Here is a 128,934-nt window from a genome sequence, read left to right as displayed (position 1 = left end):
CAGCCGTTCCCAATCGGAACGACATCAATACATGATCAGATAAGTATATTTTGAGAGCAGCTACAGTCACAATTTGGAGAGTGAAACCTGGGTGCATGGGAAAGGCTACTTCAACCTCCTTGAGCTGGAAAATTTGCAATAATCGTGAAAGCAATCCCCAGAGACTGAAAGGATTTTTTGTGTCAGAAAGTCAGAAGGCCTTTCAAAGAAGACAAATTTCACAGAATTGTAGACTCATGATTATAATCGTAGAATCATAGAGTAGTTTAGGTTGGAATGGACCTTTAAAGATCCTGTAGTCTAACCCCCCAGCAGTGAGCAGGGACATCTTCAACTCCATCAGGTTTCTCAGATGGAAAGTCATTAAACATTCTTAAATGAAACAAAACATTCAGAGTATATTTACATCTCTTTCTACTGAAATCTGTTTATTGATCTGTTTTGTGGAGAAAAGTCTTGCCTCTGATCCCTGATGCCAGTCAGTCCAGCCTGACTTTGAATATTTTCAGGGATGGGGCAGCCACCATCTCTCAAGGCAATCTGTGTCAGTCTCACCACCCTCATAATAACAAATTTCTTCCTTATATCTACTCTCACTTAGTTTAAAATCATTACCCCCTGTCCTATTACAATAAGCCCTACTAAAAATTTGTCCCCATCTTTCTTATAGGTCTCTTTACATATTGAGAGGTCTCCACTGGAGCCTTCCCCAGGCTGAATGACTCCAAGTCTGCACAGGAGATGTGCTGAATATCTCTGATCAACTGGCCCTCCTCTGAACTTGCTCCAACAGGTCCCTACCCTTCCTGTGTGGGAAGAGCTGGATGCAGGGCTCCAGGTGGGGTGTCATCAGAGCAGAGCAGAGGGGCAGAATCCCCTCCCTCCCCTGCTGCTTTTGGTGCAGTCTAGAACACATTTGGCTTTCTGGGCTGCAAGTGCACATTGCTGGGTCATGTCAACTTTTCATCCACCAGTATCCCCAAATCTTTCTCTGTAGTGCTTCTGGCAGTCTCTTCATCCCTATTGTTGATACCAGGGGCTGCACTGGCCCATGTGCAGAACACATTAGGTTCACATGGACCCATTTCTCAAGCTTGTCCAGGCTCCTCTGGATCCCATTGCATCCCATTGCATCCCATTGCATCCCATTGCATCCCATTGCATCCCATCCCATTGCATCCCATCCCATCCCATCCCATCCCATCCCATCCCTTCCCATCCCATCCCATCCCATCCCATCCCTCAGACAAGTCAGTCTCAGCACTCTGCTCTGTGCTCTCTCAGCTTGCCGAGGGTGCTGTCAATCCCGCTGTCTGCTGCTGCTGAAGACATTAAACAGTGCTAGTCCCAGTCTGGACTCCTGAGGGACAGCACTTGTCACCAGACTCTGGGCATTAGCCTCACTTCTGGTAATTAGCTGCCTCATGCATCAGGGATCAGAGGCAAGACTTTTCTCCACAAAACAGATCAATAAACAGGTTTCAGTAGAAAGAGACGTAAATATACTCTGAATGTTTTTTTCATTTAAGAATGTTTAAACAAGGATCAAAACCAACCACAGAATCAGGAAAAGGCTTTCTTCCCTTCAGTAGGACAGCTATTTTCCATTTTGACCTACTAAAGAGAAGCCGTATTGTTTGGCTTACTAGAGTCCAGGTCAGGAAACTGAGATGTTTTATGATCCCATTGGGATGGTATCAATCTCTCTGAAGTTTATAACCCAGGAGTGAAAACTACTAATTTACAATCATGTTTTTAAAATAAAGCACCTATTAAAGTATTTTGTGGAAGGTTCAGTACTGCAGCTGAGTGCCAGCTGTGCTGAGCACACACCTGTTCTTAGTTTAAGTTATTTTATCGCATTTCTGTGTTTTACTAAGGATTACAAATAACTAAATTCTGAACTCCCAAGAAGAGTAGTTTGGAGTTTGCTCCAAATACCTGTTTGGTGAGCACCAGGCATCACTCAGAGCTGTAGCAGGCGATGCTCAGGGGCTGTTCCTGGCTCTGGACATGAAGTACATTATGAAGGCTAAGTCTTCTTTTGGATATAGATGATATTCTAAGCACTTTTTAAATTCAGAGTTTAAGTTTGCTTTGAAGATCTCAGAAGAAGCCAAGCAAGCAGAAGGAGATTGAAATCACAAACTGAAATTTGCTTTTTAAACTTGTAGTTATTAATGTAGGATGTAAGACCAAGTCTGCTTTTCTTTTTTCTTTTCTTTTCTCTCTTTTTTTTTTTCTTGTCTTGCGTAAGTTTTAATAATAAAGAATCTGCGGGTTTATATCTTTATGAAGTCCCTCCCCTTTGCATTCACTAACTCTGCTGTCTGCCTGTACAAGTGCAGGCTGAGCAATAGCAGAATACTTCTGCTGCCTTGGGTGACTTCAACAGAGGGGGAATCCTTCTGCAGTGCCCTGTCTGAGTATTCCATCAGTGCCATCAGTGGTACCAGTTAGCACTTGTGAATCCTCTTCCAGCTCACCATTTTGGTGCCTTATGGTCACTGATGCCTCAGACTGAATGTACTGGGTGAATTTATCCTTCTTTTGTTTGTTTCTTCAAGCTGTTAAGGTTAAATAAATGATGTATTCTTTAACTTTCTAGCCATAAATTGTTTAAACTTGATTATGTTTGCTTTTAGATAACAAAAAGTTCCTTAAACTAAGCTGAGTAACACAAGCAAAGATAAGAGTTTTCTTTGAGGTCTGATTATGGCTTTGGACAACACTTTAAAGCCTACTAACAACTGTAAATCAATATATGTCAATTACATGTACATGTGGCTGCCAGAACAAATTTGTTCTATATTTATTTACTTAGTTTGGCTGCTACCAGTTATTTCACCTTTTATCAAATACAAGCAGCATGAAGCTAACAATGAATAATGATGCAAATGTAACGATCCTATTGACTGAGTCAGATTAGTTGCTTGAGAGAGATTGACTGCACCTACTGAAAGAGAAGATACTTAGGTAATGGACTTAGATGAAGTAAATATCAACTGAAACTCTTACAGAATGGACATCATGGTATTCTCCTCCTGAGAATATCTAGATAATAGTCAATTCTTGTCAGCAGCTGTACCACAGCCCTGCTTCTGGGAACATTAAGGTTCACCATCATAATGGCCTCAGCTCAGAAAGTTCAGAAATACCACAGAATGAAAACACAAGGTAGTTTGACTTCAAAATACTAAAAATAGTTTACAGCTATGGTTTTCCTCAGCCTTATGACAGATACAGCCCCTTCTTTCTTTTTCTTTACCAGTTGCATGACCAGGTTTCCTGTGCCATGATTTCAGCCCTGCCTGTGATCCTACACTTAAACAGTGAATATAGAGAGCTGTCAAGTACAGCACTACTCACTCTTAGGAACAAATGGGGAATCAATACTGCCTGAACTCATTATCTGCTGGTGCATCTGCATTGCTTGTAAAAATTGTTATTCCTAATAAGTGACTAACTCAGCATCCATTTGTCTGCATTAATGTGATTATTTCGAGATTTTTCTCTATTTCAAACAATCCTTCAGACAACTGCATAATTACAGGAAGGTATTATCTCTGTGATATTATGGCCAAGTTAAAATGTGTGATGGGAACTTTGATTCGTACACTAGATGTGCTCTTTCCACTTATGCTTCAAAGATGTGTGAATAAGATTTTCCTCATTTGTTCAATGACCGGTGCATATGAAATCCCATCTTCCTGATGCAAAAAGAAGTCCAGTCATTTATTTACATAAACACTGGATCACTCAGCCATCTTCAATGCTATATTTTTAAAATAAATTTATAAGGTAGACTTGTCAGTTTTCTAAGCTTGGGAGGCGACTGCCAGTTGTGGTGCCCCAGACTGACATCCAGCTCGCAGCACCAAATTGGTTAGGGGCCTCACCCTTCACCTGCCCCTGAGCTAGGACTCTGTCATTGTTGGGTACATGGCTGTAATTTGAGTAAGAGAGGCCTGTAAGAGAGGGAAAGAATGAAATATAAGATCTGGTAGTAATGCTCTTTCTTTAGCAGTAGCAAGACACAACCATTGCTGATTTGCCAATAGTTTGTATTAGGTGTAATCTAGATAACTTTCTATAAGCTACCAAAGCAGAGTAGTTCCAGTAGAATATGCTGTAGTCTCCTGAGGTTCACTTACATGGGCTTTTATCTGCCCATGTACCTGCAGATACAGTGACAAAATGGTCTTTTTGTTCCTGTGGTTTGCACAGAGCAATGCAATCTGTTCGTTGCTATAATGGACATTAATCATTACTCATACATATGTGTGGAGTATTCATTTATTGGTCAATCCGACTTTGATAAGAGGCATCATTATTACAGTCTCCATGAGTTAATGAAGTGGTAAATGCTTCTGTTACAAGTCTTGGAAAGGAAAGCCAAAGAATGGGGTGAGATGAAGCATTGAAACTTACATTGAGCAATTCACTGTTTTGATTTGTTTTTTTAATGAAACCTTTCTAATAATACAATTATTTATATTTTTATACATTTTGCTTGCATGGTTTTGGGGATTTTGTTGTTTTTATTTGTTTGGTTGGTTTTTTGGTGAAAATAAGAATTTACATTATCTGATATCAAAGCAAAAAGGTGTCCCCCATATTTTATCCACAGAATAGAAATAGGGCAGCTTGCTGACACGCAGCCAGATTCAGACTCATCAGAGTTCCTCCATCAAGAAGTCCCACACAAACAGGAGAATATATGGTTTAGTTTTTATCTTCTTTCCCTTTTGGATGTTTCTGCCCAGGCTCTCAGCCTGGATTCTGACACTGAAATGCTTACAGTTGTACTGATCTGCATACATGTGAGATGCTTCTGTGAATACAAGGCCAAAACCTGAAAGGCTTTGAGTCAGCAGTGTTGTTCATGTGCATAAAACTGTGCCAACATCTGCAAGATCAAGGCTCAGGGGAGCAATTAGCACAGATGGTTTTGTGTGGTGCCTATCTGTCTGTTAGGGCCTGGCCTGGGACCAGCTCCTCATTTCACACTGGTCAGTGAGTAACGTTTCATATCAGCTCTAGTTTACTTCTGGTCTGAACTGAACTGGAAATGATGAAATGGGATTTGACCTCTTAATGGGCCCATTTCTCTTTCCAAAAATTTGAAATGCTAATACATTATTTTTTTTATAGACTTATATGAAATTAATTTGAAAGTCACGCTCTGGCTATATTCCTTTTATTATACATACTCAACAAATATATAGTAAGGATAATTGAACTAAATGAATATTTGAATATTTTCATGGTCTAATTCACTGTAGTTCTCCTCTGACCTGAGTTAGCATGGTTTGGGTTTTGGTTTGTTTTTTTATTGTTTTTTGGTTGAGCTTTTTGTGTGGGTTTTGTTTGTTTGTTTGTTTGAGTTATTTCTTCTTTTTTTTTGTGGGTTTTTTAGTTGGTGTTTTTTTTTTGGAGGGGGAGCATTTGTTTATTCTCACTTTTTTGAAAGAGGGTTTCAGGGTCTCCTATGTTACACAAATCTTCCTCCTTCCTCAGAGGTGGAGTGTAACTCATGTTAAGACTACAAGGCCATTTTTTGCATGTGTGTGGCCTTTCCTTCCTGAAGGCCCAGTAAGTGACTTTTGGTCTCCAGTTTATTCCTTTGAGAACACATAATACTTTCAATGTATAATTCAACTAAATTAGCAAATCTTGTTTCATTAGAACCCCCTCACTAAATGAGCAGGGAGCCTAATTAGATGTCAGCCCCCTGGGGTACACCAGCACCTGCAGAAGCAGGCTTAGATCTCAGGTGTAAGCCTGGGGGTGATTTATCTCTCCCCTCCCACCCCTTCCCTTACCAGACTTGTTATTTTACCTTTAAATGCTGATGGATTGCCAGCTCCTGAGCTGTGATGGATTCTGTGTGGCAGGGTGGGTGACAGTGAAGCAGCTGTGCAAGAACAAAGGCTGGTTTGTTGGTGCCTGTGTGATTCTATGGGTTCTTTCTTTTCATGGCAGCAATTTAGACATGCAATAATTTGGCAGTTTTGTACTTATATTGGACTTCTGCACCCAATTTGTGAGAATAGCAAAATTTTGACATCTCTTTAAAACAAGAATGTTTATAATGTAAGCATTTCTTTTTATAGATAAAAACAAAAAAAATATAAACGTATATTTTTAAAGAGTATATTTCCACTATTCTTCACTAATCCACTAATCTTTTCCATCTTAGTGCAGGGAAAATAGAGTAACAGAACACAGATGAGGAGAAAGGTAATTTTATGATGAATTTCCTTTCACAATGCTTTTCTCCCCACCACACCTATGTAAAATACTTCCAGATTTTTTTGTTATTCAGAAGACTTTCTACAATACTTGCTTGCAAAATGCTGTTTTCTGCATATAATAAGGAATACTTCTACTGTCTGTCAGTAACTTGAAGTACACACTGCAGTTGGATGGATAGGATACTTCAATGTTGGTATTCTTATTTAAACTAATATGCAAAACTCCAATCATTCCAAAGACAAAGGAGACCAAGGGCAAAGTATTAATTAACATGTGAAAAAGGTTGCTGGGGGCAAAAAAACCATATTAGCATCTAATGTGAATTAGAAATGAATAAATTTCTGGAATAGTTAAAATGATTTAATATTTACAGCTTTTTTTCAATAATTGAAATTATACTGCCAAGTTTTTAAAAAAACACTTCTGCTCTCAGTGAGGTGACACCATGAGAATGACTTCCCGTATTTGTTCTTTAGTCTTCTTTATAATTCTTCTAGCTTTACTTTGTAACTGATCACAGTAAAAATGTGGTCATACTCTACTTTTTTCCTTAAAGGTAAACTACTCTATTTGCATTAATCTTTAATACTCTGTTGGCATATGGCTTCACTAACAAAATATATACACAGACAAAATAAATGGAACTTTTGTTTTGTTTTTTTTCCTACAATTGAAAATATGCCTGAACTTTTAACCATGTTATCAGAAAAAAAAAAAATATTGGTGTGACTATTATTATGGGGGGGGGGGGAAGAAAATACAGAGAAAGCAATATGGAGTTAATAGAAAACTCAGTGAATTAATGGGTTCTTCTGACAGCAATTTTATATCAAAGAAACAAGTCTGTGCTCTATGATGGTAAACAACAAGGAACCACAGAAATTGCCAAGTTGCCTTCTAATTCTCAATAATTTTTCAGGTAAAAGAAAAAAAACACTCAGAGACTTCTTAGGTTCTTCAGCCTTGGATGTGTCACAGCTCGATCTCAGTCTTATTACAGATTGTCTGTGCAAGGCTATATAAATAACCAAGGCTTCACAACTGAAGTGTATTTTCATTCCTATTTCTCCCTAGTCTGTAACAAATTTATTCTTTTTCTTTGTGTGTTGCTCTGAGTTGAAATTGGATTTTTGATTACATATTAAATTTAAAGGCTAACAGTTTCTGAACAGAAAGGAAATCATGCTTAAAAAGAGGAAGAGAAAATGGAAAGGAGGCTGTAAAGTGAAGGCTTGACTTTACCTAATGCTGGCAAACAATGTTTACCTAATGTTGGCAAAAGGCCAGTCAAACCTCATGTTAGAAGGTGCCTTTTTCCACCTAAATGATTTTCATTTATGATAAAAAATAAATATTATGAACTTCTATGAAACTCTGGTCTGATTGAAAGGTGATTTTAGATCAAATATTGATGTAAAAAAGAATTAGGAAAAACCATTATGTCCAACTCAAGTTGGAGAGAGTGTTTCTCCTATTGTATTTTCAAATATTTAACCTACATGAAAAACCAGCTGATTTTTTTTTAAAAAAAAACTGCACAGAGTGTGAGCTTTCTGGGGAATGCCTTCTACAAAGTTCTACCTAGCTGTAGTTCCGTAGTGCACGTGCATGCACAGATTGAGTGTGTGAATTAAGTTTTGAAAAATATTTCTGGATGTTTTATAAATGTGGAGATGAATTCTTGTATTTCATATTCAAAGTGCTGTGAACTGAATTCTTCATTAAGTATGGCCTTTCCTAATATATCATTTCCACTGTGAGAAACTGGTGACATACCTCAGGTCTGTGTTTATCCAGTATATCAACAGATGCTTTACTAGGAATCCCACCTTCTTCAGGAATTGCTCTTTCTCCTTAAGCAATTCATCTTCGTGTAGCAGAATCCTTATGTGTGTTCCAGTCAGCAGAAGGCATGGGTTGCATATTATAATTAGTTGTCTAAAGGGCACTGACACTCAGTATGCTTTATGTTCTTATTCATCCAGACAAGCACAGAAGAGGAAAAATCAAGGCTACATGGCTGGAAGAGAAATGACAGATTATGTCTCTTACTACTCAGAGACATAAGGAATTTGTTATATTATTTATTTTAGGAATTGTTAAATAGGACTGAAGATATTCTCCATTATTACCCTTCAGATTCACTAATCTTACAGAACAAAATAAATGTTTCCCGTGCTTTTAAGATTCTTTTTGTACTCAGAGCATGGCTATGCAGTAGAACTAAAGCACCATAATGAACCAAAAATACTGCTTAGCCAAATGTTTATTGGCAGGATTTAGGAAGTAACATAAATTATTTGAAGTCCATTAATGTTCTAGGACCTGTTTTGGGATACAGTATCTGTGGCAGATTATATACAAGGATGATATGACTGTCAAGCAAATTAAATGAATCATCTCCAGTGTGTGAAGTGACAGAATAATGAAATTTAAATACAAATAATGACTTCATTTATCTTAATTTACGGCCTGCACCCTAAATCAGGTGCTGATATGAGATAAAATAGTCTGAAAAATGACACTTCTGTAAATTCTGGAAAATGGTCTGTTCGCCTTTTTTTTCTGAAGGATGCTTATTTAAATGCCAATTATATGTTTGATCAGAACAGATCTAAACAGTTCTAATAAACCTAAAGTTACATAGATAGTATATATTTTTTAATATTTTTTTTTTAAAAAAAGTTTGATGTCAAGTCCAATAGAAGCTACTTGACATATTGTCAAAGATGTGGTTGCTGTAGGGTACTCTGCAATATTCTTGTTATCAGAGCCAAGCACTTACAAAAACAGATTGTAAGGAAAAACCTTCTCAAAACTGATTCAGAGTTAAACTGAAAAGTGTAAGCATTTCTGCATTTACAATTTGAGCTAAGAACCTGGGTGGGAATATGACAATTCTTAATAGTTGTTTATGGATGCTTTTATAATTGCAGTCCTGCTGCTTAAATTAACTACAAGAAATTCAGTTAACAAGGTAAATCTGACAAGTGGGTCATGAGAGCCACCTTCTTGATTTTTCTTTCTTTCATTCTTTCATAAATAAATGAAGAAAAATTCAAGCTGTTTGTGCTCAGATCTGTAAGATCATTTACAATACAAGCGATTGCATTTCAAATCGGATTGGGGGCATTTTATTTTAGCCTGGGTTTTGAGGCCAGTATTAACATTTCATAGTTCCCTTAATAATGAAAGGCACAACAGGGAAAAATACTATCTATTTAATGAAAAAGAATATCTAGTGATTGCTATGAATAAACCAACAGATCTTCTAAAGTGTGTAATGGCAAGCTGCAGAGTTAAATGAAAGCGAGTGATGCTCATTAGAGCCTGCTATGACACCTAGTTAGATTCATTAGTGCACAAACAAAGGTTTAAGCTGCAGAAGACAGGCATATAGTTCCATCTGCAATGGTTTTTAAGTGAGCAAAAGGAAAAGGGAACAGTTAAGAAAGAAAATGGTATTGCAAAAGTGCCATGAGGGAAATTAATTCATTACTGGCTGCTTACCTCAAAAAAATAAAATAATAAAAAAAATTCTCCTTGGGCCACTTACATTATAAATAAGCATCTAAAAATTGTAAAAGCCAGAATGAAATAATGAAAGCCTCAGAACTTGCTTTCTGATCTCTAACAAGACTTTTGCTTTAGGATTACCAGTCTCAAACCCATAAAGCAGCTCTCCATCAAGGGATATTTTTGCTAATCTGCTTTCCAACAGGATGGCCTGCAGCAGGACTGTGAGATGATATCCTATTTTAAAGGATGCTGCCAAACTTTATTTTTTTTAATATTACTTCTAACCTCATTTGCGTTAACATTTTAGGTTATTAATAAAAAGAATATTAACCTCCTAATTTCTTGGCACTATTTATATAATGTGTTTCTTTTCGACCTGGCCAAATACAATGGCCTAGATGATTTCATTTCGTTTTTCAGCTGCTGGCACAACAGCATTGAATATAATAATACAGCTATGATGGCAGCTCCTTACAACAGGAAGGGAGTTCCTGGGAACTCCTTTCAAAGGGACTTCCTACACTGGCACCCTGAGCAAGGAGTGGGCTGGGGCACACTCCTTTCCTGAGCAGGGATGGGAAGCCAAGAGGAAGTCACTGCCCCAGGATTGCTCAGTTGGAAGGAGATAGCAAGCCAGGACCAGAGGAACTGGGCACAACAGGTGCTGTCCTGGCTTGTGGCTCTGCTGGTGGAGAAGTGGTGAAGGGTAGAGAAGCAGATGCAGCTCAACACTCTCAGGGTTCTTTTCCTCAATCCTGTGTCTGCAGCATCCCTCAGCTTCTCCAGAGGGGAACCCCTTACCACAGGCAAGGTGAACTGGAGAAGATCCTGGGTGGTATATGACACCAGATAAATGACTACTAGAAACCATCAGCAGTCACTAGGCAGAGATAGATGAATTTTTTTTTCTCAAAAATATGTATAAGTTAGTAAAAACATTAAAGTGGTCTTGGTGCTAAAAATATTAATTTTTTTTTTGGAGAGGGGAACTTTGCCCTTATTTTGAGTATTTTCTGGCTAAAGTATTTCTTTACTTTTTTCTGGGTTATATACAAGAAGATAATAAAATTATAATAAGCATTTCTGGATTTAAGTCCAACTGCAGGCCTGCTTTGCAAATGAGCTGCTACAAATACTGCAGACAAGCATGCAGAGTTATATCACTCCTGTAAATTTGCAGAGCAGTTGTCTGTCCTGGGTTTTGTCAAATGGCAGGAGGCTGTTTGGATCTAGCTGCTGGAGTAAGAACCTGTTTTTCAGGAGAGTGTTTTGGAAAGAGTAATTATGTGGGAAGAGTCATTTTAGTGCACTACTTCATCATAATTAATAATAACTGAATGAATGAGTCTAGTGAGATTGAATTAATAAGCTCAATTGAAGTGCTACAATGTGCTGCAAATCCTAAGCCTTTTTGCTAGAAATCTTAAAGTTTTTCTCGGGTATTAGAAGGTCCAGTGTAGCTTTGGCAATGATGGTGATTTATATAATAAAAAAATAAAAAAAGGCGGAGTTCTTTCAGTCATTAATGCATGTATTTATAATTCCTTGTCATCAGTCACAGCAGTTTCAAAACATTTAGGCAACTTCTGGGACATTAGGATTGAAGTGAGGCAAATTATGGGTTCCCACTTCCAGGCATCATCTTTTATGAGAGCCTGTTGAAAAAGAAAGGTCACCAAATGCCCCAAAACAAAGAAGGAATTTTAGTTACTAGTCTTAACCAACTAAATAATTCAAGTTATGCAAATTATCTGAGTAGTGTCAGGTTAACTCCTGACATCATAAATCATATGGGTGAGCTGTGTGACCTTGTGAACTAATCAAGGCCTTCACAGAGCTTAAGAGGGCATTCTCCAGCTTATGGGTTCTGAAAATAAGACAGTCTGGGGGGGCTGGAGGGGGGCTACTTTTCCAGACAGCTCTCGAACAAGAGAAATCCTATGTTAGGAAAGCTGAAGAGCAGAAGTTTTCTGAGTTTCAAGACTCTCCTCAATGAACTGTTTGCATAGCCCTCCAAAAATTCTCATTCCTTTTGTAATCAACCCAGTACTGTTTTGGCAGCAGGCGCTTGTCTCTAACTATGCATTTTTTCTAGAGTTTTAGTAGCCACAAAGGAGCTACAGTGTCTGATTAGGAATCCAAACAGCCAGGAAACAGAAGAAATTTAAAATAATTCTTTATTAACCCAAGTCAGCATGCTGATGTGATGACACAAGTGTAGAAAGACAGAAGTATCTTGACAGATGCTTTAGTGTAATCCAAACAGACATATGGTAAGCAGTGCTGTACTTCCCGGTGGCAGTGAGGAGCTGCGTACGGATAAAACGGAGGAATTAAAAAGTACCGTGTTATTGTGGTCAAGAGGTTATGAAAGGAAAGTAGGCACAAGATTTCTTGACTTTGGGCTGACCACAATTCTGAGAGCAATAGGACTGGACTTATTCCTTCCAGCCTCCAGCTCAGTGTTCACTGAGCCCATTTACATGAGAACTCTAATTAGTTTGGAAGAGATATAAAGTGTGCTGCTAACGTGGCCTGAGCATAAACAGAATGTCCATTTGGTTTTCTTCATCACAGTGCATATATATGTAGTGCCAGAGTAGAGACAAAGTAAATGTGTCTTGATGAGTCCAGCATTTGACTTTTCATACAGTGTCAAACAGAATCTGTTCCCTTCTGTTTGTTTTTGTGGGGTTTTTTCTTTTTTGTTTTGTTTTGTTTTTTGCTTTTGTTAGCTTTTTGTTCCTCCAGGAGTTATCCCAAGAACGTGTTCTACAGGGACATTATGCTGCATCTCAAGTATTTAAATGCCTACTAAATGATGTATCTGGTCACCTGCTGTAGCTAATGGCAGATGAGGTGCCGAGGGAAGAATGTGTCTACCTCAGTGTGTGATGCTGACCAAAGCAATGGGAGGGACACCCCATGGCAATTCCTTTGCAGCCTTCAGCATGGGATTTGCTTACCCCATCTCTTAAGAGGTAGAAATGTTACAACCATAAAATGATCCAGATAAATAGAAATATGGAGGTAATTTAATACAACACTGTTGCAGAGAGGGTAACAAGAATGAATGAATGTATAATTTAATATAGGTAAGTGCAGGAATGAGCTGTTGATTAAATGAGACACCATTACTTCTTGCTGCTGGGGATTCAAAAAGATGGAAGTTTATTTCTGTGTGACTCAATTATTCTTTTTTCTTTGATTGCACAGTAAACAGCAGTCTAACTAATGGGCCTGACTCATTTAGGGATAAACAAGTGCCACCTTCCTGTCTAGACATGTATGGTATGTAATGACCAACCTTCCAATTAAATGCCTTTGAAAGCTATAGTTAAAGCCCAGCTTTCAGTTTACAAAGACCATTCAAGAAAACTAAAACTAGTCTTAAACAGACAATGTGCATCCATGACATCTTTTGGTGTAGTTCAAAAAGAAAAACAAGAAGAAAAAAAAATAATTGCTGAATATCTTGACTAAAAATAAATGATACATCTTCTAGAGATATTAAAGACATGTGGTAACAAGGATGACGCTTTCCATCTTGAAAACTTAAAAATAGACTGCTAGGCATAAATCAAAAAGACTTTTAACATTTTACAAAACAGTGTTCCAGCTGACCTCAGACCTCAATGATACAAATTGTTATAAACATGCTTTTTGCATTTGGATAGTGTCACTTAGTCAATCACACTTGAAAAACACCTTTTTAAACAACATTTTTTACAGGATTTGACCTGTTTTCATTTTCACCAGTTTTAGGTGTAACTTGTTAAAAGGTAGCCCATCTCTCAGAACAGGCAGGAAGTTCAGGGGTTTGGAATGGTTTGGAGATGCAGTTAGATACAATAGCCCACAGATGGAGATGGTGTTTTCTTTTGATATTATTTTGTAGTTATGCATACCTCTATAGATGGAAATTTTAGCAAGAAGAAGGTTTCAACAGTTATCACTAGGTGAGTTTCTTAAAAAAAAAAAAGTAAAATCTATTGTAATGTGTTTTCTTTTGAGTTTTATTACAGCTATTAATGTGCTCTTAAAAGATGAATTGACAGATGAAGCAGATTGTGCAGATAATATATTCAGCTTTGAAGATGGGAAATTACATTTAGTTCTAGTATTCAAAAGAAATTTAAATATCAAGTTATTTATTTTTTTTGAGTCATCTTAGGTGTTTGCAGTATTTAAGAGAAAAATCTTTGGTTTTGAAATAACAAATGGGAGGTGTGTCAGTTCTTTGGGGGTTAATATTTGTATATCTATTCTTTATAAGCATTGCTGAGTTTATTCTTTTTTTATTGAACTTTATATCCTTCATGCCTTATAGCTCTGTCTCATAAAGTCCTCTGTCATCTATTCCCAGATAAATATTACCCTGTGTAACATTACACAGTTTTACGGTTTTTTTCTGCATGAAACAGTGATTCTTGATGTATTTCTGCTTTCATTTCATGCTGTCTAAGCCTCTATAACTCAATTGCATACTTTAATCACAGTGTTACCATGAGAGGATAAATTTTCTGTGGTTTATTTAACTGTATTTTAATTTTGCAGTTGTTACTCTCAGGGGTCTAGAAGGCTACAGCTGACACTGGAAGGAAAGGTGATGTAGCATAGGCAAAGTTTCACAGTAATGAAAAAATATTTTTTTGTTTTTTTCTGGTTTACCACTACTGTCTCAGAATAATCTACATTAGCCAATGTAGGAATTCCAATGACAGTAGCACATATCTACAATATTTTTCACAAAGATTTGACTTTAAAAGGAGGAACAAGTTAGTTGTAGGGGAACTGAAGATACAGTTATAAATGATTTAAATTTTGTCTTGCATCAGAGTTAGGGTTCTGAGAAAACCATATAATACTGACTTTCCCTGACTTCCAGGAATTAAAGTTTCTAAATAGACTGTCTTTTGAGCAGTATATTGCATGATGTAATGCCCATAACAGTGCAGATAAGGTCATATTCTCCCCACGTTGTGGGAAACAATAGAGGAGGGCTATTCAGAAAACTGCTATTTTTTTTTTTTCTGCAGAAAATTGAATTTGAATACATCAAAAAATAATTTAAGACATGTAGTAACCATGTCCCATCGACTTCATAACTTGAGCACTGTCCTTTGCAGTGGAACTAACTTACAGATTTCAATGTTTAAACAAGAGGGCTTTGGACTGGTTTTATAAATGAGCCTATCTTCCAGGTCTTTTTTGCTATTTTCATTTTTTTAACAAGTAAATCTTATTTATGATTAAAGCAGCAGAACGGGATGGAATTTTGAGAACCCCAACATGGAAATAACACATAACTGTCTTATGGGCAATTAGAGGAAATGCCTACAAACTTCAGGGGCACTCTGTGAGATTCTTAAGACTGGTGAATTAGATTTTTATACTTATTAGTTTGGTCATTGAAATGCTATATCAAACCATATTTTTTTTTTCCTTGTAAATAATTAGGCTTTCAAAGTTTTACACCAGCAACAATTTTCTACTTGCAGTTTATCATATAAACTATAGTTTTATGTAACAACAAAATGGTTGAGCTGAATAGCAGCTGGAGGTAAAGTTTAGAAAGCCAGGTGAAAGCTGGTGCGCTGGCATACTGTCCATTATGTGGTCACCATTAAGATTCCAGGACTTAGGAGCTCACTGTTAAAATTTGCTAAAATTCAGTGGCAATGAAAACAGAGGATGAAGTGACCGAAACTGGTTTCTAGGCTATGAAAAGGCTTTTGCTAAGAGGTGTATATGAATGGAGGGCATAGATAGCAGCATCTTTGATATACTAAAGCTACTAATTTCTTTTTTGGTCCTTAGAAGATGCAATGCAGGTTGTCTTCATAAAAAATATGTTTGCTCATGGCTAAAGGGTGACTCTAGTAAAAATGACTGCTTGGCACTTTCTACTGTTTATATCTCCTTAAGGCTGTTTCTTAAGAACGATGGAATCCCTTTGGTTTTGTTTTTAAGGGACAGAATAGTCTTTGGTGCTAGGAATCTCAAATGCTTAGTTTGCAGATGTTCTTTTAATTTATTTTTTAAGTAAACACACCACATAGAACTAAATCAAAGTATGTCTTCATATATACATACATATATATATATATATATATATATATATATATTAAAAGCTGCTATTTTAAGCAGCATTATTGAAAAATAGCTATTTGGGAAATTGCTTCAGGTAACTTGCAGTTCTGCAAACCAGAAAATAAAGGCAGAATTAAGTTTCACAAAAAAAAGTAGTTCTAGAAACTCAGAAGATTCCTCAGGATGCAATGCTATCTATCAGCGGACTTATTTTTCTTGGTTTTTCACAGGTGAATCAAATGTAATCAGCAAATTCATCTCTGTAGAACACAGAATTAGAACTGAACAGGTTTGTATTAGTAAAATGAGCGAATCGTAGTGCTGCCTAAAGTTATGGGAAACTCTGTTTCTGTTTCATGCTAATTAACACAGATAGCTTCTGTCCCTTCACCTCTCTTCATAAACAAAATTTACTTAAAACAACAATTTGTTCCAGAAATGTGCATACTGTTTCCATTATACTTTTAAAATGATGAAATATAATAGATGCTTCCCACTTCTTCTGGGCAGGGGAAATAATAAAATCATTGTAATGATATAAGGAACCCAGTCATTACAAAGGCTTAAGAAAGTCTAAACTAGAAAGATTTTTTGAGGACTCTAGGATCTCATAGAAGTCCCTCAAAGCTAAGTATATTTTCTAATTTCAATTAAACCTCTGTATTAGAAAGGCAAAACGGCTGTGTCGTACCAGGTTCCATTTCTCTCTCTTTTGGTTTGTTTTGCTTTGGAGGATTTTTTGTTTGTTCCTTTTTTGCTTGTTTGTGGTTCCTTTTTGTTTTTTGGGTTTTTTTGTTTCTTTGGGGGGAGTTTCTTTTGGTTTTGGTTTTTTAAGGGGAAGATTTTGCTGACGTCCATCTCCATCACACGTAATTGTTTATTTGTCAAGATGAATGCCATCACTATGATCATCCCTCACTTCCTTCTTCTTCCCCCCTATTATATGCCAAGTATGATACCATATGGTGAGGAATATCCCTTGGGTCAGCTGGGGTCAGCTGTCCCAGCTGTGCCCCCTCCCAGCTTCTTGTACACTGCCAGACTCCTTGCTGGTGGGGTGAGGAGCAGAAGAGGCTTTGTCTCTGCTCAGCAAGAACTAAAACATCCCTGGATTACCAACACTTTGCAACACAAATCCAAAATAGAACCTCATACCAGATATTGTGAAGAAAACTATCTCTACTCCAACCTAAACCTGCATAATTCCCTTCCTACATTTTTTCTGGAAAAGGAAAATAACTTGAAGCCTAAGAGATCAAAGGGAGTAACCTATGAAAGGGACTTCCATTTTGCAAGCTAGTTAATCTTGCAAATTGGTTAATTGTATGTGCAAGCAGGTATTCACTAATTGGATGCTCAATTATCCATTTTTCTCAAACAATGGACAATTGTGTATATGAAATTAAAGGTTTTGTGAACAGCTAACTCTTCCCCTGGTAATGAGATTAAGCAGAGACCATCTTAAAAGACATCATCAGCATTTCAAGGCTTCAGACAAGTCAAGGGGGATGAAATTCTCTTATGAATAAGCATCGTGTAGTGCTGCCTAACAATTAAAGTATAATATGTGGTAATATTAATATCAGAAAGCAGCAGAACCCAATATAAATGATAATTGGGAGAAATGACAGCTCTGCAAAAAGGAGCGATAGCATCATTAGTGCCACTAGGGGCTTTGTGAAGCTTTTGTGAAGCACACTCTTGACTGTGCAGCTATAGAACAAGGAAGGGGACGGGGAACAGCAGCCTTTGATCAGGCCAGATAGTTCTCTGGAAATTCAAACCATTTCCTAGACAGATTGCAATAATTTTCTCATTTTCAGAAGGGTTTTTTTCAATGTGTTTTCAGCTAGACATTATAAGTGCTTTTAGAAAATAGGACTTAAACTTGATTCCTGAGCATTTCTTTTGCCTTCTCTCCAGATTGTGTTAGGACAATTACTTTAGAGCTACATAGCCCTGGGGGCTTTTAAAAATACATTCAGCCTAAAATATAATGAACTATGCTTTGTGAAGTAGAAGATGGGATTACAGAGATGCCATTTAATGTTTCTCTCTTACTGTCACCTGAGGATTTTTTCTGCTTTGTGGGGTTGATATGAGTTTTATCTACATTCATAAACAACTTCATAAGCTCTGAGGTAAATCTAAGAAGAGAAAAATAAGAAAAAACAACATATAAAGTTGAATATTGTTGTTACTTTCTAGCCAATGCCATGCTCATAACTTTAAACTACATCAAAGGCGGATAAAAGTTTTGAATTATTTTATTTAGAATCTATAATGGCCAATAGTGCTTTCATTTTATACAAAAAATATTATAAGAAACAATGACATAACTTTCTGCGTACCTCAGAGCCCATAAAGATGCTTCTGATTTGGATTATCAGTCTTTTCAGTAGGTGATATCTGTCCAGTGGAAGAAAAATAAAATCCTGTAACTGAAGTCCTAAATCCCAGAAGCTCTCGGGTACAGAGACAATTTTCTGCTTTGATTCTGCTTCCTCTTCCTCATCCTCCCTTCCCCTCTCCCCTCCATTTTTCTTGTGTGGGTGTTCAGTGTTGGGTAGGTTAGAAGTGGTGGAGAAAGCAAGGCTTGTCCCAAGTCCCATCCAACCTAGAGTCTTGCAGCCTTTTGAGTTCAGGTTTCAGTTTTATTTTTTTTTATTGTCTAGAAAACACCAACACTACCATAAACCCCAAACTCTAGCTTCTAAAGTCTCCAGCCTTACACTGGACAATCATTAAATTTCTCAATGTAAAGTTTGCAGCTGAGAAATTAAATTTCTGATTTTTTATGAAATTAAGTTATAAACATCTGTGTGGCTTATCAGCAATATTTCTGGCTTTCAAATATGCAAATATTTATTTATATACATGAGCTGACTGAAGTGACTAGAACCAAGCCTGGGATGACAGGTGAGAGTACAGCCAGATTTTGGTCTAGAATTGGTGGAGCAAACAAAAGGATCACAGAATATTCTGGGTCAGAAAGGACCCACAAGGATCATTGAGTCCTTAAATGAATGATGCATATGGGGATTGAGCCCAGAACCTTGGTATCATCAGCACTATGCTCTGACCTACTGAGCCAATCTCAGGGCATATCAGACATGGCAGCAAAGAAATCAAATCCTCATGAAATCAACAGGAAACTTTGCTTTGAACCTCAAGGATGGGAGGCTGTCTATTATTTACTTATGTTTTATAAATTATTTTTTGACAATTTTACTCCATTTTAGATAATCCTAATGATTTCATTTGTAGCGCTTGAGAGCAGCATTTTGTGTAGGATAAGGCAGATGAGTTATTCCTGCCTTTTCTCTTAGCTACAGCTATCCTTTCATTACATGCTGTGACCTTATTGCCTCATTTAAAAACAAAAAAACCAACCCAACTGATCCGAATAAAATCTGAAAATAAACCAAAAAGCAAACAAAAAGGGAAAAAAAACCAAAACCAAACCATCAACCCCCAAATATTTCTATAGTCAGGAAAGGAAAATTCCCTAAGGTTTCAGAAGACCCAGTCATAAGAATAGACATGCACAGTTATTATTTCTCCCAAGGGATTTTAGAAGATACAAACATAGCTCTGCAACCATTTCTGCTAGGCAGTATTTATTATGATTTATCTTTTTCTGGTAATGCCTCTGTGATACTAGTTTAAAGCATGACAGCACTCTGTATGTCAGTAAAATGTCTTTGAAGACTACTGCACAGGATGTTTTTATATTCTACATTGCCTAAAAAACGTGCTAAATACTCCAAATCCACATTTCTAAAATAATCTTATATGGACCATTCTATACCATGACAGTTTATGCTATATCACAGATCAAGTCAGCTTAGACAAAATAAAATATTTTCTGAGGTGCTGGAATAATGCTCTATTGAAAAATGACAAAATTAGTATTTCTGTATGGTATGCAATATTGCAGTCTACTAGAAAATTGTCATGTTTTGCACAAAAAAAGTATTATCACAGTAAAATTGATAATAAAGTTCAAATGGAAAACTCGCTGTGGAAAATAATTCCTATTTGACAGACACCATCTCTTGATTGTGTTCCTTGGAATATTGAGCCATTTTTCTGAGCCAAAATCACAATGAGGTGTGGTCTGCACTTGGCCATTCTTTAGCAACCCAACAGAGGAGAGGATATATGAAGTTTAAAATTGAAAATGTTGTTGTTTATATTGTAGTGCATTAAAAAATGACCACTTTTAGTGGTAATGATCAGTTCAGATGTCTTCATGATAGGATGACTTGGGACCTGCTTTTAACCCATAAACATTTATGCTGTCAGACCAGATGCAATAAATTTTTATGTAAAGCATGCTACTTGTAAAGCATCTTCACAGGCATCAGGTATTTACTCCATTTGGAAAAAAAACCCCAGTTCATCTTTATGGTTTAAAATTGAAAGAAATTGAATCCTACATGAACTTTTCTCACCACATCTAGGGCCAAATAGCACGATCTTACTCCATGTAGCTATAATAAGTGGATTCCCTTGAAAGGAAAGCAGTCCATTGGAAGGGCTCACTGAGTGATGTTACCTTTCTTCTTATTGATGAACTGATTATTTTTGCCAGGACACTTAGGGATGCTGTTGGGGATACATTTTTAGCTATAGGCACATTTGGGAAAATTTTACACAGTCTGCTGCAACGAGACTGGATTTTTACTGCTCCTGACTTAGCTATGAATTGTGTCCTTTCTGCCTTTGATATGTGGCCCTTTGTAGTAGATTCAAGCCTTGTTCATTCTGTCAAAATTTCACTTATGCTATATGTCTTGAAATAGGATTATCCACATCTTTCCTAAGGGATGATGAGAGTAATGAGCAATTAGTTCACAGAGGACCAGCTTTTCATGTAAATTTTTTCCTTCTATGTATATTCTGCTTTCGTTAACAGAAACTGACCTTTATTTTTCAAATTGCCAGCTCCCTGGAGTTTCTGTAGTCTCCAAACTGTACTGAAAAAAAAATGAGCAAAGAAAAGAGAATGTTTCAGTAAATTATCCTTTGTCAGTTTAATACCAATGGCAAAAAATGCTTCTCTATTTAATAGTTAACTAATGTTAAGAAGGTTCATTATTATTAAATAAAGGTGATATACAGATGGTGTTTTATACAGGCATTCTATATGTAATAAAGTTGTGCGATAAAGGTTCTTGTCAGGTTTTATAATGCTAAAGGTGACATGCTTTTGTTTGGTATATATTGAATGTACAGTGAATAATGGACCTTCAGTTAGATGTAAGTAATTGTGAAAGAAGAGCAGGAAGTCCAGTGCAGTGTGTTCCAGGAATGTGAATCCAGGATCAGAATGTTCTCCCCTCTTCTTGTACCTTCAGCATAAAGCAAGGGAGAAGTGAGTTAAAATATTGACATTAATTTGGGATGAAACCATCTATTTTCTCCCCCTTGTGGAATATAGATGATCAGGGATATATATCCCTTTGAAAAAAGTACATTGAAATCTTCATGAAATTAATAACATTTCTCTAACAGTAGAGGTAGGGTAGACTTTGAGCTGCCCCATCTCACGGCTGATAATTGACATTCCTATGAGTCTCCTGCAGCAGCTGTGTGCCATCCCGTCCTGTTCTTGGGAATGTACTCAAAATACATTGCTGAGAGACATAGTATGATAATAAGATTTCCTTCAAGAGACCAAATGTGCTTATTGGCATGGCAAGCACAGAGGATCACAGACACAAATTGAAGTGGATGCTCCTCACTTTATTTCCTCTTTCAATTTCTTAAAGTGTCAGTGTTGGAATGGTTCTATTAACCTATAGAACCATTTTATTCATTGATATGAATAAAATTTTCACTGCTTGTTGCATAAAGCTTGCAGCAGCAAGGCTGTCAGGCCTTAAGCAAAATAAATTTACCTCAGAAGGTAAATCCCCATGGATATTAAGAAAATTTAAATATTATCTAGTTCTGTTCTGAAACATTTTCTTCCTACAGTTACATAAATGTCATTTGCAGCTCCTAGCAGCCCCTTTGTGCCCACCATTGCTGTTGACCTTTGATATTGCCCAGCAATATGATTTCTAGACCTTCTTTCCCCATTTCCTGCCAGATGTCTCCAGTTTTTCCTCCTGTACCTACAAAGCTTTCCATATTTCTTACTCCTGACATCTGAAAATATTTATTGCTCTGATCTTTCTTAATATCTGATTCAAATATCAGTTCTCCTAAGGGAAGTCTTTATGGCATGGCAGGACTTTCCTCAATGAACAATTTTTATTCCAGCACTTTCAAGTATTCAGTTTTTAGGGAACACACAGAAAAATGGATTTGAACAGAAATGTCCAATGTCTGTTTTCATTCAAGTATATTTTTTGTAATTATTTCTAGTAGATAAAATGTGCTGCTAACCATTCAAATGACATCCTAGGAAAAGAAAATTCTCCATCAGAGAAATTCCTAATTTGTTAGGAAAACTAAGAGATGGAAGGTTTTCCAATTTGTATATTTCAGACATGACAAAAGACATTTTGTTTCTGAGGCAAAACCAGAGGCATCCATAAATAGATGGAAAAATAAGCATTATTTCATGTGTCTTCTGCTGTAGGACATGTGGCCAAAATACCAAGGGAATGCCTTCAAACTGCCCAATTGCTTGCACTTGTATGGCATAGTCTCTGAATAAAAAAAGAAACTACCAGGTATTTGATTTTATGCTGGGGATAATGTTTCATATAGAGGAAGGGAAAAACTATTACTGAATTATTTATTCAGTAATAACTTTTATTTATTTTAAGATAAAGCTAGAAGACAATGGTTAGGAAAAGAGCAGGCAAGTGCGGGGCTGCATGTTAGGCAGGGACAATGTAACTCTGTCTGTGCTTCACCATTGTTTTGCCTGAATGCTTCCCTGTAATCAGGGGTGTAGTTGTGCATGTTGTCTGTGTCCACATGGTGCTAGAAAATGAAAGCTTTCTAGACTGAACAGGAATGCCAGTTAGGGTCTGCTGTGATGATGATTTCCTGAGTAGACTTCTGCCCACTGGAACACCTAATTGATGTCACATAAGGCATAGGATATGTAAATTAGTGATAACTCAGTCAATTTATCACAGCTTTGCTAAACAGAGGCAAGAGTTTCCATACTGCACTTCAGTTTGTTGGATGGTTTAGTTCCTTGACTTTGAACATGCATTTTCTGTTATCAATCATCCTCTTAGGGATGATTTTTTTCACCACTTATTTTTTGCATGATTACAAAATTTTTGAAACATTCCAGAAGTTCTTAACAGATTTAAGAAGGTATTTCTTTAGTCTCACAGAACAATTCAGTTCTGTGAGACCCAATTTCTTTTCAGTTCTCATCCTTGGCTTGCTCTGAAGGTTCTGAAAAAAAACCTCACAAAACAAATTATGAGCACACCTTGCAAGGCAGATATATTGTTTAGAATGTGATGGTTCTGGTGATTCTGCATCCTAATAGAATGCTACATTTCATTATAGTTGCATGCTTGTTTCTAGCTTGAAACAAGGATTCTTATAAACAAGAATGTCTGTATCCATGAGACGCTTAAGATTATTTATCTTATATTTATTTTTTATAATATAAATATATATATGTGTATATATAGAGAAAGAGTGCATAATATATGTAGTGGTAGAATAGAAAATAAGTTAAAATACAAATAGTGTTAAGGAGCATACTGGTAAATGTGTCAAATAGTTTAAGATGAATACAATGAGTAGGAATCCTAGTTTTCTCTTTTGCTGAGATGGAGGACAAACCAGAGCTTTTGTGAATGAAAGGGAAAAGGTTAGGCTACCCTTTTTGCCTGTTCCTTTTCTCAGCCTCTCTCTGCACTACTGCCCCTGACAGCTTCAGTTCATGGCCTATCTCAGAACAAGCCCCTGTGGCTTTGCACAGGCCACATGCATAAAAATATTATAAGTTTTCAAATATAGCTAAGAAACTTCATCTCAAGTGAAAGTCATTATGGTCAGAGCAAAATCCTAATATTTGGTATTAAACATTTCTTTAGGTAAGGCTTGGGAAACTCAGTCTGAAGCTCCGAAGGCAGTGCCATAAATTACCATATGACCAACTTGTATGGCCAAATGGGATAGAAATAATTTTGACCTTTATCTTTCAAATAGGAATAGGAACTTAGGATGAAGTTTTACTTTGACCATGCTGATTTTTGTAGGATTTGTCATGAGTATCCCATTTAGAAGAGGGATGAGTCATTTTGACTATCCATTTTTCATAGCCTGAGAGATAAGGGAAAAAAGAATCCCAAAAATAAGAGTTTTGCCCTATAATATTAAATTTTGTGTAATTTATTAAAAAAGAAATAAGGAAAGAGTATTGAATTTGTGAAAGGTTAATAATATTTCTGAGAGGTCTGAAGAAAATCAGGCTAAGGTGGAGGATGTAATTGCCATCTTCAACTACTGAGGGAGTGCTTACAGGGGACACAGAACCACACTTCTCAGGTGCCCCCAAGAAAGGATGAGAGGCAACAAATCCCAGCTGCATCAAGAGAAATTCTTGCTAGGAAAACAAAAGCATTCCCTAAAATAAGCAATAGTCAAAATTGAACAAGTTTTCTAGAAAAGTTGGAATCTCCATTCCTGGGCATTTTTGAACCTAGGCTGGACAAGGTGCTAAGGAAGCTGATCTAGCTTTGAAGTTGTACTGCCTTGAGGAGGGAGTTGAACTAGATCATCTCCTATCAACCTAACTTATATTGTTTAATTATATTGCTGACTGTAGACAGTGATATTTCTAAGTCATAGCAATGATGTGATTGTCCACTTGAAGTGTTAGCTTTTCTCTTGTGATTTAGAAATTAAACAACTTAAACCTGATTTTCCTTTAGAGTTTGCAGCAATGTTAGAAAAGGCAATACTTGTGTGCAAGGATGTTTCTACATCACATACTGATGCATTTTAAAGATGATTCAGGGTAGAACACTCAAAAAATCCAAATGCTTATTTTTAAAGAAGACACGTTTGACATTTTATACATTGATTTTCCCAAATCTAATAAAAATAACAAAAATTTTTCTGAAAGAAGCTTTTAATAATGGATATGAAACTGGTAAGCCTGGTGAACATTTAGTTTACATGTAAAGAGTTAACATCTGGATATCCTTTAAACAACTCAGTGTTTTGAACAGTGATCCTGCTAATGTGACAGAACAGATGCTATTATTGGATTTATAGAGCAGGTTTCTATAAAATTCTGAATGTTGCTGTAGATTGATCACATTATTGAAGGACATGCAATCAAGCTTACAATTACTCAGTCACAGATATTGGGGCCAAGCTTATATTTAGACAAGCATTTGACATATCAATCAATATGATACCATGAAAGATTTACTGAAGTTGATCATTCCATAACTCATTTTTGCTATGTGAAAAAAAATAAATTAGGGGAGACAAATAGAGAAAGTTCTCCTCTCCACTTGGACTATTTAGATTACACAGTATGTCTAATGTTCCTTTAGGACTTATGAATAAAAGTTGCATCGATTCACTCCCTTCCTCAAAGTGCCTGAAGAAAAATAAAACCTAAATAAAAAATATTTTGCTGCAGTAGTTACTGCAAATAAAGACAAATCTACTGGAGATATCAGGACAAGCCTATTAACTTGCAACTTTTTCTGTTTATTTCAGAAAGGGCATTAAAGCAGCGATTTGTGTGCTCGTTTGCCTGGCTTTGCTTCTCATCCGCGTCCTGAAGGACGAGAAATGTGAAAAGTCTGGTTTATTTTCTGGGCTTGAAGTTTCTGGCATCCAGGAAGGAAAAACAAAATATTTCAATTAGTTAGAAAGAGAAACGGAGCAGTGATTGGGAAAGCTTTTCATGATATGAAGTGAATATTCGTCTTTCTAGGATACACTTCTCTTCTGGAAAATGTATGAGGTTCTGTCATTGGCTGTTTAATAATTCCAGACATTGATGATTTACGCCAGACCTAGAGAGCGCAGTGTTTGCCTGCCATCTGTCCCAGCTAATCTCCAAATTCCATCTACAAACGTGGATGACTTACAACTTCCCTGATTAATGTCATCTATCATTTTCTTCATAACGCAGAGCAATTAATCTCGGCTGGTCCCAGGGGTCCGCCGCAGCAATAGGTTTGTGGGGGCTAGAAAAAACTCGCAAAAGTCTGTTTGGAAATAACACCCTTTAACATCCTTTCCACCCTTTTTTCACCCCCCACCGCCTTTATTTATTTATTTGTTTATTTATTTTGTGTGTGTGTGTGTGTGTTTTCCCCTCTCTCTTCTCTTGTTCTCTTGTTTCGCCCTCTCCTGTCTCTCCTCCGTGTCTCACCCTGCCGGGGCACAGGAGCTCCGCGGGAGCGGGCGCGGTGCCCGCAGCTGGTAACCCAGCACCCGAGGGGGCACCGGCCCGGGCGGAGGAGGAGAGACGGGAGAAGGAGCAGAGCGCGGCCGCAGCTGCATTGCGGATGGAGCCGCTGGCTCCCGGGGAGGGGCGGCCGCGTGATGCCGGGGGGCGGGAGGAGGCCCGCGGAAGGCGGTGTGGGCGCGGAGCCTCCGCCCCGCCGCAGGAGGGAGGGTGGGAAGGAGGGAGGGAGGTGCCGCCGCTCGTCCCGGCGCGGGCAGCGGAGCGGCGAGGGGCGGTGAGTGCGAGGGGCGGGCGGGCGCTCACGGCAGCCGGGGTGCGGCGTCCTCCCGCGCCGGGACAGCGTCTGCCCTCCCTGGGCTCGCCCTGCGCGAAGGGGGCGCGGAGCCGCCGCGGGGATGGGGCGGGGAGCTGCTTGCGGATGGTTGCGGAGCCGGGCTCTCACCTGCGCCCTCCGCTCGCCCTCTCCCCGCCGCTCGGCTCGGTCACAGCGGGACCTTCGCCGCGCTGCCCCTGCCCCGGCTGCGAGCGCCCGGGAATTGCCGCCTTCTGGCAGCGGTGCGGCTGTTCCCGACGGGGAGTTGAGAAGGACGGCTGGGAAAACTGTGTGCTCGGGGTTCTTGTAGGTGTCACGCAGAGTTTAGCACTTTCAGAGCGGCCGCTTGGCTGTGGATACACTCTTGGTGGGGAGGCAAAGCGAAAAGGCATGACGTGAAGCCGTGGCTATAAAAAGTAAAGGAGCTGTCAGAGAGGGTTTACCCAGCGCGCCGTGAGCAGTCTTTGGCCCGGGACTGAAGCTGTCAGGCTGCCTCCTGAAAGCAAATAATTTAATTTAATGCAATTTTAAGGAAAAAAATCTCGTTTGCCAGGTTGATTTGCGCGTGTTGCGGAAGCAGGGCTGTAGTTGCGCCCTTTAAACAGGCGCAGAAAGTTCCGCTCCGTGCCTGGGAGCGCTCAGTGCTGGTACTGACGTGCTCAGGCTGCCTTTGGTAACGGGAACATCCACGGAGCTGATGTTGCAAGAGCAGCGGAGAGGCATCTGAAAAGAGACCAGAGGGCACGGGGACAGTCTTATACCGCATACGGTTAGACGACTTCTGGAGCTCTCTTAAGGAACCAAAAGGAATGTAAAGAACAAGGTTTAATTAAAAAAGAAAATAACTCTTGTAGTAAAGGCTGTTGGTATAAAGTTAAATTCAAGCCACTGATGTTTCATTTTAATAACAGCCTAAGTGAAACGTAAATCTTTGTTATGGAAACACTAGAAAAGTGGTTCTGGGTTCTGGATGTGGCTTTCTACGTTGTATGAACTATTTAATATCTAACACTGAGATTGGGAGGCTTAATTCGGAGTGAAATTTCTGATGTGGCTGCACTTAACAATTTATAAATCAGCACTAAGCTCAGAGAAGCTGTACTGAAGAAAGTTGATTTAACAACCTTCTACTTCATTAAAATGTCCGCTTTCTAAAAACCAAAGGATCAGGTCCCTCAGTTTTAATGTGTATAAGATAAAATATTGTAACAATGTCCTGCTTATGTGTAGGTCACTGGACCTATCCTGTCCTTTCCTGACTTTAGTTCTCATTTCCAAAGACTATATTAAAAACCCCATTTTTTTCTAGGAGGTCTCTTTGAGAGCATCTGGAAGACAGTGAGGGACAAATGTTATGAAAGCTGCTTGAAAACATCATGCTGTGCTTTGGGAGCAGGTGATTTTCGTAGGTACAAGTTGTCCATGACTTGTTCCTGTTTCACCTATGCTGTTGGCTTTATTTTGGAGCTACTCACTTTCTCTTAAGGCCATGGATATAATAATAGACAATAATTTAAGACTTGCTTTAAAAAATCTAGATCTATGTGACTGCTAAATTCTGTGAGACCTGTTCTGGCTTGAGATTCAGAACAACTGTAGAGATGTTTCTTTTTTTAAAGTTATCAGATGTTTCATTGGTTTTGTGGCACTACTCTGGAGTAATGCAAGCTTTCTGGTGAGATGGTATGGGCTCTAATTCATTGCTACATTGTCTGCTTGGAACAGATTAAGTTTTAATATTGTCAGGGGCTTGCCTTTGTAAACGATGGAATTTAGAGCATCTTTTGCAACTGCCACATTATTGCTGGTGTTTTATAATTCGTTATCCTGGGCAGTACAAAATACCAGAAATTCCAGCTGTGGTTAGGCACTTGGATTCCACATTTATCTTCCCACATTGTGCATTTTATGACAAGGGGGAGTAGTGGGAGGCTGACAAAGTGATAATACTCTGACATAGTACTTCTATAGGCTATATATCACACCAGTGTATCACGTAATACAGCAATCATATGCAGTGTGTCTGCCACAGCTGGCCATAAGAGCTGGGGGGAGGGATCTGGGATTGCTGCACTTAGGCCCTCCATCCAAATCCACAAGAGAACAACAAAGTTTTTATTTGGATCCTACTGAAACTTTAATGTGGACAGTAGAGAAAGAGATAACTTTAATGACTAGATTATACTTGATACTGAAATTTTTATTGAATTGAAGAATTCAGTTGAAGTAGTAAAATCCCTTGCTTTCCATTCATTGTAATTCCTTAGGTCAACATGTATAGGGTGAAATACCTTTTCCTTTATGTCTTCCTGACAGCTTTAAATTTAAAAGGTGTAAGTCATTGGTTTGTCACACTTAATAATTAATCAATATCCCAAATGTAATCAGGAAAATAATTTTAGTTTTTGTTTGAACAGCTGAAAAACTGCATTAAATTGATTTTTATCCATAGCAGTCTACCTTCTCCAGCTCTATTTCATTAGACTGACAAGAAAATGTGTAGATAATATAAAAGTTATCCTAAAATTTCTTACTTGAATAATTTGAAAAAAAAACTTGCTTCTTCATTTACTTTCTTATGTGCCTGAGACTTTTACTTGACAGAGGTTGAAACCAGGATTAAATGTCGTGTGAAAGAAGTGCAGGAAAAGGTGAGCTAGAATGCTAATACTCACAGAGCTCACAGGTTTCAGTCTGCTGTGATGGATTGTGCTGATGTAAAAGTTTTTCTTTCAGAAGCAAAACTATTCATGAGCTAAATATATTTAATATCTTCTTTGAGCTGTTAGTTTATTATAAGCATAGAATGCATGTCAGAACTGTACCCTCAACTCAAATTACCATATATAAGGAAGGTACCCAAATAATATAAGAAGTGGTTCTCACATTTATTTTGATTCACAGACCATGGGCAATTTTACAGTAGAGTCAATTTGCCATTTAAATTTTGGTTTCAGCAGGCCAGTTTTTCTTAATTGTGTGTATTAGACCACTTGGAACTAATTTGCATGTTACAAGTAGAAAATTACTTTTGTAATATATGAGTATCCACTTTAACTTTCATATGGTTGACTGGTGGTGTGTGGATATATAGTAGCTTTCTCGAAATTTATGGATGAAAACCAAGTCTCTCTTTGCACAGTTGTCCTTATCTCCTCTGTTGTACATTTGGCAAAGACATTAATATCCAAGTTGCTGAAGTTGAGATTTTTGAGTGGTGTTGTAAATAATTCATTAGTCCTCATATTCATATATGAATATATAACATATATAAGATTTGTTCTGTGATAGAAACCTGAGGGAGAAATAAAGGAAATATTCACCTGGATTGTCAATGTAAAGTAGCAGTGGGAAAAGTAAGTTCTAACCTTATGATGCCTGTGTAGAGAGGGTTCTGAAAGATCTGATAAAAATAATGGTACAAACTCACACCAATTTATGATGAGAGGAAGTGTTCTGATCACTCATCTTCAAGAAGAAATAACTGAAATTGGGTCAGATGCTGTAAAGGGCTAGTGGGATGGTCTGGTCATAAGGAGATGAAAGAGGTCCTGATTTGTTTGACCAAGTGAAATGAAAGCTATGTAGGACACGGACTCCATCTGCAAACTCAGGAGGGCATCAACAGAAGTGAAGCAGAAGCTTTTGGTAAAGGACATTTCTGTCAGGAGAACAAATGAGTTCTATCCTTGAAAAAATTGTCTTGGAGAAATTTGGAGAACATCCTCCTGTTGGAACACGTGGGTTGTGAAGTACCCAGTGGCAGCAGAGAGTTGGTTGGGAAGTACTGCAGAAGTTTTGAGATGGAGACTGTTTTTCCAGAAGGGATTATATGTGCCCAGGAAGTGTTTGCATTTAACTTCTGTCAAAGTTTCAAATGTCATGCCATGCAGCATGCCAGTCCAGCTCTCTTTCAGGCTGTTTATAATGAAGCTGCAGAAACTCTTCATTCTTTTTTGGTGCTTGCCAGTGTTCAGCCCCTCTTGGGTGTCTGTTCTTCTGCGTCAGCTTTAAGCTGCTTGTTGCTCCTTAGCAGGCCAAAGCTGCATTGTGTGCAGCCTGCCTTTCTATTCTTGATTCTTTTGCCTTTGCTTCAGCAGCCCTCTGGGTTGTCTGAAGTGGGACATAAATCTCTTCTGCTCTCTCACGCCTCAGCCTGTGCTTAGATCTGGCTCTTTCTCTGAATGGCCTTACATGCTCCTATAAATTTCTTCTGAAAACACATAATATTCAGTGTTTTAAAATGAGAGACATTTTGTAAAGGGACATAAAAAAGTGGGCAATGTGAACATTTTTTGGCATCCTTCTGTCACCCTCGCATACCAAGGGCAGTGAAGAAAATGAATGTACTAGTTTGTGGAGCTGAAATTCTGCTAAAAATGTGAGATTTTTGAAATAAAAGACAAGTTAGTCTGGTGAATCTTGTTGGCTTTTTTGTCTCTCATTTTCTGTTGTGCATAAGAGAGCATAATTTTGCTTTTGTGTGGCATGCCAGCATCTCTGGTGGAACTACTCACATTTCTGATAATAGCATGGGCTTCTACTTAGCTCTCTTGTTCCTCAGAGATGTCTTTTGGATGAATCCATTAGCAAGCATAGCAGAGTATGTGCTGTACCCTTCCTGCTTCAAGTCAGGATGTCAAAGTTTGGGAGATTGCTACTCTGTCCCTCGGAGGGTGCTTAGGTAGTCCGTGTACTTTAGGACCACTTGTCTGTTTGGGTAAAAAAGAGTTTACTTCTAATATAATTTTATTTAGTAGAAAGATACTTTACATGAGTAATCTTAAGTAGATTCTAACTGGAGAAAAAGTCTTTCTCTCTTCCCTGGCCCAAGAACAGTGATGGTGGTAGCAGTATGGAAGTGGAAATCCAAAGTCATTAATCAGCTGAGTTTGAAATAGGGGCATGTCCACCCTGGCTGGAATGAAAATAGCTGTGAGAGCCATATTTATGCCACAGTTGAGAAACTTGGATGATTTTTGTCGTTATGTTTATGAAATTATTTGCCTCCTCTCTGGCTTTTTGCATCCTTAGTCTTGATTACTGTCCACTCTTTTGGTTTTATTTTTATTTAAGTAACTTCTCCCTTTTGCTTACTATTCACTTTATTCTGCCTAATCTTATGTCTTTTAGTGTCTGCAGCTCTGGAGGCAGTGGAAAGCTTAAATTTGAATTTTTAAGCAAATGCATCTGCTGGGTGAAAATTCTAAGTGTATAAGCTCTAATAAAGTATACATTGGTAACTTAAAAGTACTTGGTTTTTAATAATACTTCTGGACAGAAATTTCGTGGAGTCTTTAGTATTACTTTAGCTTAAAATTTCAGCTAGGTTGTAAAATTATTTAATTTAAGTTAAATTGTGTGAAGGAGAAAATAAACACGTGGTTCCTGCCTCAATTAATTTACTACATTGGGTCTTTACTATGCTAAGATTTAATTGTCCTATCTATCAGAAATGCAGATAGTTCTATTGAAATTAGTAATGTCCTTGGGAGGCAAAATTACATTTTATAAGAAGAACAAAAGGGACATTAAATGAATTTACTAATTTTAATTTTAAAAATATTTATTATAGTCTATATTTATTAATCTTTATTCTTTGTGTTTTTCTAAGATTGATGCTTTTGTTTGTTTGTTTGAGGAAAGAAAATTAAAGTGAGGAGAAGCCTACCCCAGATCAGTCAATAACAATTTTGTTCTTATGTTATCTGCTGCCTTAGTGCAGGTATAGTTTTTGTAGTCCTACTTTGGAATTAGCCAGTATGGTAAAAAAGCTAGTTAGAAATCTATATTTTTAAAAAAATGAGCATTTATAGAAATATGTTTCTGGGTGTTGTGAATTTTCTTTTTAAAATGCACTGGTCAAAGTACTTTGATTGAAAAGGCTTCTCCTGCTTTGCTTTCAGGGGCACCTAAAGTATTTTATATTTCCCCCATTAAGAGTCATTAAGAGTTCAGTTTTGTCACTGAAGGGAGATGTATTCTCCCATTGACTTTAACATGTGTAAGACTGGATTCCAGTAGTCCAGTAATATGTTTAATATGGTGGTGTTCCTCCAAATAGATAAATACAAAAAAGATTAATCTTAAAATAATTGAGGGCAGATCAAGCCATTTTGAGAAATTCACTGCAGTGACAATGTGATTATGTGGATTATCAGTTTCATGTAAATCTTACTGAGGATGATGGATAGAAATCCCAGATAGAAACAGTTGTAACAATATACCTTTTGTGGTCTCTGAAATTAATTTAATAAATGTTTTGGAGATTGACTAATACACAGATAGTGACCTTTTTGTTTAGGTCAGTCCAAAGTCAAATATATCTTGGAGATTAGTATTGATCAGAATAAAGCCAAAATCAATCTTGGATTTTGAGGGTCATTACACTTGGAAATAGGATGCAATACTTCAAATGTTGGGTTGTGGAAGGCTTTTACAGTAATTATGGAAAAATAATCTTTTACATAGGTGCAGTGTCTAAAAAAACAGATAAACTGCTAATGGATTAGTAATTTAAATAAGTAATAAATTCAGCTCCTTTCAGCTTTCCTCAGTTTGAGAGATTAAAGTCTTAAAGTTGCTATTAAAGTTGCTTTTTGCTTCAGTGCTAGAGGGATTTTGCTCTCCCTGTTTGGAAGTCATAAGCTGGTGTTTAGGAGAAGGTTAACCTATGTTTGTTTAGAGAGGTTTTTTCTTTGGTTTTCTGTGGGTTTGTTTGGGGTTTTTTGTGGGTTTTGGTTTTTTTTTGGTGGTAAATTCTTTTCTGTCTTGACTCTTAGATGTTTTGGTGAAATTAATTTGTGTGGTTGGAGAAATACAAGTGGAAGAGGTAAATTATAATACAGTGTACCTTTGGAATATTGCATAGCAAGTATAATCAATTTTCATGAAGGGGAACTAGTGCTGCTTGCTAAATCGGAAATCTTTGAGCAGAACTTTTTATTATTTTTGTCTTTAACATATTTTTTTTTGTTTATTTTGTCTGGTATAAAGTCTCTGGCCTGTGTATATCATTTAAAAATAAACTGGTGGAGCTTTTTAGGGATCTTATCTGAGAGTTTTCAACAGGAGTAAGTCAGTGAAGATCTGAATTGACTGAAATATCTGTCCTGTATTAAGTGAAATAGTACAAACAGTATCTTGTCCAAGATTCCTCTGTAAAAGGTATAGTTTTCCCCCTTATTTTCATAACCTGTTAAAAAACGAAGGTTGTTTTGTTTATTTTGTGCACAGAAGTCATCTTCTGATATGACTTTTTCTGCGGAGAGCACTGGGTGATGTTCTCCACAATAAATTGATACAACTGCATTGATATCTGTGATTATACTTTGGGCTGTCACCTAGCCTTCTATATTGAATTCTCAAAAACTGTATGTAAGCTGATAGATTATACATTTATATTTATTTTAAAATGGATACATATTTCTAATATTAATGATGTGTTTGAATGCAAATAGAAGTATCTATGTGCATGTACATGTGTATGATTCAGGAACCATGTACCATTGTCCTTAAAAATGAACCCCCTATATAAATGCAAGCCACTGATATTGGAAGTGATCTTCAAAGCTGCTCAATTTAAAGATATTTAACTATTAATAATGAGCTACATTCCAGATACCATTAGTTCATATTCTGAGAGATCAAAGTGCCAAGATTATAGATAGCAGCTCTCAGGCTATAAAAGTCCTTTTACCTGAGCAGCTCTTCTTATCAGTGGACTTCTCTTGAGTTTCTCATAATAGTTATCCTCAGAGAAGATCTGTGGTGGGTATATTAAGAAATTCACCTTATTTGTACCTGAAATAGGACTTTGAAATGTATTAGCAGAAATTTCTAGAGAGGACTAATATATGCTACCTTTTGCTGCAATGACAGTTGCTTCAGCTTTCAGGCAGGCTCAGCCAAAAAAAGGCAACAAATCACAAAAAACCCTCATAAGTGTTTTGCAGAATAATATTGTTTAATAATCAGAATGAAACTATTTTTAAAAATAGCTCAGAAAATGGGACTTTTAGTGTAAAAATATCTTTCTTCTTTCTGAAATGTTTTGGATGAAATATGCAAGAAGATTGTTTTCCAGTGGACATTCCCACTTGGGATAATGTATGGGTCAGTTTTACTAATGTTTACTAAAAATGTTTGGCTACAAGTGCTCCCCATTCCTCTGTGTCAAGTATTAATAAAAGAAGATACTAGAATTCAGGTAAAGAATTAGCATTGTTTAGATTCTCAAAAGAAGGAACTAATATAGTAATTATAATAGTAAATTTGTATATTCTGATTTTCAATGTTTCTGCTTTTCTTCAAGGAACTAATAGATAGTGATCAGAAAAAATAATGATTTTTCTTGTGTACTCGGTTTTTATATTAATACTTTTTTACTCTAGAAATTATTAAATAAAACACAAAAAGATCTAATCTACCTTGAGCTGACTAGTGAACTACAAAAGCCTGTGATTTCTTTACATCAATTTTCTCAGGGTATGGAATTCAAATGCTAATATATTTAATATGTGAGACCTTTAATGAAGTGTATATATATATTTATATAAGTGATGCAGGCACCTGATTAATTTATTTAGTTAGTTTTGAAGAGCCCACTCAAAATGGGTCAGGCTTGCACTATTTGAGCTGACTTTGAGAAAGTTGGAGGCAGTAGGTAACTTGACCTATATTTTTGAACTGGGACTTTAGAAACTGGGCTGAAGGAAAAATTTTGTAAACTTCTTTCTGTGCATGGAAATATTGAGATTTGGACACTGACTTAATTTCATTCCAAGAATTCATATATTAAATCTACGCCTAAGTTAGAGGCTGCTTTATTTCTTCATCTGAGAGTTCTAAGTGAAGTTCATTATAATTTTATCTGTGTAAGAGCAGAGGAGGTTCAAGTTGCATTTAGTTGGGCATGTGTCCATAAAAAAGGTATTCTGTGTCTGAAAAGTGGTTCCTTCTGATTTTTAATGGTTTGTTGTTTTTTCCAGTTGTGGAATTGAGTATTTTTGAAGTAAAACATTATTTTTCTTTTTAAAAGATAAAGAATGTTACATTGATACTGTGTTGCAAAGTGCTACTGCTTACGTTGGTGTCACAAGTCTCCAATAGTGTTTTGCTTGAGCTCTGCCTCAGGCTATGTTAATATGCTGCAGTTTCTCAGAAAACAGATGACAGTCCAGATACTTTGGCTATTGTGCTATTACTTGTTCAGCACAGAAGACATAAGTGGTCTGACTTTTGAGTCTGAAAGATTTATGGAAATTTCAGTCTATTCTTAATAAAAAAAAAAAGATGGTAATAGCATTAGTAAAAGCATGACACTGGGGATACCTGGTAGTGATGTGACAGTGTATTGCTTTTTTTACTACTGAGGTAACACTTTTCCTAAGTAGAAAGGTGGCCACCAGAATACAAAAAAGTTTGAGACAGTAGAGGTATTTGCCCTTAGTCACTGCAGGTGTTTTTTGCTGATCTAGATTGTCGTCTCTTAATTTTCCAGGCTTTTCAAAATCCTCTACTAAATCCAAACAGTTCTTATTTGCCAAGATTTTTGCATAAATGAATGGCCTATAATCTGTTTTTCTTATATAGGAGACACCTGTAATGTTCAAAAAGGAGATTTATACTTGGGATTTTTGGCACTGACTACCACTAGTATTCTGTTGTAATTCAGTATTTTACATGCTGACTTAATGAGGCTTTGCAAGTTTCCCATGAATATGTACAAGGACCACTTGAAAACTGAGGAAGGTGGGTGTAGAAATCATCCAGCATGCAGAAAGTGATGGCATGATCTGATCAGCTGGTACCAAAGACATTGTAAAACTTTACTCTAGATGGGGTCCTCTTGGACCACTTTTATATTCTCTTCACATTATTTGCAATGGAATAGGAATGGAATAGGAATGGAATGGAATAGAATAGAAACCATGCTTCTTTCTAGGCAAACACTCTTCCAACTAACTGATTGTAACAAATGTAGTTTTGTGGTTCTGCCTTAGAAAAACGTAATTCAAGTTTTTAGGGACACTTGGGACTATGACTTTTTTCTTCAGTTTTCTGAAAGAAGCTTGTCAAGACATGGAGAGAGCATCTTAGCACTGTCATGATGGCAGCAGATTTGGTGAAATTTTCACTAGCTGCTTAGTGAACTTGCAGATTCATTTGAAGCAAACTTATTTGGGGAAAAGAGCAAGTATTTACACAGTTTTGCTACAATCAGCTTTCTATTATCAATTCTTTATATCAGAGTAGAAGTTTTACTCATCAGTGGTATTACATGCCTCCCATCTGAATGCTGCAGGGTCTTGTGTTTGTTTGAGGCATAACTCATCATAAAAGTGCTACTGATGAAACAAAAGCCCTTTCCTATTTATTTTTATACTAATTGCCAAATAAGAACTACAGACAATGAAGACTAACAATACTTACTGTAATAAAGTAAAAGTAAAATCAAACTATTTAACTAAAGTACTTAGAATCTTTTTGTTGCTTAACTTCTGTGATTTTTTAAAATTTTTTTAAAGTTTTTTTCTGTGTAATACTGTGGTTAGCCCTACAAGGAGTTTCCTAATGTGATGTCCTTATATGTACTGAACCATGGCAGGCAGCATGGCATGGCAAGTGCAATTGCAATTCAGTGCATGTGGTGTGGGAAGAGTGACTTTGGATAAAATCAATTTGTGAGGCATTTTAAAAATTAACTTCTGTCATTTTTGTTTGCTTCTTCCTCATGAACAAAGGAGACTCTCTTTTGGAAGTATAAATGGAAATGTATACTTATGAGTAGAAAATTCCTTCACATACTCCAAAAGAGGGTTACAGTACCAAGAACTGAGATTCTGGTTTTAGGCTTGATCAGCTGAAGGATGCTGTTTGAAAAAAATTCTGCCTCAGGTCACAACTAAAACATTTATTTAACTAGACTCATTATAGAGCTTTATAGACTTCCAAGATAAATTAATAATTCAAAAGGACATCTGTTAGTAAAAAATTTCAATAACCATTTTTAAGCTAACAGTGTAATATTTCTGAAGAACATTTCTCCAGTAGAAAAGAATGTGTGGCAAGACTACAAGGAGAGAATAAATTGACAGTTTTCAGTATACGAAACACATTCATAGTATTTAGTGATTTATGCTTTACTACCTTCTGTAATCTTTATTTTTAGCATTTGACCATCAGAGTATGTTGTGACAATGAATTGCACAGAACTGTAAAGCTGTAAAAAACCTGTTACTTGCATTTGAGACTTGTCAGTAATTCTATTAAATGGCCTTTAGTTTGTCAGCCTAAATTTGTCTTTCATACCTTTGATTATATGGATCTCTGCTCTAGCCATTCTGTGTGCATTTCTCTTTCACGATGAAAGATACCTTTTTTAGTATAAAAGTTACAGTATCATCTTTGAGCATCCATGTTGTTATGCCCTAATGTCTTTTCTAGTTCTCTGCAATGATGTAAAACAAACAACCAGAATTCGAGCTACTTTCATAAGGTCACATTTTGAGGATTCTTGGTTTGCTATTGAAATCTTTTTCAATTAAATCTCCTCCCACTCTCATTTCCAAAACTAACAGATTTTTCTCTGCTGCTGGACATCAAGGAGGCATTGTCATATAGCTGCTCTTGATAACCCTAAAATGCCATTCTTATAAGATGGTATAGAGGCCATCTCTGTTTATATGTGCTTGAGGTTGTGTGTGTGTATTTTTGTAATGCATTACTTTATGTTTATAGGCAGTGGATTTCGCCTGTAATTCAACTTTCCACATTTGTGTGAGAGCCTTCTGCAACTTTGATCATTCTGAATTATTAGCAGGTATGTTTTTCCTGCATTATCAATTTTTTAACAGTTAACTTTACTTTGCTTACATGTGGAAGTGTAAATAGAAATATTTACATATATACAGATAGATTAAATGCATTATATTTTAGAGATCATATATCCACATTGTATATTTATACTTATGTGATATGTAGTAATGAATGAATACATTCACTTTATAGATGCAACATATCCTCTCATTCCTCTATAATTTCTATCTTTTATTGTATTTTTTGTGCTACTGTTAAGCACACATGCAATAGATATTCATAACTGGTCTATTTATGTTGAATAAAATATCATTTTACAGAGAAGTGTGTGTATGTGTGCATACATGAATTCATATACTCCCATATTTGATTTTACCATCAATATAAAAGGACAGTCATGTTTAATATTAGCCTTACAAGTAATTTTCATATGTACTGCTTAATCCTTACACTGCTAGTTTTGAAAAATTGTCAGAGACTTCCTAATTTTTTAGCCATTTTTTTCTGTATGAGAGCTCATTGTGGAGCCCCCAAATCTAAGACTTATACAGAGATGCTTAAAAATAGCAGGTGGCATCAGAACGAATTTTTAATAATCCCACATCTGTTATGCAGATTCACCTTGAGACAGTAATTTTTGGTGGGGGGGGTGGTGGCAGGGGGACGGGGCTGGAAGATAAAACTAAATTATTTTTATGACATTTAAACTTTTTAGAGCTCTGGCTTTGTGATTTTAACTTTTGCTACAGTGGGATGGAGCAATTGTGATTTACAAAGCGTAGTTTGTAATTTTGCAAGTTTTTGGAAATAGCTGTCTGGTAGAAAAGTTCCACAGACATCCTGAAAACTATCACTGAAGCCCAGCCTGCACAGATCAGTGGCATTTTATTCCACCTGTCTCTTGCTCTCTTTTTACAATTGCTGTTGTGTCTTGGGAAGATTTAATCTCAGAAATACCAGAAGTGTTCAAACCTTCTTCAAGTATTACCTTGTGGTACAGGAACTGCATAAGGATAAGCAATATCTGCATGTGTGCATTCATCACAGGTGCCAGCACTGCCATGGAAGCAGTGTTCATAAGCAGGGGGTTTGCTGAAGGCATGGGGACGTGCTGTGGGGTTTGTGAATCCTCACCTGGGGGAAAGTTCCTCTGTCTGGAACCTCCTGTGCTTACATAGCCGAGCAACATGGACTCACTGGCATCTGCGTGCTGTCCGTGGGCCTGTGGTGGAGGGGAAGGTGGCACCCAGCTCAGAGCTGTTCACGTGCTATGAAGGGTCATGATTTGAAGTATTTTGTTTGCAAGCTGGCCTGTTGTCTGTATGCAATAGTAATGTTGCTTTATGTCACACCTGGAGTCTGGCAGACACCGAGAGGGCTCTACTGGTGTTCCATGTGGTTATTCCTTGGGTGTGTTTGGATGTGCTTCCACACTAGGAACCTACAAGCTCATTTAATATATGGCTCTTAGCCTGAGGTGGTAAGGACGTCCTTATTTGTTACTTTATTGTAGCTGAGTGGAACAAAGAACCTCTGTTTGTTGAGTAAACTCAGTAAAGAGTTCAGCTCTGTCTGAACAACAGTATTAAGGAATATCAGGCTCTCCCAACAACCCAGAAAGAATTATACCAATTTTTTTTTTTTTTTTTTCCAGCTGAGAGGCTGTGTTAACAAAATAAATAAAACTGAAGGAAAACAATGACCTCCTTAAATCAGCTTGGAGAGTTTTTAAAAATGTGTTTGAAATCTGGACGTCACTTTTTAAATCTAATTAGACCTGGACAGAACTGTGTGAGATTGAGCCAATGTCACCCAGTCAGCCTTGCACTGCAGTGCTTCCAGCAGAAAGTTGTTGCAATGAGAAGCATATTTTGGATGAGTTTCTCTTGCTGTTTTGTTTTTAATTTTATTTATTTTGGCTTTTGTGAGTTTTGTTTTGTTTGTTTTTTCTTCAGAGAAGTGCTTCTTAGATACTGTTTATATGTTGTGACATCCTGTGTGATATTGATCATAATTAATGTTGTATTAGGATGTATCTGCATTTAATTTAAAAAAAAATTATCTGGAAAGCATTGCTTAGGTTTGTAACAGTACTTTGTTTTCATTCTAAGATATGTTGCTTCTTATTAGGAGCAGAACCAAATGTTTGCATGAGTCTTGGACTGATCCCATTTAATGGATGTGAATGCTTTTATCTGAGTTCCAGTTTAAACAGTGATGGCAAGGCTTACTCTGAAGATTTTTGATAACAGTAGGAATTCATGTAGGCATTATCTTTCCTTGATTTAATTTTGCCTGTTAGCTATGAAGAGTTGTGCCTCGTGGTTTGCTGTTTATTAATTAGCTTTTGTCTTGTAAGCACCGGATGGAAAGTTACTCTTGTAGGCAAAAGCCAAAACCTCAGAGGGCTGAGGTAGTGACATTTCCTACCCCTGGCCTCAGAAGGAGCCAGGATAAGCAAGAAATGTTGCCTGTCTTTTTCTGTGATGCTATTTTCTCTATAACTCTTTATCTGAAGGCAAAGTTGCTGGGGAAAGTAGACAAATTCATATGAACTTCAGTTTCTGTTGTCCCAGAATCTGATTTATGTGAGAATACTTCTTGTTTGTTGGTGTTAGAAATAATCAAAATAATTAAGACGGAGGAAGACTCTGTGTTTATCTGTGAGAGACAATTAAAAACTAAACCCATGATTAAAAGTTAGTATTTGTTAAATTACATTGAGTTGGATTGGTAAGAAGAGGAAAGATCTAGCATTTTTAATCCTTTTTTTCCTTTTAAGTTGGAAATTGTTTTCCTGTATGGATGGGCATTTTTCTGCAAGAGGTGGTTGTTTCCCTGCATTACATACTGTATCTGCTGAAACAGACTTGCTTATCTGTGTGCTTCTGCTTCTTTTGGCCTTACAAAAATGAATATATTACTTGAATGTATATTACTTCATGTATAGGGTGACACATCCTTGTGGTCCTTTCTACAGAAGATTAACATCCATCTTCACTTTAAGTCAACCAGAAGTTCTACAGAAAGTGCTGTGCACTTGTTAAGCTCTGGATGAGACTTGGACTACTTTCCAATAGTAAATTGTTCTTGTTACAGTGTTTTCTCTGTCTTTAATACAAAATAGGATTAAAACCTGCTGAATTTTAATCCTGTTATAGCATTTTGTTACCTCATGTGGTTAGCTGACTCCAGGTTAAGTATTCTGTGACAAGTTTGCCAAATTTGTTTGTGCCTGTTATCTGTCTGGGGCCAGTGTTGCACCACTGGTCCCTCTTCACCCCTTACTGTGAAAAATATTTCACTTTCTTGGTCGATCTAAATCATAATGTCTAAATCATAATGTTTTAGCATTTGTGTTGTCCTGCTGCTGTGGCACTACACGAAGTTTCTGGGGCAGCAGGCTGCTCATGAGGCCTATGCTGGAAATCCCTGATGTGCTCCAGTGCCTGCTGCTGCAGGACGGAGCTGAGGCGGGGAGCCTTGCTTCAGCTTCACGGGGCCGAGCAGCGGCCAGAGCTGCACTGCTGCTGCAGCTCGGTCACCTGAGCACTGCACACACACCTCTGGCAGCAGCTGCTGTTCACAGGCACCTGAGGAAACTCATGACAGCGGTCTGTGTGTTGTGTACCCGAAGGTGCCAAGCAGTGGCCCGGGGTCCGGCTGGGGTATGGCCGTGCTGTGCTCCCTGCAGGAGCCTGAGGTGAGGGGCCAGGACCCTTCAGGGCTGCCTGTGCCTCTCTGGCTGGCAGAGCTCCCACTGCCATTTAATTAATTAATTAATTAATCCCGTCTTGCCCCCGAGGCCGTGGCTGGCTCCCTCATCTCCTTGGTGCCTGCAATGCCCAGCACGTCCCTCTGCAGTGCCACACTGCCTGTGACTTGTCATGCTGGCCTGCTGACACGGACCGTGTCCCTCTGGGGGTCCTATCAGCAATGCTGTCCTCAGGATTGTTTTTCAAGACATGTTTATCAGTTTAATTTGCTTAAAATTTGCCATAAGGAGAACTAGGCTATGAGGTCTTTCTTCCTGGGAGGAATTTGCACCAGGCAAAACCTGTCATGGAGCATTAGTTGCACACAATGACACTGTGCTGCTAAGAAAAAGAGCAAATGGAACTAAAATAATTGATGTCGCTGTTAAAATTTTACTCCATTTTTCTGTATATTACATGTGCTTTTAGGAAGACCAGGTACTTTAGGAGCTAGGCTGATCTGGTTGGTGCTTTAAATCCCGAAGTCTCAGGTCACTGACACCTTTGACCCTGCTGTAGATAGTTTTGTTGTTGCATAAAATAATGAATTTCAACGGGGAGTAAGAAGAAGAGGAGCTCTCAGCATATGGCTTTCCCACAGAGTGGGAAGCCACAGAGTAGATGGATTTAATACACCAGGGTGAACTTATGGATGCTGATAAAGAGTTCTTCTGAGCCCTTGAAGTCATCTTTAATTATATGATCAGTTTTAATACTTGGTGGTGGTTATGCAAATTTAGAGACTGAAATAATGTGTGTTATAGGATCTAGAGCCACTGTATCTAATGCTTTTGACTGGATCTGTCATGAGATAAAGTTTGCCTACTTCAACTTCCTAAAAGCCCTATTTGCTAAGTGCTGACAAGAGCTAAGCAGTCTTTAGTTTTCCCCTGAAATCTCTTAAATTCCTTGTTCTTGAATCAGTTCTGAGGAAAGACCACTACTTCATAACAGAGAAAATGTATTAGTTCTAAAGGGTAAATATGTGATTTTGAAACTGTCTGTTTTTGAAGAATTTTCATCTAATATTTCATACTCAATGAAAATTTAATAACTAAAATTAATTTTGTTTGAATGGGTATCACACCAAAAGAGTAACCTAAATGACCAGATATTGGTGTTTCATAGGAGGATCAGGAGACAGTGGTCCTGTAAATCTTGGGATCTTTTATTGTTTTCTTCTTTTCAAATCCATGATTAAACTGATGGTATGCACCTTAGGCAGAGTGTGTCAAGCTGCCACCTGATCAAACCCTATCACTGTTTACAGTAAAGCAAGTTCACAATTTGAAAATATTATGAATTTTTTAATAGCTGAATAATAAATAATAGTAATAAATAGATTACTTTGTGCTCACTTCTGGATTCTGTAAGGATTCACCACCAAAAAGTCCTGTACAGCAGTACTGTTTAGCAGTTTCATGTCTGAAGTTCTGTTTTATGTTTGTTAAATTTTTTTTCATTAAAAAAAACTCATATATTATTAAAATAACCAGAGAATCTTAAAAATATTTCAATTATTGGCTGTTGAGATATTGGCTTTTTTATATAATCGTCTGTATTGTTCACCTTTCTGTGACATTTCAGAGTCAGTGTCACAATAAGTACAGATCTGTGATCCCTTTTTGGTTGGCTGGTTTTGTTTTAAAAGCACCATTGCCCTTGTCATTTTACATTGTTTTACTTTATAACTGTTTGGACCTTTCCTTTGTTAAGGCAACACTGGGACAACCAATGCTCTATTGGCATTTTTAATGCTTTGGGATGCATGTTTTCTGTTTCTGAAGATGTAAAAATATTGTACAAATGCTCACTATTTAATAACTAGAACCTAGTAATTACTGTAAAACACTGATACATCATTCTACTTCCTTTATAGGTGGGTGAGGTACCTTTTAAACACTTCTGCCTTTTGTGTCCTAAAGAAAACTTGATCAGAAGATAAAAGCTTTTAGCTCTGAACTCATTGCTTGATAACTTAGGTGTGCTTTTTATTCAGCTGCGAGAGCATCAGCAGAGCATGTGAATTTGTGAAAGGTGGTGCTTTCATGACCAGACTAGCCAGGAGGGTTTCAACCATAGCCTTAAGGATTCTAGTTTGGTTGGGGATTTTTTTTATTTATGTTTTTTTTTGTGTCTAATAAAGCTTGATCTGAATATATCTGTGTTTGTTTAAGTGTAAATTGAGCCACAATTTATCTTTTTCTCAAGCTGGTGAATTGGGTTGTGTTCAAAACTGGAGTATAGTAAGAGCAATGCTGAAGTGTTTCAGGATCTGCTGTGTGAATTCTCTTTGAGGTGATTAGAATAGACAGCTCCTGGCCCTGAAATCAACACAACTACAGAAGGAATTTTGGTTACGAAGAAATATAACAGCAATAGAAATGTTTCCTTTAGAAAACAGATTTTCTCCTCTTAGTAAAGAGGAGAATTTCTTTAAAATACATCATTTATTTTAAAAGGGGTAATGTCATCTGGGAAAGACCATGTGGATATTTGATTATATTATTTAAATGTTTGGGAATATTTGGGTTTATTGGAAATATTTTGGATTATTTTACCACGTTCTTTTTATGTCTCTTTTTAGTGTTTATAAATAAGCATTATAATATTTTAACTTATTATTTAAGTATGTTCCATGATTTGAAATATTTTATCATGAACTTCTAAGGAAATTGTTTTATTGCAAGTGTTTCAATACTTGTCACTACTATTCTTAATCTCTCTCTGTCATTCTCAGACATGGAGGGTGGTATCCTTTTCCTTGGGTACTACAACTGAATATTGATACAATTAGTGCAGGCCCAGTCTAGTTTTGTTTTTTAATGCTTTTCTTTCCTGAGCTGAATCATAGCAAAGACAAACCATTGTGAAATAAGTCAAATAACTTGATGAAAAACAACACGTCATCTGGTCAGAGTAGGGTGCTGGTAATAACCTGTCATCATCCTGAGTGTTTACTCATCAAGAGTAAATCTTACGAAATCTCTTACTTGGGGCAAATAATATTGATGTCTTTGAAAAATGTAATATAAGAAATTATTAAATATTTAAATACTTAGACATCACCATAATTTTGGGATATTTTGTCATTACCTGTGGGATTATGGGTTAGTGTGAAAACATTTATTCCTGTAAATGAAGCAAATTTGAGTTGATCATATTGGTCTGTAATGGGTTTTAATTTATGAGGAAGCTACAGTGAGCTGTTCATGCAGCAGTACCCATTAAAATGTTCCACCTCAAACTTGTCAAGCCTGAGATGTGGCACTGTGTGTCTTATGGTAAGCTCTTTCAGAGTAGAGAGAGGGGACCCTGGGAGGGATCATCAGGAGGAGATGTAGGAGTCAGTGAGGGCTGTGTGGTCCTTGCTGCCTGTGTGGTGATGCTGACAGGAGCCATGCAGTTTCTCCAGAAATGACATCTCTCACACCAGTTGCTTTCAGGTTGTTTACTGTTGAGATGCCTTTGGAGCCCTGGTGGAACTGCTTGGCAGGGCTTTGGGCTTTGTACTGTGAAAACAACAGCCCTTTCTCTCCAAGCTATAAGTGACAAGTTGGTATTGAGGCAGAGCCTTCAAAAGTGTGTTTTGTTCGTCAGCTGTCAGAATGTGTGAGGCTTCCTCCCTTAACAAATGGTAACAAAACAGATAAAAGCCCTTACATGGTGTTTGATAACATCTTTGAAGATCTCATGGAGGCCTGTTAACAGTTGGTTGTACGTGGGATTGTTGTCCATATAGTCCTCCAAGAAAGAAGTTAAAAAAATAAATCCTATCAGTTTATCAGGAAGGAACATGAAAACGAAGGTTGCTAGGAACCTGTGAGCAGTCTGTTACAACAAATGAGTGCCAGGAGATGTGGGCTTGCTTCGGGGTCTTTGCTACCACAGAGCATTTTAAGACAAGTATTATAATATGTTCATAAAGGGAGTAAGTTGAAAATTGTATCAGAAATCACAGAGCAGTTGTGGATATTATTTGTGTTTGACTGACAATGTGCAAGTGAGAGAATGTTATGATACATCCTTGTCATTCAAAGGCTTTATCTTTAGCCTCACTTTCACAGCTGTTTCCATCTCCACCACTGTAAATCATTCATACACCATAAACAATTTAAGCTGTGCATGTTTCTTCCTGAAGTATAAATTGGAGTATAAAATTCACTTTACCATCTTACTGGTACCAATTTAATACATACTGGTATCAATTTGTCCTTAGGCCCAAATTCTACTTGAATCTCAGGTTGTCTCAAGTAATTAGCAGTATGAAATGAAACCTTTCTAGTGACTGACTTTCAGTTTTAGTTATTTTTATTTTTTATTTATAATAATATATTATATATTATATAATTTTTTATTATTTAATCCTTTTAATATGTTCAATGTTTCTCCTTTAGTTGCTTTAAAACAAAGGTGTAACAATCGGGATTGATATGAACTCTTACATGAATTTTCATAGTTAATATTGCTGAGTCCTAAAGTTTCCCTTGACAGCTAAAATGTTGAAAGACTATTGTAACTGAAAGCTTTTTAATAAAACCTGAAGCAAAGCAAAACTGATTTTTAGTACTTAAAAACTTATTAAAATGTCCCATTGTAAATTTTGTATTCACCGGTTGGAACCAAGATATTGAGTTCATTGTTTTCAGACTCACAATTGTTAAATGCTCTTCACTAACAAGAATACTGCAGTTACTTCAGAAATTACACTCTAGCCTGTTTCTGTGCCTTAACTCTTTTAACTCTTTCCACAAAGGACTCAGAATTTCAAGCTTTAGATTTTTAATTTTTTTATAAGTGTCCTCTTACAGGCTGTTTTTATTCCCAAGGTTTCCACAGAGGGATTTTAAAAAATCCTCTTCCATTGCTGTCAACAGGTAAACCATGCCATGGTTTCCCTGATGTTCAGAAAGAGGAAAAAAAGTGTTTAAATTTTTTCTGTGTTACGATACTCTTCAACACTTGGTTTGCTGCAGTGTATGCTGACTCCTGACTGTGACTGGAATTCAAATAGGGAAGTTTTTAGAGGAAGGGTCTTGTTCTATCAATTCTTATGTTAAACTGAGTAATTTTTCTCTGTTGTCACTAAGAGCAAAGTGATTTCGCACATCTCATTTATTCCTAAATTTGGGAAGCATAAGTTACATTTTAGTGTTTGTCAATACTGTTTTACAGAAGTTCAAGTTACTGTCTGCGGAGAACTCTTCTTGCTTAATAAGTGAATTTAGAAACTATCATTCTGCCACCAAAAAAATGCTTAATTTGAATCTTTAAAAATGGGCCACCACAAATAAATTTAATTAGGACATGCTGTCCCAGAAAAAAAATCCTGCTTGACTTTGAAGATCTGGAAAAAAAGTAGTTATTAGACAACAGCCAGGTACAGGAGAGAAGAGGCAACAGGTTTTTGGTTGTGAGTTTTGTTTTTTTTAAATTTAAATCACAGTGTTTTCTATTTTTTTTTCTTCCATGTTGATATATCAGTTCAGAATGAATAAAAATTTTTTAAAGTGATAGAAAACGGGGCAGCTGTTGAATGTAGTACTAGCAGCAATGCACTAACAAGCAATAATGTTGTTACATGTTAAGTTTTAAATACTTTGTCCTTTTCCCATCCTGTTTTACATTTAATTACATGTAATTGAAGAAAAATTGCCATGGCACAAAAGCTGTCCTGGATGTTCTTTAATCAGACCATGCTATCTTCTCTCATGCCCTGGATTTTAGTGTAAGCGTAAACTCTTTAATACAATTTAACTACAAATACTGATTTTTATTCGTTTTTGTTTCAGAAAACAAATGGATGACACTGTGACTGCACTGGGTGCAGCTCACTAGGTTTATTGAAATCCACCATTCTCCATACTGTGGCAGTGAAGTTCTTTTTGACAAAATAAGAATAATTTCTGCATTCACTTTTTGAATGTATAGTGTCACTGCAATCACCTGATGAGATTCTAAGGTTAATGACTGACTTTTAGGAGAAACTGTGTTTGTCATATCTATCTCTGAGTTGCATATCCAATGGCTGATTCCCAAGTCAATATGAGTTAATAAATAAGAGTTTGATTTAATTTTTTTTTTTTTTTGGTATTTTTTGGGTTCTGTCTGGCTTTTTATTTTTGTTAATGGACTTGTCATGTTCCTGTATCTTCTCTACAATTTCAAGTGTAGATAATCTCATAGTAAATAATGTTTTTCTAAGGCATCCCACAGACCGAAGACATGGTTTGTATTTGTGACTTTATGCTCAGAAGAAATAGTTGGAAGGTGAGAGACCTATAATGGAAAAAAACAAAACCAGGAGATGAGTAAATGCAAAAGTGAAGGAAGGATAGAAATAGAAGTAACCTGTCTAGTTGCAGCTTATTCAAACTCTCAAATGCTTCCCAGGAAAACCCAAATGCCACTTTTGATCTGAAAGTTCAGAGGAGTAGGACTTGTGTGTAAAATCTGTGAAGTGATCCCACTTCAGTATCTGAGGATGTGGCAGGCAGATGGGTGGTGGGGCACTGAAGGAGAAATGACATGGTGACAAAATTTGAAAGGTGTGGAGGACATGCTAATCACCTTTGGGGTTTGTGGAGAATGCGTTGTTTTCCCTATGAGTTTCTGACAGCTTAGCACAGTGAGGAGATGTAGGGATGTGGCAGAGGCTGAATGGAAACTCACACAGTTCTGTCTGGGCCTGAGCTTACATATTTATATGTCTTAACACTTACCTGGTCCAAAATAGATCACCAATAAGAAAATTACATTTTGCTTTTTTTCCTCCCTTATTCTGATCACTGTGGTGTTTTTGAAACTCAGAACTTTTAATGCGGAAAAGAGGTATTAGTGCATGCTAAAATGGCTGTCCCGGCGCCAAGGTTTCACACTCTGTTTTACATCCCAGACTTGTAAGGTGAATTCTTGCTGTGGTGGGGTAAATCTGTTTGGTCCCTGCAGAAGAGAGGCAGCATCTTGCCTTTTCATGCCAGCTGAAATCAAAGGAAAGGCTGGAGGTCTGAGTGGGGCAGGGATACATCTGGAGAGTGGGACTTGCTGCTTTTCCTGCCTGGATGGGGCTGCTGTAAGGGACTCATTCTCTGAGGAGATGCTCCTGTAGTAAAAGCTACATGAGCTGAAGAGAAACTAAATCTTTAGAGGCTCCCTGTTTGCAGTGTCTCTCGACTAGGTAAGGCAACAAAGCTTCGATGGTTGTATTGCTGGAGGTGGAAAAATACCAGAACTTTTCTATGACTTGATGATCTGCTTGTTCCTAAATACAGTTTTCTGCCTTCATGGACTGTGTTCAGAGCAGCAGTGTAAAACTGAGGTAGTTTTAATCTCCTTCATCACCCTGGCAAAGATGCTTTAAGAGATTGTGCATCATATACTGGATAGCTTTATTCAGAAGTGGTGCTTCTTTCCAATGCTAGTGGTCAGTTACTTTATGAATTGAGCTTTTGAAATCAATCACAAAAATCAGAGTAAGTCTCAACAGGCTCTTTCAACTGGCTCTTTTAAAGGATATGGTCTGGGTGTTCATATGGATAGATTATTTTAACATCTTAGTACAGTAAAAGGCTTATATTTAGTTTAAACCATCTAATTGTATTTCTACTCATAGTCTCTTTTTCTCCATAAAAATGTAATAGTACCTCTTGACTTTTATTTTATTTCAGTCTAGCCTATTTCAATTGAGCTTAACTTCATTAGAGAGTGCTTAATAAAGCAAAGCACTTAGCAAAACTTAGTTTCTTACTTGTATCAATATAGAAGTAAGAATTCACTGAACAGGCCTAATCCTGTGAGGATTGACAGCAAGGTGAACATGAACTCCCTTGATGTAATTTAAGATTAAGTGAATGTAGCTTTTAGACAAAGATTGTTCCTGTGAATATGTGCAATAGGAAGGCCTGTAGAAAGTTTGAAAGGATAAATTTGCATGTAGTAGAACATTCAAAGACCTCTCTGCAGTGAGATATAGGCAAGGGCACATTGTACACATCAGTTCATTGGTTTCTATTTTCATAGGTGTTTATTTTGGTGCAGCCTGAAAGTCAGTGGAAAGTGAGGAATCTGTAGGACCTTGTCTGAGCCAGGCAGCCAGCAGTGCTCAGAGGGACCACAGTTTTTTTATTTGTTCTTTAAACACCACCTTTTGTATCATTCACATTCCTCAAGACTTTAAAATGACTAAGAGAATATTCCAACAATTCACAACTATTGTGTCACTCAGTAGAATTTGATTATATTTGGGCTATACTTCCAAGGTAGCTCTTAGAAAAATCTTAGATGGCAAGACTTTCTTGGATTTCTTCCATGTGGAATCCTAACTGTGATTTAAATCAGTATTGCATAAGATTTATTCTGGGATAGATTAATTTCTTAACTGTTATAGTTGCATAAAACAGATTTATTTTCCCCTCAGTCTGTCCAACTTCCTCATGGCAGACAGGAATTCTGAGCATTTGAATATCCTGATATAATATCCTTTTAAAAAGGATTGAAGTGTCATGTTGAAACTTTTACATAGTTTCTTTGCTATGCTATCAAGCATAAGACTGATGTGTTGCATTGTGTTCCCTTCCCTGCAAGTGTTTCAGGTAACATGGTAATTTATATGCAAGCTATATTAAGCCCTGAGTAATACAAAGGAACTGAATTATGCAGCTAGCTTTGGTATTTATTCCTTGCTCGGTCAAGAAATTGGGTTAAATGCAAGGTATGTATAGAGCCACGTGTAGTGGAATAACATAAAATATTTTGTTTTTATTATCACTAGTTGCCCATTGGATGGTGTGAAGGTTGACTTGGATTCTCATAGCAATCAAACTTCTCAGTAATCAAATTGAATAGATTAAAATAGTGCAGCATTTAGTGGAAAAGAACTGTGTACATTTGTAATGGTAGGCAATCTCTAAAAGAAAAAGTAAATAATTTGATATTTTTAATGAAAATCATGGTATTGTGTAATTTTTGTTTACAATTTTAAAAGTTACTTTAAAATGCATACTAAGACTGTCTTCACTAATGATTCCTCTTAATGGAAAAATAATAAAAAAATACAGTCGTGCTCTAGGGTATTTGAAAATTGCCTCAAGTTTTCTAAATAGCTCAAGGCATTTTGACATGATAAGTCTAGGGCTGTTGCAGTTTCTATTTCAAATTCGTGTCACATTTTGTATTACATTTGGTAAGATAGAATTTACATTTCATCCTTTTCTATATTTTGTGTGAATAGGAGATACCTGTCATTTAAGAGCTAAAAAATGATTATCTGTAAGTAAAATTTATCTACTATTACCTCTTAGCTATTTGTGATAATGTTATGTATGTCACGTTATGGAGGGTGTAGATTACTAGGATGACAAAAGCAAATAGAACTTGTAATAATTCATATGAAATAAAAGAAAAAAAATAGATAAAATCCAAGAACTCTGTCCTGCCATTGAAGCAGATTATTTCATTTGGTGTTCAATTTCATCACAGAACTATTGATGTCATCTTACAGGCATATCTAAGTGAAAGTTGGTTAATAAATTTTATTGTGCTCTTTAACTAGAACCAGCTTCAAGTAAGAGGGTGGGGATTTTTCCACAGTGATTTTGGGAGCTATTCACATCACTTGCACCTTATATTTACTTTAGCTACTATGTTTGAAGTCAAGAACCTAACTTTTAATGAAAATTCTTTTGTCTTGAAACCTAGAGGAGATTTACTTATGTTACATAAGTTAGCTAGGCAGTGTGAATAGCCTTCATGAGCCAAACTGTATATCCTTGGTTTTCAGTCAGCTCCAGTGCACTCAGCAGGACTGCAGGGGTACACTAGAGATCAGAATTTGTTTAGTATGCTCTATCAGAATGTATTCCTTCATTGATAATAGTAGCCTATTATATTATCCACTCCTTTCATGAAATCACAAGGATGTGTGTAATGGAAATTATCATTATGGGAATTTTTTTTCATGCCTGGTGAATTGTTTTTAAAGTCCTTTGTGTACCCAACAAAGACCCCTCTCACTGGGAGAATTGTTTTGGGTGCGTATGTTAATTCTGAGGCCCGAGTAAGACTGTATGCTCATACTAATCAGTTAATTTTACAAAGTAATTCCAGTAAAGTAAGTAATCTAGGCTGAAGATGTGAGCAATACTAGATATCCCCCATAACTGGAGAAAATTGCTAGGGGCAAAATTATGTAGAGTAAAATGGGGCAATAAGCTTTTCTAAGCCTTCCCCAAGGAGAGGAAAAATAAGACCTTTGGCCTAAATTTACATTTTGAGAAAGTAAAAATCCATTTTAATTTCTTCCTATTAAATCTAAAGTTACTTTTCCAGCACCTCTTTGGAACCTCTGCTCTCGGAATTAGCAATTTGTTAAGAAACTGTAAACACTGCAGAGGCACTGGATATGGTAGCGTTCTCTCACCCAAAATGAAAAGTAGTCATCTGAGTCTCTCAGGCTTCTTTTTTTACTAATACTTGAGCTGTGTGAGTTTAGATATAAACATCTGGTTTTGTATGCTTTACTAGTGTTCCACATGCCCTTATTTTTATATAGTATTTCTTGTAGAAGATCCTAACATAAGAATGTTAAGCAAAATATGACTGACTGTTCTGTACATAAGAAGAATGTGAAAATAAAAGATGGGTGTTAAAATTATGCATGCAGAAGCCTAATCTGAATGCGTGTTGTGTGAGAGATTTGTGCAGTGGTTTCCCTGCTTTCTGAGAGGGAGTTACCATGACAGTTTGTTGTTAGAACAATTAGAATGTGTACATGAAGTCATTATTGAGAGACTTTAAAAAAAGTCTCTCAATTTACCTCCTGTTAAAGTGAAGATTTGTTGAAGGAGAGAATCTGCAGAAATAATTCCAGTGTCAACAAGACCTATTTGGTATCAGATTTTTCTCTGTGCACCATGGTTGTGGAATGAAATCCTCCGTGGGTTTCAGGGATCTTGGCCAACAGTTCCATGCAAGAGAACTGAACTGTGTTGCAAGTGGTTTGACAATGGGTCTTTGTTGTAGATAACAGTAAAACAAGACCACATTATTGCCTGAAATGGGTGATAGATGTTGAAAGCTTCGTCATGCTCAGGTCTTAATTCAGAAGCAGTTTTGAAGAAATTGAATTTATACTTCTTCTTTAAAGCTCATTAAGTTCCTTTTATGGCTAATAGTGTGTTTTGTTCAAGGTGATGTTTTATGACAGCCAAAAATATTTTTAATTTTTATTTTTAGTTTTTATTTTAATTTTTTTGTTTTGTAGATTTGTTCAAAGAATAAAGGGTTGAAAATGCACTTTCAAAACCACTTGGTGCACTTTGAGATGTCAGGAAACCGAAGAGTTTTAATTAGAGGAACATCCATCCTTGCTTGCAAATTAACCAGTAAGTCAAGCATTTTCTTTAGTGATCAGCCTTCTGCTTTTGTCCAGAGGACTTGTATCCATAGTTCTGATTTCCTGGAGTAGGGGAAAAATATTTTCTGCCTTCATGGAAGCATTCTGCAGCATAAGATACTACAGTTAAAGAGCTTAGCTAATTGTAGTTGGGATAGTCATTCTTGCTCTTTCCTCTAGTGAATATTCAGTATTACAAAACTGGCCAGATCTCCTTGAACAAGGTCTCATGTGAATGACTCTGGACTTTGATCTCCACTGCTTCAGGGGAATACAACTCTTACTGTAGCTCATAAAATACAATCTGGTCTTTTGTGCAGTTGATTCTGAATGTTAATGCCAATATCTTAATGGATTAGAAGGTTCCAGGGAGGCATTAATGTTTCATGACAGGAATTTCTCTGGCAGAAGGTGAGACCTACTTTAGGAGATGTTAGGTAGGTGCTTCAGCACATCTAGAGCATCCATGTTGCCCTTTGTTTCACTGTGCATCATCTTTGCTGTAATTAGTAGAAATTTATATGGACTTCTGTGGGATGGCTTTCCTCAAAAGGAAACAGTGGAGAGTAAAATAATATGTTGTCTGTAGGAGGCCCTAAATTGTGTTTCCCTTCCAGGATAGTGATAGTCTTGGGTTGGAAGATGAGTTAAAATATTTAATATGTTCTACATGATACAAAAGGAAATACTCATGCAATTGCCACAAAGCAGTATCAAGTATTAAAACTAAGGTATATGATGAACTGGTCATGCACAAAACTTACTTCAGGCTTTATTATTTGAAGTATCTGAATATTTTATTGATTTCCAGATGTGTTGTACATAATTAATCTTTCTTTTAACTCTTGCATTTAATCAAGCAATTCTTTGCTGAGACAGTGGACAAACACTGGAACAGGCTAGAGAGACTGGTGATGCCCCAAACATGACAGTGTTTATGAGGCATTTGAACAATGTCCTTAATAACATATTTTACTTGATCAGCCCTGAAGTGGTCAGGCAGTTGGACCAGATTATCATTGCAGGTCCCTTCCAGCTGAAGTAGTGTATTCTATTCTATTCAAACATGAGATGTGAGTTGAGTCTGCACTGAAAGTTTAAATTATACCTTCATCCTGATATATCTGCCATACTCCAGAGGGTCTGGAAGTGTGCATTCCTTCTGAAGTGTAGCTGAATGCTGTCTGCCTGATAGCACTGGGAGAAGGTGGCCCCTTGGAATGGTGTAACTTTCCCTAGAAATTGTGCAAACCAAACACTTTTGGCTTCAAGTAAAATTGAGAACAAAGATGTTCAAAGATGATAAAAACAGGGCCCTGAGAAAGAGATACCCTTTGGCCAGTCTTGTGTAGAGCTGCGGGATTCTTATTTCCAGACAGAGGCTGAATATTTGGCCTATCTAAATAAGCAAAGCAGAGGTAAAAATTATATATGAGTGATACATTCAGTTGTTTCTGTTTGTGTATACATCTGTATTCACCAGCTTTATTTCCTATGAGTCTGTAATGAAACTTTTGTCTGAAATTCCTGACATTTTTTGGGACATTAGATGGAGAAATAGTTTGTAAGTCTTCTGCTTTTTCAAAGAAGTTCATGTTCTCAGTGTTTTCAACTTGTCCAGGACATGCCAAAATGTGTGCAAGATTCCTCCTCAGTGGAGCAGAAATACTTATTTAGGAATGCTGCAATGAGATGAATGTGTCTGGTGTAGGACTTATTGTACTCTGTGGTGGGTGTGTGTTGTGTGTCCCAATCATGCTTCAGAAGGGCTTTTCTTATTAACCCTACATAATACAATCTAATTCAACTGAAGGATTGTTCTGGTTTTTCTTTTTCTCTGTAGTGTATTATAGGGACATAAAGTAGGATTTTGTCATTATCTCCACTTTTTCTAGCTTCATTCAGCCCCAGAAATGCAAAAAGGCCATTTTAGAACTTAAAAAGAGAAATGTCCTTGCAATGTCTTTCTGTGTCATTTCACTTTTGTCAGTGAAAACATGCACTGCTGTGTTATTACTTGGCCTGAGCATTTGCACAGATTATATGGTGATGTCACAATTTCTAGTAACTTCAATAATTTTTTTTTCTTTTCATAGATTAGAACCAAATGATCCTTGACCCACAATTTTTTGTCATTGTTTTATTTTGCATGCCCCACACTAATTAGGTTCCAGATGTGCATCAAATTCTTGTGGTCTTTTGTTGAGCCACATATTCAAAAAGGGTTTCATATTTTACTTACTTTGGGCTAATAGAATAAAACACTATATGAAATTCCATGATTTTTAAAAATAGAACTTCTGCAAGCTCAGCTAGCTTCCAGATTTACGTTCACTTAGATACAAAAGTATACACCAAAAATGTGGAGAATAATGTGATAATTTGATAGAATTAAAAATCCTTCGATTCAAATGCTTATTTATCAATGGGATTGTAGGTTAATTTTTTTTTTCTATGCAGTTTTTAATTTTATTTTTTTTTTTAATTGGAGAAATAGCTCATTTATTTTGTATGTTGTTTCCCTGGAGTCTGGCTGAATGAGTCTTTAAACTGCTTAAAATGCTTCATTATAGTCATCTCTGCTGCTCTCTCCAGTGTTTTTTAGGATTAAATGCAGTTGTGCTGAAAAATAGGTGTATGTTTCCAGCACAATGAAGCACAAATGAAGAATGCTTAAGTGAAGATTAAAGTTCTTCAATGTCAATAGATTTTTTTAAAGCAATAATCATTAAATAAATAGTCAATAAACAAGGCATAGCAATATGCAGGCCTTCAAATGAAAAAAAGCAATGACAACATGTGGTGAAAACATGATAAGTTCGTGGTAAAGCAATATATGTGTCTTTGACCACTTACATCTAAGTTGGGATATTTTTTAGACATTGTATATACACAGTTAAGGCTCTATTTGTTTGTGCATGGGAAGGAGATGAGCAGGGGAAGAGGGAATTGTTTCTGTTTTAAAGTGTGCATCCATCAGTTAAAAGCATGAAACATTCTGCAGTGTCTGTAATTTCAAAGTAACGTCTGCATTTTTTTTCCCTTCAAAAAAACTCAGGAATTTGATGTATATGAAGAGAACTTCTCTGTCCAGCACTGTTCTAGAATGGATTTCAGTACTTGATATTTTAGACACAAATGCATATAATTGGAGCTGCTCATGAGAATACTTGCAGATCATAAATTTCTTTCTCTTTCTTTCTCTTAGGTTGATTGTTTTTTTTTATCTTTTCAGTGCTACATCCCTAGTCTGCTTCTGCAGATCGAAGAGTTCCTCCAGCTCCTGACAGATTTCTGGGCATTTGGAACTCTTGGCCATTCCTATGTGGCTGAAATGTCTTTGTATAACTTGTGTATCTTTACAATTTCCAGTCATAGCCTTTGGTCTTTTGCAGATATTTTTTACTTCTTAATGTGGAATTTACAGGGTAAGGACGTTTAAATAGACTTAATTGACCTTTCCCTGCTCACTGAGGTCTATCCTGTATTTATACCTTCTATCATATATTTTTTAGCCTTATATTATTCCCTTTCCTGGCAAATTCACTTTGCTATTTCAATTAAAAGTTTTTAATTTTTTTCCTCTGGAGATAAATATTGTGTACCATTTCTGTAGAAAAAAATAAACCATGTAATGATCTTGCATATCTGAAATCAGTCTTTGTCAGTAACCTCAGGCAGCTTAAAAATGGGATTTAAACATTTTTTATTCATCACTGGTTTTTGGCCTAATTTTCCTTTGTATTTGAATATTCAGATTAATTTATACTCATGGTTATCAAGTTTAGCACTACACTAGTTTAAGAACACATTTGCCAGCTTACATGGATGTATTTGACTTATCTTTACTAATCTCAAGTCCCATTTGTCTTCAAGTCTCCAGACATCATGATCTTTATCGTAAATTCTTTCATTCTTATTTAGCAGAGTTAGCATATAAAAAAAGTTGCTGCAGGCTCATCCTGAAACAGCAATGACATTGGTTTCCCAGAACCACTGTGTGAAGCCGTAGGGATCTGCCTGTAGGGAGCCTTGTATCTCTCTGCTTTAATCCTTTATTAAGATCAAATGGGGCAAGGACTTCACTCAGTATTAATATTCTTGCTTTTTGAGCCAGAAACACTCCATTGTATCACTGTAATAATTTTACCTAGAGTTCCTGACTGATTGCAACCCAGAGGCCAACTCATGCTTTCTTTAAATCTGCTGTGTAGTCTGATCTTATTTCTTTCCTCTCTTTCATTATTAACCATGTGATTTGAAAAGCTTGAAAGATGTTGGGCCCCTCTTTGCTTACTGCCTCCCTTATTTAAAAAAAAATTAGGTGGAAAAGACATTAATGTTGTTAATAGCCCCGAATTAAAAAAATTCTGGAATGGAAATTGTTCTTTCCCTTAGTTCTTGCATAAAACAATGATTTAGGTAAGCCAGATGTTGTGAAGACAGTAATGTTTGCACATTGCAAAAAAAACGAGGTCTGTAACTTTTCAGTTTTCAACCTCTTTGTAGTTTAGAAAAGAGTGAGAACTGTAACAGTTAAGATTCCAGCAAAATGCATCGGCTTGAAGACATTAAAGAAACCTCAAGCAAGTGAAAAAAGGACCGATGTAGGCTCTCTTCCTTGTATTTTGCTTCTTGCCAGTCCTGCAGGCTTACACTTACCAACTTAGACCTGGCACAGTAAGTCTTGTTTGCCTTTGCTACGGCAGAGTGGATTTCAGGCTGGCGTCTCTAGGTGGAACCTCCACACCACCTCTTTGTTGGTGAGCTCTGGTGGTCCTTCCTTGAGTCTTGCCTGGTCTGGTGGAATGATGTCTGGAGACCAGCACTAGAATATGTGTTTGGGTAAAGAATGCTTATTTACAAACCTATATCTATGTAATAATAGCTGTGTGATAAAAGTAATAGAAGTACTAGTTGTTTTAGCATTAACTGAACAGTAATTAATCTTTATATCAGCTGTGGTAGACATTAGCTTTTAAGTTTGGTCAGTGTGAGCTGAAATTTTCTGAGAACCATGCTTTCTCTGTTCCATTATATAAAGAAAATAGCTAGAAGAGGCTGTTTGAGAACCTTTATTTTGTCTAACCAAGAATAGCATGGTTTGATTGTAGCATTCTTAGTGGATTATTCTTATTTCCAGAGGTATAGCACTGGACATCATATGATAATATTCTTCCTCGTCTTCTCCAAGTTTCTTAAAAATATTTTTTATGTCCTTCTTGATTAGATTATGGTTTTGGATTTAGGTTTAAAGTGCAGTCCCTTACCTGCAGCCTTAAGTCAGAATACTTTTGCTAAGTCTGTATGTAAATATTGCTAATTCTTTCAGAATCGATAATGTGTGTTAGTATCTTTCAGAAGGAGGGATCTGTTTTTGTTGCCTGCAGTGTTGGTGTGCACCACTGAGTTAGCATAAGCACCACTTAGAGCTGGAGGAGACAAAGAGGCTCTTCAAGGTGTCCTGTTTATTCTAGATGTGTGCTTCCAGGGTGACTGACCTTGTTCACGAGCTGCATTGCCTAGGAGGCTGTCTTAGATATCTACCTTATATCTATTTTTAAATAGATTTTTTTTTGTATGATAAAAGGTTAATCTGAAGACAGGAGTGTGAAGAGAGTGCAAGCTACCCTTGACAGTTTTAAAATTTAGGGCAGCCCATTGCATGAGTGCTTGGTTTAGATTAGTTTCAACATTATCCCAGGAAACAGGGAGATACATAGCAAAGAATACCAAGTACTTTCTAAGATGCTGGAATATAAATGTCCTGACAAAAATGTATGGATGAGAAAGATTAATGCTGGGGGGTAAATCTTTTCACAGAAGCTTGACATTTAAACCTCATCTGCCAAAGAGCCAGTCATGGATATGAAATCCAAATGTCACTTCTGTGCCTGTGTGGGTTTATTTCTTTATGTTGTGAATATCCAAAGCTGTAAAATATGTAATCAAATTTACTGCAGCAGTAAAGTTTGGGTTTTATTATTTCTTTTTTTTTTTTTTTTAATTTTTTTTTTTTTTGTCAAAGGAAGGAAATCATTGCAGTGACTACTGAAGTGTGACTGTCAAAATCAGGAATCAAGTTAATGCAGGTGGAATGCACTTTCTGGAATCAGTTCTGGAGTTTTTCATTGCTCTTATTCGGATTTGCATGGCTAAGGCAAAATATCATTTGAGTTCATAAACTCATAAAGGCCTGGGTATCTGTTTTTTTGGATATTTTGGTTTTCTGTTTGATCACAATGTACCAATATATTCCAATTTTTTTTTTACTATCAGTGTGATTGTAGAAAGCAGTGAGTACTACTCATTTCTTCTGAGTGATTTTCAGTATTTACTTTGTTAAGAATGGCATAAATTGAAAACCTTCAGGAAACTCAGTGAGAAGTCTCTAATTCTTTATCTCCCTGGAAGTACAGCTTGCAAGAGTCTAGGCATTCCCAGCCATCACTGACACCTAATGCAATGCAAAAGCTAAAGATGAGGCCAACAGGTTGACCAAATTATAATGCTACCCACAGTGGCTTGCTTGCTAGTAATTCCCAAATCTGAATATCTATGCATAGTTTGTTTTAGGTAATAAGAATATTACTCTGTAAATGAACCTCTGAGATGCAAATATAATGTGCTGAATAAATATCAATTATTATTCATTAAAATGCAAATGCAGATAGGCACTTTTGAGACAGTTTAGCTAGTCAAAATAAATGAATTAAAAGTCAGGACATCAGTAATTAGATACTTACAAGAGGTGTATAATATTTTACCACAATTAATGGACCAAGACAGTATAAGACTTCTTTTCCTTCAGCTCTATATTGCAACCACTTTTTTCTCCTATGACTATTTAAAATATTAAGATACTGCAGCTCATACTTAAATCTTATTAGATGGATTCTAAAGATAAATATTTCTGTGGCAGTAAATTTTAGCTGTACTCCTTACACTCACCTTAATGAATTCTGCAGTTATTTCCCTGTGTGCTGTGTAAAAAAAAATAAATTAATCTCAGTTTGCAAAACAGTGAGGGGGAATATTTATTTTAGCGCTTGATGAGCATATGTTTTCTAGGTTTACACAGGTTTTATGGTTTCAGTTCAGTACTCAAGTAAACAATTAAGCCCTCTACATACAGATTTCAGTCAAATAACTTAAGAACAGATGAAAATGAAATTTTGTGGCTTTTTCTTCTGAATGATATGAAGGGCTTGTTACAGTAAGCCCTTGTAAGGGTGTTGCTTAATTAAAGATGATTTGTAGACACTGTTTTGTGTTTAAAGTGCTGTCACAAATTGTGAACAAAAAAGTTTGGGTTTTTTATAACATGGACACAATTTTCATGTGTTGTTACTAACTTTTAAACACCCTTTGAGGTTATAAATTTGCAGTAGTCTACCAATAATAACAGAGATTGCACTTGGTTTGATAACAGCACTGTTATGCCTTCATTAAGCCATATCTGTGTGTATGTATACGCCTGCATAATTAATGCTAAGTATGTCAGCATTTAACCCTTCATTGTCTTGTGAGTTAAATCAAATAACATGAAAATAATTGTATGTAATGTTACTTAGGGATCTGTTGAATCCCTTGAATCTAGGTGAAAATAGACTCCAAATATAAATTGAATATTGGTACCCTATCTACTAATAGCCATATCCTATAGCAAATTATTTTAGAAACTATTGAGAACGTGAGTTTTTATGTTTTAAAACTAATTTATTAATTTTTTTAATGAGTTCAAGTGACTGATTTTCATAGTTTGTTGAAGGGTTTCTTGTGGTCTTTACTTTTTGTGGAATAGTATTATTAAATTTGATCAAGTAAGACCCTCATTTAGGTGTTAGGAAATAAAGCCTAATAAGAATTAATTGCCTTTTAGTAATTTCTGTTTGCAGTATGATGGCACCAAAATGTGAGATTATTTTAATGTCATTAGAATTAATTAACATATATTTGGCAAATATAAATTATGATCCAAGTCCTTGGTGAGTTCCAAATTACATTCAAATTGCCCTGCTGTGAGTGTATTTTTCAGAGGGCAATATCCAAGATTTTTGTGTTTATGTTGTCCCTGAAGCATAATGTGAAAGAACCATTCGGTAAAATCCCATGGGAATTGTTTTGCTGTTTCCTGAAGTCAAGCATTCAGTGGCATCAAAACATACAAAGTAGATGAGATAGTGATCTGGAATTGTAATGATGTGAGGAAATGAAAAGGTACAAGAACTAAGTGTTTCATGGCATTATTCTGGTTAAGTACAGGAAAGGAAGAGGAAAAGGACTTGCAATAAAATGCTCTCTGTAAACACTGAAGCAGGAGTTGGATGACTGCCCTTTTCCTTTATGTATGTTGACCCTTAAAGTAACTGGGATGGTGGTATTTGTAAATTTTCATAAGGGGGTGACTCACTTCGTGCATCTCTGTTTGCTATGAAAGCCTTGAAATAGTAAAAAATATGGTAGATCTCCTTTTCATATGGGGAAATAGTTTGCTCATTTTCTTTAAATGAGGAAAAGGGCACAGTGTGCTGTAAATGATAGAAATTAAATTCTCTGCATAGTGGTAGGAGTGAAATAATACCAGTAATGAAGGCTAGAAATAAAAATCCCCATCTATTCCCCTTATGAAGAACACAGAACATGGATAAAACTTCATTTATTCTCTTGAGTTTACTTCCAGTCGTTGCATCAGGACCTTGAAATACTTGTAACATATAGTTGACTTTGTATTATCTTTTTACTCATTTATCTAACACCTTCATCTATCTGCCATGCTGTTATTTTCTTTCTCTGTTCAGATGAACTTATTGCTCTGAGAAAAAGCATATTTTATAATGGATTTTTAAAAATTTGTGTTATTTTTTGTTTTGATATAGTTGAAAGATGGTGAAGTACGGCAACTGGTAACGTCCCTCTTAAGCCTGCTTGGGTCTAAGGAGTCACAGAGAGTGTTAATAAATCTAAAAAAACCTTCCAGTGCCAAAGTGCTTATGGCTGTGGTGGGGATTCTGTGATTTAAATTTATTTATTTAATGTAAGCCTTGGTATAAAATTACTAGAAAATTTCTGAGCTTATTTTTATTCTCTTCTGGTATACATGTGTGTGTGTTATGATATAAAGTACATTTGCGAATATTAGATACAGATAGGATATATACATAGTAAATGTCAGAAAAGACACAAAAATAAAAGAGCCAAAGTGGATTTGGACTGCTTACATGTCTGAGACATATCTAAGACAATTTCAAGACATATTAATGCATGCAAAATTAAGAGATGAAGAGCTGTCTTCATACTTCAGTTTGGGTTTAATCATATAAATTACTCTTCTGATGATCTGGTTGGGTCTATTGTATATAACTTAGGTTCTAAAGGCCTGGAAACTTCTCACAGAGTATTCCCAAGGGAAATGAAAAAGATCACCAACTCTGTTACACCCAAAAGAGGAAAAGGAGAAAGGGAGCTGTTGAAAATGCTCTGTGTTTGTGTGTGGGTGTGCTCTGGACATATTTTACCTCAGAGAATTAGGATTTCTGTCAAGAGGGGTTGGTTCAAATTAATTGCATGAGCTGCTGGTATTCATGCAGTTCAACTCTATGGAAGGTGAAAAGACTAGATATAATTGGGGACTATTTAATGGATGCTCGTGACAGTTACAGAATGCAACAGTGTGACATTGATAATATTGCTGATATAACTGTGGTTACAGAACAAGGTATTTTGAAAATAAATGCAGTGTACATTGATGGAAAAAAAATTGTATGGAGAAGAACTACCTGGCAGTGACCATTTCTTTTGAAAATCAGCATATATGGATCAAATAAACATTGATAGACTGTGTTCTGATTGAAAATGAGGTTTATTAAATGATGACTGAAAAAAAAAAAGTAAAAGAAAACCAGAATGAGTAAAAATAGTGATGAATGTAGTTTTGCAGTCTATCAGTTGTCATAAAACAGTGTATGAAATTACTTTGTAGTTTACAGGTATTTTCACATAAACTGATCATTAAGTTAACAAGCTCAACTAAAACAAAACTACTAATTATGAAAAGCTGTACCTTTTGCAAGGGAATGTATCCTCTTGTGAACAGGTGGTCAAGGATACTTTCTTAAAGTTTGTGGAAGTTTCCTGTTTCCTGAGTATATATTTTAGTAATTGCAGCTATCTCAGTTATCAGAAAATTGTCTCTTTTTTTTAAGTTTTAAAACTGATATTAACTGATAAACTGTAGGGTATTAGAATACTAATCTGGGGTATTCTGGCATTCTTATTTAAATATATCTGTTTGCAAGTCAATGGGATTCATATTCATAAGTTTTGGATGCTGTATTGGTGATGCCATGGTGTTTCATTGTGCAATCTGTTGAAGGTTCTTATCATAAATGACAGCAAATGACAGCCCTTCGCTGGGAATGCATTTCTTCTGAATGCTTTAGTGGCACCACTCTTTATTAGTGGAAGGCTTAAAACCAGTTTTGCTTTTTAAAAAGTTAAAACTCAATTATGTGACAGGAGGAGGGAGAAATCTACAACTGTCTGTTGCATTAAATCATTGGTGCTGCATTTAAGTCACAAGGGTTGGAACTGAGCCACAGGAACATGTGTCCTTCTGCTTTTGCAAATGATATATCTCATTTTTAAATACTGCTGTCGTGTGAGATTTAATAGACCTAATTTTAGGCTTTAGGGATGAACTCTGAAGAATTTCAACTTTGAACTTAGGAAGGGGAAAGAATCTTAACTTTGTCTTGTTGATAATTATTTCCCATGTATCAAATAGAAAAAAAACATAAAGAGTTACAGTTACTGATTGTGAATTGTATCTTTTTTCTCAAATGTTGATCCATTTATTTTGAAATATCAAGAATAGACAAACCACCCTCTAGCAGAAACTCTTTTTTGTGGTATGGGCTTGTCAGCATTTTATTATAATTCCATTCTTCAGGCTGTTACAATTTATTTTAAGACAAAAGCTGGATGTGAAATATTAACCTCATGATAAACTTGATTTATCAAATTTGGCTTAATTTTGAGTAGTTCGCAGGTTCAACCAAAGAGATAGACCAAATGGTCTATTTTGACCATTCTGCTGTGTGCAGAATTAACTGTTTGTGTGTAACTGGCTGTTTCATACTGCTTATGTGAAACTCTTGGGGTGTTTTTCTTTAGATAGCTGCCATTTTTATGGATGAAAAATAAACACTAACATATGGATGTGATATGTCCCAAACTAACTCAGCTCAGTTAGACTTCCTAATTGCTCCCATTGAGCTTGGTATAAAATTCCCTGGATTAGAGTAAATGTGTGTTATGGTTTATACCTGGTGGGATGCTCTGCCCCAGTTGGCCACTAACTCACTCCGTCCCCAGTGGGATCAGAGAGAGAATCAGAAGGGTAAAAATGAGAAAACTCATGGATTGCAAATGGGGACAGTTTAATAGGTAAAACAAAAGCGTTGTACAGAAACAAAGCAACACAAGGAATGCATTCACCCCTCCTATGGGCTGGCAGGTGTTCAGCCATCTCCAGGAGAGCAGGGCTCACATTTAACCATTCCTAGGGAAGAAAAATGCCATCTCTCCAAAAGTCCCTTCCTCCCTTCATCCTTCTTCCCCCAGTTACACATATATATGCTGAGCATGATGTCATATGGAATGGAATATCCTTTTGTTAGGTTGGGGTCATCTGTCCTGACAGTGTATCCTTCCCAATTTCTTGTGCTTCTTCCTGCTGCACGAGCAGGAGAAAAGGCCTTGAGTCTGTGTAAGCATTGCTCAGCAATAAATGAAACTGTCATGTGTTATCAACACTGTTTTAAGCAGAAATATGAAACACAGCCTCATATACTCTGAAGAAAATGAACTCTATCCCAGCCCAAACCAGTACTTTGTGTTAAAGAAGACTAAAAGAAGACTAAAGGCCAGTATAGGCAAATTTTTGCATTGATTACTGAGATTTGCTGCTGAAGGAAGGTATCTAACTCATACCGACAAAGATGTAAAATAAACCACAAAGGATAGTTCATTCTGTTTTCCATGGGCTTCTTGCTTCAAGATCTCAACTAGGAGGTGGCATTCTGACACACATATCAGCACTGCTTTTGGATAATACAAGACAGCTCCTTATTTTAAGATTTTCTCATGAAAAAAAAAGGGAAACAGTTTTTGGACTCTGGGATTTCAATAAAATGTTCTTATTCACAATCATAATGGTGCAAAGAACAAAATTGTCTCCTTTTGCTGCTGTTCTTTTGCAGTAATCAATATACAACCATAATATTACAGCTTAAATGTGAAGAGAAGCATTTTTACAATAGGATCTGCTTTATGTTAAAACTTCTTAGCCTCAAATTCTGACTACATATAAATTTCCCGAGCTTGGTTTATCTTTATTGATTTTTAACAGGACAAGCTAAAACTGAGTTGAAAGCTCTCAAATGAGATTAGGTATAATCATGGAATTTTCTCAGTGTAGGCAAATACGTGCAGTTAGGGGAAAAAATCCTTATTGTGGTCCATCTTCTTATATTCCACTCTTCTATGTCCTTAAGATAGAATAGGGAGGTTACGTTAGGAGTAAGGCTGAGGATTTCACTGAACTCCAAAAAAAGGAATTGGGACATAGAACAAATAGAGCAGAAGAGAATGGCTAACAGTTGCTATTTTTTTCTGTTTAGCTGGCATATTTCTCATAGTTAAGGAAATTTGGAGGTGTGATTGTATAAATGCAGAATTGTTCTGCCTGTTGGTGCCAATGTTCTGCACTTTGTTTACTGGATTACATTATTGCAATACAAAATTGGACTTTTTTGATTTTAGTAAGCCTCTGTAAAAATTTAATCTACACTCTTTGGGGCTGTAAGGCCTGATAGTCAAAATATGGTATGTATTTTTTATTTTTTAAAAATAGTTTCAGACTGAAAATAAAAATGTTTTTCAGTATACTTGTAAAGGAATGGGTGAGACTAAGCCATGATTCAGAGGAATGTCCTTTTAAATTAGAACTTGGAGATGGATGTAAGTAATGTGTTCAGATGGCATGAATAAAAAAAAAAAAAAAAAAAAGGGAGAAGAAAAGGTCCCAAACAAATGCCTGGCAGCAGTTTTTCACAGAAACAAAAAACAAGTGGAATGACCTAGACATGATTATGCAACTGAGAGTTAAACATTGGGCTACTTAGAAAAATTAGGAGGTGTCCAGGGGCACATGGGACACAGTAAATTTTGAAATGTAGGGAGTTATTAAAATGTACTTCAAATATCTTCAAATGTTCTTGGCTATACAGTGATATTGATGCTGAATTAACTATAATTTTTACATGGTTTAGATCATCACTACTGTTCCTTTAGTGAATCCTCAGGGGAACTCATATGGGTAATTTGTTCAATTTTTGCCTTCTTTTGTCTGCTTATTTATAGGTTGCTTCTGAATTCATTACATGGATGTTTCCCATCCTTGTGATATTGATTTACATGCTCTGGAATCATGATGGTTGTGATGTCCCTGGCTGGCAGTGGAGAATTAATGTTTGGTGTGGCAGAAAGGTGCGTTTAATTTGTGCTACTCACTACTTTCCATGTGGAGTATTAGCTTGTTTCTTTCTGAAAACTCCTTTGATTCTTCTTACAAAAAATTTGAAATATCTTGAATCAATCACAATTATCTTTGCCTGAGGTGTAATTTACAGACGGAGCTGCAATCTGCACGAAGCAGTTCCAAAAGTAGACTACCAAAATGGACGTGATTCTTATGTGGATAATAGAGAACTGCAGTTTATCTAAATGAAATGTAGAGAGTTTAAGGTTTATATTTTTGTTCCAGTTATAAATATGTCTGAGTAAAGAATGCTAGGAATGTCTCTAGGAAATAACAGCTAACTTGCTCTTGTGCATTTATGTTGTCTGGCCAGTCAAAAATTGATTGCGAAATTGTGCAATTCATCATAAGTGAACCTATATTTGGGTAAAATATCTTTGACATAAAACATAATTTTAGGTAACACAATAATGTTGTTTTCTTTGTCTGCAACTTATTTATCTGTATATTTTGACCATAAATCCCACAATAATCAAAGTTTCAAAGATTCATATCTGACCAGGATATGAAAGAATCTGTCCTCTGAAATAGCTTGATTTTTAGTCAGTTCGTGATCTTTAGGAACAAAGCCAAGAGTTTTTTGTGGAGTCACTATTTTAATATTAAATAGGCTGACTAGGATAACAGATTGGTGTTAATTATATTTCAGTCTGTCCAAACCTATTGAAGTCACTTTGTCATAGTGGCTTCTAATTTATTTGCTTTTCCGCTGTGACAGATCTGACCTCACAATAAAGTGTACACATTACTTTCATAATCTGAAAACCACTGTATTTTTTCCAAATTATATGGCTTTGTTCAACAAATTTTGGACAAAATTCTATGAAACATGGGGAAATTATGGGACAAAAAATTCTATGGTAGACAGATATGGCTGGATTGTCTAAAAGTACTAAAAAGCTTAAATCCTCTCAAACATCATCAACAATCTTTTTATATTAACTATGTAAAATATGCAGAGTGTATGGTGTAGCTGATGCATTATTGACAGTTAGTAGTCCTAACAGACAGATGTGCTGTCATTCAAAATTTATGCCAGTAAAACTGGTAAAATACTGCAAACATTAAAATATTTGTTTGTTATCCTACATAAATCATACATCTAACATGCTGTTATGAATATTATAAAACTTCACTGATTGGTTTTATACTGTTTTGGGCTTTTTTTCTTGTTAGAAACAAGAAATAAAAACTTAAATGTTAGTGAATGCATGTTAGCAATTGAAGATGAAATAAAGCCCAAATGTTCAGGTATTATCTGGAAGAAAGGGAGGGAGTGCTAGTCTTTTTGATTTCTATATTGTAGAAAATAATTGGCTCATTATCATAATTACATTTGTGTTCATGATATCAAGGTCAAACAAAATAATAGTAACAGTAGAGGGATGTCATTTTACTGATTCTGGCAGATATTAATTGAGGGTATACGAATTTGGTGGTGCTGAAAAGAGACAGGTGAATATCGAACCCAGAGGACCTTCACTCTCTTGCATATTTTTTATCATCTGTTTTGGGAATTCCATATTCAGCCATGAACTGGGAAAGGATGAAGAGTTACATCTCCTTGTTTTTCCATTCACCTCTTTAAAAATGCTGTTTTCAACATAATATTTATTTATGATGGAATGTGTTTATTTTTAATTTGAACTTAAAAGTTTGGATTTTTATAACAGAAGTACATTTTCTGTTAAGTGTTTATATTTTGAAGCACTGAATTCTTCCTTATTTATTCTGGTTCAAATAGTATTTCCTTGGTCATTAATGAAAATCATTAATAGTTTCAGCAATGAGTGTTGGCTGTTTCTCTCTCTTGTCTCTGAAATCTTTTGTAATAAGGGGAACCATTTACTTTGCCCTTTTAGTGGTAAAAAAAAAAAGTAGTTTAAAAGATTTATGCCAGTAGAACATGGAGAGCATTAAATGAGCTTCACATTGGTTCTGAACACAATAGATATTTAACTGAACAGTATTAATGGATGCTCAAAGACATTTTGATTAGTTCGTGCAACCAGCTTAACTTCCTAATAGAGAAGGCACGGTGACAAATGTGTTAAAAGAACTACATTGATTAAACAGCATTGCTCTTTTACACAGTCCTTGGCAATGGAGGAGCATATGAAGCATAAAGTCGGAACTTCAGCAGCTGAATCAACACAAGTATGTTTTGTTTGGGTTTTATGTAAAACTGTTGTGATAGTTAGAAGATACTGCTTCCTAAGTTCTCCAATATATCATCTTGCTTTAATTAAATTTCCTATATATTAAGTAAATATTCTTGGATGTAAGTTTGAATTGACAGTAAAGTTAGGAAATCAAATTGTGTGTGTCTTAAATTACAAAAATAGTGATTGTTTTCTGAGTCCAGTTGGCTGATCTGATTTAGCTTTACAAAAATGTCATCTTGATGGACATATGGAGCTGGAAAACATCATCTGATAATTTGTCAAATGTACATATGTGTTTAAGAAAATCCCAGAATGGGAACAGTTTTTGTTTAATGCAATGAAGTTCTGTCTTGTTCCTCAATACATCTGACCTCAGCTGATGTCTCACAACAAATGGAGCACCAAAGAGAGGTCCAGGGGACACCCAGCTACCTTGGCTGTCCTGCACAGCCCCCAGCAGCCGTGTAGGGCTGGGCACTGGGCATTTTGGGCTGCTGGAACTAAGGCCATAACAGTGTGACTAAACTCTCTAGTCGTAGCCCATAAAAGATGAAACAGTGTTTGCTGGAGGTGCCCTTTTGTCTGAAAAGGAATTGCATGTGTTACAGTGATAGTACAACATATGGTTTTCCTACATTATGGAAGTTCTCACTTTTTTTCTTTGTGTTGCAGAGCACAATGTCTTCAACAGAGTATTATCACTGGCAGATTAATGAAACAGTTTGAAAATGGCTATGCTAAATATTTGGGTTTTGATACTGAGAGTTTTTTCAAATATGTATTAATCTTGTGGGTGGTGTGTAAATGAAAGGGAAAGAAATGTTTTTGCAGATCACTCAGGAAAAGTGGGAAAATAACTGAAATACCTGGGTGTTTCTGTTAAAATGTGTGTAAGTGCTTGGCTAAAATTATGGCACTTAAACAGATTTACATTTTGAACCATCGAAAAGAAAGCGTTTGTGTTCCAGCTGGTAATTAACCCCTACCACCTTTTCCCCGGCCTCAGCTCCTCTGGCAGGGCATGTATTCTGGAGGGAGGACCTAATCTGTCTTTTATTCTCTCTAATTGCTCCTATAATTGGATGTGTATGTCTACACACACTGCAGTGGTTGTGGCCCTGTCTTCCATCTCAGGAAGATGGCATTACTGAATCACATCTGCCACACCTGGCACAAGGATCTCAAGTTTAGAGTGAAAGTGGAATTTTACTTGGTAGGATGTATGGGAAAGGAGAAGAAAGAACATTTAGGTGTTTTATTGTTCTATTGCTTTATCTTGGTATTGCCTTTTTTGTTTTGTTTTGTTTTTCTTTTTGTTTTTTTGTATTTTTCTTAGTTTCTCTTATTATTCCTCTGGGAGCCACAGATCTGAGTGACATTGCTTTTGGCCATAGGCTGCATCAAGTCTCACTGCAAATATCTGATTACCTCCTGACCATCAGCTAACCCTGCTTCCCAGCTGCTCAGTGAAGATGGGTATCTCCTATCCACCCATTAATCAGTGTAATCTCTTACTGGCATTCTCACATCAGTCCCGTGCCCTCACCACCTTCTCCTGGTTTTTATTCCTGCTTTCCCCTGCCTGTCAGGTACTCTCAGACGTGGGAGTCCTCCCAGCTTCCCATGAATCACATTATTTTTCAGTAGCTGGCAGGAAGAATTATATAGTTATCCACAGACATTGCTACAAGATGTGTTTAATGAATGGCCAGGCTGTCAAATGTTTGAAAGTGATGTAGGAGGAATGTTTCTTGCCAGTTTGAATAAGTATCAGAAATCTGAGATTTGCAGTAAGTGTACCGGTTCTCAGCTTGTCCGGGCAGCAGCTGCCTGCCTGTAAGAGCTCTGGAAAGAGAAATTAAGCTGTGGAATGGCTGTGCTTGTAAAAAATGTCAATATTTGCCTGCTGGGTTGCTGACAGTTTCTAGTTCTTATAAAATGTTCCCTAATTAACCACTGGCATGAGATGCTTCATGGGAATTAGATCTCTAATTTTTCAGAAAGAAAGGAAGAAATATTTCTCATCCAAATGGGAGGAATTGACAGCTGTGCCCAAAGTCTTGATATTGCTAAATCAGTTCTTTAACTGAAATGGAGAGTCAGATTAAGGCTTGTAAAAGTTGCATGATAATTTAGTTTCTTTCTTATTGGTATGATGTGTCTGATACACAGCACCACTGATTCTTTGCTCTGCTTTTATGTGAGTTGACAAAAATATGCTGCTTGAGTGAATCACATTTCTTTTGCCCTTCTCCATGCAATGCAATTAAACAGCTCATGAAAAATTGTATACTAGTAGGATTTAATTTAGGACAGTGTTTATGGCACTTAAACCACTGTATCTTAGGCCTACCTGTGTTGACATAAAAAGCTTGTAGAGAAAACTACATTATTAAAGGTACATAGCTGCTGTAATATGCTACTCTTACACCTCATAAGAACTTTTTCCCTGTATGCACACCTGCTTTGTGTAAGAGGGAAACTTCTAGGACACTAAGCATGCTCCAATTGTGTTAACATTTGAATTTTGGCACCAGAACTAGTATGGACAGTCCATGCTGCAACATGCTTCTCATGCTTTGAAAGTAGTGTTTCTTCTTATTATTAATAATAGGTGCTTTAGCTTTGCTCTAAAATGAAAAATAGAGATGGATTAAAAAGATCTCAGGGGGAGCAATTTTCACTAAGAGGAAAGTCTGGGGACAGCAGAAAGCCTGATATAATGAACATAATATAACAAACAGTAAGAAACAGAGAAATGAGAAGTATCAATTTATACATTAAGAGCCATTGTTCCTGGAAAGCCAATTCCAGAGTGCTGGTCATTCCTGCCAGATACCAGAAAGTATTGCAGTGAGATTCTCATGGATAATACTTTTATAGAAATAGGATATTTTATAGCAGCTACAAAATTAAGGCTTCAGAAATGAAGGACATGGGCAAAATCAAAACTGCTGCTTTGATTCCTTCATCTGTCTACACAGATTGGCATTGTTCTAATGCATGGTAGAAGAATGGTTCCCTATTTTCTGAGGAAAAGGGCTTCCATGTGCCTGGAAGTAGTAAAGCAGCAACCAGCACTCTGGAATTGGCTTTTCAGGAACAATGGCTCTTAATGAATAAATTGCTACTTCTCATTTCTCTGTTTCTTGCTGTTTATTATATGCATGGTTTTTAGAGAATATGTGTATGTAATAAGAAATATAGTTATTAATAGTTGTATATTATTACAATATTATGTAATAATTACTATTGCAGTGTTTAATAAATGTGTTGTAAACTACATAGGCTAGCTGAAATACAAATGATCTTGAAACTTGGAAGCTGTTTCTAAGAATGTCTGATGACTTGCAGTTTTTTTAATTAAGCAATTGAAACCTTCATCTTTGTTTACTCAGAAACGTGTCTGGATTAGTAAAGTTGTGCAACACATTAAAATAAATTTCTAAATGGTTTTTTCTGTAAAATGTTTAGAACAAGAATGATTTCTCTTGCATTACATTTGCACCACTTTTTATGTTTTGAATAACAATTTCAAATACAAAGTGACTCCTCAGAAATACCGTAAAATGGGAAAAGCTTAAGGGCAAGTTGTGCCGTTAGTGAGTGATGATTCTTCTATCTGGCAGTTCAGTTGGCTTGAATAGTACAAGGTTTATGTGATTTATTATCTTACAATACTGAAGTAGTCTACTAATACAAATGTTTCCATTAAAAAAGAAAGTGAACTTGCTAAATGGAAAAGATAATGTTTTATTAATTTTTCTTCTTGGTTTTATATTCTTGTGCCCTGCAGCTCTAGTGCAGCTGCTGTAAGTGCAAATGCAAATACCAACTTGCTTAATGGGGTAATTAAAGGCAGTGGAGGAAAGTTATGTAATGGATACTCACTAAGTGTAAAATATATTCAAGCCATACCATATGATATTTTAAACTGTGGAATTGTCTCCTGAGGTTGGAAAGGCATTGCATATCACTTGTGAAATAGTTAGTTTATTCTGAAGTTGGATGTAAAAAAAAATAAAAGGCTCTTCCTTAATTCAGCAGAATGTGAATTCTTTTTGTTCATTTTACTTGAGTGGGCTAATTTGACATTTTTTCCCATTATTAACCCAGCTTCCCGATATAGTTAAAAAATGGTGTATTGAAATCCTGGCTAGCAGCTGCATTATTAGGAAGACCATTATGGAAAAACAGTTTTCAGGAAAAATGCTTTGTCTTCAGATTGTGTTCATCATTGCTTTGCACATCTTTGTGTAACTGTGAATGCAACTGAGGACAGGCTCCAAGGACACAGAGCATTGTGTAGTTTGGCAGGGGAAATAAAAGCTGTTTAACATGTTCAGAAATCTGTGATTAGGTAATTGAAGACTTTTTTCTTTTTTTTTTTAAACTACCATGTTTTGAAACTGGACTTTGTCTTTTTGGAACTACTGTGCAATATTTTGAGACAGCTTCCAGTACACTGGACTTCACAAATCTTTCCAAAGACATAGTATTTGGCTTACTCACTAGAATGATTTCCTTTAGTAGCAAAGTGTAAAAGTCAAGTGTAATTCACAGTGTAACCATAGTGATAAAGTTATATAAAACTCAGTGTAAGTTTGAAAGGAGATTTTCTATGTTTTAAAGAACAAAGCATAAATTTGCTCTGCTATTAAAATGAATATGGAACTACAACATATTTCAAATTGAATAAAAGTTTTGACAAAATATATAGTATGGCCTCAAACTGAGCCAAGGGAGGTTTAGATTGGATATTAGGAAAACCATTTTTCATGGAAAGGGTTATCAAACATTGGAACAGTCTGGCCAGGGAAGTGGATGAGCTGCCATCCCTGAAGCTGTTCAAGCGATGTGCAGTTGTGGTATTTAGGGACATGGATTAGTGGTGGACTTGGCAGTGCCATATTAACAGTTGGACTCCATAATCATAAAGGCTTCTTCTGCCTAAATAATTCCCTGATTCTCTTATGAAGTGTTAGATTATGGTACCGAAAGCTTTGGAATGGGTGCTCCCATGGCATTTGAAACTCCATCCTTTTGCTTTAGGTAGGATCCAGTTTGAAATGTTTCAGTCCTGAACTAACAATATCAGTGTCACCCACAGTTGTTCCCCGTCCTTCCTGTCCTCAAACCATTCTCCTGTCCAAGTTTGTCCTTTCTTAATACCTTACCTAATAGTCTAGTCTGCAAATTTATTTCTTCTACCTACCAACGTGTGTATTTATGGAGACATTGTGGGAACAAAGGGAATCTGCTCCAGGTCTGCCACACACTGACAAAAGTGAGTAGCAGAAAGTTCCCTGCTTGGCTGCTGCAGCAATGCTTCTCATGCTGGCAGGATTGCACCTGTGTAATGAGTCTCATACAGAATGTGGAGTGCAGTTGGTATAATAAAATCTTTTGATTGCTATTCTGCAATTACTGCCTCTGCTAGGAATTCCATGACTTGTGATTCTTAAACTTTTCTTAGAATTCTAAGAGGTTCTTTTCTTGTTTTGAGTAGATCAAGAGGTATACCTCTGGTGCCAGACATTCTCTGCTTGTTAAACTTCAGACTCTTCTATCTTAAAAAAGTATTAAGATAGTAATTTTTAGGGAATTCATTGACAGATATTTGTTAATTTGTGGGTATTCTGGTTTTTTGTTTGTTTGTTTGTTTGAACTAACTTCTTATTCCCCACTCCAAGTAGAACCCAGGGAAAACAAACCCAAAATCATGACCACAAAAATCACCCTAGGCAATATGTTTGGTTGCAGAATTGCTAGAATAAATTAGTAATAATCAACTAAAATATAGTTTCTCAATGGAAATTGTTAATATCAAGTGCAGGCAATACTCTCACTATATATTTAAGGCTAACATTTTAACTGCAGAGCTTTTTATATACATTGTAGAAACATTCCAAATGACATAATTGTATTTTTATGGAGTCTCCAATAATTTTATTTTGTTACTGTAGGAAAAATAGGATTATAGTTTTTCTCTTGGAGGATGTGGTTGGTGAGAGGATGCAATCAGTTGGTAGATTTTAGTGCTGTTGCCTTTCTCATTCTTCTGTTTCATGTGCTTTTCTCACTTGTCATGGGAAATTCAATGTTGCTTTTGTCTGTTCTCTTCATGAATGCAGAATTCATTCAATTTAAAAAAAAAGTCTTTCCGCAGATTTTTCATTTTGGAAGTGTTTCCTGCTTACCTAAGCTTATTTATTGATCTGATTCCTGCATTCCAATGTAGTTACTAATTAAGATGTTACATTGATGTTACATTGATATTAAAAACTGTGGTTCACTGTTTCCACTTGATAATTTTGCTAGGTTTGCTTGTTTACTTATTTTTTTTCATCATTTCTCTTCCGGAGTTCAGCTGAGGGCTTCTGCTAGAGTTTAAATAAAGCTGTTTTGAAAATCTGTTATAAAAATATTATTTCTGAAGTCTAAAATATCATCACCTATAAGACTGCAAGATACACTCTTTTAGAGTTTTTTAGTCTGTTAGATGAGAGTCTCACAGTAGTGATTCACAAAGGCACGTGCTTTTGTTAATGCACAGTGCTGGACTGTGTATACACCTTGTCTGGTATTATTTCAGCTGGACACTCTGAAGATCATGTCACACTAATTATATTAAAGTTTTGTGATGTTGAGTGAATGTAAAAAATCTGATTGGTAGAGATACTTTTGTTTAATATATGGATATTTTATGTGTATTTATTGTGACCATTTTTCATCATGCATAGTGTTAGATATTGCAGTTGAAATGTTCCAGCAGTGGAATTTTTTTTCTTATCTTTTTTTATTTTTAATTTTTAACCTTTAGGCCTTTACAGAGTTCCTCTTTGATGGTGTGGAGGTGGGGTTACTGTGTGCCTGGAGCTGGCAGTTTTTCCTGGCTGCAGCAAGGGACAGGGTTCCCCTGCGGTCTATGGGCACTGCTGTTGCCACCACTGTTTATTGAGCACTGGGGGCTCTTAGCAACACCTGCTTCTATGCTGGCTGGCTCTTTGTAGCAATTTCCCTAAGATCCTTATGAATCCTACTGGGCAAAATATTACACAAGATTATTGTCAGTTTGAATCTACCATATTGAGGTTTTGAGGTTTTAAAATTATTTTTGTGTTTGTACTTCATCTCTGAAATCTCCTCTCTTCTGCTAGCAATTTCAACTCCATCAGCCTTCAGATTAATTCAGAATATGGTGCCTTTCCCCACCCTCCCTCCCTCCCCAGAGCTGAAATATCTCCAGTGTTTTTAATGTGTTTCCTCACCATCACAGCTGAACATGAGAGCCAAAAGTTGCATAGAATAACAATTGAATGCTTGCAATAAGAATAATATTTTTTAAAAAGTGCTTGATGTGACATATTTTTCCTTGAAATATATTGACTGACACTTCTTTCTACCTTGTCCTTAATTATGTATTTTCATAGAATCATAGAATGATTTGGGTTGGAAGGGACCTGTCCTGGGGTGTTCCAAACCAGGACAGGACCTCAAAGATCATCTCATTCCAGCCACCTGCCATGGGCAGGGACACATTCTACTAGACCAAGTTGCTCAGAGCCCCATCCAACCTGGCCTTGAACATTCCCAGGATGGGGTGTCCACAACTTCTCTGGGCAATCTCTTCCTGTGCCTTACCACCCTCAGAGTAAAGAATTTTTTTCCTAATCTAATCTAAACCTACTCTCAGTTTGAAACAAGTTCCCCTTGTCCTGTCACATTTTACTCACATAAATAGTCTCTCTCCAACTTCCCTGTAGGCTCTCTTCAGGTACTGGAAGTCTGCAATTAGATCACCCCGAAACTTAGTCTTTTTCAGGCTCAACAGTCCCAATTCTTTCAGTCTTTCCTCACAGGAGAGGTGCTCCATCCCTTTAATCATCTTGGTGACCTCCTCTGGACTCACTCCAGCAGCTCCCTGTCCTTCCTGAGCTGGGCACCCCAGAGCTGGGTGCTGTGTTCCAGGTGGGATCTCTCTCACCAGAGCAGAGCAGAGGGGCAGAATCCCCTCCCCTGCCCTGCTGCCCACGCTGCTTTTGGTGCAGCCCAGGACACCTTTGGCTTTCTGGGCTGTGAGTGCACATGGCCAGGTCATGTCCAGCCTCACATCCACCAGCACCCCCAGGTCCTTCTGGGCAGGGCTGCTCTCAACCTGCTCATCTCCCAGCCTGTGTTGATACTGGGGTTGCTCCAGCCAGATGCAGCACCTTACATTTGGTCTAGTTAAACCTCAAATTTGTGTATTTTATGCTGTGTTTTATATGTGTTGTATAAACCTCCTAAGGTATTTTAATGTTACCTGATAAAGATAAGTGGCCAGGCTTTGATAAGACATGGGAAGTACCTAGTGGAATTCTAAATAGAAATTTGGCATCTCTCTAGAAGTGAGAAATAAAACCTATGAAGGAATATGCATCAACTGGATTGAAAAATCTCCTATTGGTCACACTGCAAAAAACACCAACCTAGGATCACTATTGAATTATGTTGTTTCTGTTATACAGACCTGTTTTAGGAAACAGGTACTTTTGGTGGTATTTTATACTTTACATAATAACCTGACTGTAATTTTCAAAATCAATGCCCATGAAATTTGCAGTTGATAACTTGTTTTTTAGAGTTGCAGAGTAATCTGGGCTGGCGGATAATATGCATTTATGCAGGTAAAGTATGATTTGGTGTAAAGTCAAAACAATGCCTATAGAAACAAGAAGTGTAGGCCTTATTTTCAGGGAGCTCCTGAATTCTTGGCTGAGGAAAACAGTGACTCTAGAGAGGGCTTACAGAGTCAGAAGAAGAAGTAACTCCTTGAGAGCAACTGGTTTGACAAATAATTAGTTCAGTCTTTGGCTGTGAAATAGTGCAGGAAAGACTAAAAGTCAGCATTTAGTAGAAAGACTAAAAGACTTGTTTTAATCTGCTAAATCAATACTGGAAGTGTTCTTGGTGATTGATGTTGATAGTTTAAAAGCGTGCAGAAGAGCAGGAGATGTAGAAAAATATCACATAAATATTGCTCAAGGAAACTGCAAAAACCCCTGTTTATTTCATTGATAGCAATCTTTAGTATTACTTGGTATAAGATACATAAATTCCTTCAGATGGGGTATAAATATTGGGTGCTAAAAATTTTCTGTTAAAATAAATGTGTTTTTGAAAACTGGCATGGATCACATGTAGTGATATGGAAATATCTGGGGGGTGTGGGGTTTGGTAATGACCAAGCAAAATCTAGCCCAGTAAATCCGAGGATCATGTGAAACTCTGAACCAACATAATTTGCAGGTAGTCAGAAATGTGGTGTGAGGAGTACAAGTCCATCTGTGTAGTAGTGGACACAGATAAGCTAGGTTGGGATTCAGTAATTCCAAAGCTGAGTTGAGATTCTGTAACTCCATAATTTCACTTTCATAAATCTCTTCTTTTAGTGATGAATTTAATTTTTTAATTATTTAAATAATACTGATTTCAATTTCTTTCCTTTTTAATTAGGTGACGGGGTTTATTTTGGGAAGGGAGTGTTGTATGAAAGTTATAGGACAGCTTTTGGTGCTAAGGAAAGGTCCATCACTGACAAATATGTTGCGTCATGCACTTTTGTTATGATCAAATGGGCAATACCTTCAATTAATATAATAAAAATCATTGACTTTCTGGGTGATAATATAAACATATTATCCCTTAGAGCCAATCCTAAGCTCTCAAACCTACATTCCAGCCTGGCTCCGGAGCATTTTTGCTTGGCTGCAGCAGCCGTGTTTTTCTGCATTTGATTATTGTTGGCAGGTTGCAGAGGCTGCTCTCTTCTCTGCCGAGCCAGATCTCTGCAGTTGTATGTCACACTGGAAGTGTAAGAAAGCTTCAAGATGACCTGGAAAATATTATGTGTTTATGGTCCAGATTTTGTAAATGTTTCTCAGTCCAAAACAGTGATGAGCTGGAAGGGAAGCTTATGAAAAGCATGAGAACAGGGAGTAGAGTGCTTTATGAATGGAAGTGCTGAAGAACTGTAATTACCATATAAATAGGACTTTTTTATTGTTACCAAAGGAAGGAACATACTCCAAACCTGGAAGCCAGATAACATGGGCCTAATCTAATTTACGTGTCTGTAGCTGAGTTCATAGCATGCTGCCTTTTCTATATTCAAAGTGTATTTTGATATTTTAGGGTAAGTTTCTTCTGACTGGTTTTAGAAATATACTTCCAGGCAAGATAAATTGTATCTTACTGCCTAGGTCTTTATTGACTGTAATGAAATATAGCTGAAATGTGGATAACAACAATGGACACTGATGAATCCTATTCAAGATATGTATTCAGAACACCACAGGCAGTGCAATATTGCACATTTCCATCAAAAATGCATGTACTTCTTGAAATAGTTGTGAGAAAATTATACCCATTTTTCCCAGCACAGCAGTACGAAAGTTCATGCACTTGATTAATCAAGAAAAAAAAAAATCAAATGCATTTTATGGTTGACTGATTTATGCTGAAAAATGCTCTTTATCTTTGAACTCTCAGATTGTAGGTCAGACTTGATTGTGTAACTTTTGTTTCAGAACATTCTGTGCAGATGTGATTGAACAGATAGCTGAAGAAAAGAGTTCTTCTAAACAAAAGCTGAGCAAATTTCTCTAGCCATTGTCTATGCTGTATACAATGACGTAGGCTTGAGAAGCGACCCCAGTCCTAATAACCTGCACTAAGCTTTTAACTAGCATTTTGGAGGGAGTGGAGATAGGTTCTGATGAGTGGTTCTGACCCATCTTCCTCAACTTTCTCCTCTTCAGAAGTATTTTGCCTAAGCTTCCTTTTTGTATTTATGTACATTTTCACACAGATGTTAAGGCTAATTTATATACTTCAAAGAGATAATTTTACAGGAAGTAAAAGTATTTTTTAAGTGACTGACAACATACCCAGATTAAACTAGACATTGTTCTTTTCACCTTTGTTCAAGTTGTTTGATAAAATACTTTACTTCTAAAAGCCTTTTGTTGGTTTTCACTTTTAATGTAACTTGGGTATTGAAATTTAATGAGTTTATAATTTTTAATGAGAATATTGAGATCTTTTGTATGAGTTGAGGTCTTAACACCATGAATATGCAATATATTAAAATAATAGAACTTTGGTGACTTTGTGAAAATAAACAATGGGATACTGGTAGCAGCTGGCTTCTATATTAACTAAAGTTTTCAGTCAGCACATTCCAAATTTAAGAGAAATTATTAAAATGCATGGAGGAAAGCCTTAAAATGACCTTCTTGGTTAGTCTTGAAACCACGAAAGGAATTTTTTCTTCTTTATAATAATATTGAAGTATTGAAGTATTTGTATCCTTTCCAATTTTGTGGAGAATTTAACTGTTAATAAAGTTAAAAATGCAGGAGTGAAGTAGTTTAAAGAATATTTAGTCATGGGAAGTAAAAGATACAACATCATTGGACAGGTTGTGGTAGCTTTAAAATGTCCGTGGTAGGAGGTGAAACATAGAACTTTAGAGTTCAAGAATATTCTGTTGATTTCTATTATTTTGTTAAATAGAATAAAAAGATATGAGTCCCAAATGATCAAGCATGTATTGACCACTTGGGTTTCTTCTGCTGTTTTGAACTATTCATTTTAACACCTTGAGCTAATTTGGAGTATGAGATGTAATGATTGATTTAACAATTTAGATACATTTACTGTTGTGTCAGAGTGAAGGAAACTTCTTAAGTGCTGTGCTGTGGTATGTATCCTGTCCCATGGAAATTCCATGGAAATGCTGTTTTGAAAGCTTAAGTGCTATGATGACACTTCTTGTTAATGAATCAGCTCATGTTTGTATTCAGAACAGTAGGATTCAGAACAGTGGAATAGATATCCTTTTTGGTAATTAAGAATGCTCAAATGCTGTAGTTTGATGCGATTTCTTAGTTATTCTGTTCCCGTTTTTATACGGTTTCTGTTGGAATTTGCAAGGCCAAGCACTTATTCCAGATTCTACAGGAACGCTGAGTTCTGAAACTTTGCTTGCTGTACGTACTGGTAACACATGTATATGCACAGAACAGGATTTGGGACTAGATTTACATGCCAGAACGTTGCACCATTATCCCCCTGGATAGCTCTCAACTATTTAACCTCCTTTTACAAACGAATAGATGTTTAGCCATTAAAAGGGAGGTGTTGTGTTGTGTACTTTGGCACAAATTTTCATCCTGTCTGCGTAAGGAAGTTTGAAAGAGGTGAAGAGTTTGGCACACAACCAAGAGCTTTGTGCTCCCCAGGACACGACTGCACCTGGCAGCTTTGAGGCATGTGGCTGAGATGGCTGATGCCCAGGGGTGTTGTTTCCCTGCTGGGATGTTCTGGTTTGCTGTAGAGATCTGCTCCTGGAGCAGTGCTGACCTCAGGCGTTAACCGAGGCGTGCTGCCTGCTGGTGTCACATGCCCTGTCACCCTCAGATGCTGATGCCCTGAAAGCCATCACAAGTGCCTTCCTCTTCAGCATCTCCCTCAGTGGCCAGGCAAGCACAGCTCTCACCACTGCTCTTCCTCACAAATGACCTTCAGAAAATTGTGCTTTCGAGCACTCTATTTATAAACACATGTGTAAAGTTGTTAAATATGCATAAGGTAAGTTAGTTTTTGGTAAATAACTGGAATTGGTAATTGAGAAAAGTGGAAGGAAGGTCTCATGGGGTGGAGCATATATTTTTGCAAGGATTAAACGAAGAATTTTTAACTAAAAGGTGCAAGGAAGTGTAAACAAACAAAGGAGATAGTTCTGTTGACATTTTATTGTATAATCCAAATTAGCATCTTCATGCTATACCCCATGCTTGAAATTATTCTTGTAAGCTTATTTTTTTGGTTTTGTTTTGCTGCTTTTAGAAATAAGGCAGGTAAACTCTGAAGGACGAGCAGATAGTAATTTCCATCTGCCTTCATACAGTGACTGAGAATGCTACTTCTGAGCACACTTTATAGAAGTATCTCATTCAGGTAATATTTCTTTTTAGTGGTTTTTCAGTGATTAGTCTTGGCTTCCATGTCTTCCAACTAGCCCCTCTGAGGAGCCTACATAGAGGAAACATGCATTTCTATAGAAATGCAGGGAAATAATCAGAAAAATTAAATAAAAAATAAATCTTCTTGCAATACAAGGTGAATTACAAAATAGCTTTAGAGGTATTTGTTATACCTATGCAGTCTGTAATTAATCTCACACCCCTCTTGTATAGCCATATATTTTTTGTTGTAAAGTCTACTTTATGAATAGAAACATATGTATTTAATTTAAACATTGAGTTATCTCATTTTGGCTTCCTTTAGTAATATTTAGTGGCTTCTCTCTGTAGTTCATGTTAGCTTAATTCTTCTTCTGTTTTTCTACATGAAACAAGATCCTACATATGATTCAGTATGATAACTGAATCTTAAGGAGAGGCGTGTCCATGGGTGCCAGTAATGAAATTAAATCTTTATCTCTTTCAGTATATAGTTTGCTTTGACTATAAGTTAATCAGTGCACTATGTAATTCTGTAGGACTTCTGGTTTATGGATAATAAATCCATCTCTGTATTTTTTTATTTGTCTTCTATGTTATAATTATTCCTTGACTTAGTGCTCGTATTTTTTTTTTTTCAGTGACAGAGTCATAGAAGTCAGGACTACAGATAGGCATTCCATCACTAGCAAGACATCTATATGGATTTTTATTTCTTTTTAAGTTGTTTTTTTTCCCCAGTACCTCCTACAATATTTGTCTGTTAATATGTTCCTCATATTAGTGTCAGTCTGTCCTTTCAGGATTAGGACATGTGTTCCATTAACTTTCATGCCTCCCTGGCATGATAATGAAAGTATTGATAATGAAATGGTAGTTGTTGCAATAACAATGCGAGATAAATATGAGAACTCTCCAGGAACACATTGTAATATAATGCCATGCTTGAACTGTCTGATATTTTTCTTACACTGGAAACTAAAAAACCCAAAAACAACAGCAACAGACTCCAGGTAGAATGATGGAATTATATGAATTCATTTTAATTTATATGTGCTCTCACATATTAATGAATATACTTATGAATTTCATAGGTAAGACATAAGTTGTAATATTACAACTTATAATTATGAGTTAATAAGAGTTTCAAGCACTTAATAGTCATAATTTTGCAGTCATTTATAGCTTAGAAGTCTCATATTTTGCATAACAAAATTAGCCTAAAATAACCTTTAGTGACCTTGACTGTGAGATTTCACAACAGTGCATTTGGATTTATTCCAAATTCTGTTATTATTTTGCAAACAGTAGAAGCTACTCATATATGAATTTCTTAAAAAATAACCTGTAGTTTCAAAGGACTGAAGACTGAAACGTTACTAATATAATTTCTCTGTGTGTAGTCAGCATTCTTGAGATGCTTTATTAGAATAATTAGAAACCATGGATTTACAGTGTATCTTTATACAGATATCCTCAGTATACATAAACATAAACTTTATTGTATTGCAAAATCATGGGTTCTGAGCAGCAACACTGACTGGTACAAGACATTTGTCTTTTCTGTGAAGTCCCATTTCTTAGCAATTACCAGCACTGCTTAGCATCTTTGCTGATGATCAGCAGGTTTGCTGATGACACTGAGGTGTGTGTGAGGAGAGAGTGGAGGGAAGGGAGGGATACCATCCAGAGGAACTTTGGCGTGTTTGAGAGGTGGGCCCATGTAAATGTCTTGAGGTTCAACATGGCTGGGAGAATTTCAAGCACAAATACGAGTTGGGTGGAGAACGGATTGAGAGCATCCCTGAGGAGAAGGACTGGGGAGTGTTTGCAGATAAGAAGTTTGACATGCCCACACAGTATGTGCTTGCTGCTCAGAAAGCCTGAACTGTATCAAAAGCAGCATGACCAGCAGTTTGGAGGATGCTCTCTGCTCTGATGATACCCCCAAATGGACTTCAGCTGCATCCGTCTGTGCAGACCCAACACAAAGATGTGGACCTGTTGAAGTGAGTCCAGAGGAGAGCCATGAAGATGTTCAGATGTCTGAAGCACCATTCCTGTGAGGAATGGCTAAAATAGTTGAGGTTTTTCAGCCTGGAGAAGAGAAGGCTCTGAGGAGACTTTATTGCACATTTTGGTACCTACTGGAGGCCTGCAAGAAAGCCAGAGAGGGACTTTTTACAAGGGCAGATAGTGATAGAACAAGGAAGAATAGGTTTAAAGTGAAAATGGGTAAGTTTAGATTAGATATTAGGAAGAAATTGGTAATTGTGATGGTGCTGAGACATTTGAATCAGTAGTCCAGAGAAGTGGTGGCTGTCCTATCCCTGGAAGTGTTTAAGGCCATATTGGATGGGACTTTGAGCAACCTTGTCTAGTGGAAAATGTCCCTGTCCATGACAGGAGGATTTGAACTAGATGATATTCAAGATAACTTCCAACCCAAACCATTCTGTGATTCTATGAACAAGATACAGAAAAAAAAAATATTAAAAAAAAGAAAAAAAAATAGAAGTCTTAGGTCCTGTTTTGAGAATTGTTATTTCTGTAAATATCTAAAGCTAAGTTTACTGTTGGTGCACAAATCTGTGCAAGCTTGTCCCACAACTGTAAACACTAGTGGTCTGTAGAATGCAGCAATGGAGGCTGGTCTTTAAAATATTAGTTGAAAGTAAATGGAAATACTTCTCTAGTGTAAGGGTTGTCATTTACTCTTTACTGACTGGGAGTACAACTGGTGAATGAGAGCAGCCTTATCAAAGAAATCTCAAAAGAAAGTTTCTAGTGTGGAAATACCTATGGGAGTCATTTATGAGTATAGTAAAGATGCAAATCTCAGTTCAACAAGAGGTCACTGAAGAAGAACCTGAGCTAAAAAGTAGATCAGTGTTATGGGAAGAGAACCCAGAAAGATCAGCATTTGAACAACCAGGCCAGTACTCTGTCCTAAAATTAAGTAATGCTATTTCAACCATTGTTTTGGTTAATTTTTCCTCATTGTTTCTTTCTTTTCAGATGATCTATTTTTTTATAAAAATAAATTCTAAGGTCTTATCAAACTGAAAACATTGTGATATGGTGGTGGATCAGTTCACTTACTATAACACAGCTTTTCTGTTGTGGATTTATTTGTGCATATTTACTTAAGCTTGTGGGTATTAGAGCCAATATCTAAGCAGTCTACTTAAACATACCATGTTCACCTCAATTTGGAGAAAATAGGTCAAATTCCGACATATAATGTGACTTCATGAAAGCAGAATTCTGTCCTCCTGGTGCCAACAGATTGATGACAAATTTAAATTGAAAATATTTAGGGTTCATCACCTTTGCTAATGCTGGGAGAGCAGCTTTAGCTTCAAGCTTATTTTAAAAGGTAAGAATCATGTTTTGTGCATTTCTCTAGTTGTGTTACGTTAAATGAAAAAGGGGTTTTGCTCTGTTTTATTTAAAAAAATGTATTGTGCATATCAATTCTGTTTATCACTCTAGGAGTTGAGTTCTGTCCATTGGGGTCAGATTGCTGCCAGGGGAGTATAACCCTTCACCAATGGCATAGGTAAAGTGGAGAGATATCTTTAGCTGGAGAGTTCTGTAAGGGTACATATGGAAGTGTTGTGAAGTCCTGCTTTACAAAGCCAGGAGAAACTTCTCATATATTCAACCCTGTGTTAGTGCAAGAATGAATGGAAAACAGAAGGTAGAGCAGGGCAAGAATAACCCACCCTGCACATCAGCCTGAGTGATCTCGGAGGTTTTATCTTGGTTTGGCCACAATGGCCTGCTTATTTGTAAAAGGGAAAACCTTTGTGGCTTCACTATGAAGAAATATACTGTCAGCTCTAATGAAAACTGTTGGTCTCAGAAATTACACGGAATGACTGAATGCTGTTATAAAAACACTTCATGTCAGAATATGAAAAAATTGCTTATTTGTGCTGAAAATAATAATATTCCAGATGTTTTATACACATTACAAACATTATACTTACTTCTGTGTACTGAACATAACTGCTTGACAACATATTTTGTAGATAAGTACGTAGTAAACCTTGCTTCTCTTTCCCCCATGGTGTATCACAGATGGAGTAAATGGGGCTGTAACTCCCCTGGGTTCTTAAAAATGCACTGCCTTAGTTCAGATGCTGTAGCTGCATCATTGCCTTGCTACTAAAACTGTCGGACTCAGTCTGGCACACTGGATGCAAAGCCCTGCTAGATTAAACTGGCAGCTTTGCTTAAAATCTCTTTATGGATTGTTAATCACTAAAACAGAGGCTATTCTGCAAATATTTACTGGCCTGCAAGTGTTCTTATGCCTGGATAATCTGGTAGATTTGAAAGGCAATGGTGAGCAGCTATTCTGAATTAAGGACCACATAAAATACCAAAGTAGTAGCTATAACAAGAGTTTTGACTTATCTAACTAAAATTCTTGTCTTTCATCTTGCAATAAGTTTCTCCCTGGAATTCAAGGAAATATTTCAGGATTTATTCTTAGAATGATCAATTTTAAATTACAGGAGTGAAGTAGATGACATGATTGAAGTGAGTAAAAGCTTTGTCTAGAAACACTTTGGAAGTGTTGAATTTCCTTTTTTATTTATGATGTATATTGAAACACAGAATACAGTTGGAATTAATGAAAATCTGTCTGCTTCTACATGCACCTTCCTTATTTTTACCACAAACTAATATGTAATAGGTGGATCTGGGAAATATGTTTAAAAGATAATTTTTTTCTTACTTTTTTTTTTTTTTTTATTTTCCCAGAGGGATTTTCCTCCCCCTTAATTGTGGCTTGGTGCTTTGCTACTTACATAAGTTGGTGTAATGAAATTAAAGTAACCTATTAATTCAATTGAAGAGTTTGTTTCCTGTCAAAAGATTTGTTTTTAAATCTTGAGTCTTACTCTTTCCTTTGCCCTGTGAAAAATATATAGAGGAAATTAATGTTTCAATCTTCTTGGAAAGCACATTTAACAGGAAAGGGAGGACTATATTAAAAGTAGGAAAGGAAAGTGTTAATTGTAATGGGATTTTGAAAAACATAATTACTATACAGATTTAATGTATTGTATAAATGAAATTATATCAAGGAGGTGTCTAAACAGAAGAAATGCAAATTGTGACATAGTAAGATACAAGTTTTGCTAATACAGCTCATAGGTTATATAAATATTTTGTGTTATTTTAGTTTCTGAATCCTAGTGCTGACTGAAATGTCTGGAAACTTTCATCTTTTATAAAGTTTAACATCCACAAAAAAAGACACTTCTCTGTTTTTATTTTTGAAATTATTAATTTAGCTAAAGCATTTTCTGTGTTCAAAATCCTGCATCACAGCCACAGAAGTCCCAGCTGAAAGCAACCTAATGGCAGAGGTGAGGAAGACAGCAGTTGGGGGATGCTAAAAAGATGCAAGTAGTTCTTATTTCAGCCATGTGGCTAGGTGCTTTTGGCTCAAAGGGGTGTCAAGTGAATTCTTTAACCCATACAAATTGAGTTCTCTTACAACTTAGCTCCTCTGTGCCCTTTCAAAGTGTGAAAATTTATGAATTATTAATAAATTTTGAATTATTTTAATTTCCTCAGTTTTCCTTACATGTTCATGAGACTTCCACTATGGTTAAGGTAGCAATTTGGAATCAGACACAAATTAAAAAGGTATTTTATGAAGATACTATTAATATAAAACTCCGTGGTAGAGGAATATCTCCTCTAAAGACAAGGTCCAGCCTATCTAACACTGCAGGTTTAGCTGCCATCTGATGGAGAGTGGAAGGCTTCCTGATGTCCCATCCATTTCCATTTCCTCTTCCCACAGAGGGGTCTTTTACCACAGCCCACAGTTTTGCCTACTGCTGAGCCCCTTCAGCTCATTCATTGTCCAACAAGCCATGCAGCACAGCCCCCTCAGAACTCTCATTCTTTCGCACTATTTAATGGGGTGCTTAAAACTTACTGTTACAGAGTTATTGTTGTGGCTCTTCTGTTTTGGAGAGCACAAGCGTAGGTCTTGCACTTTTCCTGTGCTGATTTCCTGGTTCACAGTCTGTGCCAGCTCCCACTAATATCAGGACTAGGGCCATTCCAGTAATTGTTTTGGATGGAGAGCATAGGAGGAGTCCTGGATTGGACTCATTTTCAGCAGATTAACCTTTTATTTGCTGGTCTGCCTTCTAATTGCATTTTTGTTTACATGACCTGCGGTTATGGTGTGATTACAATATAAATATGAAGTTTGCACATTACAAAATTACTTTGATTTTTACTAAAAAACTGAGAGGCAGTGTGATGGGAGCAGACATACTCGTGGAAATTTAAGCTTCCAGATTTCTGTTGCTGCCAATCTGTCCTGTTTGGGATTTGTAGTTGGAGAGCTGTATTTTTAATAAACTGTCAGCCTGACCAGCTGTGCGTAGTGAACGTCTGGAGACAACTTCTTTCTAAAATCTTTGTCCTTTTTTTGACCTTTGTTAATGGACGGTCAGGTATAGTTGGGTTAATAGGTAAAGGACATGTAACTGTTATCTCCAGCAATTCTTAATGTTAGTTGTGTTATTAACACTGTGAAAAGAGTGGATGAATGTGAGATAAGTCTTGTACCTGTTTGAAGTGGGAGAGGTTCCACAAAGGTGTTCGATTTACCTCAAAATGTGAAACTGCATAGTTTCCCTTTTAAATTAAAGACAATTAAAGGCAATCTGAAACATGAATTTCATAAAACTCAAGTTTTTTTTTCAATTATTTCAAAATTTTAATTTGCACTTTAATTTTTATGGATTTTTTATTTTTAGGTTTAAAATTATAGTAGTGTATGATAATGGTATTACTTAGGTACAAGTCACACTTCTGGTACTGCAGTTCACATATTTTAATTTTCTTCTGTATGAATTTATGTGTCTAGCAATGTTGTGATTTAGAAATGGTGTTCCCACTGAAACATCCCAAACCATGTGCAGCTTTTACAAAACTTTAGCACTAAGCTAATATCACTACTTGAAAAAACAAAAACAGAAATAAGGTAAGAGTGCACTGTGTCAAAGATGTGATCTTAAACTGCAGTTGTTTCATTTAGCATTTCATCCCTAGAGTGGAAATTAAGTGAGGCCCATTACTGTTTCAGGTTGTACCATTCATCAGTCACTTGTAACATTGCTGTTCTTCAGGTAACTACTAGAATGAATACCTATTTTCCTTTTGTTTTGTCTTTTCTGTTTTGTGGGTTTGTTGTTGTTTTGTTGTTTTAGTGTTAGTTAATTGTTTCAAATATGGAGAAGAAAAGTTTCATGGGCAGTTTCAAATGGGTAGGAGCGCAGTAGATTGGCCTGAACCTGGAGAGTGGGAAAGTGAACAATGGAGGCATGTTTCCATTAGATTAGAAATATTATTCTTTGGAACTCAAGGTGCAAATTATCCTGTGCCATAATGTTCTTTTCAAACACACAAGATAAAATTTGCATATCTAAATTGGATCAGCTTGAATGGGTTTCCCTGCTGTCTCATCCCCTCAGCTACAGTCTTTCTGAAATGGCCTGCAGGTGGATCCAAATAGTAATTTTTAAGTCTATTTTTAAGAGCATCTTTGAAATAATTTATTTTTCTTTTAGTTTTGTATTGATTTCTTGCAGTGAACATCAGCAAAATTTCTTCTATGTCTCATCTGAGTATAATCTACATGATAATTAGAGGTTTAAATTTAACTGTGCTTACACTGGCTTTAAGAATAACAATTTAAACTGGGTCAATAAAATCACAATTGTTTCATATTGTTGAAATAATAACTTTCCCTTTCTCTTGCCTTTCCCCCTTTCCTTTCATCTTAGAAGTAGTGTAATGCTTTATTATAAATGTGACCAATTTTACCATCCAAGGGAAGACCCTGCAGACAATCTTTTTTTACAATGCTGAGCTTTTCTTCTGTTTTTTAAGGTAGACTCACTGATACTGTAGTGATTCTGATTTCTGTTCTCCCTTTCAATAAACTCAAACAAATTTGATAATAATTTATTACATTAATCAGGATGGAAGTGTATATATTATTTTCACCTCTACTAAAACAATTGTATTCTAAATAGATTTTTATCAAGTGTGAGGGGAGACCTCATCATGGTCTGCAGCATCCTCATGAGGGAATGTGGATGGGCAGGCACTGATGTCTTCTCTGTGGTGACTGGTGGCAGGACCCGAGGGAATAGCAGGATGCTGTGTAAAGGGGTTCTTATACTGGATATTAGAAAAAGGTTCTTAACTCAGAGGGTGGGCACTGGATCAGGCTCGCCAGGAAAGTGATGACAGCATCAAGCCCGGCAGAGCTCAAGGAGCTTTCAGGGAATGCTGTTATGCACATGGTGTAAATTTTGGGCCAGTGTTTCTTTGAGTCCCTTCAGTCCAGTCTGAGTCTCTTCAAACTCTGACTGCTCTATGATTCTATTATTCTAATTAAATTAATCCAGCTGTTCAATTTATTTTCTGTTCATTTGGTATTATGACTTCTTCTAATATATAAAGGAGAAATAGCTAAAGAAATAATTTAACTTCTGTGGGCAACAGGGATACAGCTCAAAGACAATATTTTATTTCCTGTAAAATAATTAGAAAGTTTAAAGGGTAATATTTTTACAGCGTCTCTCTAATGTATGTAAAAAAAATGGAGCACAATCTCAGGCTTTGATGGTTTCTGTATCAAGGAGTGGATAACATAAAGCTTTTTTTTTTTTTTTTACTAGCTCTGTATATTAACTGCCAAATGTTGATGTAAGAATAAGGAGTATGCTGTCAAGATGGTCCTTGGGCTCCATTAAATGAGCAAATAGAAGCAGAAAAGGGTTTGATATCAGCAGAGCTTCCCTAAACCTCTGTCCAAGGTGCTGAGGGTTAATGTTATCTCAGAGTTGTGGGACAGTATCTTGTGTGCAGAGGGACTGGCTCAGGTGGGTCACCTGCCACCACTGTGCTTATTTCAAGGTAATATTCTGGGTGAGTTTGGGGTTAAGAGGCCTTTGGTTTAGGTTTGGGTTGAGTTTTGAAGTTTTGTTTCTATCTTTGTTGTTGTTTTGTTTATGTTTTGGTTTTGTTTCTAAGCTTTTTACCTGTATGTCTATGTAGAATGTCAGAGTGTGATAGAAAAATCAGATTTGGTTTGGCAGTTTTATGTACAGGTGGCTACATCTCAACATGATCAACTTTCTGAGTTTATCTACTGGCCCTAGTTCAGGTTGGTGTTTCTGTTTCTTTATGTAGGTGGTCTGAAGACCATTCAGTTCTGTTAATAGTTCTCATTTAATGTATTTTTGGTGTTTTTTTCTCTTGTTCTTGCCCAAGTAATTTGAAACTTTATGAGAATAGGCTAGGATTGCTGCTGTATCCCGTGATGATGACAATCATATATTAGTCAGAAAAAAACCCCACCCTAATTACTGTTTCTGGATGCAACATTAGCATTGCATGGGTTTTTTTTTTTGAAGGTCACAGTAACTGCCTTCTCCCATCTGAGTAATATTCAAGGACATGTGATTGGCCTAAATGCCAATGACTGTGTCTAACTCCTGGAGCCTACAGTGTTATACTGCCACAGAAAGAGATTAATGATACTACTCCTGCAAAAACACCTTGGATATAATTGGTGAGGGGAGTAAGGAATAAGAGATATTCTGGAATATCTAATTCTCAGACTGCAGAATTAGTTCTCTTGCTTTAGGCTTTTAGGGAATACAATAAGGTCTAAATGTTATTTCTGGCATGGGGAACAAAAAATACCAGCATTTGAGGGGAAGATTCTGCCTGTGTTGTGATGGGGAGAGGAGGAATTGAACTCCAGGCAATAGAGTGCTGTTGTGCTCAATTTGTTAGTGGACCAAACAAGGAAGGATGGGCTCTGTGCAGGAAATCTCACTTGTGCAAACACAAACATGCTTATCTTGAAAGTCACCTGACACGTGTCCCACTTAGCACTGCAGTGACTTGGCACAACTGAGCTGGGGAGAGGAGAGGCAAGAAGGCAGAATTCTCTCTGACTGGTCCCAGAGTCAGGTTTTGGGCAATGGATTAGTGGCAGCCTGCACTTCTCCAGATTTGGGCACTGCATCTGCAAGCTACTGGGCCTGTGTGTAACCTGTGCTTCCCCACAATCTGTGTGTGTGTGTCAGCCAGCCAGCCTCAGACCACCCGTGAAATCAGCCCACAGTGCCATAGGGTTCCACCTTTGCTGACTTTCAGGTGTTACTCTGGTGCTTGCTGATTCATGCCCTGTACTGATGTTCATAACATTTTAACATAAGGCACATTTCCAGATGTCACATCATGAATACTATATTGTAGTTCTGAGAATAGGTTGAGTAGACCAATATTTTTGAACATTGTAACTGTTTAACTTCATTTATATACTCACATATGTTAACATAATATGTTCACCGAACTATGGGTGTGGTGCTTGGCTTTCTATGGGAAGTCTAAGGCAATATGCCATCATAGTTCAATAATCAGAAAGGAGACGGAAAAGAATTGGTAAATTGTAATGAATTTCCTTGCTTGTTTCTCTCTGGTTAATCCTTAGTCTTTTAAATTACATTTACTGTTTATAATCAAATGTGTTTCAGTAGAGCAGACATAACACTTGTACTAAGTGTCATTTCTCATATTTTAGTTCTTAGTGTTTACTAGCAGGTAGAACATGGATTATTAGTTCATTAGGGAAAATCAGGGTACAGAAAAGCTAATTAATAATGAAAGAGTTGTTTCTGTGTAAAACAAGAAAAACCTTCAAAGTTTTCCAACAATCTTTTTTAAAAAATGGGGGGTGTGCTTTGCAAAGAAAGAATTTGTTCTGCGATAGTGAAGCTAATTATTCTCAGCACACACTAGCTGTGTCAAATTGCAAAACGAACATCAGACTCTGTATGTTGCAGGAATTAAAACACCATCAGTTGAGTTAATGATGAGCATACAATGAATATGATCTCATTTTTGCAATGCAGTTTAAGTGAAAGCCTTTTAAAGAACTGTTGCAAAAATCATAATTTAGAGGGGGGGAAGAAACAATAAAGCAAATGTTTGCTATCTGTTTTAATTACTTTCTCCTTAGAGGTATGCATTAGGTTTATTTATTGTTTGATTTCAAATTATTTCTCTTAAATGGTTTAAGAATACAATGGCTAATGATCCATTCTGAAATCAAATGAATAGTCTTCTGTATTCCATTATACAAAGCCAAAGAAACTAATTTTTGATTGCTTCATTGTGATATCATGTCTACTGCTACTATCAAGATCACTGCTTGAAATTATAATTAGCATAAGCATCAGAACCTGAAACAGAATATGAAATGCAGAAGAGAAAGGGAATTAGTGCAGTTTTTTTTTTCAAGTGGGGAAAAAAATGAAAGTGGATATCTGTATTATGTGCCAACTGTGAATGTAGTGAAAATGCCATCCCCTATTAACATTTCAATTATTTTTCTTTCTGTAGAATCCCTTACAAAGACAGCACTGTGAAAATCTCCCTGTAATAGATCTCCTTGAAAATTTTAAATGTTCGGTGGAAAGAAGATATTTTGTCCTGACCAAAGATAATAACAATTTTCATCTTGCATACATGGAAAAGAGATTGGAAGATGTTTTTTCCTTCTTTCTGTCAAACATTCAAGATGTGTGGTTCTTCCCTGTGTCAAAACTATGTGTGCACTTAGAAAACTTAGGAGATGAAGTCAGAAGCCTGAACTTTTAACAGAAGCAGGGAACCTTTATTGTACTTCACCAGTCCCTTCAGATATGAAAATTAAGTATTGGGAGTTTAGAGAAAGTCCTGTGAATGGCCTACCTGCAAATCAAGAATATTTTTTCTCAGATATCACTGCAATCAAATAACTCAATATAGTTAAGTTTCATATGAAAAAAAAAAAAAAAAATCTTGATTTGATGCCTTAAGTTTTAGCTTTCATATTTTTCATACTCTGTGCTGCCTAGGTGTGTAGTTTTGAACTTCATATTAAGCGTTACTGAGCTCCCTTCACAGGGTAGGTAGACAAAACAATTCCTTTTCCAGCTCGATACCAAGGACAATCATTACAAGTTTCAGGCCCAAAACCATAAACAACGGTGGACTGAGGAGAGGAAACAAGAAGGCTGGGACTTCATAATCTGAAGCTGTAATTGGACAATTAGCCCAAATATGCAGATGGACCAAAACTTATAAAAATGTGAGACCTCATGAGCAGTCGTCCATTTTGTGACCATTTTTTTGTTCATCTTGGGTGTAGCCCTGGCCAGGCTCTTGTACTGCCCAAGGTGTGTCCTTTAAGGCCTTTCAATAAATACCTACTTTATTCTTAACTCTGTCTAGCCTCTGTTCTAGGTCAGTCTTCTCAAGGCATCAGATTCACGAGGTTGGAAATCAAGCATTTTGTTGGTCAGTCAACCAGTTATTGACAGAGGAAGGATTTGGTGTATGGATATGCATGTTTAGAGTGTTTGATATAATGGAGTTCTTTCCTGAATCCTGTCAGTATAGGGTATAGTCTTTGCTATGGCAACCCTTTAGCTTTACAGGACATGAATTTATTGCATTGCACCCTCCTTAAGCCTAAGTGAGGTACAATGTGTCTGGCTGTTCAGTGAGTTTCAGTGTTTAAGATGTATTCAAAGACCATAAGATATTTAACCTCCTTTAGATAAGACCACGTACAATAACCAGATTAGGGAAAATTTCTACATATGTTGTGGTTTTGTTTGTATAGCTGTAGAAAGAAGAAAGGACTAAAGTGATCTGGGCATTTAACATTCAGTTATCCTCCAAGGTTTCCAAAGCACATTGCTTATAATGTTTTTCTAACAGTTTTTGGAGGAAGCAGAATATATTTTTTCTTTTCTTCATATTTCTTCATGTGAAAGTCTGAATTATTTGGTTTTGGTGTTGATAAAGAAAAATACTAAATAGTAATACACTAGAAATAGCTTTTCTACATACTTAAGGATTGAAAATGCCTCGGAGTCAATTGTCTGATGGAGACGTATTTGATAATATTTGAGCATATGTAGAAGTATCTGCAGGAAGTGGGTGGAGGTGGACCTGGTGGTGAGAGTAATTTGGCAACATATTGCAAAAATGTCTATTTTCCTTTCACTGTGTGGGTTGTCTCAGAAAAGTAACCTTATATTTAAGCACTGATATGTCAGCCAGGCAACTGAAGTTGTGCGTTATATCTGTATTTATATATGGGGACTAAGAGAATTTAAGCTAAAATAAATTGTGTTATTTAAATAATTGATATAAAAGCATAATAACTTACTTTTTTTCCTATTGATACATCTAGGAAACAGATTTTTATGTGAAGTTTGACTTTTGCTTTATACTTGATGAATCTTTTTTTTTTTTTCCCCACTCGTGTATCATGTCTACCTATTTACCTGAACTCAGGTTGTTGTTTTACCTGAACTCAGCATCATTCAAACATTGCCACTGCGGTTACAAAATCACAAAATTTTTAATGCTTCAAATTTTTAATGCTCTCCACACTAGTTTATCTGTGCAAATTAAATTTCCTTGTTGCAGGGAAATCATGCTCTACTCATCTACATCATCTACTGGATGGTAACAACTCAGCTGCATGCTGATCTAGACACAACTGCTTTACAGGTTTCTATAATATTTCAATAATGGTTCTTTCACTGAGAATCTCCTCCACACCATTTCTTCCTTCAGTGAGCAGTATATCAAATTAAGCTGTCTTATATTCTGCAGAGAGTGTATAGAATCAACTGTCAGTTATTTAGACCAAGTAAAGTTTTGAGTCTCACAGGAAAAACCTGTGCAAGTACCAGAGCTCACACTAACGGTTACTTGCAAAACTCTTAATCCTATTTTCAGATACACCAATGTAATAATGATTGGAGAAAACTTTCTATATTGTATTTTGTCATCACAGGGAAAGGCACTGGTGCCAATTTTATGGGTTTTTTTCATCCTGAAAGTGTCACATCACCTTAAGCTTGGTTTGATGCTTTGAATGAGGCTTTAGTTGTAATACTAATGCTGATAATTTAGGATACATTTTTCAGCAGTACACAATGTATTATGCATCATGATGTATATGCAGAAAATTCAGTTATATGTAGTTGTGATATCAGGTATCTTAGTGCACAGGTTTGGCTACTTGCTTTATTTTGCCATAGAAATATTGCTGCAATAAAATGGAGGTGAGGATGGGGCTCAGCAGCAGAGGAGGAAGAAAAGACAGTACTTAAGAGAATGGGAGGTTTTGTTAACACAGCTCAGCATTTTGCACTCTGTGTGTTTTGAAATGGTAACTTGCTTGGATTAATATGCACTTAGAATTTGCTATCTTTGTGGCCTTCCTTATTTAGATTTCCTTTTTCATTGTAGTTTGCTCCAGAGCTGACTTTAGTGAGTGACCTAGAATTTTCAATAGTAAGAGTGATTTGTAGGAAGAGATTTGCCTTCCATCTCCCAGTTAAAGCAGCTACCATATAATGGAACAGGATTGTGAAGTTTTAGATAGTATTACAGAGGGAAGGTTTTATTTTGGGATACTATCTTTAGGGCTGTAACTTTAATTATAAGCTAAGATTCTGCAAAGTCTTATTTTTAATGATAAAATGGGGTTCTATCCTAGGGCTTATTTAGTTAACTGAACCATATTTGTTAATTTAGAATGGTTTAAATCTCATCTCAGCTTACCCTGTGTCCGAATGGTATGAAGTTACACTCCTCTTGTTTATCGATCTGTTGAAGCCAGCACAAAACACACAGCTGTACTTTTGGCCAGCTAAATTAGGACTCTTAAGAAGTTAACAAGTTATTGAAAGCTATTTCCACCTATACTGTGTTTGTCACTACTACTGAATCTGTGCATTTCTGGAAACCACTGAATGTATTAGTTAAGTTAGAAAAAACTGCACCAATGGAACAACTCACTAAAGAAATCAGCCTTGTTTAATTTTCTTATTAATTTGTATTACTGAACTAATTTGAGAATTGGTAACAGAATGTTTGAGTGATTTATGGCCTGAAAAAGAAGACCAATGTTTCCCTCCTTGAAAATGGAAATTGGCTTGTCAGACATTTAGATGAAGAATGATCAATCAATAGGATTTTAATAAGGAAAAGGTTTGAAATTGACTGAAGGTGGCTTTTGTTTACGGTGATTTGGTATGTGCATATTACCAAGCTCTCCCTGGAGAGGATTTTCAAAGGCAATAATGGGCACTGATTTTCTTTGTTTATTTCATTCTCTTTCTGTTCCCCTTGCCAGGGATTTCAGTACTTACCTCTCCATTGTGTTTTTGAAATCTTCCTGCCTGCTCTTCAGGTCCTTTGAATAATTTTACTTATTTGTATCTAAAACTATGAGTTTTCCTGAAGTGAGCCTGTTGTCTAAATAAACATTTATTTCCAGCCTAAGTTCATGCTAGACATGGGGGGCAGCTGTTCCCATTGATTTTAGGAACACAAATTTCAAAAGTACATGCACGCATTGGAAGAACAGACTTGGAAAGATCCATTAAAATCCTGTATTTGATTACCTCTTGGAAAATCCAGTGTGATGGGTTTGGAGTCCAAACCTAAATGGTCAACTGTGTTGGTTTGTTTTCCCCATTAGCGAAGTTCCTATTGGGCTTTGTGAAATGCATGTAACCAAAGTTAGATGAAAAAGGCTCCATTCTGTGTGCAGTCTTATTCACATACCTATGCAAACTGTAGATCCACAACTAATGTTTTAAAAGAGTAAACAGTATTTAGCATACCCACACAAATTCTGGTTGTCACTACTTCCTTGCAGTCTTTTTTTTCTTCACTTAGGTTTCTTGATTTCAGCCTGTTTTCTTGGCTCTTCCTATCACTATTTTCCAAGCTTTCTATCCTAGTGGCTTAGAGGCCACCATTATGTTCCACATTTGTACCCAATCTTATTTTGTTTCCCCTCAGCACTCTGTAAGCAAGTGCATATTGGTATCACAATTACAGAGGAGGTTGTAGTTTGTGCAGACATCTCTTTGGAGGTTGTGACGGGAAGAGCACGCTGATCATTCCCAGCACAAACGAAGTTCAAGTTTATTCAAAACAGGGGTGACCAAAAGCTTTTGAGTGAAAAATTCACCACTTTCCTCATGCATATTTTCCCCACCTTTTTATTAAGGCAGAAAACATCATAGAACCAGTTTTGATCTTCTCAGCCAGTTCTCATCTTTGGATAGGATCTTCTTCATGTGGTTGGCATTGAAGCCAGTGTAATCTGGGCAGAAAAGACAATGTTTTTCCCCAGTTTAAGGCCAGAAAGTAAATTTAGGCAGTTTAATCTGACCTTCTTCAGTTCTTGGACCATTGCATTTCACAGTGATATTGATCTCTTTAGCCCAGTAGCCTTTGATTATATTACCAGGTCAAAACTAACTTTTTTCTTTAAAAAAAAGGTGGTAAATACGCTTCTTTATCAAGTATCTTGATCCAAAGCTGGGTGCCCTCCTTGATAAATTCATTGATTTCTTAGTTGAATTTCTCCAGCTTGAACTCCCAGCAAGCAGCTCTAGACATATATCCTGGCTGTACCAGTGTGCTCTCCTTACAAAGAATATTTGTGATCTGTGCGTATTTCATGCCAAGGGTGTTGATTTTGTTGCTTATAATTATTTTTTTTTCAATTGAAAAACCCACCTATACTAATGAAAGAATAGCTAGGAAAATGTCTAGATATGAACTAGATTAACAATCAAACTAACGTCACCCTTCTTCCCCCAGTATAATAAAACAATGAAATTAAAGCCTTAAAAAACGATAAATCCACTGAAGAGTTGCTATCTTAATAAAAGCAAAGCATTTATCAAATCAGAACTAGATGGTGAGATGTTTCTAATCATTAATGGAAGTAGAATCTTCATTAATTTTTCAAAAATAACTTTTTCTTGCAGCAATTTTTTTTAGTAAACAAGAAACACTGAAGAGTTTAAGTATGCTTTATTGTTATACTCCAGTCACTTTGTACATGTTTTGTACTTTCTTAGTTTTGTGCAGCTTACACATATAACTCTTAAAGTTCATAATTTTTTCTCCAAATCCATGATCTAAAAGAATGAAACAGATTTAACAGACAGCCATCATGATACTTCTAACGTTTGCAGTAACAGTTATTCCAGGAAAACCATAATAATTGTACTACTTGTATGAAAGAGGCTGGGTTGGTTTTCTTTTTTGTTTTAAAAATTGCAAAAAGAGGATGTGACATAAATACCCGGAAGGGTAAAATCAAGGCCTCTTACCTGCTATGAACGAAAAAGAGAAATCCATAATAGCGTATTATGACATGGTCGAGTGTGACATCTAGAGGCCATATGTTTAGGATTCCTGAAGAATAACTTCAGCTGCAAGTTTTGCACAGCAGGTGTAGTTTTGGACTTCAGGATTGGAGTGGGCATATTTTGAAAAACTAACATAATATATTTTTTTTTTCAGATTTTTTTATTTTTAGCATATTTTTGTGGCTTCCCTGACTAGGGTCCCCTAGAATTGATATGAAGAAAAATAAGAGACTGTTTCTGAATCTGGTAAAGAGTTCATAATACGGTGCAGCAAAGATTAAAAGAGCCCTGTGCAAATTATTCCATCATGCAGTACTCAATATCTAACAAAATTCTTGCAGGTCCCATCTGAAGAGAATTATTACAATACACTTGCAACCTTAGTATCTTCATGAAAGGTTCTCACAAAATGCAGAACTAGAATTTTTGACCCATGAGTTTGTCAGGGCATGAAGAGAACAAAAGCTTCTTTTAACTGTTATGTGGATAGTTTTAGATTATGGATATTACAAGGAAACATATATTTAAGGGAACAACTTCACCTTCCTAACTTCTCTAGTTAAGAAGTTAGGGGGGACAACCATATCACTACATCCCATGAAATGGATATATCCAAGGGCATCACATTGGATTCATATGGCAGCGGAACAGCATCTTACAAATTTAGAATACTTTTCAGGAATATTTGGTACTCTATTATCCAGTGAGCATTGGATATAATAAAGTCATTGTAACCATATTGCTAAATGAATAGGAGATTGGTGACTTAGTTGTTTTTGGCAATATTTGTTATTTTCATACCTACAACAGGGGAAAAAGTATTTGAGATCAATCAAAACTAGCACAGTTCATATGAAGAGAACTTTGACTTTTCTGCACCAGAAATAAAACATTTTTCACTATTTAGAATTTAGGCTATTCTAGTACTCCTTCTGTAGGTTTTTTTGTACTAGTCTAGTATTCATGCAGCAGAGATGGTTTAGTGAAGTACAGTTAGAGAGTTTGTAAAATATCTTCTGTAGATCCATAAAAATGGACTGAAACTTCTGTAAAAGTTTCTGGCTTGACCAGTCTGAAACTGAAGGCAGATGAAAGTGATGCTGAACAGTGATCTTGTGTATTGCTTACTCTAGCAACAAATGTGTTTATGTATTTAGTAGTCTTTGCATGCTCTTTGGCCTTACTATATGTAGATATACCACATCATCAGGATATAAGTTAATATGATCTTGAAGCTTTTATTCATGGCCTTTCATAAAGAGAAGGGTGTTAGCATGGGACTGCCTGGTAGCAGAGGAATACTGCCAGCTTGATTCTGTATTGGAATATATGTCTTACCATTTCTCTCTCCAAAAAACAAAAGATATTTCATGCTTCCTTTGTCATCCTCTCTTTAATGCCAGGAAATGTGGGCAAAGTTATTCTAATATTTCATGGCTACCACTTAAAACATTTTCATAAATGTCTTTGGGGTTAGTCATACTTTTAGCAGAAAAATGAAAAGTTGCTCAGTTGTCAGTGATTATGTGAGTAGTTTACAGACTTGTATCTGTAGTGCCTCAAATAAAATAATAGGATTATTTGGTTTTGACCTATCTCTGTCAAGTCCACCACTGAACCATATCCCCAAGTGCCACTGCTACGTCTAAATAAATAATTGTATCTCTTGAGGCTCTTGTGTTGGTGCTCTAGGGGACAACAATGACACTATTAAGTTTGTGATATGCATACTAATGTCAATTGTAGTTTATTTCTGAGCTTTGTCTAGAGGCTTCTTCTCAGAAATACTTAACCATTTACTTGGGAATGTCTAAGCCATAAATAACTGGCAAATTATGATAGTTAAATATTATTAGAAGATTGCCAGTGGGCTGGAAATAGTGGTTGCATTGTTAACTGGAGGGAGGTGCCACGTTCACTGTAGCAAATAGAAGAGGGGTAATAGGGCATCAGATGGAGTGGGCTGAAAATGGCTAACAGCATTCCCAGAAAGGTGTGCTGACAGCAACTGAAACTTAAAATCAGCATAATCTCCCTCTTGTTTAAGAAGTCTAATTCCTGCAGTTAGGTTGGTGAGGTTGGTTTTGGTGTTTGTGTCTTCAGGCACCAGCCTGCTCTTTGGCCTGGGGAATCACTGGACTTTCCCCGTCCTGAGTAATAGATGAGTGCATGTATGGCATAAGTGATTGTGTCCCAAAACCGGCTCTTCAGAAATCCTTATTTTTCTTCCAGACACACAAATATTTTTGAGTAATAAATATTCCTTCCATTTTGTCTCTGTGACCTATTTCTGAACAGTTTTAATTCATTATATCTTTTAACAAAAAAAAATAATTAAAAAAATAAATAAAGTGGAATTATTCTTTTGGAGTTCTTTGATTTTGTGACTGAAAAAATGGTAAAACCATAAAAAGTAGTGTGAAAATATTTTACTTCGATAATCTGTATTTGAGTGGTTTTGAAGTATGCAGTCCTATAGTTGCATAAATACAAAAAAATATTTGAGTGTTTGTGTATGTGTGCTTACCCTCTCTTATGATGCTGCTTTGTTCTGCTGTCAAAACCCACTTTGATTCATTGTGCCAACTACATGGATGATCTGTTCCCTGATGATGTTTCCAGATGATCTGAGTCACGTACAAAATATTCTCAGAGGCTTTCTTTATACATTCATTAAAAATTCCAGGTAGAATCCATTGTATTTAATAACTCTGGAAAGGGTGCCTTTTCCCCTAGTCTCTCTATAAACTTGAGTCATTCTCTGGTGCATAGCTGTGGCTAAAAAGCCAACATTTTACTCTTAATTTTGCAAAGGAATATATAAGCTACATATGTTTTAAGTATGCAAGTCAATACAACTATTGTCATCGATTTCCTGAGGTTCTTAAAACTTCTTGAAGCCCTTAGATTCTTGATCCTATTTTTCATAAATTGTGAAGCTGGCATTATTTTTATTATGTCGAATATTCTCAAGTCCCTCTATACAGCCTGTTAAATAATGTGTGTGTGATTAACTTAACCACAGATGTAGCTTTAAAATGGATGTAAATCATCAATGAACTCAGAAAAAAATTGTTTTAAATCAATGTTCTCTCTAGTTCAAGGCAAAGGCTGAAGGGGGAAAGCATGCTTTTTAAAGCGAATACAGCATGATGTAGAAATGAATAAAATGTATCTTCTGAAGTGCTTTTAGCTGAGGGTACAAGTTCTGGATCAGGATGCTATAAATTTGTTAAGATCATGGCTTTCTATGTATCCCTTATCAACCTATAATCTCCTGATTGTTGCCTGTTTTTCAACAGCTGAGGAACAGTAATCCACACTTGCTTATCTCTCTTAATCACAGCCTCATGGTGCTATAGCTCCCTGAGCCTTTAATTCCCTCTTAGAGGCGTAACAGAGTGGAAAGTAAACAAAGACGAATTTGCAACCTTCAACATTGCTAATTTGCTCTGATGTCAGAATATTTAAACAGGCAAGGACTTGGGAATTATTTGATCACAACTGATTTTAATCTAATGCATGTGAAAAGGCTGAGTCTGGGAAGCTTGTGCAAAATGACAGGCGTCCCAAGAGAGGTTGACTGAAGGTTTCTTCTTTAAACAACAATAGCTCCATCATTTTTCAGCTCTGGGTCCTGTGCTCTTACTGTGTATTTTTGGTTGCATTTTTAATGTAACTTTCTGAATATGATATTGGTTTCCTTGAAAATTCCTAGTTTGCTTCCCAGTTTATAGGTGTCAGAAGCCCAATCTTTAGGCTTGTTAAAGTGTCTGTTCACTGCGTAGTGGGTGGGAGAGATAAAGATCCCTATTCAAAAAGCTTTGTCTCCATCCACGTTTTTGTACCGTCTTGACAGCCTAATGTATCCTGCATACTTTCATATGTAAAATGATTGATAACTTGATCTTCAAATTATTTAAAATTACACAGTTGATGTTTATGCATGTATATATGTGTACATACTTGCTGGATAAGAAAGGATGTTATCTTGTGCTCTATATTATGTGCACACTTCATCTACCACAGGGGTGATGGGCTTACACATACATACACATTATCATACACATATATTCATCTGTCCTCATAGCAGATAGCTGTATGCCATTACCTGAAACAGATTTGATAAATATATGCAAGAAAAGGTAGTATTTTAATTTTTTTTTTTTTTTTGCTGCATTTTCTTCCATTTCCCTTCTTAAGGTCTTAATTGCCTGTTTAATGCATGTGTAATCACTTATTTTTTTGTTGTTTACAAAATGGTTAATGCACTGTACATAGTTTTATCAGGACAAATGTCTGATGCTCTCTTAATTGTTATATATTGTTCTGTTTATATCTGTTCTGGTTGAATGACCTGTGTTTCTGCAGCACGTCTGATGATGATTTCTTCTTTTCTTCTTAGTGTGTATCACTTGGGATATTCCAGGGAGAGACGTGTCTGGGAAGCCAGCCTTTTGCAGTCACTCTCTGCACTGAGATTACAGCGCTGGGCTATTTGTGTTTCTCCTCATCGCTGTTTCTCTCTGTCTCTCACTCTCTCCAGCTGGTGTAAATGACTGCTGCTGCCTCCCAGAGCAAGATAACCTGCTCAGTCAGCTGGAGCCCCCTGCGGACAGCTGTCTCGCTTTTAGCTGATGGAAAACTGCTATAGCCGCTGAATGGAAGAGCGTGGAGCGGCCACCATTCCAGCACGAGGAGCTGCAGCAGCAGCAGCAAGAGCGAGCGAGGACTCTATTGTTCCCTGGTGTTAAACAGTTTTTCCTTTTCGCCTGCCATGCACAACAGCGGGAGAGAGGTTTCCAGTCCCTTTCTCCCCGAGAAGAAATTGTGAAGAGGGGCGGATCGCCGGAGGAAGGTTTGGCGGCGGTGCTGCGGGTTTTGGAGGCGGCAGCGGGCTGCTGGAGGCATGGGGCTGAGCCAGGGGAGCGCTCCTGCCTGCCGTGCTCCAGGGGCTCCTGCCGTGCCCGCTCGCTGCCTGGGAGTTCTCCTGCTGCTGCTGCTGCTGGCAATCTGGGACGCTCGTGCACAAAGTGAATTTCAAACTTCGTCAGTGTATTTGTGGAAGACTGGTAAGTCAGGATGCTGCGGTAACGTAACAGCAGTGTGTTGAGGTTTTGTTGTAAGTAATAACCTTTTTGTGTGCTTTGTGTATTTGCGGGGAGAAAGTTAATCTAAATAACTAATGTTTACTGGCAGGATTATAAGGGAAAAATAGGTCATCTTGCAGGATTCCACCATCCAGGCAAATGTTGTAATTAAAAAACTCCGCATTTGTGAGTCTGTGGCACTGTTACTGGGATCTCTTATATATTTTCTGTGTCTTCTGAGGTGATTCATTTTGTTTAGCAGCTCTGTGTTGTACATAAAGGTCAGAACATTAGTGCCTGTCCACAGTGAGAAGGAGCAATTATTACAATTGGAGTCAGCATCATTAAAAGTGCTCTAAACATACTGAATTTTCACAAAGAAAGATGTGATTCAGCACGTCTAATCTTTGTGTCCTGTGCTGACATGTAATATATTCAGTGTGGTAATTGATGGGGAGTTGGGTTTGTTAAATTTAGGTTTATTCCACGGTATATAGGACACGTGAAAGCTAATGATGGATTAGGTGAAATAATCCAAGTGATGCCAGATCTCATAACCAAAGAGCCAAAGGCAAATAGGCTATGTGGATTCAGCACCACAGTAGATGGATAATTTCCCCTACGTTGATCCTAATGAGTTACGTGTCAGTTTTAAGGATTGCATAGTCATAACAGTGTTTCAACCTTAACTCTGCATTAAAAATCAGTGGGGAATTTTCCTGTGTCTCTTAATATATTACATTAATTCAGGACTTAAGAAGTGATGAATATGTGCATTTTAGTTGTCTTGAACTGGTTTTAGTTCCTATGTAAGTAGAATCAAACTCTCATTTAGGAAATGTAAAAATTTCTGACTGGGAAATATTTCACATTGGTTCTGGCAGTTAGCTTACTTTCCTGTATGTTGCCAGGAATAAAACAGTCTAAAAAGTAGTAGATTTGTTTAAAAAGTGATTTTTCATTAAAGGGTAATACTACAATAAAAGAGACTGCAAATTAATCATTTGACTGAAAAACAACTTTGAGAAGACAGTCTCTTTCCTGGATGGAGGGACACAGCCTTCTGCCACAGAAGCAGATCAATTTACAATTACAGTGATATCCTGAATTTTTTAAGAGGCTCCATCTATCCAGCAGCTCAGAGAGAAGATTAAAAGGAAATTCATTTAAACAAGAAGACAAGCTTTCCAATAACACTAGAAAGAGAAATCTGAAGAAGGGAAAATCCTTTGCAACTTTCACTTCTGACTGCAAGATGGGTTACACAATGACAGTGACCTTTTTTCCTTTTAAATCATTGACAAATTAAAAACAGTTTACTGTTCAATTACAGATCTGTAAATGTTCAACACACACTTAAAAAGAGATTATATATGTGCACAGGTTTATGTAAAGGCACAGTAATAATATAACATTTTCATAATGCATTTCACATTTACCCTAAGTTGCTAGGCATCAGCAGAATAAACTCTACAGCATTTTATTATGTCTCCATTTAATACTGTAATTACTTGTATTTAAAAATATTAAAATAGTAACACAGTTTGAGGATGATAATAATTCTAGTGAGCTACTGCTTAAGAAAACACGTGCTGTCCGTTTGCTGTGGACTTAACTCCACTTACTTTGCACATAGTACACGTGCTCTGAAGTCATGTCAGTTAAAACAGCAAGAAGGAAACTGTGTTGGCTTTTGTCTTCTCCCCCTTTCTACCTTCCTGGCAAAGACTGCTCTTAAGAAACTTTTGTGTAGAACAGGTATGATTCAATTACTTTGCCTAATAAAGCGCTTGTTCTTCCCTTCATCTTTCCTTCTGTGACCTCTCCCGCCTGTTTTGCCTACAATGAGAAATATTGCAGCCATAACATCAGTGATGAGATGGAAACATGAATAAAAACAAGTAATGAAAAACAGAAGTGGGTCTTATCAGATGATGAACGACAAGATGCAGTGAATATGACACTGCATCTATGTTTGCCCCCAAATTAAATTTTTACGTTCTTTTTCTTAGATGTGTATTGAATTCTTTTGTTTTCCTCCTCCAGTTGTGGGAGGGTGTAGGAAGTTAGAATTGCTGGTCAGTGGTCTGAAGTGATGTGTAGTATGGGATGTACAGAGTTCAGCTAAAGTATCAGAGAGAAAAACAAAACTAAATTATAGTGAGCTCATGCATTTTAGATGATATTTTCCTTCTGTGAATGAGAGAGGTCAGGGGAATGTGTGGCTGAGACTTTGTCAAGGATATCAGGCTGATTATATGCCTTTTGGGACCTCTTATGTCCATTTTTTGAAAACCATGCTATTTTTGTATTATATTTATTCTGTCATCAGCATTTGTAAATGCTAGTCATGACTTGCATCTGTCTTGTTTTTAATTCTAAAGGTTTTTGAAAGAATTTCTTGGTGTATGCTACTCTGTGTCTTCTATACTGCTTTTCTGCATTATGTTTTCTTGAGGATGCCCTTGACAATAATCTGCAATGATTGTGGGGTTTGAGTTGAGACATGCTTTATTTCATAGAATTATAGTTTCCTTTTGTTTTGTTTATGGTTTTGAAGGTTTTGTTTTGTTGGAAGGAGGGGTGGAGTGTTCTAATTCAAATTTCAAGTGTTTGCTTTCAATCCATGAAAAGCTCTCGGGGGACATGATTTCCTGTTTACTACCATCCTCCTGTCTACTACCATAAAAATCTGAGGTTATTGCAATACTCGGTTTAACCATTTGGGGGTTTAGTTATCTTGGAGTTAACATATACAATGTTGTGAATATCTGCTTTGAGCAGGGAGGTTGAGCTAAAAGTTATCTCTAGAGGTCCCTTCTAATCCCCACCCATCCTGTGCTATGGGTGCCATCACTGAGTCATTTTTGTTTCTCCAGCTGAAACTGCTTTTGTTACTTTTTTAATCTCTTGAGAAAATGGGTATTTGGTGTTGTGGTGTGATTAATGGACCTTCAGAGTTTTGAGTAGCATTTAAATGAGCATAGTTGATTATAGCTACAAGTGATTAATCTCACCAAACTTTCTAATTCCATCCTGTGTAAACCTGGTTTATGCATTTGATTCAGTTACAAATACACAGCTGGTTCATTTTGTGTGGTCACTGGGAAAGCCATCTTGGTTTTTAACATAAACTGAAGCAAAGTGATGAAACAGCAAGATTCCCAGAGTTGAGTCATGGTGTGTATCGGCTTGATGATCTGAGCTAGACAACAGCAGATTTTAGCAACTCATGGAAAAGAAGTTGTGGTACTGAGGATTGGTGTTTATATTGGTGTGAGGCTGACACACACTGCCAAGTGTTGAACTATTTATGCTGAAAAGATGTTTAATGACATGTTTTGTTCATGAGTAATTTCCTTTCCCTGATTTAACTGATTTCATTTTCAATGAGCAGTTATTTGCTTCAGGTTCTGCACTCTTACATTGAACTTCTGTGAGTTTCTTAAATGCCATTTTTATTCTACCTTTTATGAATTGCTTTAGAATTTTGCTGGATATTACTGAATTTAATCTGAAGAAGAGTTGTCAAGAATGGAGCCAGGCTCTTCTCAGTGTTGCCAAGCAATAAAACAAGAGGCACTGGGCAGAAACTGATGCACAGGGAGTTCGATCTGAATATGAGGAGGAATTTCTTTAGTGGGCAGGTGACTGTACACAGGAACAGATTGTCCAGAGGGGCTGTGAAATCTCCCTCACTGGAGATATTCAAGAACTGTCTGCATTCAATCCTGTCCTGTGTGCTCTGGCATAACCCTGTTTAGGTGGAGAGGTTGGACCAGATGACCCACTGTGGTCCCTTCCAACCTGACCCATTCTGTGATTTTCATATTCAAGGACACCTTATAATCTTGTGATACTGCCCACCATGGGCTAAGATGTTGATGTAGCTGTACGTTTTTCAGTGAATAATGTGATGACTGCTGATTCCTAAATGAATGACACCCATAAAGTTTTCACTATTTTCATTTTATATGAAGATGTGTATTTTTCTTAGTTTGTCATTTCATCATGCAGGGCATATATTTACCATTCTTTTACACAACTGATGAAGCATAGGTGTTTGTTGCCCCATTAGAAGTCTCTTCTTTTAACCCTCTTTTTCATATGTTCATATATATATATATATATTATATGCTGATTAATTGCTGAAGAATGCACAAAATCAGCAAGGTTCAATCACATTAAAATTGCATCTTCCAACAGCTTGAAGTAGTTCACCTTTCAACTACTGAATGTGAAAGCAAGTTACACCTTTGAAGTGGAAGATGCAGCATTGGATTAATATCTCTGGAGCAAAAACAGTCATAAGAAAAAAAATCCAGAAGGCAGTGCCTTTTCCATTGTTATCTGTTCTAAAGACTTGGTCAAATCTCAGTACAGATAGGTGTAGCTCTACAGAGCTGTTTGAAATATCTGCAGTTGTTGATACCAGGATTTGGTCTTTGGTATAACAATTACAGTTGGACATTTTCTCATCTTTTTAACAAGGGTAGAACCTGAAATAGGCTTTCTGTGGGTTACAGTGGAGTTTTATAATTAAAGTGAAAAGAGAAAAAGTCATTGTTTCCTGAAGAGAACAATTGAGTATCTGTATTTTCCTGCTTATATTGTGTCTCCTAGATGAGAATTTGTCCTTAGATGATAACTTGCTCAATTTTTGATGCAGTCAAGAATCAGAGGAAAGGCAATAGTATGTGTGTAGGCAACATACAGAAGATCATAGGTACCTTTGGGGTAGTGGAGGGCAGGGGGCCAGGTGGTTTCCACTGGGGCCAGAGGAAACTCCAGTCTTGCTGCAAGCTGCAGGAGCTCTTCTTGATCACTTTCTGATCTTATTCAGGTAACAGCATCTGTATGTATGTGATTAATCCTTGTTTCATTGCCTTGGCAAGAGGCTAGCGTAAGTTCCAGAGCCTATAAACAAATGTTTTCTGTTTCAAGGTTTTACTTTGGGATCTTGTAACCAAATCACACTTCACGGCTTACTATGAACTTTTCAACCCCTTGGTCTCCTACTTACCCACAGAGAGGAACAAGCACAACATCTGTATCATTGCATCCCTGTCAGGTTTTGCATTCTAAGGGTCAAATATATTTTTAAAACAGTTTGGTTCCACAAGTGGAGTTTTCAAGAGTTCTGAAATTCGTCTGCTAACATCTTCGGGGCCTAAAACCCATAAAATCACTGAATAAAAAAAATATTTATTTTCCCTATGTATGACCCTAGGACTGTCCTGTTTTCACTGCACTGAGTGTTCCTGTCTCATATTAATGCCTGAGGACGACAGAAGTCTTTCCTAGGACTGGCAGTCCAGCAGGCGTTTCAATATATATCTAAATACACACTGACAGGAATTGTCAGAAGGGAAGAGCTAGAGAGAAAAGTTACCTAACCAAACCTCTGATTAAAGCACTTACCTTTCAAGGGCTGTGCCATCTTGTTTATTGCAGCTGTTCTATTACATAGGTGAAACTCCCACATTTGTATTTATTTTTGTTTATTTTTAAAACCAGAGTAAAGACTTCTTGCAGTAATTGCACCTTGAGACTGGAGACAGATAAGCCTGTGTCAGTAACTAGGAAACTCCTGATTTTAAAGATATTATGAAGAAATGAGCTGAAGAGGAGTATTAGATGCTAAGGAAAATCCTAAATGAGAAAAAGATGATGTATCTTGAGGCCTGACTGTCAGGAAGGGAATTCACATATGATGATGAAAGAGATCAGTGAAGACCTCTTAAAGAGAAAATAAGACCCTAGTTATGGCATGGTGAACTTCAGCTGGTGCCTCCACATCCTTGAGGACAGAGTTCTGTCAAGATTTTTAAGCTGTCATTGACTATTAAAAGTGTTTTGACTCTATTGTCTGTCTACTTGATTCTCTGGTCTTCAGTTACAGAATAAGGTAAAAGGAACATTAATGAAAACTGCATTTCATCACCTTTTCAAAGAATAAAAATTATTCAAGCAAAATGTGCTAAAGAAACATTACTGCTAAATATAAATGATTCTCCAGGATAGAATGTGATTAAGTGTTGGTTACACATACACTGCATAAATTCATATTAATTAGAAATTATCACTTTTATTACGTTCTGTTATGTGCATCTAAGCAACCACACTCTGCTGTTGTCTCCCAGTTAAATCTTGAATTTTATGTAGTCAAATGGGGCTTGTCTCCTGCATTATCTTGAATAAGGACGTATTAATTTTCATTAGGCATGTTCATCACTGTTGCTCCTTGCCCTCATTTCTAACATATCCTTTTAGATATTTTATTCAAAAGAAATTTTGCAAAGCATGTATTAAGCCTTTGATAAATGCAGAAGACTTGTAGTGCAGCCTGGCAACAGGATATTTGGCAGAGATGCAGAAAATGGTTGCTTTAAGGAAATTATTTATAAATGTTGTTTAGTATTCTGTCCTTATTTAACAAAATCAAAGTAAATATTTAAATGTTTGGATAAAAATGTTGTGCTGTGATATTCTTTTTCTTATGCAGCTACTTTGCCATATTTGAAGTAGGAAAATAGAAGAAAGTGTGGCTGATATTATAAACCTCTAGTTATGATAAACAAGTACTATATGCTAGGGTAATGGTTGATTTCACTTGGAGGATGGCATTTGAAGCCATCAGAAAAGTCAAAAATGGTAGTTGGTGATGTACTGGTAGCAGAGGATGTCTGGGTTGTTTTTTGCAAGTGCCCTGAACTGGATCAGCTCAATCGCCCTGCTTGTGGGGATGCTGGAAAAGGAGAACACCTCAAAAGTTATGGGTTTTATTCTGCAGGCTGGGATCCAGTGTTGAATTAATTTAGGTTTTATAATACCTTCTAGACCAGGGTTTAACTTTACAGTTCTGTATTTCACTTGATGTAATTTTTTGTCCTGTGTGTCCACTGAGTTCTTGAGATAACAGAAGTGTGTACCTTATAACACAATAACTCCAGATTTAGCAGAAAGCCCAATTCCCGTAATATAAAGTATAGTATTGTCAATGACAAGTAAGAGTCAATATTTTGAGTTAAAATTTTCTATGTTATAAATTAAATTCTGCATTAAACTTTGTATTGTGAGTAAGTAATTTCTGGTAAAGATCAATATATATATTTATCCTGTTTATTGAAGTTTACAACCTGGATTCACATGCCATTTTTAATTTTACTTCTTTTCTTCTGTGGTCTGTTCAAAAACAAGTCCTCTTTTTGTAACAGGGCAGAGAGACCCTTTTTCTGGATGCATGTTCGGTCAAAATCTCTGTTTCTTTTTCACAGACTAGAGAAACTGAAAGAAGTGGTGGGTTGCTTAGGTGGGGAGAGATATGTTAAAATTCTCGGTAACAGAAGTTTAAGATCTGGTGGGTTTGTGTAGCACCTCAGAGAAGGCAATGGGCTGACAGAGCCTACAGTGGGAGGCAGCAGTAGCACTGGCTTGGGTTCTATTTATGGATTTTTCTTTCTTCTTATGTCTGTTTCTGTCTAGTAAGGCAGAAAAAAATATATGGAGTTACTAAAGTCATGGAAGAATTAGAACAGAGAAACACAGAGAGAAATCCTAAAAATTCATATTATTAGGTAAAAATTTTCCTAAACAGTCACAATTAAAATAACTGTATAATGTAGATATTAAGACTCAGTCAAATGAAAGTTAATGCAAGCACTTTTGTTACTGCTAGCACAAGTTGTTCTCCCCTAGGAAGTCCCATTGCTTACCATTTTCATATGAATGTGTTAGACTTACCAGTGCCTGGGATTTCAAACAAAATCCAACAGCCATTTATTGTAGCAATCAGCACGTTCTCAGCATTAATTAGCACTGTGATTTTTGGTGCTGCTGACCTTGCTTAAAGTCGTCAGTAGACCACAATAGCTGGAGGTTTTTTAAATTGCTTTCTGTACTTTGTGAGCCTTGCCAAGATTGTTTTGGCGATGTCATGTCTGTGGAAGAGAGAAGGAAAATCTGGTGTGTTTGCATGGATTCAGGGGAGGAGTGCCTTTAGATGCAGGCCTTATTGAGTGGCTCAGATGGAGGTTTCTTGTGTGATCCCTTGTGAATGATGTTGCTAGAAAGTCAGCTTTCAAATGCCCACATACTAGTATGAGACTTCCATAGGTATTTTGGGAGGGAAAGAGGTTATGTGACCATTTCGCACAGTCTGTATTATATGAAGTGAGTTTGAGGGTATTAATTGGAAAGGGTTTCTGATATGATGAGACAAAAATTTTTAAGATTGATGATATCTGCTAATCCAATGAGATATTTCTTAATGAGAGACATTATTACTTTCTATCTCCTGCATTATGCAAAATGAAATGTTTTTATTAGTGTACAATATTATAACTCTCCTTATGTGTGCTGGGGAATAGCTATTTTACCACCAAGCCATTAGAGAATAGAGCAGAGAGATTGTTTTGTAATGACTTGTGTTTGTACAATGCCTAGCACAATTGAATTATCTTCATTTGCTGGTGTTCCTATGTTCCACAGCTTTACAAAACAAGCTAATTAAGACTTGTTAAAGATGCTGTTTACAAAGATATGAAGATAATTTATTAACATTCTAAAGGAGCATCCAAGTAACGTCAAGTGCCAAAGTAGTTCAAAGAGCTGACATCAAGATGCCATACTAGAGGATGCTGGAGGAGAGAATGGTTTTCATAGGAAAATAGCATTTTAAAAAACCTTGGAAAGCGGATTCTGTGTGATAGTTCCAAAATACATTGCTGGGAGAAGAGGAATGTTGGTAAAAGTTACTTAGCGTTTTTGCGTTCACAGATGTAGCAGTCACCCCTTCTTCTTGCAAGTAGCAAAACTCTTGTTTTGAATTTTATCTGAATGTGCTTGATTATCCTAAAAGATCAGTTGTGTTGTGTAAATTTTTGCTTGTTTTGCAGTGTTCTACTGGTGGTTTAATCAAGTATACATTGTGAGGAATTTTTTGTTTGATTTGATTTTCTGGTGGTTTTTGGTCAAAATAATTCCTGGATTAGAGGAAGAGGGTGGAGCAAGAAGGGAAAAAACCATTAAGGTTGTCATAAAACTGCTACATTTTGCAACAGGGAAGATAAACCTTATTTGCAAAAGTTGCATTATAAACCAGTAAAAGGCTGGATCTTGAATCCAGTCTCAGCTCTGCACATGGTTTGCAGTGGTGACACTGGGAATCTGCTTTTCTGTAAAGTGCTGTTTACATGAATATAATTTTCTGTAGGTCTGTGCAGGAACAAAACAGAAGAAACTTTGAGTGTTGAGATTTTTGATACAGTTACCAGACAGTACCCAAGGTACCAGTGCTTTAGCACACTCGTAGTATGTGGCAAATGCAAGCAAAAATGGATGTAGTGGAGAAGACCAGGATCCTTGAGAGAAAGGAAGAAGGAAGTTAACATGAGTGGAGAATTCAAACGTGAAAAACATGGGATAAGCAACCAGCAGGATTTTTTCTTCTGCTGAAATTAAATATTTAAAGTAGATTGTGAGATTGAAAAACTCAGGGGGCTGAGAGAAGGTGCAGATTCCTGTATGAACAGACATGGATTTTTTAAACTAACATGCCTTTTCTAATGAATAAGTCTGGAAGGTACTTTCATGCCATTTATAGCTCTGTGTGCATGCTTGCATTTGTGATATGTCTGTGATGATCTGGAGGCACTGTTGGACTATGCTGTATAGGTCCAATGGAACTAACTTAAAAAAAAAAAATAGATTATTTAAATCATCCTCCTCCTGAAGTGACACAGCTTGAATTAGTAGTTGTATCTAATAAGTATATATTTTCAATACTGCTAATTCCTTTTTAGAAATTCCACCTTCATGGCTGCTGAGCTTGCTGTTTTTAAGTCATACTTTGAAGGATGTCATTGAAACAACTTTTTGGGTTTTTTTTTTTGCTTATTTGTTTGTTTTTGTAATCCTAAATGAAATTCACAGTCAGCATTGCTTTTTAGTTGTCAGCATTGAAAAGACTGACTTGTTCCTGTAAGATATGCTTGGTGCCATGCAGGAGATAATGAAAGGAAGAGAAGGAAGAGTGATAAAGTGACAGAGCATGCACAAAAGATTTGTAGTCTTTAACTTGACGTGGATGAATGACTCATGGCTCTCCATATTTCAACTTGATATATGAATGTCAACACCTTGGGAGTAGTTTGGATACCTGACCCATAGAATTCTGCTTATTTTCTGTGCTTTATGTCATGACTTTGTAGGGAGCTGCAGGAGAATGTTAGTGTATGTGCTGAGTTCTCTGAAAATTAATGAAGTGCATTTCATGAAGATTTGTATATATTTACTGGTGATAAGCACTTTATTTTCTCCCATTCTGTGAAATACACTTTAAAAGCTTTATGGAGGAAGTCCAGGTGATGAGTACATGTACTGGTAGTGAGTCTTGATTCTTTTGTCGCAGTACAGATTTGAGCTATTCTACCAGGTATACTGCTAATTACACGTGATGGAAGTAACTTGGAAATTGTGAGTTTGCTGTATAACTGTAGCACAGCTTGTTTTTTGAGATAGTATCACTTTTGTCTTTTTCTCATCTTAACTCTGCAAGAAAGTAATTTTAGTGCTCTGAGGAGGTAATATAGTGAATGCTTCTCTTGAAATAACTGAATTTTCTAGATTACATGCTTCACAGTTTTTTTCTGAACTGTATTCTGCTTAGCTTATCTTTAACAGGAAAGTAAGTCTTTAAGGGTCAGGGTCCAAGAAGCCAAAACTGGGGAGTAAAGATTTTACTTTTTGGATGCAGAAGTAGGTATTTAAAATAGGTGTATTTTGCTGAAGCCTCACATATAAAAGGAAACTGATGCTTAGAAATTGAGTGACGATTCAGTGAACTATAAATTACTGCCATGCATGCAGAAAACATCTCTTTAAATAACAATCTGTTGCTTACATAATGTCTTCATCACTCTCATTTAAGAAATAGGTTTTCTCATACTGACAAGAGTATTATTTTGAGACTAGAAAGAGAAACCAGTGAACCTGTGTCTCAGAGGAAATGACATATTGTTACTGTTCACATTTAGATGCTACTATTTGGTGTAGGCCATTTTAAGCAAGATGGTAGATCATTTGCTTCTAAAGTAACTTACACAGACTATGTAAAAGATATATATTGTAAACTTGCAGGTTTAGTAAAGGCACTCTTCAGTATATAAGCCCTGTCTTTCTAAGTATGTTGTTTCTTGGACAGCAACACACTGTTTATTATTGTTATTAATAGTTTTTCTGTGTGTGGAATACAGTCTGTATATAATCCCATGACAGTGATGACTAGCACAACTAGAGGCAGGTGTTTATTAACAAAATATGGGTTTAAGGAGAAGTTGAGATGAAGAAAAGGTGAAATTTAATTAAAATAAAAATGTTGAAAGGAAGAGCAAAGAATTAGTTTTCAGTCTTGTCATGCCTACATTATTTGCTAATGCAATTCTGTTTTGCAATTTCTCTTTCCTTTAGGACAGACATTGATCACGTTTTATGCAAATGCTACCAGAGAGAGTTATTTTGGAAAGAAAAGACAAAATATATTAAGAAGCCATTAAAAAAGATGCTCTGCTTTCTGTATAATGAATCAGATAATACAATGCCTTTTTGTTAGCTGTTTTTTTTTCATTGAGAGTATGTAAAAAAGAAACAAGCTATCATTAGCTAAGGCTAATTAAATCTTTAGAACATTATTAAAGTAGTTTAATCTAGTCAGTCATATCTGAAAAAAACAACGAAACAACCCCAAATATACAATTTGGAGTGTAGACCATAAAAAATATTATGTCATATGAAGAAATATATAAATCTTTTTGTGTTCTGTCACTTCACCTGTGCCTGGAGCTGAGGCACAGAGTTCACATGTTTGCTGCAATCTATTATAAAGGAGGAGTCCACTTCAAGTAAAAGTGCTGCTTTTAGTTTTGAATTTTTAAAGTAAAGTTGAAGAAGGCTCCCTGAAGATAGAAATTCATTAGGAAAGCCAAAGGCGTTTTGGAGAATATGTTCTGTTCAGGGTGGTTTTCTGCTTCTCACTTTGTATGTCTCAGCTCACACTGGAGCTTCTAATAAAAAAATAATACAGTTCATTAATGTGGAAAAACTTCAGAAAGTAGCTCCAGTCTCACAGCATTCTGGGAATTAGTTTGAACATAATTGGTTGGATGTCAATATTAAAAAGCACTCTAATGAAAAAGAAAAAGCTCAAGCTATGATAGTTTGCTGCTTCTGATGAAAAATTTAATGAGGCTGAATAATTAACCCCTTCTCTCTTCTTTCTTCCCAAACTGCCATGTCTTGCCCAATTTCTGCTTTACATTTATTGTAAATATTTTAAGCATTTGATTTCCTATCAGTTTAATAGAAAGACTACTCTATTGTCTTTGTCACACTATAGATAGTTTGCTGCTTTTTTTTTTTTTTAAATCCTTTTTACCTTCATGGCTAGATTACTCAAGTAGAGTATTTGTCAGTTGTCATGCCCCTCAGCTGTGACTTAGCTGAACTGTGCTTTGTGAAGTCTAATCTTTCCTGATAAATCCACTGACTAGTGTTGCACCAAGCAGCAGAGGATATGCCATTTACATAATGGTTACTCTAATTGGTTTAATGTGACTTCCAACCTCAGGCTGAGAATTACTTCCTTCTGAAATGTGATCATTGCCCAAATACATACACTTTCCAGTCACTGAGTTGACTCCTAATAACTTACTAAAGTTATGAAGCACATGGAAGTTTTTTCATGAAGAACATATTAATAAAAAAAACCTCAACAACATAACTAAGGAGTATAAAACAGCACACACAAACAGAAAAGACAAAAAACTACAAGGTGGAAATTTTCCCTCTCACATCTGAGTTGCCATCAGTTTGATATGACATGCATAGTTTTCTTAAATATATTGAACTGTATATGAAAGTACAGATACATGAGAAATGAAACATTTAGACTAGTTGTTTACAATATAGTAGATTTTTGTATAACACAGAGGGTAAATAATTTTTCAGATCTATCATGTATGATTATTGTTTTTCCTTTTATTTTTAGTACATATGGTAGTTTTCAGGTCCTCATCCCAGTTTCTCACATGGCTTGTATGGCACTTCAATATCCTACCCTTCTTTTGTTTCAGTGGGTAATGGATGCTGTATGTGAGGTTTGTTGCTGTGACCTCAGTCTGTTTCAGCTGCCTGTTCAATAACTGCTCAGTATTCTGTAGAGGAAACATGTTTTTACTGCCATAGGCCTCTACCTGCATCAAGAAATAGTGGTTCATCCATTTTGTCATGTTGTGTTAAAGCACTTCCCGAGAGAAAGATGAACCATGAAGATGGTCTTATTTATCTCATGCTGTCACATCTAAAAAAATTTATCAAAGACGAATTGAAATTAGAAGACAAAGCTTGAACTGTTGGGTGCTTTTGTTAACAATGTTCTAGGTCTCTATAAGTTACAAGCCCTGAATATAAGGCACATCATATTGGCAATGCAAAACTGGATTTAATATTCAGCTACTCTTTGTAGAGGCATTTGGTGCTTCAGGAGGCTGCTGTTCTTCAGAGCCTGCGGCCTCAAAGGTAACCTGGAATGCCAGATAAGGAAATTGATAAAGCTGTCAGTGGTGTGCTGTGCTCTACTTCCCAGGCTATGTGCCACCTTGTCACATGTGATACTCATGATATCATCCAGTGTATGACATTGAGAGATCACAACATTTTCTTCACTTCCTAAGAAAGTGAGAAACTTTTAATGTAAACTTAATAAACAAAATATAAGACATATCTATACCATCTCTTAACAGGAATTTTTGCTTTTTACCTAATTCCATTTCATTCAACAACTGTATGATTTTTTTTTTTTCTTTTCATCACAGTCAAGAGAAAGGTAAATTTGAATCTTTCTAGAAGGAAGTTTAGCTCAGCTAACTAACTGTTGTAATAACAGTGTACATCTGTTATTTTCCATTTTTCCATTGGGAAGATAAAATTTCTTGGTCCAATCTAATTTGCATTAACTCCTGTGCATTTAATGTCTTGTCTCAAGGTAACAGTGCAAGTGCTCATCATTTTTATTGGATAGTAAAGAAGGAAATAGACTCCATGAGACATTCCTAGATGGGTTTTTTTTGCATTTTATTTTATATTTTTTAGTAAAATTTAATTTTCTTTAATATGTATTTTGTAGTATAGCTTTTTTCATGCATCTCAATACACGGAGACTTCCTTTGTTCCATCCATTAAGTTTTAATATAGATCACAATGATGGGGCTTTCCCCATCATGGAGGTGTGCTTAAACTTTCTTCTGTCTTTTTGGAATTAGACCTAACTTTTCAGTTAGTGCACAAAAGTGTGAGTGCTTTACTTTCCTTTATTTTTTTTTCCAACTTTATTTAGAAGATGTCTTTAAAATATGTCTTAGTTGCTGTTGCTGACACAATATCCATTCAAACAGCATACCCAGTGCCAATTATCTTGTGTTTAAACAACCATTTTAAAATCTACTTTAAAAAAAGCTATAATGTGTGTCTTGATCTTACTTCCTTTTCAGAAGATTCTTGGCTATTAGGCAGATTAGCCTATATGGCTTAGTTAAGGAATAATACCTAATTCTTGACTCAGAGGGAGCTGGAAGCAGAAGATGAGTTATGTGACAGTTTGTTTCCTCTTGGTTTGGAATAATTTTTAGTGGAAGTTAGTCCCTTATCCTTCAGAAATATGGATGCCTGGTAGAATCTGTTCTGAGCATAATGTCAATGTAGCTTTAGCAAGCAGACCTGAGTTTTAGATTAACAAAAGATATTCTAGCATCTTTTAATTTTTTCGTTTTAATGAAGGACGTATTTTTTAAGTGAGGGGGAAGTTTAATTTAGTTTTTTTGATAGTTGTTATAGTTACTGTACATTTATAGTTAATGGTTGAAGATCTTAGTTCTTCTGGTTTATGTGTGCAGCCCATTTCTGTCTACTTACTGCTTCTACCAAGAAAAATATTCTATGGAACTGAAGTAATGAAAAATGCTACTTGCTCATGTGGTTCTTACCACCTCTGAAGTGCCTTGGTTTTGTAGGAAAAAAAAATAATCAAATTTCAATGGAGTATAGGTAAAAAGGAAATTACTCCTTGTAATAACAGAAGTCTCCGCAAATTAAATTTTTCAAGTATAACACCCATCATCTTGAAATCTGGTAAATGAGTACCCTTGGCTTGGCTGTTGGCAATGATTTTGTGTCTAAGCTTTTCATAGCTATTCTGTTTTCAAAGCAGAGAATGCTATGTGTGTTTAAAAATAACTGGTTTCCAGAAGAGTTTCAAAATGAGAACAAATTGTTTAAAAACCTTTATAATGGAAAAGCTTTCAATTTGAAATTTACATCATGGAAGCCATTAAAGAGTCAGTCACTATGATTTCAAGCTCCTGCTTTTATCTGTCTTGATTATAATACATCAATCTGCAGTGCTGGTAAAGATACAGAAATTGATCCCAGCAGCACAGAAGCAACGCCCATTTTGATTTTAAAGGTCATGCTTGTGCAATGCCTTTTGATGAATTAGTAATTAAGTCATTATTTTTTGATAATTTTGGTTAGTCTTTTATTTTGTGACGTATTAAGGTGATTTTACTTTTCCAATTTAGTGTCCTTATGTAGCTTTTCAGTGCAATTTGGAAAGATAATCTTTCAACATTAGCAATGCAATAAATGTATAAGCATTCTTCTAGCTCTAAGACTGCCTGCAGTTTCAGTGCCATCCAACTATTCACACTTGCTAACAAGATAATTTGGTAGTTTGTTTACAAACAGGAAATTGGATAAGGCATTTTGAAATGCAGTATTTATGCTCTGCCTAGAGTAATTAAGAGTTTCTTTGCATATTATTAGACTATTTTATCATTACTCATTTGCTTGTAAGAACATATATCATGAGTATAACCTGGTGCTTCTGTGTTTTTAGAATATTACTAAATACTTTGTGGTGATTCTAGGTAGCCTTTTGGAAATGATTCTATCATTGTAGTGTTGCCACAGAATTACTTAAATGTAGTGGAAAGATCTTTGTTGTCTGTTTCTCAGTGTCAGGATTTCTGACATCCTGACAGATTATTGTGACTCAGCAGATGGTCTTAGACTTAATCTTCAATCAGTAAACTCAGACTGCAATTTTTGCTTTTATCTGCTTCATTCTTAACTATGGACTAGTTAGTAGTGGGGTGGATGGATTCACCCTCTTCAGTGAAGCTGCCATAAAGAGTGCTCTTTGGAACAGTAAATATTGCTGTGAAATGCAGCTAGTGCTGCTGACATTTTGGATTGTTGTACTTGTTTTGATGTCTTTAAAATCCTCATTTATGAAAAGGACAATTTTATTCCACTTTTTACAAATGCTCCTTACATATTTCAAAGGGAGGTCAGCTAACTAACCTTCTTTAAAAAAAGATGAGCACCTGAGCACAAATAAAGGAACAGATTTTGCAATAAATGTATTAAATAAGGAAATTCATGTCGGTTTTCAACTTAATTACGTATTATGTAATATTATTTATTGCTTGTATTAAACTTTTTCTGAACATTTGAAACAAACTGTCTAAAAGTATACTTTTGGAGAGTTTACATTGTCACAAAAGTATCTTAAAAAAATTGTTTATATATGCCAAGTTGTTAACTGCAAAAGAGATTTGTAGGGTTTTACTTTTTTTTTTTTTTGAGAAGCACATATGTTAAAGCTGTCAATACAATGGTTGGTTATAAGTAAAAATCACAGCACTATTAATACTACTTTCTCAGCATGTTGTTTTCATACGAGTTCTCTTTGTGTCAGAGTATTCTGCCATTAGTTCAGTGGATTCGGTGACAGGTTGTTATAACTGCATTTCAGAATATAGAGATAAAATCATGATCTCTATAAATACATATCTCTGTCAACCAGAACTATCTTCCTCTCTCGAAGTGTAGAGAAAATTTTCTTCCTGACAGTTTTTTAAAAGTTTGGATTTTTTTCTTTGTTAGAAGCAAAGTTTCTAGGTAACAGGAAGAAAACAAACATTTTCCTAATTAAACCTGTATTTTTATGTGTTTCCTTTTGATACCTTGATGCCTTCATGTATGAGCCTTAATTTCATCATCATAGATTTTGATTCCTGAACTAATCTTTCTTCAAAGCTCTTGATGCTATCCCTGCTTGAAAGTTCAACATGAAATAATATTTTCTAGATTTTTTCCTGGTGTTTAGAAATAATACTGTTTTACATTATGAAAAGTAATTAAGTGTTTCTTAAATGAGAAATACAAAACTTACATGAGACTTTTTTTTGTTGTTTTGGGCAACTTTCTGTAGTAAGGAATTATTAACGGTAAATCATTTTGGTAATTATTTGTGATGGATCGGACTAATTATTAGTAATGGTTGCATTTCAGCTCCCTCTTTCTTCCCCCTAAGTATAGTATCTTGGATATTCGGTGTTTAGAACTGCATTAGAAAAACATGCCATATGGTATTGCTTGTCGTCCCTGATTGAATGTAGCAGCTGTAGCACCAGCTGTTACTTTGCAGATTCCCAAGTAGACTGTATAGATTTCATCTGTAAGTGCTCAGGCATTCACTTTACTATTTGTTTTCAGGATGGATTGTCTGAAAATCAGATTGAGATTTGAAAATATGAAAGACATCCAAATATGAATATTGTTTAAAAGTAAGATTATGTTCAGTTAGAAATTTGAAACTTTATGTGCAAAATAAAAGCATGGCTTTGTCTGGCATTTTTGTAATGCATAAACTTTGGTGGTTTTTTTTGCAAAGTTGCACAAGTAGAATTAATCAATTGTGTGTTTTTTAAAAGAGTAAACAAAAAAAACAGACCTCTCTATAGAGTAAGGCTACATGTATTACATTTCCTTATAATATGTACACATATACAATCCACAAAAGTTACATTGCATAAAATTTTTTATGCTTGAATGCTTCACATTTATTGGGATTTTAGAGTTACTGAAGTATTTTAATTTCATTAAAATAATGAAGTAATGTTTTTCTCAACAATGTAAGGACTTGGTTACGGTAAAAGCTAAGAGGATTTTATTGACATTTAGCAGTTAGTAACTGGATCAAAATAACAAAACAGTTTTCTGTGTCAGAGGTTGGATAGCATCCATATTTATTTATTTAAAGTTTCCAGTAAGTATTTCTTCTATTGCATTTTGATGGTGAAAACAGAATCAGGAGAACTAAGCAGGAACTTTGGAATGCTGGAAAAATCAGGTTATTCCCAGAGTGACTTTTAGAACACCAAAAAATCTTGAGAGGCAAAGATTCAAGGAAGGAGTTTGTACTCTCAGGCCGTAGCAGATAGGATGGTATTCATAGTCCTATGGGATAGACTATACTGTATATCATTAGCTTATAGTGTCTGTTCCATCTTCTTTTGCCCCAAACTGGTGGATGAGAACCTTTGTTCCCTTCAGGTATTTATTTCGTGGCCTTTTCTATCACTGCCTCACAGATCTGTGTGTTTTCTGACCGCTCTCTGTCCCCTGCAGAGTGGGTGGATGGTTTCAAACATTCACAGTCCTTCTAGCTGGATGGGTTATTGATGAAATCGCTGTTCAGATCTGATGACAATTTAATACAGTACATGATAACTGAACTGAGTGACCTTTGCTGCAATTGATGTTGGCCTTTCTCCCTGTTAAGTGACCGCCTAATTTATCTAACTTAGAGGAAGTACTGTGATTGCTGCATAAGCTGTCTCGGACAAAGATATCTACCATTCATCCTGAAAAGGTTGAGTGGACACTAGTAATCAGAAAAGGTCAAAGAGCCTGATTTAAGATTGTTTAATTTTAGTGCTCTTTTTTGGAGGTAAAAGTACATGATGTAGCCAAGTGTCTATGTCCAGTATAGGTGACTCTGTTGGAGGCAAACCATTAGCATACGAGATTTTAAAGAGTGTCACCCAGGCTGTCAGTTTATGGGTGTTAGACAGAACAAAGGACAAGTTTTAGACTTAGACTTCAATTTTCACGGAAGACATCTAATTTTTTAGTTAGATTGTAAAGTTTGTGTACATGTAGTTAATATTTCATAGAACCAGACACAAATACTTACCTTTAGTGAAAATTGGTAGATCTTGATCTGTTAAAATGTGATATTTAGGTGAAATGATATAGGCTATTTTCTGCAGACTTTATGCTGTTTCAGAACTTGCCCCATTCAAATGGCATTACCAACATTTCTCTGCTGAAGCTCAAATTGTCAAAGAGAAATGAAGAACAATCTGCATGCTTTTCTTCAACATATGTTTTTTTTAATCCATAAAGATTGTTTTCTGTTTCATTATTCTGAATTTTGGAGTGTTTTAGCAGGAGAAGATTGAGCACAGTGGTATTACCTCCTCCTTTCTCTGTTAACCTGATCACATTGCTCCATTACTTGTGATGTGTGCATACAGAGTGCACAGGAATTTCCTGCCTACACAGAATATTGTATAGTATGTTTGGACTTTTTGCCATGTATGATAATGCCCCCTCACCTCCTCTACTTTTAATTTTATGTTTCAACCTGAAGCATTTGGAGATAATTTTTTATTTGTTGGATTTAGTTCTAAGTTTTAACCATGGCTCTTGTGAATCCTGGGGGTTAGCAGAGTGACACCAACTTTTAAATAGATGCAAACATTGTTTCAGAATCATCTAAGTGACCAAGTCTATTCTAACATGAATGTATGTGCAACTCTTCACTCTAGCACACAATTTTCTGATGTCTTTAGAAGTTAGTCTGTTTGAACAGTAGCTACAGATATCAAATTACTTTAAATCATGGAGGTTTTATAATAAACTTACATTTTTGTATTTAGGTAGGTAAATATCAGTGTGTGTTTCCATAGCACTGGTGCATTACTGCAGAGAAGGGCTGTACATAAAGAGCTCTGAGATTCAGGTCTTCTTGGGATTGTCCTAAATTAACCTGAGTGAAGTACTCTAGAGGTAGAAATGGAGCCACTTTGATTTCTCATCCTTATCTTGGTCAAGGATGAGATGTATGTAAACACAGGGCACTTTAGTCTGTTTTACCATGTTTTTATTTTACCTTCACTCATTCCATAGGACTGTAGTCATCATTCCAATGTGTAGACACATGTGCATGCGTGTGAACAAGCTTATTTACCCAGGGCACAGTGTGACTTGATTGAAGTTTCATTACAAGCTTGTTAACAGCTAGGTTAAAGAGAGTATGTCGACTGTCTGGGAGTTAATTAGTTCCCATCAGCAAAATTATTAGCACAGTAGGTCAGAGTTACTCCTGCCAAGTGAAAGCTTCAATAATCAGTTGAGTATCTGGGTCAGAGACCAATCCGATCATAAAAACTGCCATTGCTCGGGCCTGGAGGGTGCGGGGTCAGAGCCAGCGGTACTGCCAAACTCAGGATCCGGAGTTCCTCCCCTGTCACTGATGGCATTGCATGCTGAACATTAGCAGTAGCTATTTTTTTAGCGTTTTTGCTGACACTCTGGAATATCAGCCACTGTCAATAATAACATTCAAGCATGAGGCAGCAGCTTGCATGATGAATCATTGCCATAGGAGATGTGTGAATTGGGATGTTTGTTCCATGAAAATATAGCTCTAATAAGGATCCCATCACAGAAAGTAGGAGTTAACAGTCAAAATATTAGAAGTTGCTCTTTAGTTTGGTAGTCTGTCTGAATTTGCTCGTAAGTTTTTGTTCATAATTAATTCAAGTGGAAACGCTCTGTTTTGCACATGTGTATACCTCTCTGTTCTGAACCTATACAGGGCATCTTTAATGCTGAAGTGTGTTTGGTGGAGAAGGCTGACAAGAAGCAATCCTCCTGATGTGTCTTTAAAATGTCTGTTTATGCTGTTTACCTAAGAGTAACGGGACAGAAGGGAAATGAGGCTGGGGACAGTTGGTATCTTAGAAGTGGATCAAAAGCTCTCCCATTTTGTGAAGGACAGCTGTGGTATTGCTCCATCTGCGAGGAACTCCTTCTGTCAGTAATTGCCCCAGAACTGTGCGAAGAATATCCAGCTCAGCTCCAAAGCAGAACCACTGTCATACATAATACATTGTTTCCATCAAGGTTGTTTCCTTTCTGAGAATTATATGTGTATTCAGGAGAACATTTGGGCAGCTTCTGTAATGAACTGAAACATAAAGGTATGGTTTTGTTTCCAGGAGAGAAGGAAAATGTGAGCAAAGCTGCATGCCAGAAAATATTGTTGATGGTAGTTTTGTGGAAAGCAAAAGCATATGGTAGGTGCAAATGGATAATTCAAGGAAATACTTCCCTGGTGAAAATACACTATTGTTTTAAAATTTTGGTTCTACCTACTCATGAGAAAAAATTCTCAATATTTTTTCCAGTGTTTAAAATAACACTATGACAATATTTATGGGAATATCCTTCTGATGAACCTGTCTACCTATCTTACTTCTGTTTATTACTGCAGACTAGAAATTTCAAGGTGTTCCAACATCCAAACTTTTACTGCTGCAAGTGGAGATGTCCCAATGCCTGTATATCAGTGCATCTCTTTTTTTGTCTGAACACTGAGAATTTTTTACATTTACTATTACTCACTTCAGAAGAATAATATGTATATTTTCATTTATCAATCTATTCTTTGTTTTATGTTGCTTTGAATTACATACAGTTCTGATACCTTTTAGTTTGTTTTTCGTAATTTTCTTAAAAAGTAGGTGAATAAGGCAAATTGGTTGGTACTGTTTTCCAGGGAAGTGTCAAAGGTTTCTTTTTGATCTATTAATAGCAGAGCAATGTGGCAATTTGAAACCATTTTGTCATATTAGGAGTTTGTAAATGATAAAGTAGAACATATTTTGAAAAAATCATAAACTCTTTTATAATTAACCATGGATCCACAAACATTTGAGATTGGTTTATAATAAGTTAATCTTCATAGGTGATGAACTCACATAAGAGAATGTTTAAACAGAAAAGAATGGTGTTACCTGTTCAATTTTATACACATTTTTTGCTGTTATAAATAAATGTTCTTCAGGAAAAAACTTTTCTTTTATCTTCATCAGCCAGCAGTCTTTTCTGTACTTTGTGTTTTCAGTTTGCATTCATAAGTGATATTTTTATAAGGCTTAAAAAGTCACATTAAAAATAATGGAAGAAAATGATTGTTTTGGTGCTCTCTGAATTGCTTTTGCAATCTGAAGCCAAATGTTCCAAGGAAAGTGCTATATCCTAGTATTTTCCTCTCAAAACATGTTTATGGCTTTTTAAAAAAAGGAGAAACATCCTTAGATATTCACACATTATTACTTTACCCAGTTATCTAAATCTCTTAAATTTTATATTTTCTGATGGTTTTCTAGTCCCAAAGTATAATTCTAACACTCAAGGGATTTTTTCTTCCCACTTATCACAAATTTGCCACAGTCTTGCAGCAGTATTAGCAACATTTAGTGTAACATTAACAGCATCTAAATTAGAACGGTTTTATTTGAGATTGTGTTTCTATAATTGCTGTACAGATGCACTGTTTAGGAGACTTCACCTTCTAGTCCTAATGTCTTATGCTTTTATGGTCCAGTTCTCTTTGAGCTGGCATGATCTGCTCTCTGACACAGGCTTGTGCTGCCCTGCTTCTTGACCTTGCTTTTCTTTGTCACCCTTACCACAGTGCTGAAGGTGCATTCTGCAGCTTTCACCTTCAAGGTCCTGCACTGCTGGTGCTTCTTTCCACTCTTTAAGCTTCATTAGTTCGTTAGGGAGCAGCTTAGTGTTGAATGGGAAATGGGTATCATTCCTTTGTTAAGTGTTTTTTTTTCACCTGTTAGAGCTAGGAATGAAGCCAAGGTCTCTAAAAGGGCAAGGTTTTGTGCCATGTGTCAAAGGGCCTGAGGAATTATTTTTAATAAGTTTCTTCTTAGCTGTCTTCCTCACATTCATCTAATTGCTTATTGTATGACTGAAATAATGTAGTAAATAAGAACTGGGTGTTAGTGATACAGAATATAACTAAAGGACTCCTAACATACCAGTCTGCATCCAGCCCTTGTAAAAACACAGATCTTTGGAATTGCTCTTTTGCTCTTTTTCTTACAGGCAACCTTTACCAGGAGTTTGATTATAGTTTACTCCAATAATGAGTGGTACTAGAGAAAACAGCACGTGCTGTAAAATTAATCAGTTCATAGATATAGTAATAATACATAGAGCTTATTATTTCTTACTAAAACTTACTTTAAATATTGGTGCAAATGTTTTCCTGATGTTTTTTTAAACTTGTCTATCCCTTACACTGCTCCTCAAGTAACAGTATTTAGTAAGCTTTAAATTTTTTTTGTCATGTTGGAGTTACATATTCTAGGCCAAAGAATTTAAAATATATAGTAAGTGAATCCTTAGACAAAAATAAAAGCACAACTCCATTGTGGGCCATGTGTTTGCATGCTGGATCTCAAACCATTATTTGGGCACTTTTCTATTTTCAGGAGATAGTGTTAGAAAGAGAAGCCCTTGAATGGAACAACCAAATGGGTTTGCCTTGGCCTGTGGTTATCTTATTTCCTTTACATTTTTCTTTCCTTCCTCAAATCAGTGCTTCTTGTAGAACGTTTCCTCTGTTGTCATCCATTTCCCTAATTTTGGACCTAATTGCATGAAATAAGCAAATGAAAAATTTGAATCTGGAAGAACTTCAGAGACTAAAATATTTTCTAAAAAACATGTAAATGGGAATATCCAGGAGGGAAACCCACAAACTTCTGTCCCTATTGAGGGTAATTAGGTAAATGACTCTTTCATGTACTGGCCACGCTTCAACATTCTCTTTCAGTTGTATATCAGTTCTTCTGTATTTTTCACTCAAAACCGGTCAAGCTTCTATATCAGGATCTAAATTCCATCCTGCAGCTGGAATAAAAGATTTACCCTAAATTCATTGTTTCTATCTAATATTCTTTAATTCTTCTCAGTGTATGACCTGATTCAAAGTTAACCCAGTGTTTTAATTGACCCTGACCCTCATGATGCTACAAAACAGCAATTCAGAGAGCAGCAGTCTTGCTCTCTTTGCCATGTGCCCACACTGATGAGTAGTGCCAGCTCTTGAGTGAGCATGACACCATGAACTCCAGTTCATCAGTGTCATTTGGGCTAAGAAATTACTCAAAAGTGATTCTGTCAGTGGCTGTGGGGCCTGTGCTGGCTGCATTGGGCAGAGCATCCCTCTTCCTCCCTC

At 36.4% G+C, this 128,934-nt stretch overlaps 1 protein-coding gene and 1 long non-coding RNA gene across 6 annotated transcripts in view; both read left to right on the top strand.

Annotated features, from left to right (window-relative positions):
• Nucleotides 1–26,463: 26,463 nt before the first annotated feature.
• LOC117243862 lies at nucleotides 26,464–73,310 on the top strand. 2 transcript variants are annotated; one of them, XR_004495787.1, is made up of 5 exons: nucleotides 26,464–26,513; nucleotides 38,295–38,376; nucleotides 53,388–53,508; nucleotides 66,945–67,070; nucleotides 69,217–73,310. It is a non-coding gene; the product is annotated as an uncharacterized LOC117243862 (long non-coding RNA). The 2 variants fall into 2 exon arrangements; XR_004495788.1 differs by lacking the exon at nucleotides 53,388–53,508.
• A 30,725-nt stretch (nucleotides 73,311–104,035) lies between these two features.
• The window catches only part of THSD7A (thrombospondin type 1 domain containing 7A), a 188,902-nt gene continuing 164,003 nt past the window's right edge, over nucleotides 104,036–128,934 (top strand). For 3 of the 4 annotated variants that reach the window (XM_033511862.1, XM_033511863.1, XM_015619008.3), the window contains exon 1: nucleotides 104,037–104,684. In XM_033511862.1, coding sequence (XP_033367753.1) covers nucleotides 104,522–104,684 — 163 coding nt within the window. In that variant the 5' untranslated portion in view covers nucleotides 104,037–104,521. Of the gene's footprint in view, nucleotides 104,685–128,934 lie in introns of all 4 variants that reach the window. The other variant, XM_033511864.1, reaches the window with a different exon arrangement.

Source organism: Parus major, chromosome 2 (assembly GCF_001522545.3).
Source record: "Parus major isolate Abel chromosome 2, Parus_major1.1, whole genome shotgun sequence".
NCBI classification, from domain to species: domain Eukaryota; kingdom Metazoa; phylum Chordata; class Aves; order Passeriformes; family Paridae; genus Parus; species Parus major.
This window is presented reverse-complemented; position numbering and strand designations above follow the sequence as displayed.